The sequence below is a fragment of the Caloenas nicobarica genome, chromosome 1 (assembly GCF_036013445.1).
Source record: "Caloenas nicobarica isolate bCalNic1 chromosome 1, bCalNic1.hap1, whole genome shotgun sequence".
Classification (NCBI taxonomy): domain Eukaryota; kingdom Metazoa; phylum Chordata; class Aves; order Columbiformes; family Columbidae; genus Caloenas; species Caloenas nicobarica.
The window spans coordinates 33884592-34028770 of NC_088245.1; the positions used below are offsets into that span (position 1 = coordinate 33884592).

The 144179-nt window shown below is 41.4% G+C and overlaps 3 protein-coding genes and 1 long non-coding RNA gene across 5 annotated transcripts in view; all 4 read right to left on the reverse strand.

Annotated features, from left to right (window-relative positions):
- Positions 1-2639: 2639 nt before the first annotated feature.
- On the reverse strand, positions 2640-47475 carry SCAF11 (SR-related CTD associated factor 11). 2 transcript variants are annotated; one of them, XM_065649245.1, is made up of 15 exons: positions 47298-47475; positions 31566-31644; positions 30601-30755; positions 21681-21758; positions 19888-19985; positions 18694-18761; positions 17999-18054; positions 16599-16705; positions 15589-15678; positions 14680-14786; positions 7844-10354; positions 5503-5846; positions 4302-4520; positions 3755-3874; positions 2640-3393 (listed from the first exon to the last, which is right to left on the reverse strand). In XM_065649245.1, the coding sequence occupies exons 2-15, from the start codon at positions 31624-31626 to the stop codon at positions 3265-3267; spliced, it is 4143 nt and encodes a 1380-aa protein (XP_065505317.1). In that variant the 5' UTR covers positions 31627-31644; positions 47298-47475; the 3' UTR covers positions 2640-3264. The 2 variants fall into 2 exon arrangements, with proteins under 2 accessions (XP_065505317.1, XP_065505325.1); XM_065649253.1 differs by lacking the exon at positions 47298-47475 and adding an exon at positions 46422-46508.
- A 32537-nt stretch (positions 47476-80012) lies between these two features.
- On the reverse strand, positions 80013-105940 carry SLC38A1 (solute carrier family 38 member 1). The gene is given in 15 exon segments (XM_065628099.1): positions 80013-80114; positions 80864-80961; positions 81069-81210; positions 81768-81886; positions 85060-85160; positions 86331-86410; positions 88616-88741; positions 88870-88928; positions 89820-89902; positions 90781-90862; positions 91172-91264; positions 92921-92994; positions 97983-98098; positions 98652-98724; positions 105822-105940. Coding segments are annotated over 15 exon segments (1467 nt in total).
- Positions 105941-111094: 5154 nt separating this feature from the next.
- On the reverse strand, positions 111095-114275 carry LOC135985494 (uncharacterized). The gene is made up of 3 exons (XR_010605789.1): positions 114196-114275; positions 112541-112646; positions 111095-111127 (listed from the first exon to the last, which is right to left on the reverse strand). It is a non-coding gene; the product is annotated as an uncharacterized LOC135985494 (long non-coding RNA).
- Positions 114276-135146: 20871 nt separating this feature from the next.
- Positions 135147-144179, reverse strand: part of SLC38A2 (solute carrier family 38 member 2) — a 16406-nt gene continuing 7373 nt past the window's right edge. The window contains exons 8-16 of the mRNA XM_065636188.1: positions 143204-143286; positions 142164-142222; positions 141887-142036; positions 141037-141116; positions 140834-140934; positions 140334-140458; positions 139496-139640; positions 139280-139377; positions 135147-138534 (exon numbers count right to left, since the gene is read on the reverse strand). Of these exons, the coding sequence (XP_065492260.1) occupies positions 138436-138534; positions 139280-139377; positions 139496-139640; positions 140334-140458; positions 140834-140934; positions 141037-141116; positions 141887-142036; positions 142164-142222; positions 143204-143286 (940 nt within the window). The 3' untranslated portion in view covers positions 135147-138435. The remainder of the gene's footprint in view (positions 138535-139279; positions 139378-139495; positions 139641-140333; positions 140459-140833; positions 140935-141036; positions 141117-141886; positions 142037-142163; positions 142223-143203; positions 143287-144179) is intronic.

A 144179-nucleotide genomic window follows, 5' to 3' on the forward strand; every position in this document is an offset into this window, starting at 1 on the left:
TTAGGAAAGGCAGAACCAAGACAGCAGCTGAGCAGTGTCAGAACAAGACCATCCTTTCCCACCCTCGATGTTCTCATCCAGCCAAACCAACCCAGCTCTAACAGATCTGCTCTGAATGGCACAGAGCAGCCAGGCAGCACAACTCCCAGGGCAGCGATCACGCGCTGAATGCCCAACAGGCTCTTCCAGTGAAGGCCACTGTTTTGATCAGTGCTTCTCATATGTAGGATGGGGCCCTGCCCTGGTTTGGTCCACGCAGCAGATGACAACACCCACCCAGCCCCACATTTTGTACTTGCAGTCAAGGGACATTTTGCCACATGCATTGTGGTTTTTTCCTGCTTGGAGCATCTGCAGACAGCCAAGGGAGGGGGAGGACAGACTAACTGCAAACAAAGCAGATGTGAAAGAGGGGGAACGAGATTAAATATGCATATGTAGAGAAGCAATAGTAATTACATTGCTTTCTGAATTAAACCACTTGAGCCAGAATCATTTAACACCAAACACAGACCACTGCCAGCTTAGCAAAAAGAATTTATTAGAAACTGTTTAGCACTACACAAAACTAGTTCTTAGAGTATCTTTTCAGTAGACAGCACTCCAGCCTTATGCTACAAACACTGTATTGTGGACTTTGGACAGCCACTGTGCTCCTAAGATACATCTTTAGGATGAGACATTCAAGCAGCACGCACAGTGAGACAGGAGCGAGGGCAAGGAGAACCCTTGTGATTTGCATAAGTAAGTTCACAGAAGGCAAACAGTTTCATGCTCGTTTTCCTCAAGGCAAGGGGGCTGGAATGAATTACTGATGCCCTTGAGGCACCAAGGGGGCTTCAGCGTCCCCATTGCTTTGCTTTCGGGTGCTAGTGCATGTTGAGATTTTTCAGTACGAGGAGTTTCAATAAATAGAAATACAGCTTTCATACTATTTTAACGAAAACATGACTAGAAGGCTAAAGCACCTGCCTTCTTGGGCAGTCGCACCAAGAGAGACCTTGCTGCTTCCCAGGAAAAACAGGAGAGTCTACGTATTAAGGCAACGCTTTTTTTTAATTCAACATAGAAATTGTAACAAACTGCATATTTTATGGTAAGTTCTGAAGTATTTCATTGTAAAAAATAAAGTTACTGATCACACGCTGCTCTGACATTCTCCATTATGTTTCAAAATACAGTGGAGCATCATTCAGTCGCTGCCCAAACAACCCGGCAGCAAGTGGCAGCTCATCTTCCAGCCGCGAGCTGCAAAACAAGAAATCACGGACCCGTCCCCAACTCCCCATTTAAAACCTCCATTGCTCCTTCCCACCCATTTCCACCTCTCCTCTAAAAAGAGAAAAAAAACCCCACAAAACATTTACCTGGCTCCTGAAAGGAGCTTAATACAAGGCCCAGCAGTATAGAGTAAAAAGGTACAAAGAGTCATTGAAATCCAAAAATTCAGAGAAGGAAAATGTAATAAGTAAGTACGCATGGCGTGATAAACCAGGATAGACATAGCAATTTGCTACAACTTTTTTTCAAAAAGTGCTAACCAATTTTAGCTTAAAATAATTCAAGAGATCATACAAATTGCTACCACAGTGTAAAACTGAGTATTTTGAAAAATCTAAGACCTGGCTTGACTGTAGAAAATGTAATATATCTGTTTCTAATGTACATAGTATTTTTATTTAGGCACACAAAAATAAATATAGACAGTCAAATGCTTCATTAAGTCTGTAGAAAGTTATAACTAAAATCAAGTGATCAACTGTTGTAACAAGCCCTTTTTTTTTTTTTTTTTTTTTTTTTTTTACACATACATATCTCTTCATATAATCATGTATGTGTCTCAGAGTGTATATCCCTTGTTTCACCCTCAGGCTTCCGCAATTCTGCCACTAAAAGTTACTTTGGGAACTACTGGCTATGAAGAGATAGTTTCGCAGAAAACTGGATTGATACTTTCTCTCCAAACGGTCTGTTGGTGCTTTTGGTCCAGGAGCCCTTGGGCTGGAGCAGAAGCCAGGAGAGTGAACAGCAAAGGCTGTTACTGCAGCACAGGGCTGGAGGGGAGAGCTGAGATTTCCATCGCACTGTGAGTAAGGGAACAAGTATTTCTATCTCAGAGTAAGGCTCCTTCTCCACTCAAATCCAAAAGGAGCCCAAGCTGTTCTTCCCATAAGCAGTACGTAGTTCTGACAAGTGTTTCAGCAACTCTCCCTGCTCCTGCCTCAGTAAAACCATTTTACCTCAGCTGTGAGCATTCCCCCAGCACATCTGATGAGCCCACACCCGCTTTTAAAATGCTCCTGATGCCTCTACTCGCCTCCCTACATAAAAGTGCTCAGGGAAGTAGAAAAGCTGTTGCATGTGACTTCAGAAGCAGTTAACAAAGAAAAGAACTATGCAGCTAAGCTTGGCACAACTGGTGCTCTCTGACCAACTGGGAGCCCAGTAACAAATTCCAGCTTCTTCGTTCTTACTAGAAGAAGAAACTGGCTTCTGTTCCCGAACACCCAGGTCCAGCGCTAATTCCCTATGAGCTGGGGGCAGGAGGCTGTCAGTGTGTGGTCACTGAGGGCTTTCAGCACATCAAAATTATTCAAGTTCATCCCACTATCTTGGAACAAATTGAAAAACGTCACAAACAAAACCAAGCAGCATAATTTTTATTTGGTGTTACAACAGATGTGCAGCGTCCATGGCTTCGGGCACTGCCTTTTACTGTTTATGATTTTTCTTTTTAAAAATCTAAACAGTTCTTCTGTTCAGACAACTCCATGTGCTTTTTTATATACACATTGTGACCCCTGCATTCAGCCTGTCCAGTTAACACTAGAAATATTTGTCAAGGCAATACATTATTTTATCTTTGCTATAATTAGGGAGAAATCAAAAGAAAAAAATTAATCTGACCGATTACATGTACTGTACATACCTCTTCCAAACCCAATGTACTCAGACAGAAGTTTCTAATTTAACGCACTGTTATTAAAGTCAAAATGCTGTACATCTAAGTATCCACACAATCGTACATCCCTAATGATTCTTCTTTACACCTTCATTTTTCTTTTTAGACATCTCTTTGTAAAAAGGAATAAAGAAGTGGCCCTGTAGATCTATATTTCTTCAGAACAAAACATTATATACTACATTGAAAAATAATTTTATCAAAAGCAGATTCAAATCACTGCCATGTACAATTTTCAATTAACGGTTCATGTTGAAATTGCACTTCGCGGATAGAATAAAATTAAAAACTGAAAACATGTTCTATTTCCTTTCAGAGGAGACTGCCTCTTCAGGATTTTTCTTCCGTGAATGTTTATATTTGTCTACATACGCTTTCACTAGATTTGCCACTTTTGCAGAATTAACTTCTCCGCTCTTGCTATGACAAACCTACAACAGTTTTAAAGAAAAAAAAAAACACTTTTGAAAGATTCCTGTTAATTTACCACTGTTTCACATCATTTGTCTTCCTGACACCCCAAGTTTCTCCATCTCAGGGAGAATAACTTGGAAATCCCCCAGTACTTTCCCAATTGCTTCCCTAATACTTCCCAATTACCATTCAACTCTTGCAAACAAGAAGCGAGTTATGTTCTGAGGAGCTGAGAAAGCTCTTGTGGATGGAGAAAGACCAAAGGTATTTTTGCTTTTCCTGCTCCCCCTCCCAGGTTGTTCCCACAAGATTAAGAAATCCACCCCAAACCCCACCTCAACCGAAACGAACGCGTTTCAGATTAACAGGCCAACTTACTTTATCTACAGCTTTCCGCACAATTTCCTTATATTCTTCTTTAGTGATGTCTTTATTTTGGTAGAAAGGCTTAATAGCTAGTTTGACCTCTTGTGCTGCTTTTTCTTGAATAAGCAATTTCTAATTAAAAAAAAAGTAGTATTATTTTTCAGTGCCTGCATATGTATCTTTATCAATCACAAATTAAAACTCCAGAGACAGAAGTTACTATAGAAGACTAGAAAACTGTGCTCCCCTCACATTTCAGCTCTCATACGAGCTGCCCGTGCTTTACTAAGAACAGAATGTTGCTCCACAGCAATTACAGTAATATCCATAACAGTGCTGCTTTAAAGAAAATTACATCAAAGAGTTGACTTGCTAGTGTCTGTCCTACAGCTGCCATGAAAATATCACATACATGACGGTATTCAGTATATTACAGAGAAAGGGTATTGTCAGAGTTTGCTGGTTTTTAGTATATCAACATGTTTATTTTATATATTATATATATTTATATTTTTTACACACACACACACACCACACGCACTCTCAACTTTGAACTTGCCTGGTCCTTCTTGGAGCTATCTGCGCTGGCTTCCACTGTTACATTTGCTTTGTTTTCTCCCAATTTTACAGCTGCGTTAGAGCTTTTGATGTGACTTGAGGATGTTGCGTTACCCGCGCTTGGTCCCTGAACTGTTCCCACGTTTCCCAGGACTGCTGTTGGAGCCGGCAAGGCTGGAGCACCCATGTTATTACTTACATGAGCAGCATTTGGGATACCCTGTTTTAAAAATTACCAGTAGTCAATACATTATCCTTCAGTATGACAATGTGCCTTTCTAGAAGCCTCAGCAGCTACGGAAAGAGCAGCAATACTACGTGCTTTGGTTCAGTAGCTGTTTTCCACACTGCCTATTATTACGGAAGGTGTGCACAAGTTGTTCATGTTCCTTTCCCTGATATAAAAGCTCTTAATAGAAACAGGAGGAGCTCACATACACAAAAGAGGTTTTAAGGTATCCTGAAAGGCACAAAAAGATGGTCTCACCTGCTGCAAGTGCATCAGAGTCTTTTTGAAACTGGAGAAATTAAGTGGGAGTTAGGTCTCAAACAGGGCATGCAAAACCAAGAGATTCAAGCAAGAAGGAGGAAGTAAATCATACTAAATAAAGCTCGGAAATTATTAACAAAAAGGCTCAAAAGATTAAACAGAATAAAAAATGTGTGTGGAGGGGGAAGCCGCCGAGATAGTGACAGCTGGAGAATGGAAATGTGGAACAAATGGGTGCCATGAGGTACTTGGTAGTTTTCTTCTGCTGATACACCCCATAGGATGAGAATTGCAACGAAGAGGTTCAGGTCACTTCCTACACCCTGCTGGAGGGGGACACGAGCATTTCCTAAAGCTTAAAAATCAAGTTTTGAAGGGGAAAACTTAAGTTTTGGAAATGGGGCACTCCTAAGAAAAAGGTGATGGACAACACTGATGAAATTGTTCAGTGTTCCATTACCCACTAGGTCACCTCGTTACCACAAAAATCCAGTTATGGTGTTGTATATTATTACTTAAAAGCTATAGCCCCAAACCAACCCATGTCCTGATGGATATTTCCACTCTAAATTTGGTGTGGGGTGGAAGATGACAGGCAAGAGAGAAAGAAACTGCAAGTATAAATTTATCAAGACTATGCTATTAGATGTAAGAAACCCTTAATTGACATTATGTCACTCCTGCCCGTGCCACGGCTTCTGACAGAGCATACCTGCAATTGTTTTCCGTCTTGCTGTGAAGCAATGTAGTTGACTTGTTGAGATGGTGGGGGTGGAGGTGGAGGCGGAGGTAATCCCTGAGACAAATTGGTGGGAGCAGCTACCTGTATGAGAGGCACTCCAGTAGGGAGATGCATGGGCATGGGAGGGGGGATGCTGAAAGGATTGCGTTGCATGTTCATCATGGGAGGATGGACACCCACTGGATACGGGAAGATACTCATGGGCTGGTGCTGTACATTCACTTGTGGCATTACATTCATTTGTTGTTGCATCGAATTTACTGGTAGCTGAGAGCCATCGCTTTGCTGGTTGCCCTGGTCTTTGGAGTTTGCATCTATCAAAAGAAAAAAAGAGATAGCATATGAAGTAGAAAATCTGTACTTCAGGTGCCTGGCTTCACTTCTGCTTTAAAGACTCTTCATGAAGTATGGAGTATCAGAAAGCTTTCTATAATCTGAATATTTTAAAGATAGTGCATTACATTATTACACAGCACTCATCACCAGACACAGAGACAAATGCTTCTGAGTTTAAGTTCGAGTTACTATGGATGCCTGCATTCTGAATTTGTTTCCTCTTCTTGTTCCCATAGCACAGTTAATAAGTTCTTTCATCACAATGAAACAATAATTCTCCCTCAAAGAGCAGGAAGACAACAGAACTTATCCAGCTTCTGCAATTGCAAAAATTTACCCATATGTTATCACATACACGATGCTCTGCTCCCCTCTGCCCGATTCACACGCTCACTGTAACCACTTCTGGTAGCTACAGAAATACTCTGATGGTTTTTCTCATTGAATTATAAATCATCCTCAAACAATTTCAATTCAGATGTTCATATTCCAAAAGAATTGTTCAAAAGCCCTGTAATAGTACAAGAGGTAAGGCCTAGAAGTAAAAATAACCTCTTGGGGTGGTACTTCTTAAAAAAAATATTATCTCGCTCTATCCTCAACAGAACTAAAAAAATGAAAGTCTAGATACAAGCAACAAGCCTTCAAAAAAATTAAAAAATTATTAAAAAAAAAATCAAGAAATTATCTCTGAGAAACAGTTGATGTGTTCTAATCAGAAGTCCTTCCCTTAGAATCCCTTCCTTGAGAACCGTCACCTATTCACAGAGGTTGGGACCTTAAACCCTTATGTTTCACCCCAAATCACCTTTTTTAAAGATCAGGGGATCACAGAACCACCGAGTTTGGAAGGGACCGATGGAGAACATCCAATCCAACCTCCACTGCTCAAGCAGGGTCAGCAAAACCAGGTTGCCCAGGACCACGTCATGATAACAACCTAACCTGTTTTATCCAGCTTTGACAAATCACAGTACTATTCTAGCTGAATTCGCATTCCAAAAATTAGTGTAACAGTGTGACTGTTTCTGAACTATGTGAAATGAAGTCTGCAAATAACACAATGCTTTTATTAAAGGTTTGATAAATTTTGCCTGCAGTAGACTGAAGGTTGACAAAGTTGCCTCAGAACTAAGAAGCCACTGATGCAGTTGGCTCTGAAAAGAGGGAGAAAACTGCTGGCATGAAGGATGAAAACGGACAAAAATGAAAGACAAACGAAGGAGACGATAGGCAAGCGTGGTTGCCTTCAGAACTGGATTTTACAGTCTTTATATACAATTCACATCTATCCTTTACTTCAGAGCATTAATAATCTGTGGGTGACTTCTCAGCTATTCAGAATCAATCTCATCCACAGTTAACTCACTTTCTACCAAAAATTTTATTTCTGTCAGGGCAGTTACCTTTTAGATATAAAATACTGAAAAATATTAGACTTGTATTGAGGCTTTAGAGGAATTTTAATGCTGAAGTACAGTTAAAGTACCATTTTTGCATTTATAAATGTCCCTAGATTTTTTTTAAGCATATAAAGTGCAAAATGCTTATTCAGAAGCAGGATAAACGCCAACATAAGGATTTGTGTCTATAGAGCCTATTGTGTAGGTCTGCACAGACAAATGCAAATCTCCTTGGAAAAAAAAAAAATACCCTTTTAAAACTATGCTAAAAGTAACCATGAAGAGGACAGACTTTATCTTCAACCAAATCGATTTACTTAAGTAGCACTCTTAGATGCAGAGTCCTTAAATTGTGTCTAACTTTAAGCAAAACCAAAAAGCCATCTAAATGCCATCAAAACACAAGAAATCCTCAAACCCCACACCTACAAACCTCCATATTGCAAAAAACCTATAGATTCATCCTGGATTATTCTGAAGAACCAATCAATTCAAGATAGGTCAGTGTGACTGGGATTTTACTCAGCAGCTGCAGCTGGGACTAAGCTTTTATGTTTTGAAACTACGAATACCTTGTTCAGGTGTCTCCTCTTCTTGTCTCATTCCCCATCCGGACTGTGGGCTTGATGAATTGCGTCCTCTTCTTGAATAATAATTCTGCACATCGGCAGGTAAAGTCTTTCTCACAGCCCAGCTGGACGCAGATGTCCACCCAGATCTGTCAGCAGGTGTATCGAAAGAATAATCTTGCTCATTCTTACGCTTGTATGGCTGATGTTCTGGGAACCTTGCAGTTTCATTCCCAGAACCATCTGAGTTCCCTGAGAGCGGTTTTCTATTTTGCCACTGATTTTCACTCTGGTCTCCATACATGAAACCACCTCTTCCACGCCCACCTCGGCCACGCTGACCTCTCCCTCGATTCGGAATCCAACCTGAACCAAAGCTTTTATTCCAAGAGTGTCCTGAGTTATCATGCCTGCCGTCTTCCCAGTGTGGTTTCTCTCTCTCTCTGTTCCTGACATCAGGCACTGAGTTAATCCTTTCCATTACCCAGTCTGGACAGTCATTTCTCCCCTTGTCTGCAGAACACTGATCATCATTTTTTCCTGTATTGTCCTTCTCTTTTTTAAGACACTCGTTCTGTTTCTCTTGCTCACTTCTTCTGTATCGATCATTTCCTCTGGGACTCCTCCAGCTGTCATTTGCCCATCTCTCTTTCCATCGAGGTGAATGACCGTCCCTTTCATTTCTAGAGAATGAAGAACCTCTATTTCTTGTTCTAGATCGTGATCTTGACCTAGATCGTGACCGTGACCTAGACCACCTCCTATTTCTTCTTTCTCGGTCACGATCTCTTCTTTGACTATCTCTATCACTGCTTCGAGATCTAGATTTTTGCCCTGGAGACGAATCCTTAGTTCTTGACCGAGAAGACGATCTCCTGCTTTGCCTGACAGTTTCCCTTTTGGGAGATCGAGATGGTGCTTTTTTTTCATCTTTGGGTGTCTCTCTCTTTGGAGAACGAGATAAAGATCTCCTTCCCTCCCTCGCAGTTTCCTTCTTGGGTGATCGTGAGCTCCTGTCTCTGGTCACGTCTCTTTTAGGGGATGGTGACTGAGATTTCCTGTCCTCTCTCCTAGAAGGAGACCAAGTTGTTGATGGAGAGTGAAACCTAGACCTTCTAGTTCGAGCCTTTTTATCTTTGAGTTCTGATTTGCACTCTGCTTCTTGAGGAATAGTTTCATCTTTTTCATCAGAAAGCCCTGAAACTGATGTATCGTTTCCTGCATCACACTGTACAGAGTTCGCTTCTCCTTGCTCTGTACTTTCAACTGGTGGTAACTGCTCCATCTGTGCTTCATTCTGGTCACTGCAAAATGAGTCACAATCCATTGGTATCATTTCATTGTTATCTTCACCAAAATGCTTATGTTCAGCATTTACCTGGGGTGACTCTGAATTTCCACCCGCTTCACCTTCTGGCACGGTGTTCTCTTTTAAGGACTGTTCTGATGTACTGTCCACAGAAATATTGTGTATCAATGTATCTGGTTCTTTCTCTTGAACAGCACTAAAGTTTTGAATATTTGTACTTGCACAGTCTACTACTGTTTTTTCTTCAGCCTCAGAATCAACTATTTCTATGGCTTCTATATGCTCAGGCAATTTGCTTCTGGGGCTTTCTAATGGCTGATCTTTTCCCAAAGGTTCTTGATATTCCAACAATTCATTTTCTGGACTAGCCACAGGTTGATCTATTCCTGTCAAAGGTTCTACATTCTCCATTAATTCATTTTGAGGACTACACAATGTTTGATCTACTTTTGCAGAAGCTGCATGGTCACATACTTCATCTCTGGGACCAGCTACTGTTTCCATTTGTTCAAGAGTATTTTCACAGATGTCCTGATTCTCAAGATCATCTTTTTTTTCAGTAACATCTTTTACTTCAATTTCCTGACTTTCACCTGCTAAAGTTAGTATTGGAGGTTCTTGGACAGAAGAACTTGGATCCGCATTGCCTGAAGTATCGTCGTCTTTGTCACACTCTCCTGTAGTTCCCTCAATTTCTGCATGTTCACTACAGCCTTCCAATCCATTGGCAGATTCTGTTTCTGCATTATTTTTCTGCGGAAGGCTTGCATTATCGCTTTCACTATCTGACTGCTGGTCTTTATTTACTGTCAGAACTGCTTCAGACTCAACATCATCATCTTCCACTGAATCACTGAGTGATTTTTCAGAACGTGCAGAACTCCTCAGTTTCTTTTTAACCACAGGTGCTTGCTGTTTTACTATTCTTTTAGACTTTCGTTTTGGAGGAGCTTTCTCTGATTCCGAAGGAGATTTATTCAGAGACGGGTCATTCCCATCAGGGGTACCGCACGCAGAACTGCCTGACCGAGGTGAGCACCGAGACTGACCCAGAGTCTCATTTTTGCTGTTTCGTGCAGACCTTCTTCTAGGAGTAGTATTAACTGATTTCCTTCTAGTTCCTCTAGTGCCAGATGAACCAGAAGCTTGCTTTTTCTCTTCTCCTTCTTGGGTACATGCAACAGCATATCCTTTGCCTAAAGATTCTAATAAAAGCAGAATGCATTAAAGTTTGATAATGACCATTTATCCAAACACAGTTAAGAATACAAAATGACCTTGCCTGGCTTAACAGATATCCTCAAATAATACAGTGCAACATTCGCTATGAAATGGTGCCACGGCTTAAGTAGATTTTTTTTTTTTCAGTGCAGACTTTAAAAACTGGAATCAAGTTAACAAAGCGACATCTAAACACATATTTTAGAAGCGATGTTGGCATAGCTATATGGACAGTAATGGTATCCACAATGAAACCGTTATCGATATTGCTGTTTAAAGACAGTCAGCACTTAGAGACACTGTTAGAGAAGTAGCAAATTAACCACACAATACTTAGTGTGTTCCTGTCATTCTAAAATGCAGGCTTGTTGGCAATGAAGCCTCAATACTACAGAAAATAATTTTTAAATGCTGTCAGTGGATGATGACATGGAAGAGGCGATCAGAAGCAGCAAGGACAGCATACATCTCTACAACATTGAATTTCAGGCAGTGCAAACTCATTCACCACTTATAAGACAGACCCTGCACACTCCGCAGAGTCAAACTCTGCAGCAACGCTCCCGAGGTGCCTGCAGCACCTCACCACCTGCATAAGGAATGCAAGTTTCGGGGTGGTCTTGGGTGCATAAAAACCCCCTAAAGCTGTAGGAAGAACGACCGTAAGTCACACATAGCAGCACGAGAGTTCTTGTTTTGATACTATATTAACTTCATGCAATCCACAATTTGGCAGAAGTCTTGGTAGGGAAGCCAAGAGTCATATTCAATGCAAACGGAACAGAATGTACTCTTGATACCTATGAACAGCTCGGGAATTAAAGTTTAATGATAATTAAGTAAATATACTTGAATGTAATACTCACTTCAAAACTAAATTCATTTATTGGGATGTCCATTAATTTGTTTCATACTTTGTGTAGACTTCAGAAAGCATAAAAAATTTGGTGTTCAAATTGGTTCTTTTTACATCTTCATTTTCATACACAGACAGTAGAAACTTCCTTAGCAAGGTTAATTTCTATGGGTTTTGCAATGTATTTATCACATAACACAAAATCTTGATTCTAACTCTCAGTATAACATTTTCCATGCTTTTACTGCACTAAAATATTTGTTCAATATATTCTTTAACAAATTATATAGAAATAAGATAGGAATAAGACAAGTACATAACAGCGCAAAATCCTCAAACACTTTCTAGTTTGTTAGCAGAATCAAACCCGTATCATTGTCTATTAAATGTAAATTTTATCTGATAACCTTAGAGCAGTGACTCCACAATCACCTCACTAGCCTTCAAAAGGCTAAAGCAGAGCACACAACAATTAACGACTTCCTCCGAGCTCCCTTATAAACATGTCATCATTTGCCTGAACACACACACAAAAAATATCTAATTTTGGTTTTTGGATGTCCACTGATCAAGTTATCACTTAGGATAATGAAAACTAGTAGTATCAATTGTATAGAAGGTACCATACATTTAAAAGAAAACAGCATGTGTGGTGAAGAACTTCCAAAGGAGTTTTAGGTGACTGGCACTACTTGAAGTATCTACTGTAACAGTCCCCCCCATAATTTTCTTAGAAAGTGACTTTACAGTGGTTAACCAGCAGTGATTCAACCACATGGGGCTGTCTCAGGTTAACTATGTCTTCAAACCTGTTACAACAGCCAGGAAAACAAGTCAGATATTAACACTTTGTAATGACATATAACATCTATGACGACTTTCTTCAATGGGGAGGAAATCACTCTGCAATAATAAAAATTCAGAATACAAATGTGGGAATCCTGACAGAATTAAAAGGCAAGATATTTTTTCCAAGTCTACTTGTGAAACACAAGCCTCTTTTTAGCATTCCTTACTACTTGTGAAACTTTAACAGACAAGCTTCGCAAGCTTTGGACTTGGAGCAAATACAAGGCATTTCAGCTCACCGAATCTTTATTTAAAAACATTTTAATCACGCAAAAGAACTGCATAATGCCAGCCTAAATCACAATGGCATTTGTAGATTCACTAATGCATTTTCAGGTCAAATTAGTAAAAAGACTAAGAAGGGTAAGAGAACCTAAAAAAAACCTGCAGCAGCCAAGGGGAAGATCCGGGTAGTGCAGTTACATGATCATCACTGATATTTAAATCCCTCCCTGCACAACTCTCGAAGCAACTGCCAACTACTACTCTGATGAAAATCTGTACATTTTAGGTATGACCAAGAGATGGGGTGGGGTGTGTAAGAATACAGAAGAAAAGCGGTTTATGCAACCGTCTTTCAGGCACAATTTAGTAAGAATCACAAGATCCAGTTTGCCTTTTTTTTGGTATGCATCCATTTTCAGTATTTTTATTTTTTCTCCTGTCCTCCAGCTTTGCAGAAAGTCCCAGTGTTCTCTGTTTCCTCCATCTTCTACCTTTCCCTTCATCCCTCACACTTCTTGTAAGAGAAGACCTTGCTCCTGTCTCCTTTATACATATTTGCCATGTGTCTTTAACAGTATTCAGGTGAGGTTTCTCCTTGCTTTTGTCCTTGCCTTTTTTTGTGCATGTCTGTCTTTTTCTCAGTTGCTGTATGAAAACTGAATGGGGAAGGAACACTCGACTTAAGAGAACGTGACCAAAATCCTCAAGGGCCACCTTCACATCCAACATCCCCTGGTTTCACCAGGAAATTCAATACTTCCAATACAATTCTTACTTCCTGCATGCTGCTTCTTAGTAGGAAGTTTTTAAGTCAAACATGAAGATGACTGAAAACTTTAGTGTCAGCTACATTGTTTTATGATTTAATCTTGATGACTGTCTTCCACTTAGTCCACACTATACATAATATATTACATTAAAAATTTGAGCTTTTGTTCAGGTGTGACAAGAACATCTGGAAACATACAAAAATCGATAATTTCGCATGTCAAAATCACACCTTTAAGAGGAAGTGGAACGCTTATATAAAAAGTATCTAAGTTTCAATGAAGATAACAAATGAGAAAATTCTGTACTAAAGATAAATTTTAAAACAAAAATATCTGAAAAAATAATTTCCTTTTGCTGTCAAGACTCAAACTGAAAATCTCCTGCCTCTCCCAAAAGCTAGCATAGGGGATTTAGTTCCATGTTCTATGTTAGGAGATTACAACATTATCAGTATTTGTACATCTGTTGCTGATGTTATCAACAGCAATTATTCACATGTTCTGAATAGTCTAACGTTGAAAAATAATTTGGAGCTTATTTAAATATTCGTCTTTCTGATGAGAGAAAAACTGTGGGTTTTTTAACGCTTCTGGTGCATACCAACAAAGAAGCCTGACTGTGTAAGAAGAAAGGTGAAGGGAAGTCAAGAGATACGAGCTAGCATGTATACTCATTACTACTAGAAGCAGAAATTATTATGGATCAGGTAAAATGCACTGCCAAACGTCAGAGGCCTGGGGAAGCAACTCATCAATTTAATGTGGTAATGTGGAGGTGAAATAATTGCCTTTAACAAGAATGTAGAATATGAATGAATACAGCATCTTTTTCATGCTCCTCCTACTACCTCACTCTAACTCTTTCCAGAAATTCACTTCCTCACATTTTTCTCAGTCAAGAGACCGAAATCCCTCCTGTCTCTTTGCCTACTAGTCAAGTGAAAGCAGTATAACTCCCAGTTGAAAGAAGGTATTATCTCTAGCTTTAAAAAACAGCACTCCTTTGTTTTCACTTCTTTGAACTTGTGCAGTCTGTTGGAAAAAACCCCCTACATTCTTGCTGAGTATGGAGAGACAGGCTGCTAAAGCAACTGGAAGGAGATAATTCCTTCCATGTCTTTGTCTAAATCCCTGCCAGATCCCGGAGCTTGAACACTTTTGCCCTGTAGAGCCTGTAGGTTACTGAAAGAGATCCATACATTGCACTGGTGCCTGGCTACTCCTCTGTCAGGAAATAGTTTGTTCCTCACACTGCACAACACATCACTGAAATATGTCAAGCTGTTCATAACGTATCAAAATGAGGTTTACCCTTGAACAATACGAAAATAAGCTGTAACATGAAAGAAACTGTCAAATTTAGAAATGGAATTATTATTTTAATCTTCAAATGGAGAACAATTATGCCAGTTTTGGGGTGGCTGGTTCATCTTCTATATTCTAATTTCAGACATAAACCAGTTGGTTTTGAAATAGTGGCAAATTGCATGAAAACAGATTTTTTTTTCCCTGTTAACTGTAATTATACACTCTGCTTTGATTTTCAAGAATCCTATTTTAACAATACTCCACATAAGCTATAAATAAAACTTACAAAAAAAAAGTTTACCAAAGTTTTCCAAAGGCCTGATATTTGATGGAAGAATTGCCCCTGCTACTGCAGTAGAAGTGAGAAGAAAGGTCTCAGCTTCAGCTCCATAAGACATTGAAGGAATTCTGGAAAAGTAAAAGCAACGATGTTAGTTGTTTCAGCCACGTGTAGCAAGTTTTGGAAACTACGCAAAACCAAAACATTAGGCAACCATGAAAGTTCCAACCTCACCACAGTTGGAGAGAAAGCCTTTGTTTTATGCCAAAGGGAGTAAAGAGATATTATACATGGTAAAATTAAGATCACAGACAGAACCAATTTTTTACTGTGTTATTTTTAAATCCATTATTTTTATGCTTCTGCTTTATATTCTTGAAAACATCTTTACAGTATATTTTAACATGCATCTGCTCTCTAACAAAAAAAAAAATTTTACATTCTTTGTTTCATTTGATAGAGCTCCTCTTAACATTTGTTTATAACCAATTACAGAAAGAAGTGTTAGAACTGACCCATGGAAGTGGGAGATGAGAGAGGGAGGAGGGAAATCAGAGTGGGACTGATGTTAAAGCAATCATAATCTAAATTCTAATGACAGAAATAATTTAAAAAGCACATTGAACACTGGCTTCTAAATAGAAAATATATTTTAACTTCCATTCCTATGAAAAAATGACATATTAAGATGCATTAAGTCAGTAGAATTACTATCCTTTTCTTGAGTGTCAAAAAAAGCATCGGTATACAGAATCTATTGACGTAAAAATAGCATGCAGCAAATAAGCAAAAATCAAACAAGTTACATGCAAACACTATTTATTTTTATAATCAAATTATATTCTATCTAAAGAGCAATATGAATAAACAAAATTCCAAACTTGAAGTATTACATTAAGATCCTTTGCACTATGAATACAAAACACATACCTTTCAACTCGAGCAAGGAGAGATGAACAGGACAATTCTAGTTCTTGTCTCTTCTGTCTGACTGCTGCATTGACTTCTGTGAATTCTGTACTGAAATACAAATTTCATTCGAAAAGTCACGAAAAGTAACTTTGTACTATGGCAATTTTGTATTTCAATAACCGCTTCCATCAATGACTTTTTAAATTTAACTGTATTAGAACTTTCAACAGTCATGATGAAACTATGCATGATTATTGTTTAGAGGGAAAAAGTAGTCATAGTAAACATAATGGAAGTTGTAAATAAATGAGGCAGACAGAATGGAACAGGAGACAAGATGTGTCTTCTCGGGAGCTCAAAGATGGAGAAACTTTGCATCCTTGACAAATTAATAGTACTATGTGCATGGATGTCAAGAAGTTTTCTTCATTTACAGCCTGCTGATCACATACAGACAATAATTTCTTAATGAGGCCATGTTAACCAAATAACGTTTGTCTAGACTGTTCTTGTTCTTCCATCTTCTCAAGCAAAAAATATTTTTTACACCTGTTCTGAAGTATTAGGCTCATTAAGCATAATTACTTCATGTATGTTTAAAGTATTCTTCTTGGAGACAAGGAACAAGAACAACAAAGATTGTTTCTGACACAAACCAGGATATTTACCGTTAACTGTTTTGCTAACTGCTGTTGTAATAACAGGACTAACCCTTTCCTACCCAAGGCTTCAATTCAAGAGGAAGTTTAAATATGAGCTAAAACTCATCAACTCCTATTAAATCAATGAGATTAAAAGCACTCATTTAAATATTTTAATGCTGAACACATGACAAATTGGGGTATGCCCTTAGCGATACAATTTTAAAATGTTTGTGTTTATCCTTTAACTACTCTTCATCAATGAATATAAAACCAGCCAATATTCAACATATTTCAAGGCATTATACACAGAGAGAAGCAGAAGGAACTATGGCATCTACAGTACAGTAATCCGTCAGTGTATAGTAAGCACTAGCATATACTAACCCGTCATTTCTGCACCTAAAAAAGGATTCTTCATTGCTACCACTGGCCGGAAGTGTGCTCAAGAAATTAGTTCTGACGCACTCATTCCAGCAGGTCTGTCTTCTGGGCTACAAAAAAAAAAAAATTCAAGACATCCAAAATAAAATAATTAACATTTAACACATGAAGGTGCACTGAAATTAAACCACATCTACAAGACTTAAGCTCACAAAAAACAGGCACCATAGTAGCTCCATAGATACATGGTGAGAGATTTGCAGTTACTGCTGTTTATGTCTTTTCACCTAAAGGGTTAATGCCACATCAAATTTGACTAAAACATTCCTGTTCATTCCTCAGGACCAGTATTTTAAAATCGGAACTTTCAGGGTCTTCCCATCGTTTTCTTTCAGAATACATTCACTCCGATAAAAAATAAAATTTATAATGGGATGTATATAAATGTATGTCTCAAGTATGCAGTCATTATCCACATGCTCCATCAAACTGGCACAGAGAGCTGGTTTGGATGGGAACATGCCCTATTTCATCAGTATGCAAATTTTAAGTTTCTCTTAAAAGGCTGTTAAGTTTTATTTTAAAACTACTATCATTTTGAATAATAACATTTCTCCCTCCATCAAAAAAAAGCTATCCAGATGTTCCACAAATATCCTTATGATGCAGTTGTTAGTAAAACAGTGCTTGCTATGAATTATTTTAATTTCTGAATGTTTATCAAACAATTGAGCCCTGTACCTCCTCCTGAAGGTTTTTAATGGCTCTAGTTTTGTTTATGCACCTTTTTCGCAACAGGTACCATTTGAGACATTGATGCTATTAAGTAGTGCACAATAAGTCAGTGCAACTAGATACGAAAGCATTCACCCACCTTGAAGTCAAATTAGAGGTTGATCTACCATTATAGGCTACAATTTATGAGCAAGAAAACTGGCAACACAAACATTATTGGAAGTAATTTCCCATCAAAAAAACTCCAGCTTGATGCAAACTATAATGTCCACTTATCCATGTAACAAATTGTTAATTACAACTACGTATTTTCATGAAAATAATAAAAACCTTCATATCCTTCATATAATTGTACATCACTAACAGCTTGTAGCTGATACCATCTTATTTTGGTGAAGATGAAAACAGGGTAGTTAAAGTATCTTATAATGTAACATCCCACCTGAAATGAAAATATTTACTACCACAAAACTAAGCTGATTCCAAGAGAGGGGCTCATATAACCCAGCACTATATTCTAATTATTTCCTTCATGACAAAAAGAGACAAAATAAAATCTGGATCGTACTAAAATTAACAAATAGAAGTTAACCTTAAAAATAAGCAGAAAGTTTTAAAAATGCTTTCATGAAAAAAATGTATACGAATGTTTCGTTATCATAACCAACCTTGTTTATCTTCACAGACAAAGCTTTCTTGTTTCGTTTGTCAAACAAAATATTACCTGTGTGGAATAAGTAACAAAACTTTGATCTTAACTTCAGCAAATTAGTTTTAAATTGTTTGTCAAAATAATTAATGCAATGACAGGTTAATGAAAACATATCTTAAGTGTGTTTACAATGTGTTTATATTCAAACTGAATAAAATCAAAATGCATGCACCTTTGCAATTGGTTTTGATATCAAGCAGTTTTCACCTCTTCAGATATTTGCTTAGTTTTGTAAGTTATGAACACACTTATCAAACAATATTCATTAAACAAGCCTCTCAGAATGGCAGCCCCAAAATACAGCTGCTTCTTGCGTCTGCACTCTCACCAAAAAACTTAATGTGAATAAAAGCTACTCATAAACTCTGCACCAATGTCTGATGCAGAAAATGACTTGAGGCTGAAACCAACTCCATGTTGCTTGTGACTGAAACTGAAGAGGCAGTTTGTCCAGTAAAATAAGAACAGTAGTTTCACATACTGCAATTCTGGTCTCTTACGTTCCATGCTTCTATTTCTTGGTATTTGGTTTTCATGTGCAAATGTAAGCAATTAAAAAAAATATTAAATTGGCTCATCGAGAAAAGAAATTCTACAGTTCCTTAATAAAAAGCAGAAATTCTAGCAAATGGAGGACAAATACCAACTTACTGTATTTTTTCTTCATAGCTTTGCTTAATTTTGCTGTTAATGGCCCTCTGTCTGGACACACAACTCTTCTGCAAGATTAACAAAAGATATTACAAAAGTTATTTCTGGGCACATTTAAGTTAACTGTACATATACCCAAATAAAATCAGCTCTTATTTTAAGGAATTTTTATGCTATGCACAGAAAGCGAGTTGTGATTGCTATTAAAACCTGAACTTGCATCACATATATCCTCTTCCATATATTAAAAGACACAGTGCTTCACAATGGTTATGGATGGAAAAAAGAAAATTAATTTACACAACAACAGTTAATATCCTGTATTAAATCTGAATACATAATTTTGGTTGATTTCATGGCAACATCTGAAAGGTCTTCTAACCTGCTTTCATAAATACCTTGAAGAATATAGGAGCCAAAGGTGATTCAGAAAGGTGAGATGCAAAAATCAATCTTACTTATTTTCTAAGAACCACAAAAGGTAATTTACTTCCAGTTATCTTTTCTGCAGTGCTTCAAATTCAATCTCAAGAACTCTGTATATATCATACATTCCATTAAACGCTGACTTTAAATTATTGCTATTTAGTGAAACTTGTCTATGTAATCCTGAGCTTTCCCTTATACAATGCAGCCAATGTGACAAGATAAACTTCTCAAAATAGGAACGGTATTTCCACACTTCCCTCTCAAACTCACCAGAATTAGTTCTTGGCTACAACTTTTTTCCAGTAAAAGAAGAACACTACCAATGTTTATGATAACATGCAGGAAAGGGGATGTCTGTTTAGATAACCAAAGAAAAAGATTTATATTGTTAAAATATGATCTATCCATAAAATCTTAATTCAAATTAATAAGAAATTTGTCAGAATTGCTTGAAAAATGCAACTTGCACAAAGCTCAACACAAGAAATAGCTTGCCCCTTTTTGCTTGCTATTTTAAGTATTCAAGTGAGAATTACATCAGTGATAAAAGTAAAGCTAAACTACCACTCATGGAAAACACAGGGTGTTTCAAAAAGATGGACCCAATTTGAAATCACTTTATCTTTGAAATCAGATCCACCTTTTTGAAACACCCTGTAGTTTATTTTAAAGTAAGCCTGATATCCATGGCGTACGTTGTAAACCAGTTGAATTTATTTTTTGAATATTCCACTTAGAATGCTTGAAATTAAGCGGATGACCAACCTCACAGAAGTTCTCAACTTCACATAGCTATATTTTCCCTTATTGCAGGCACAGTTTTCCTCTTCTTCTGTCCTCCGTAATTGTTTTTTAACCTGAACCTGTATTGAAAAATAAAATCAATCCAATCTAGAATCTTAGTACACATCGGCTTTAAATACATTCAAAGACTGTTCAGGTCTACAGAGAAAATAAGTTTAAACAGAAGGAATCAAAACCATTTCAAGTCATTACTACTTTAATCTCGCATTTTACAGATTTGATTTTTCTTTCATTTGGTTTTCATGAAATAGAAAAAAACCCCATCTTGATATGTATGGTGGCTATGCCAAGATGCATACTGATGCCTCAGGACCAAAAACCCCTGAACATTCAGAATGCCATGGCAAGTATCTCAAAGCTACGCACTGCCTTCCATTGAGAATTTGGAAGCCGAGTTTTCTAAGTTAAGCTGGTTGATCTGAATATACAAGGCTCAGCTTGGGAAAATGCTGAACTACCACTCAATTTCAAATGCTTCCTCATAATTAAAAAACACGTCATTTTTCTCTAGACTAAAATAACTTAGGGATTTCACATAACTTTTTTTCCTCCTCATCTTCAGCATTCTAAGAAAGCAATACAATTTTTATTATACACTATGGAGTTACTTCAACGGCTACATTGCAATTGTTTGCATTAGATGTTTTGTCCCTCTTCATTCTAGAATCTTGGTTTTATATGCAACTCCTTAAGCTGTTAATATTCTAATTATGAATATGATGAAGGGAAAGCTCCCAGTGCCCTGATAGCGTCCCTGCTAATCCTGACCACCATGTCAGCATTTCTGGGTACATGCTCCATCCATCCCTACTGCTCCCGGGGCTCTGTCAGAACAGGACCCTTGGTTCTATGCTCGCCTGCTCATACTGTGGTTCTACAACGAACCTTTAACACTGTATTTTGATACAGTCTTTACACTTTTCCAAATGAAAACGTCAGTTTATCTTGTTTCAGCTGCTTCCTTGATTCTTTGGAAATGAAGAAGATAAAAGTACGCTAGCACGGTTTTCTATGAGAAGGAAGTATCTGTGTCTGTCACTCTGGTTCCTTTGCAGGTGACTACGGAATGGGTAGTGGAAGTCTGTTTTCTAAACGTAGGAAAATGCAAACCCAACAGCTTAGGAACTACTTAAAACTATAATCTCTCCCCAGACCTTCAAAATGGTACACAGAATTATCAGCAACTTTCTATATAGATTTTCAAGATCACCTATCAGAATCAAGTTTTATTTTCCTACTTGATAAACTACTTTCCACAGAGTTATTATTCAGAAGAGCTGAAAGATGAAAAAATTCAGGAATTTTGGTTGAATAAGGCTTTGCATTAATTCATTCCTCTTGTCTTCATGTGTTTTTGTGTGCGAACCAGAGGGTGTGAACATACAAGATTCACTTCAGCTCAAAAAAAAAGCAAGACTGCATGCTAATTGATATAGCACTTGTTTAAAAAACCTGGTTAAAAACCACTTTGAGACCAATTACTATACTTCTATTCTTGAATATTTGAACATATCAGCAATGCTCAAAGATACTATAAAGTAGCAACAGGAGCTTTGTGATTATTATTACTATAAACACTTGCTTTGAAAGAATTAAAATAATTCCTAGCTTCAAATATGTAATAGAGACATTAAAGCAATAATTATATTTCATTAGGAAAGCTTATTTAACACAGATGTATGAATAAAGGAATGTAGCATAACTTGGGTGTTCCTACAACTGAACCTGTTGAAGAAAATAAGTCTGGAACTTACCTTTATCTGCTCTTCTAATGCATCAAGCCTGCATACTGCTTGAAATGGTCTGCGATCAATAGGACATGAAGCCTGTGTCTGAAAGATTATTATTCTTATTACAAAATTTGTACTGAGTTAGAAGTCTAAGTAGCTTACAGAAATACACAAAACTACAACTTGTTCACATTAAGAATGTATTTCCCACATTATCTATATGCACAGTTTTTTGTTTCATGTAAGTACATTTCTCCATAGGGGAAAAAATCTAAAGAAAACAAGGATGTAACTCAGAAGCTGTGTTCAAAAAAATAAAAAGCATTTTACACCAAGTTAGCTATATTTTAAGGTTTTTTTAAATCCCTGTTAGATAACTCTGATTTTATACCAATACACAAACGTCTTTTTTATTTCTTATTGTTCTGTTGTTTTATTTCTTAATGTTCTTTTCAAAAGCAAGTGTGTTAAGTCACATCCCCCCTCACAACAGAAAACTGAGAAGACCAACAGCAAACAGGGTAACACCTTTCCTCACCTTGCATATATTTTAAACTATATTGCACGTCTTTTTTTTCAGAGTAATCAGAGAGAACAGATTCCCAAGTTTAAGACAACTGAAGTTTTAGAAACCACTTTGCAAGAAAAGAGAACTGAAGGTTATTGTACCCTATGGTTTGATGGAAATACAGATTTGCTGTTTTTTTCCTCAGTCACCTAAATGCCCTCTTGCTGAGGCCACACTTCACTAGATAACGTGCACACACAGATAACAAGAAAACTTTATTAACCACAGAACAGGGAAGCTTCAACTGAAGCTCCACCCAACTGGATCACGTAGTCAATCAACTTTCAGAGAAATGCATATTAGATACTAGTTTTTGCTGCTAGAGAACCGTTTTAATTCATTTTAATTCCATATTACGTGTTTGTGGAGGGTTTGCTGGGTTTTCTTTGTTTGGATGCTTGGTTGTGTGTGGGTTTGGGGTTTTTTTGTTTGTTTTTTGTCCTCCTCTTCATTCCATTGGCCTTCACAGGCTCAGTTCAGAACTCTTCTAAAACAAAGACGAAAAGAAAAACCCCACACCCAGCCACCATCCTTATCCAATCCATCGAACAAGAACCAGTATATGAATAGTATGCCCTTAAGAGGCATATAGTTTCTGTCCTTAAGAGACCTGTCGGGGTATCACACTTTTATTTATGCACGCAATACACAGTGTAGCATAAGCAGCTGTGAGAAACTTGCACATGAACTCTGCCCTGAAATTCAGTGAACTTTGTTCTTAAGTTTTCATCGGGGTTTTTAGTTTTCCAGTTGATTCTGTTCTCTCAATTTCAAAGAGTGCTCAAGTGCTTTTTCACCTACACAGCCCCCAAACCTCAAGCATCCAGGCAGCTTCTGATTTCAACTGAAGTACAAAGAACAAAGTTAGACTGATTAAAAAAAAAAAAAAACAAAACCAAAAAAAAAACCAAACCACCAAACAAAACCAAAAAACCCAGGGGTAGCTTCAGGAACAAACTGTGGAACACGAACCTAAGTTACAGCCATTACCTCTCCTTAGGATGCTCTGTTATTTTATCCTAACTAAAAACTTCCCCCTGGTGGGGGACACCATTGTTCCCTGCAGTGTCATGGCCTTGGTTAAGAAAAGCATTTTGGGTAATTAAGCTAGTTCCCTAAGGACCCAGATCATGAAGACAGCTTTTGTCCTGTAGTCAGTGTAAACCTAACCCACAGTAACATGGTGTGTTGTTCAACTGGGATATTTGATACTATGGCAACACTCTGTGACTGTTGAATCAGCTGCAGACTTCAAGGTATTATAAATAGTTTGACTCTTAGGTACACCAGACTGTCAGAGATAGGTAGGAGGAAGCTAATTTTCTTAGTTATTTTCAGTCTCATTTCAGGATTTACCTTAGCTGAAAAATAAATTTTTTTTCCAAGAATATAGTCTGTTTCTACATTAAATTTACATGTAAATATTAAACTTGGGAACATAACTTCTGTCACAGTACATTTATTCATTGCAATGAAGTATCATAGAATGTGTTAGCAGCAGCAATCCAAATGACAAGCGGTTTTGCTCCACTAGAAAAATTTTCACTATGTTCAGTTCTTCTGGATAAATGTTTAAAAATTACATACAGTTTTAAATAGCAGAAAAAGAGGAAAGAATTCTGAAAGAATCAAAACCTATTGTTAGGTTCACGTATGTTCAGAAACAGCAGATGCTCCTTCCATTCCTACTCAGTTGCTTTTCATAGTCCTACCATTATCTGATGGTTTGCAACAAATCTCAGGAGAAATTCTAGTAAAGAAAGAGACAGGACAGTCCCATGAGCATTCGCAGTTACAACTGCTGGGTGGCCCTGAGGTAAGCTACAGGTGACTTCATCTATGAAACATTTTTGTCTAAACATGCATCAGCTCTCATCTTTCTAACATATAACAAGCCCTTTAAGTGAAAAATGTGGGGAAAAAAAAAAAATCCTGCCCCTTTTCCCAACATCAAGACTGAGTTTGTGCTGCTATAGAAAGCAGTGAGGGTAAAAAAGCTGACTACATTTCTTACAAGAAGCAATTGAGGAGTGGTGGCCTTTTACTCATCTCTTTCATCTTTTTTGAGGATATGGCTCAGCAACTAAAGGTGTTGAGTCTTCTTTCATTCATGGCAAGTTAGCAGTTCCTCTCTTCTGAGGCTTCTGTCCAGGTAGCATCCTAAGTAATACTGAATGTACACTGTCCTTTTGGGGGAAAAAATACTTAAAACAAGAAAAAAGCCATTGAGATGGAATGAGTCCAAGCAGCAGCTGTCACTTTTATTGTGCACAAGGGAAGAGAGGTGTGGGATGCATCACAACTTTAGAAGAACCACAGCTTCATATAATATCTTCAATATAGCTGTTTAAAAAGCAGAACATGTAGTATTTAATGTAATCAAAAATCACTAGAACCTCACAGCTGGTATTTGTGAGTTGCTTTGCTTTTCTTCCCAACAGTGCTTTTCTTGGAAAAACATAGAATAGTAGCTCAGCACACTTCAAAATATGTTTGATTGTTTTACTCTCCACATGAGACTACTCAGTTTCCATGTTAAAACTGCTAACTCTGCAGTGATTCATTCTTTCACCCATCTTGTAATATTCAGATAATTCTCTTCATTAAAAAAAAAGCATTCATGAAGTCTGCAACCTCTGAAAAGCTGTGAGTGTATGTATGATCTTAAGTTCTCCAAAAACCCATTCCATAGTACTTGTTTTTTGATGACCCTCTAGGAAAATCTTGCTTTGGCTCCATGGGCATAACAATGTTCAATATTCCTGTATCTGTAACAGCACCACAAAATTGATCTCTAAACTCAAGGAGTAAGTGTCCCTTATTTCAACTGCATCACTTCAAACAGCACTTGAACAAAGTGAAGTAGACAAAAGGCTGAGGCAGCTACTATATTCCAGCTAGGAATTTTCAGGCCCAAAACATATTTGGCTGATAAAATATCTTTGGCAGATAAAGTTCCATGTTAGAAGGTTTCATAACAAGTGGCAACAAGATGTCAGTATGGAATTAAAGTTGCTGCAGTAAATCTCTTCCCCATTTTTTCTCTTCAAGTGGCCCATAATAAAGTCTGTTCTTCAACTACTGCATTGAAAAGCTGGTCCAAAAAGAAACACGGTCCTGCACTCTTTACTGCTTCTTTACTAGAGAACCGGTCAAGCAACACAAATACCAGATTCTTATAACTAAATTCAGGCTTAAAAGGTGAGGTTTAAATTGTAAGAGTAACATCTGTAAATTTCACTCCCCTTAGTAATAACAGCACACAAAAAGCCCACAACAATTCCACCACCAGCTTCAGTGAAAAGAGAGACTGCTACACCACACAGTGAGAAACACCTCTCCATATTTTGATGAAAGAAAAGGAGGCAGACATCAGGAAATGCACTGTTTTCTATTGGAATGGTGGCTGTCTTTAGGAAAGGATGAAATGATTAATTAGTTGGAAGTAGCTGAATTCTATGATAAGTGTGTCACTGCACTTCCTTTGACACTATATTCTTGGAAGAACCGAAATCAAACTCAAAAACACTCACACAGACTTTTGCACTACACTTTAACATTAACTTTCCTAAGTTGCTACATGAATGTACTTGATAAACCACAGCATCACAAAATGCTTAAGTTCGGAAGTGACCTCTGGAGGTTATCTTGTCACATGGCCCTGCTTAACAGGGAAATACGCCAAAAACAACTGTATACCACAAAGAAAAACATGTAATTTGAAAAAAAGGTATCTAAAGTCAGGATTTTCTGAAAGAGTTTAATTAATACAGTTCTTCTGTGAAGCAGTTCTCAGATGCATTGTCTACATATGAATTTCCTTGGATGCACTTGAACAAGGTGTTTTTTTATTGTTCTGGTTTTTAGGTTTAGCGTTTATTTGAACACACTGCAATATTTGGTCTGTGACTGTAATCCTAACCCTGCCCACAGTGCTCTGTACTGATCACTGTGGAGCTTGTTGTCACAAGCCGATTCCTTCCTATATTCTTCAGGAAAAGAAATCCAGATCAGAAAGAATACACACTAAGAATTCCAGTTAAAATACAGGTAAATCTCTCTACCCTCAGAAGAATATCCATGTGCAGTATACTCTACATAATCAATGATCCAAACCTGTACTAGCACAAAGCAAATGACTATTCTAAGAACAGAACATTTGGCTAGAAACGTAATGCGATGCAGCTCTTTGTGTCAACTGCTTGGTTTCATGAAGTCAAGCACTGATACTGCGCAGGGCCCACCAGAATATGCCTCAGTGCTTTGGAAAATTTACAGCTGAACGTACTCCACTTTCAAATTCTCCAGATGAGAAAAAATGAATAAGGGAAACCAGATGCAGAGACACAGAGATAAGCTTAGTAGCAGTGGGTCACTGAAATAAATGTCTCTTATGCAATCATTGTGATAATGCAGACAACGCAGTGAATTTTTTCTTTAGCACTCTTCTCTCGTGGTGGTTCACAAGAGGAATTAACAGAAGAGTGAGGATAGAAATCTCCAGTATATTTATTAGCACTCTGAAGAACTGAAGGGAAGTTAAAAGGCCTACAGTAAAGCAGAGTTAGTATTTGTCTCCTGTAATTTAAGATTGTTTTATTTGAATAGAATACAAAAAAAAAAAAAAAGAGTTTTCTTCCTCCAGTGCATGCAGATAAGACACTGTTGCTGCTAAAGCAGTTGTCCAAGCTGAGGTGGTTTCGGCTACTTGGTGTATCTGCTTGCCATAGATACCTAGTTAGACTCCCTTCACATTAGCTTTACTTAAATGTTTTCCGAACTGACTATTGTAAACTAGAACACGTGTGCTTACCAGCTGAACCACAAAATACAAGTGTACCAGAAAAACAATGTTAAAAAACTTAGTTTTGACCCAAGCACTTTTAATCTAGTAGTGGTATTACAGACAAGAGAAACACATAATGCAATTACATCCCTTGGTGTAACAGAACAGTATTGATGGTATTTGAAAACTCTATAGGGTGGTGTTTTGTTGTTGCTGTTGGCCCCCTCCCCCCTTTTTTTTTTACCCCTATACACAGCACAATAGCCAAAGCTCTCTCTTTGTTATGTGGGCAGGATAATGTTATCGCACACATATTTGCTATACTGACAGCAACCCTTCCCTTACACCGTCCTTCAGCTCTCTCCTTGAAGGGTGTGTCCGATAACCTCAGCTCCACATTTAGCCTTTTACCTTTTATGATCTTCCATTGCAGCCCCACTGAAAAAGAGTCTAAAGATTGCAAGTCTCCATGAGTAAATTACACAATGTGGGTTTACAGAAGCAGTTAACAGCTAGCACAGGATGAATGACATTAAACTTTGAATGCCTACTGAAAAACAGTCCCCAACAGTCCACCTGCCCAGTGCTGTCCAGGAATTTTTGGGAGAGCGCTGGTTAGTCTGGCCAAAGGCACACAAGGTGACAGTCTAAAGAGTACATGAGAGTTTAAGAGTGTAGGCAACTGAATTTAGGGCACAACACCACTCTGAGATGCCACAATTAACTACAGTAAACATAGCCAAAGAGAGTGGAACGAGTTAAGGGACATCTAAAAAAAAGTTAAGGTGAAGACTCATTTCTTAGTGAGGATTCTAACCTCCCCCTCATTTTTCTTTTAGGAGTTGGGCACCTTTCCTCAAACAGAAAGAAAATACAACACTGATTCAACTGTAATGCTACTTAATTCTGAAACTAAACGCTCAGATTTAGCCATCAGGATCTAATATATTACACGTTCTGTGGCAAGTTTCCTATCCCTTTTTAGCCCTTCATGGAATGAGACAGAAGATACTCAGTTAAAAGCAATTTTCATACATTACATTTAAGTGCACGTTTATGTATCTATAGTATCTCCCTCTTAAAAAGAAAGATCTTCACAGTGTTATGGCTGCTGCTTGCAAACAGAAAACCTGCTGGAACAGGACACTTCACTGCAGTTGCAGTGTTGAGAATATCCCATAGACAGAAGAGGGAGCAGAATGAATGGTAAACAAACTCTGCCTGCCTGCACTACCCTGGTTTTCATTAGAATCTACACAGTTATATAAAGGCCATAAACTCTCAGAAGAACGATTATTATGTATAATTTGAAAACAACAGTTTAAAGAAGCAGTTGCCCCTGTTATATTTTGAAGTCCAGACGCAACACAGAAAGAGAGGAAATAACCAACTTGAACGCAGACTGCTGGCAAAGCCTGTAGGTGTTTGGAGTATTACTGTAGATACACAAAAGAGTACTTCAAGTAATATGAATATTAGGCTTTTTAAAAGATTTTGCTCAATCATCTTATTCTCAATTTTGTTATTCTCTGGCACTTAAACAGGAAAACAGTGTTTTTAAGAATTTTTATTGGGTATAAATAAATTGGTTTTAGTCTTTAAACAGAATCTTGTAGTACCTTTTTTAAAGAGCAGATAATTTTTTCATCTTAATTATTCGGAGTGACTTAAAATGACTACTTGTCCTTAGCGTTCATTAGTTATGATCAACCAAGAAGTAGTAAATAAAGATAAACCTTATGCAACACTTCTCAAAAAGAATAAGAACATTTACCTACTAAATACTAATAGTGGACACGAAAAACCCACATGACGTCAGCATGCTTCAGATGGCCACATGCTTATAATATGTTCCTCTAATTCCAAACTATAAAATCTCATCTGCTTCTCACAGCTGAAGCCTCTGAACATCTGTCAGCCAGTTTTCAATGATTTTTTTTTGCTCCTTTACTTTTAATTAAAACTACCAGATTAGGCAATGGAGTTTCATTAACTCTACAGGTCCAACTGTCAAGCATCCTCAGAAAAGGAAGGCTGGTTGGTTTTACCTATCAGATATCACTAATGGAAAGAAGCAGTAGAAGCCTTATGTAACTTTAAAAACAACCCCCCACCATCTTTATGACATCATATCTACCTCACCTGTAAACTTGTAAAAGCAGAAGTTGCTTTTATTCTCTTTGGATAGCACTTCATGCCAAAAAAACCCAACCAATCTGACATGACAAGAAAGATGTCATGTCGTTCATTTGCCTCTTTAAAACAAGAAAAATTCCCTTTCTTTACTGGACTTAAAAACATCTGTTAGACAATGTGAGCAAACTGAAATCCATCAGTAAGTCCTCCCTCTACTGTACTGCTTCCTTGTGCATGTCACTATTTATTGCCTTTCATCTGCCATTGTAACCACCAGCTACGGAAGTCAGAATAAAATTGTGGATGAGAATTTCCTGTTCTCTTCTAAATAAAAGCACTGCAATTAATCATCTGCAGTACAGAAAATCTGGCAATAGGAGACTTGGTTTATTATCTGGTTTGTGAATGTAATGCAAGTTTCATCTAATAATAACCTTTGTTTAATACTCTGAAGTTCATACAGAATCTTCAGAAAGAAGTGATTTATGTTACTGTCTACCTTCAGTAATAAATAACACAAAAGTTAATAAAAATCATACATAAGGAAATCATATATACACATATATATTAATGATACCAACCTTCTAGAAGATATACTGAAACCAAAAATCAGCATTTACTTCAAAAGAAAGTTATTACAAAGAAACCAAGTAGTGGTCTCTACTACAATAAGCAACCAATTCAGTTGCACAGAAGTAGGACAAAAAACCTCAGCATCTCATGTGAGTATCCCACCGCTCTCCCAAAACAGTATAAGGCAATTCTAATTTGGTGTTTTATATTGAGAACTGAAAAAGTTACAGGAGGTAAAGATACCAAAGACTTAATGCAATAATTCCAGGTAATACATGAGGAAAAAGGGACAAAATAGAACAACATCATCAAGAATTTGTTCAACAAGTCATTTTTCTTTAAGGCTCCAGAACTATCAAGAAAGGTATTAACACAGGTCAAATAATAGCCGTAATCATCACTAAAATGAAAATTTTAGAATAGTACTAAACCTTTTAGCTGAATCCTCTTTAGAGTTAGAAAACTAAGGTTTTATCAGATTCAGATTGTAAACTAACATGAAAACTTAGTGGTCCCAGCCCTAAGAGTTGACAGTATGACAAACAGCGTAAGGGATAAGAAAACAAGATTAAGCTAATGAGACCGCAATATTATGATGTGTACATAATACTGTCTGATCTTCCAAAGAGCCAATCATTTTTTTACTGATCACTAATCTCTAGTAACCATTAGTAAGCCAGGACGTCTAGTGAAAGAAAATACAGAGTACCTTATTGCACTAAGGAGAAAGTTTCCTATGGTCTATTTATAAATCGGTCATTGAACCACCTCTGTGCAAAGTCAGATGCACAACTTATTTTCTTTAAAAAAAATAATCTCTAGTTATTAGATGTAACAGACTTTATTGAGAAACAAACACACACCTTGGTTCTCAGTCTTACCTCAGCCCACTTAAGAATACAAGTCATGCAGAAGGTATGACTGCAGTTCTCAGGAAAACCGATCTCTTGTTCTAGAAGGCAGTTCAGACAGATGGGGCATGTGTCACCGTCATAAAATAAAGTAGAACAGGAACACTCTTCTTCATTTTCTTCACCTGGTATTATTAACATTGACACTTAAAATTTTTGACAGTTTTTGAAACAAAGTACTTCTAGATTTGACTAATAAGGCAATAAGATACAATTTCCTGTAGTTAAAAGGAAATTAATCAAGTTTTCAGGTCTAATGCAGTCAAGATGCTGGCCAGAGTAGTTAAAAGAAAGTTATTTCAGGTGAAAAATACAATGTAACATATTTCATGGACTACTGCACCAATATTTGTCATTAAAACAAAGGAAAGTTAGCTCTAGTGCTACATAAATAAAGACTAACACAGTATTTCCTATTGATAATGTAGTCATTTAAACATTGTTCTCCCAAGTTTTTCCTCCTCAGATGTTTGCTCTCTCTCTCCCCATGAACTAGACCAGTATATTCTATGTGTATTATCTTATACACACTTATACTACCTTTATTTTAGTTTTTCAGTCTTAAAACTGTTTTAATCTGAACATCCTCAAATATCTACCTAATCACATAAATAAAAAATGTTCTCAATTTCATTAGAGCTATAATTTTTTTCGGAATATAAAAACGCAAAACCTTTTCTTCAAATAATTTTACTATAAATTATTTTTCTGAATAACAATTGCTTTTTCCATTTTTGTTCTGCTACTAGAAGTCAACAAGAGGACAAGAGGACCCCACAGGCCAAAGAAAAACAGTATGCTGAGAAAGTGGTTATGTTTTCACAATTTATTTCAAAACAAGCAGTATACTAATTGAGAGCGCAAAGGTAAAATCTGACCTTCACAGCCTGAACCTGAATAATATAGTTGAGTATTTTCCTATGCACAGATTTTACCTTCCATGCCTTCATGTTTCTGACCCTCAGCATCTTGAATACATGGCTTTCTGTGCTTCATCTTCTTACAAAATGTAGTCTGGAAAACACAGAAACAGTTTGCATAGTTCATTTAGATTGCAACTTCAAAATAAACATGAGTGTTCTCCGGTGCTCCCAATGCTGTCCATTTCATTATAACTTTGTAGAGTAGAAACCCATGACATTAAGTGTTAGACACAGATAATTCAGTCTGCTTGCAATTTATGAGCATCATTGATGCTGTCTAGGAACTGATACTTCCAACTTGAAAATTGGTTTTTTTGTTCAACAAATGCAGAGATTTTGCAGTGTTTCTGCAGTGTTTCAAGACCACCAGTGGTTAATTTATTTTTAAAAGTTAAATGTACTGCAAAATTTCTATGCAAACCAGCACCCCACATAACACTGCAGTAACTAACAGCTGCAAACTGACCTTCACAAGTCATTGAAACAAAAATATTAAACACACAAGTACCAGAAGAGTTAGTTGCTTTCTACATCTAGCATCACCATAGCAGTGAGAGAAATTAAAGCAGCTTATAATTGCTTCCTTCCGGCTTTTGTCATACAATCAGAAGACAAAGAAAAAGGAAAGCTGTATCATTAAACAAGGGACAGGGCACAAGCACAGGTGCAGTGGAGTATCATGAATGGGGAGGATGCACCTTTAACTGTTCTCCAAAGGAGCAGCATGAAATAAGAACAACATGGATAGAGAATAATCCTTGTGATTGACATCATACAGGTCGAAAGAATTTCATTTCGCATAAGAAACAACAAGTGTATGCTCTTTGGAGGCTTACCTAGTACAGACAGAATGACGCATACTTTAAATAAAAAGTACCTACACCAAGAACTAAATCTCTGGCATTTCAAACTCCTGTGGTCAACAGCAGAGATGGTAGAAGCACCTAAAGCTCCAACACAACAGCCCGAGAGGGACCAGCTATTTCCTTCACAACTATATAAAGCTTTTAAAACTTTCATTATTTAAAACTTGACAAGAGATTGAATAAATCAGAAATTACCATCATCTGCTTACTTAAGTATTCAAGCCTGAAGCGAACTGAGTGAGGTTTCAAATCCCTTGCTCTTTAATGCCTCTGCTAGAAGCAGCAGCAGGACAGAGCCAAGAATGCCACAATCACACTCCTGAACTAAACTTCCTCCTATTTCACTTACAAACTACATTGATTTACCCTTCACCACCTGGATATCCAGAAGAGGGAGAGACAGACCTTGCCTCCCAAAGCTTTTCTTCTGATCAAGTCTTTACTGCATGAACCAAATCACCTGAGGGTGGGGGAAAGGGAAGCAAAAAGGAAACAAAAACCCAGCTATAAGAGAATTTTCCCCCTACGCTCCTATCCTGTTTTAAAAATGACTTAAAAAGATGTCACTAGGAAAATGCCATCAACTGTAGAACATTTATTAGCACTAATATTAAAACACATTGTGTTGCAGTACATGCCCTAAGTTGTATGCATGTTCTGTTAGCAGAACAACCACTGACCAGACCACTACCTGTTATCCTTTGCTGGCTATGCAAGATGAAACCAAACAAAAGCCAAATTGCTACTTTAAAATTTAATGCCTTAAACAAGAAAAATCTGCATCAAATTAGGACAGGTAAGACTGCCAAAACCACATTTGAACTTAAAATATCAGCTTGAAGTCTGTTGTTTTCACTCTGATTTGCAAGAGGACTTAAGTGGCTTTGGTCCCAAAAAGATTAAATCATGTACTGATGTGTGGTATACATACTTTTATATATAAAACATACGAACATTCCTTCTGCTCTACGTCTTAACAAAACCTCAGCAACGCTTTACAGTAGCAGAAAGATCCACAAGCTGTGCTCAAACCTCTCTCAACCCCAGGAGTCCCAGAACACATCACAGCTGAGACAGTTTAAAGACAAGATCAAGAATTCTGCACTCCGCACCCATCCATAGAAAAGGTTTTACATGGACACCATCTAGATACCAAATTGTAACTCAAGCAGCAGCTGTAGAGCTCATGCTTCTTATAACAGAGGTCTTGAGTTCACTAAGGCAGATTGCAAAAATAGAACCCAGAGAAGCTCTTTAGATTTTTTTGTTTTCCTCAGAAAATCTTTTATCCATTGTACTCTTTCTAGGCACAAAGACATCTCAGAAATCACAGCTACAATGAGAGAAACAGAGATCCTAAAACTGTCAGAATATCAGTAAATCCAAGATGTGCAGCAACAGAAAACACTGATGCGGTGTTACATTGCTCTTCTCACAAACTTACTTTTGAACAGATACCGAGTGCTAATGTGATCACAGCTCACTTTGCAGAGCACATCTTTTTGCCAATTTGACACTGTGCATTTTGCACAACATAGAAGAATTTAATACTACTGACATATATTTATAAATAAAGTAAAAGACATCAAAATTTACATAACATTTAACAAATTAACTTTGGAAAGACTATTTTTTCCACTACTTCAAAAGGGGCATGACAGGCATTGGAATAGTGCAAGACATAGCACTGAAGACTGCTGTTAAATTTATAAAATTAAAAACAAAGTTAAAAAAAAAGAGAACAGTGGTTTAGCAGGAGCAGACAGCACAGAAAACAGAACTCTTATTTGTCCCAAAATGCAATGTATTCCTTTAGATTCTTTTAAACTTCAATAAAATTTGGAAGCATTTCTCAGACTTTTTTTTTTGATCATTCCAGCTGCAGGCTATTAAAAAAAATTTAAAATCTGTTGTCTTGGCTGAGGAGGGAGACAGTGAAAAAAGCAATATAATTTTTTTTGTCATTCTCCCAGTTACCAAATTCCATGAGCTAACATGAAGATCATATTAGGACCACATCCATAGCTAATTAGGTCTGATCAAGCGAATCTGTATTTGAAAAATGTTGTTTTTATCCAAAGAGTACTCCTACCAGATTCCACTGACTCATGACCAATGTGTTCTAGTTGTGATCATTCCAGTTGTTGATGTGAAATATTAGAAAACACCCCAAGACCCACACATGCAAGGCACTTAACAAGACAGCAACAAGCATTATATTACATTAGTGCTGACAAAAACAAAATCACCTCCCAACTCTATAGATAAAACTCTAAGAATGCCTAAAGACAGCATAGCATTACAGCCAAGATGGTACTTTTCTGGTGTAACTTTCCAGTGGAATCACTGGAAATACCTTATTTAATTTCAGATTTGAGATAAAGGCAAGAACACACTGATATATGAAAGTGAAAAGATTGAAGGACACTACCACAAGTACCACTCCACCCTTCCTGTTAAAGGAGTTAAATGTTTAAGCTTCTAGATTATTCATCAAAAGAAATTCCAATTCTTGCCTTCAAGGAAGGCAGATGCCAAAGACATTTACCAAATAAAGTGCTTAACAGAGTTAATTGTAGAATGTGGGAATAGATTCATTTACTGTCTGAGGAATGTAGCTTCATGATGGACTTAAACACCATAGAACAGACTGATATAAATGCCATTTACACACGAAACAATCTTCAATATCACAACAATTTAAGTGTGATTTACCTTTTTTATTAACACAAACTACTTCATACAGTTCATAACCTAAAAATACAGATGTACTTCAACACTAATTCACCGTGCATGCAGAAAGAACAAACTGTGTGTTCAAAAATCACGTAACTGAATTTCCTATTGAACGAAAAATCTATTACATTAAACCCTTAAAATTAGACACAGAAAAATTATCTGATTAAAATCTGTAATTTGAAGTGGCATACTACAAACCATTGACAGGGCATAAAGAATGCTTGTAAGGAAAACACAACAGCTAAATACACTCTTCCTCCAACACGGTCATGGTCTAGAGACCTATCTACACAGAAGTACACTTCTACAACTGGAAAAGGGGGATGGAAATGAGGAACACATGCAACAAAATCTCCAGTAAACATGTGCAAAACGATGTCCAAGAGTGGCTTATTCTTGTTCCCTTAGCAGGCTTAACTCAACACTTGTAATTAACCTTTCAACTTCTTAGATACATCTTATATCAATACTGATAGGAGTAACTTTGCTGTGTTTCCATTAAAAATATTTTCTTTTAAAAGGGATTCATGGCATTCTATTAGTTATGTTTTGATTTCTTTACTAACTCAAGAAATTATCAGTTTCAAAGCTGAAACAAGACAATCAAACATTCGGTTTACGGAAATTACATGCTTAATAAAGCTACCATAACAGCCTTTACTCCCATCAAATTTTTGGGCAGCAGTAAGTTGGACTCTATTCTGCTCTATGCATTTTCATGGCCTTTAAGAAACCTTGAAAAAGGTTTTAAGACTCTTCCCTCTGCAAGCATGTTTTTAAGGAAAACAGATCTTGATAACTAGCCACATTTAGATAACAAAAGTCACTGGTTTTGTAATGACAGAACATCGAGTGCCCTCTGGAGTTTCCCACATGGGCTCACCAAAACCTCTGGACCATTATGAGGCAAATGTCCAACTACTGATGACAAAATTTTGAAAACTTTTGCCAAAGTCTTCAAAACCTTTTGTGCCATCTTGGAGATGGGCTGAGGAAATGCTTAGAACATTTGAGAAACGTTTTGTCTACCTTTATAAGTAGTCTAGCACAATGCATCCTTCAAGGGAAAAAAAAAAAAAAAAAAAAGAAAGACACTGTTGGGTATTTGCAAATGTACATCAAGAACCTTCACAGTTCTTTTCATTTGGAAAAGCTTTTCATTTGTCTGAAAAGCCTGGAAGGCAGACTTGTTTAAGTGACAATTCAGTACTGCTGTTTGCCCTCCAATAAATAGGAGCTAAACTGAGGATCTGGAAGCACTTATCCTGGATTTGCTCCTTTGTCTAGTAAAATCTCATGGCCCAGAACATTACTGAGAACAGAACCAACAGACACACTCAAAAGAGAGCTTTTAAAGAAGATCTTTACTCTTTGTATGCTCAAATTGCACCTTGTCTGCATTCCCAAATGGAATGCCATAGAACCAACAGAGATGAAGAGAAAGAAAGAGACCAGTGCTATACTTTGGTGAATAGAAACCTTTTTCTATAGGTGGTTTAAGCCTATTTGTGTAGATCCTGGAAAGAATCAGTGCTATTCAGGCAAGGAGACACCGCTGATTTAAAGACTCTTTCCAGACCCTCTAAGGATGCAATTACCCAAGAGGGATAATCTAATCTAACAGCTTGCTGCCACCAAAAGAAGCAGCTCTGTTTCTCACTACTAGTGATGGTGAGCAGACTCAGTTGAGAGCAACACGTGTGCCAAAGAAATTGCAACTGACAGAATGTGGGAGGGAAGACATAAAACAGGATTGCCCCTTTTGGCACTAGCAAGGTACTAGAATAGCTAAGACTCTCTTGTTAAACTGCTCCCCTTCAAGGACATAGCAGTTCCTAAATTACTTGCCAAGTCCATGAAAACGCAAGGTAAAGTGACAGGAGAAAACTGTCAAAGCAAATGGCTAGAATTATACTATCTTAAACAGTACACCACCTTCCTCCAACTCTCCTCTCCCCACAATAAATGAGGAAAACAAAACACCACAGTGGATATCCTCCTCAAGATTTCTTCTTCCACAGTCCAGCAACAAGACACTGACAAGCACACTTACGTTTCAGATGCTCTGGCTACAGCTACTCCCCTGCTAGATTCAATGCTTTCATTTCTGTGGCCACCTCAACAACAACAGACTAAATAGCAGCTGCAGACACTCACCACTCATGTCCAGTCAGCATTCACAGAAGCACACAAGACAACACCATAACTGCCTCCCAAGCAACGAAGGCAATGCAGAACTCAATGGAAATTTGCGAATACAGCTTGAGGAACCGCTGCCATGGCTCAGATGCAGCTATAATCACCTAGTAGCCTGTCTGACCATTTGAAGAGCCAAGAGTTTCAAGGAAGATTTAAAACCTTACAGTGGACACACACAAGGTGATCTCCTTCCTGCATAAAGCTTATAATCATAAACTGGCTTAAAACCTGCCATACAGACCTTTTCATGTTAAGTCAATGGAAAAGGCAGCATTCCTCACTGATGTTTAACAAAAGAGCACCTGCAAAACACAGGCAAAACAATTTAAGACTTTACATATTTGAGAATATTCTGTAAGCTGTGAGGGACATCATGTCTTCTACAGACACAGTATGTTGAAATGCTGCTATAAATCAGATTGAACTCTAGTGTTCAGCATTTAAGCCACTTCAGTGTACTGGACAGTATAAGCAGATAGTGAAACAATGTCAGTAGTACCATTTCATGTATCTATGCCTTGACCAGTCACGCTGATCCACAAATTTTAGTATTCTACAATTACTAGCAGTAACTGAAGAATACTTTATTCACCATTTTATTCATATGTGTAAGGGTGAATTACCATGTTCTAGCTCTACTTAGAAGAAAAATCACTATCTGAAAAGCTTCAGTACAACACAGAACTAAACCAGACACACTACCAACTTGAAAGAAGGGCAACACACATCACTAAACTTGCACTTGCTGTTAATACCTCTAACAACAGCATGGCGCCAATTTAGTGCTCTTAAGTAAGTTATTATCAAAGCCAAAAGAAACCCAAACCCCAACAGATTTATGCATATGAAAAACTGAAAACATGAACAAAGTTCGTATCACAAACAGGTATCCATTAAGGAACATCCCCTCTCTCTCTGTACTGGGAAACTTGTATATGGGCCAAGCATCTCTCCACCTCAGAATCCCAGTCATACAGCTGCCCTTCTGATCTACCAGCCTTCGTGTTCCTTTCCTTCTTAAAGTAACCAGTTCTCATTGGTTTTTACCTAGTAACGAACAAGGATGTAGCTTACAGAAGAACCATTAGCACTGGAAAACAAGCAGTAACAAAATGACCAACTTGAAAATCTTGTGCTAATTCAACTAATAAAGCTATCATAGTCTTCAGCAAAATTCCAAATCCCATCCCCCCAAAAAAAACCAATCAAAAGAGTTAATTATTTTAAGTCTTCAATAGTAGGTAACTTAAGACAACACAAGGCATGAAGGTTTGTGAAACACTTATAACACCTTCCTGCCCCCAAATACAACACACATGCAAGGGCTGATTTGCTCATCAGAATCACAAGCTTGCACAGCAGTTAGCAGCTTTTAGACATGACAAATCAAGAGTTTGGTACTGAACTACAGTTACTTTACTGGCACTGATAGGTAATTATCTACAGAAAGCAAATTTCATTTCTCACCTTTCGGCACTGTCAACCATGTAACACTTTGTTCCACTAGGATAGGTGGCAGAAGTTTAGGATGTTTCCTGAACTTACATTAAGGGTTGACACCCAGCAAGCAGCAATGAGAAACTACCTCAGCAGATTCCCTCCATAAGTCAATTTAAATCAAGCATTTTCAGTAACTGCCAGCAGCTGTGAGGTTAACCCAGACCACACAAAATTACATACCAAAGCAGAGAGAAATGACAGCTCTATACTATTAGTACTGACCACCAACAACCAAGACAGTCCAGTGCTTGGGCAAATTCAGTTTGCAGACCAAGAACTAGATGAAGCTCAACTTGCTAGTTAGCAAGGGGGGAAAACAAACAAACCAAAAAAAGCATGTTAGTGAGCTAGCTGTCATTTGATTCAAAGTATATATTTCACAGCTGGTCAATCTAACCTGTAATTTAAAGCCCTGCTTGTGTCCCTACCAGTTCTTTAGTGACATTTCTCAAGTTTGTGAGAAAAGCCCTTTCCACTTTTCTATAGGACAAACTAGGCTCCTCCAGCCTCTGCCAGCTCTTGAAAATGCAAAAGCAGTGAGGACAAAGCCATGTAGTTTCCCTACACACTAGAATAAGGCAATTTGCAGGGTAGTTACTCAGTAAGGCTGCCACTCAAAACTGCTTTCCAAAGATGTTCTGCATTATACAAGACAATCTCAGACCCAATCTTTACAGATGTCCACGGCTGGGTCCATGACAGCCATAAGAAGGAATGCTTGTTGGAGCCATGGTTAACTCCCCCAGGAAAAACAGCTTAATTTATACAGAAGATAGGATGAATAGAACCTTCTAAAGACTGATACAAGATGATGAAATGTATATTCACAGAAATTAAAACCACCCTATTTTGCTTTCCAACACAGTATTTCTATAGAAGGCAATGTGCACTGCGCTGCTGTTTCATGTGCGTGTATATATGATAAGACTCCCGACAGAAGCAGCACTATACCACAACCACCCCCATAGGGAGAACACACATGTACACCAGGGGCTAAAGCATGTGGTTCCGTATCCTGCTGATAAAACACTGAAGTACAGTAGTGATTAACATAATACAAAGAATTATAAAAAATTCTGTACATAACATTCTCTGACAAAATGTAGAATTCAGCACTTGGGTGTTTCTTCTAAGTAGTTTGTGACTAAACTGAATGTAATTGAGATTTACAAATAACAGGAATTAATTAGGGATTAGGTACTATTGTCATGGTGCACATGGTTCAGGCAACTGAATCAAATTAGCATAAACTCATGACCTTGCCTTCCGCTGCTGAGGGTCCTTAGTCACATGCATACTTCTGCAGCTGGAAGGGATAGCATTACACACCAAAGTCAGCAAAAAAGGCTCAGCCGTTTCCAAGAACAGTTAAAAAACCCCACAATTTTTCTAGCCACTTGGAAGCACTTTGCTTTCCACCAAAGAGCAGATATTTGGCAGTGGGTCACTGAGATCAAGAACATGCTTTCCGCACAAGCAACCCTTCCAAATCTAGCCATGTCATAGATCTGGAGGGAAAAATGTTTGCATTTGCTCAATAAATCTTTGCTAATTGTTGCATTTTAGTTTTTCTCCCTGTGAACCGGATCTGTGCTCAGCATACACTAACAATTTGGAGTTTCTATCCCATTGCTACACTGCACATGCAACATTCCCACAAGACGAATGAGCATACTTCAGTCAGTGCTATGGCAACACAGCAGGACTTGCCATAATTTCTCTGATGCTAAAGAGACCAGGAAGACCATCTTTATTTTTCTTAATACCATCCTAAAAATGTCCAAATAGCTGGACTTAAACACCAGAGATGCAGGAGCTGAACTGCAAGACCTTGACAGAAGTGGAAAATAAAGAAAACTGAAAGAAAAAAATGATGGGCAAAACTGATGGAGTAGGACTGAACTCAAATGAAAAGCTCAGGGGCAGTAACAATTGCAAGAAGCACATTTAAGATGCAAAAATTCAACGTAGCAACAAAACCAGAGTGGTAAGTACATTGAGCCAAAGAAGAACAGGCTGAATCCAGCAAAGGAAGAAATAGCCTGCAATTGTCCAATTACCAACTACCATTATTTTTTTCTTTCACCTACATCATGGTAGTCTTATTTCCCAGCTTCTGAATACTGAATACCTGCAAACTGAAGGGCATCTCTAACAAAAATTACATAACATACAGGGTCCTCTATAATTTTATGGATTTACTTAAATGAAAAAATGCACTACAGAATATTGCATAAAACCATATACACACGCTTAATAAAAATATACTGTTCTTTCATACTGCATGCTGTTCTTTCATTTTCAGCATTAAATCAAGAGTTTAGTGATATGATATGTTCTTTTGATATTAAAAAAAGGGTTTCCATAAAAAGTAATTTCAGCTTTCATATAAACTATACAGCTGTTTATTCAAAAACAAATGAAAGAAAACGACAGCCATTTAAAAGTACATTTTGCTTCTCTGAGGCATACTTTTTTTTTTTTTAAAAAAAAGCACTAAATTAAACCTACAGTGTCAAAAACACCATCCTCAAGCTTCTTTTGACTTTGAGTAACAGTATTTTCTAAGTTGGGTCAAACATCTACACTAACCTCTTACGAATCTCAGACAAATGGAAATTATATATTTTCTGAAAATGGTGGGAAAATAAAGTTTGCAAAGGATTTATGACAACTGAAACTATTTTAAGGGTAATTGTATTTTGCACAAAATCTCTTGCAATATTCATATAATAATAATGCATTAGATGTCATTTTGGAAGTAGTAGATAAATGAGGGAGTAAGCAGTTTCAATTACTGTTGATCTTGCTTTCACAGTCCTTACTCAGCGATAACTTTCAAGATAGCTAAAACAAAGCTAGAAAAACATGGCCAGGGATGGAAGATGGGTATTGTGAGAGAAGGTTTCCTTAAAACCAATAGCAGCACACAAAAGGTAAGAGAAACTATTAACCACACAAGAGGGAAAAGCCAGATCTGAGCTTGAAAATGCAGCCTGAACTCCACCACCTTTCCTTTAAACTTGTCAAGAGTCTACTCATAGGAAAACATGCTAATCACCATTTTGAGTTACTTTCACTATATAGATGGTATCAAGAAATCACCTGTAACAAAACAGTACTTTACTGTGAATTCTCAAGTAACCAATTTGGGTTTTGTTATAGTTGATTATTCTATCACATTGCAAAGCTTCGAAAAGAACCTGAGCTTCCCACATCGACAATACTGGAAGCTCCTTACAATGACGAACTCTGTTCTCACTCACAAGTTTCCTGTCAGAAAAACAACCACAAAATAATTGCTGGTACCATCTGACTTATCCAAGAGTTGTATAAGGTGCCTTTCTTGCTCAGGCTGATGAAACTACATCTTAAAAAAAAAAAAAATCACAATTGCATAGGTTTACAGAGAAGAATACACTCTACCTTCATTGTTACAGGTATCCTTCTTTGGTAACACCTCTGAAAGAAAACTCCAGTGGGCTCAAGGTAGTCCTAACAGACTGCTTTTCTCCAGCTGTTCCATAGGACTTCCAAGTACTTTTTATTACACCTATCTATCCACAGAGGTCATTACCTTTAACATCACAAGTGACAAACTAAGAACTTTTTTTAAAAAAGCAAAACCATGTATAAGAAGTGCTTATTTACTGGCTGTATAGAAAGCAAAGAAGAATTTCATTGTCCTTCCTATGTCCAGAATTGCTGAAATCATTTGCTCAGGATAGTGAGCAGTTCAATTAAGATTGTTCATCTACCTTCAAATTCTACAATACTCAAGTTTTGAGTATCAGTACAGTTTCATTAAGGGTCTCCATCTCTCCTGTGGCACACCAAGAAAGGTAAAAGTCTTCACTGCTGCAGTTTTGGCCTGTGTTGCTATCTAAAGGTAAGGACATACATTGAGACTTCTGTCAGACACCGATCCTGTGGAATTTCGTAGTCTTTATTATTCCTGGCAGTCTAGCAAAAGCCAGGTAGTAAGTCGAGAGACAACAAGTGTTAATGCACTTGATGTTTCCAAGCAATTTCACACTAGCTTGGAAAAGTTCCAAACATCGTTAAATGCATCGCTCAGGTTTACTCATAGATCGTACCTCTGAAGGCAGATCACAGTCAAGCAGTACTTACAGACCTAATAAGAAAGGAACAAAGACTGAATTTTAATGGAAGGTCACCAATCCTTAAATAAAATCCGCATTAAGGCAGACATTATTATTAGCGTCTATTAGAAAAAGTGATCATATACAGCAGTTTACCGCAGTATTCAGCTTTAGAAAACAGCTTCTGGAAGATATTTCTTCTTCTCAATTCTCTCTACTTATCCATTCATTATGTTTTTAATATTTATATACACATATACACATGAAAGAATCTGAAATAATCTCAGAAAGTTAAGAAGAAATGTCACTGGCCACAGAATCATCAAATAAAAATGTTACTTTTTCATGTCCGCTATGATGGAGTATTTTTGAGTTACAATTCAAATTTTACGTTCTCATGTAGAAAAAGAAAAAGTAATACTACTGTTTCATTGAGATAATTTGTGAGACAACAGTGTTTAATAAAAAATGGATGGGTGAAAAATATTCATTTTAGCACAACATATACAAATGTAAGGCAAAGATGCACTTATGCCTACAGGGGAGTGTATGCGTGTATATTTATTACCAGGGAAAATGCATTTTACACAAAGTTTATTTGAATCTTGCTTAATTAAATGCAGTATTTTGATCATCCTTTGTCAAGTCAGTTAACAATTTCCCCAGCCTAGAAATGACAATGTCCACATTTGGTTAAATTTAATTAGCTCTTGTGAAGACTTTTAGCTGGAAAAACAACCTGATGTGCCATAAAAATAAGCTGTAGGAAAGCCAAATGTTTCTAAAAGCAAGAGGCAACTTCCTTAGCATTTTGCTTTAAATTGCTGACAGAGATAAACTTGTTGAATCTGGCATGGCCCACTGAAGTACACAATATGCATATTCAACCTTTGAGAGCCCTTTCAACGCAGTCACCCTGCCTTCAGTGCTCCACCAGACCCAAATGTAAGGAGGTGATGGACAACTGTTCAGGACAGCAGAGCTGCAGCTTCAGGGAACAGAAAGGCAGATGTGCATTCACTTTCCATCTTCCAGCAGCTGCAGTCCTCCACTTGTTATTTCATGACTGCAGCTACCTTCCCACATGAGAAAATCATCCTACTCAGGTGCTTCAGGGTATGAAACCCAAGCAGCTTTCAAATCCAGAAGAGAGATGTTCACTGCTTTCTGCCTGGCAAACTATATCCATATCCTCAACTGCCAGGTAAAGAGACCAAATAAGTAGGGAAGAGAAAATACAATGCCACTGGACTGGTATCCTCTCAGATCAAGGTCGCTGCCCTTCAAGGCAAGGTGGACTACTGCACAGAGATGAACCAAAACGTGCCTACACTGCTGAAAAGCCACGAACCAGCCCTTGTTTTGAAGTACTCTACAGAATATGCACATTAGAGACCTCTGGTATTTAGGACCACAGAAGAAGAATTAGGGTATAAATCTGTTTAACACAGTGTATCTCCAACTTGCAAAAAAAAGCAAGCAATGTTGAGACTTATAAAATCTACTTTCACCTTCAGTGGTTTAGCAGATTAGCTCTAACCCTTTCAGGATTTATTCAGAAAAATGTTTGATAGCTAAACTCATTATTCAGTGTTAACACCAGAAACTGGACTGCATGCTTTTGTTACTGTTAACTGGAAGGACATTTTTTCTCTCTCACTTCAGATTCCCGGCAAAGAAAATCCCACACTGAACAGTGGACTGATAGAAGGCCAGGCTTCGAGAATTCTGGTGTTGGTATGGTAAATCAGTCCCAGCTTTCTCCAGTAGTGTTTTTTCCCCCCATTAATATGATGTGTGTTTAAATATAGCATTATTTGAAATAAAAACACCATTAAAATAATTACTAAACAAAGCCAACTTTAAACAACATATGTTTTTGCACAGGTTTTTTAGTACTTAGAACTGTGGAAAACTGAGAAGATTCTGCAAAGAATCTCTGTAACAGGAAAAAACAACACAAAACCAAACAAAAAACCAACCAACCAAACCAACAACAAACAGATGTTTGTAACCAGAGCAGAACCACTGTGTATCGTGAGCAGAACCATCTACAAGTTTTATAAAACCAGAAGCTAGAAGTCATGCATCAACAGTATCAAACTACAGTGAGTCAAGAGCACAAAGAAACACTTTATCATGTGGATGCTTCAAAAGCAATAGCTGAATAACTGGAGACTAAGATAACCTACATCTCCCAATTGAGTCAAATCCAACAGCCTTCACGTACTGTGTTTGAGCAATATAAATTCACGTTCAAAAAACTCACCAAATTCCTGGAGAAGTGTTCCCAATCATAAAGATAATCTGAATACAAGATAAACTAGTGAACCCAGTTTTACTGCTTTTAAAGGTCTGGAAAACATTCTCTTTCACGATCATTTGGAAGAGATATTTCCTTCCCCACTCCTCAAGGCCACAGAGCTGTTGTCCATTCTGCTTATTCACAAGCAGACTTTAAGGCATGGGGCACATGAAAGCAAATTGATGTGTTTCTTATTTGGGCCACTTATCACTGTGAAAATTGACACATCAGCAAATGTAAACTACTGAAAGGAAAGCTACAAAAGATTTAACACTGTGAATCAAAAGTCCAAATAGCCTCCTGCCCCCTCACCTATTTCTCCTCATCTAAGGAAAAAAGAACAAACATAATATCCCTAGAAATTCTAAAGGAAACATTTGAAAAAATACCTGGGATCATTTCCAAGTATTTTCCATGACAAAGAGGATGCTACCCGTTACTTGTAACTTCATAGATCTCTAAATACAGCTTTCCAGTTCAAAAAGAAGAGACATGGATTACCATACATAATCAGCCAAATAAAGCAAATTTTCTTCAGCCTGTCATTTAAGAAGCCTACTATTTATTTCTGCTATGATCAAAAGAAACCATGGCAAAATTACTAAAGACTTCTCCCATTCTTCTTCTCCCGTGAGATGGTCTGAATAGCCACACAATTAAAGTTAGATTACACTTCACTTAAAACCACGATCCACTGAAAGAGAATTAAAAGCCCTCGATGCATTAGTGATATACAAACGCATCAACAGACACTAAGTTAGGTAGATCGCCCTTAAAGGTTATCAAAGTCCTAAAAAGCTATAAAATTACAAACTTAAAATAGCTGTTCAACAATCAGGGGCATTCCTATCCATTATGTAATTATTAGATGTGTACAGTGTTAGTCATCTCTTGATACTTTAAACAAATGATTCTTTGCCAAGAGCACCTAGTTACTGATACTAAACAAACAGTAACTACCTGGCCTTTCCCTATTATCTCATTCTTCCTAAAAATTAAAAATTAATTTGTAGTCTAAAATAAATCATTGTGAGATGAGGGGACCAATTTTAGTCCTACCCAAATTGTTTTGAAGTTATAAATGGGGAGATAGGTTGTCACACAAAGATGAGTTTTGCACTGGGGGCTCAGGCTAAAAATATGCTTTAATACTCACCAAAGGGAAAAAAAAATTAGGACACTATGTTCTCTAAAACACAAGAAGAGTTGGATATTCTCTCACTGGCTTGGTAACTGTACCACTTCCAGGCTCCAGCGTCACTCTGTGCAACTTTACTTGAGGTTTAAGTCAGTCGCAGTTTCACAACAGCACAAAAGCAGAGCCGGGCTTTAAGTTGAGCCTCTCCGTGCAACTTCCTCCAGAACTGCAAAGTCTTTCAGCAACTCCTGCTACTCCCAGACACTCTTCCCGGCAGCGCCGCGGGTGTTTACAGCTCCGGGGGAGCAGAGGGCGGGCGGTGCCCCCCCCGGGCCGGGATCTTTGTTCAGGCGGAGCGGCCCCCGCGCCCACCCTCTCACGGATCACCGGGCAGCGCAGCCGCTCCTCCCGTTCCGCCTGCACAAAAGCCTTCGGCGCGGAGGGGCCAGCGGTCTCCTGGGAGCGACGGACGGCCCCGGCCGCCCCGCTTTGTTTCGCCCCTCGCCCCGGGCGACGAGGCGGGAGACCGAGCCGCCCCCCCCGCGCCCCGCAGCGGCCTGTCACGGCGGCCGGCCGCCAGCACCGAGCCGGGGCAGCCTCCCGGCCGGCGCCACGACGCGGGCGGCGAGAGGAGAAGGGGGGGGAAGCGGAGGCCGGAGCCGGCAGCAAACCCCGCCCTCCGCCCGGCGGGAGCACCCCAGCCCGGCGGGCCCCGGGTGGAGGGGAAGGCCCCGGCCGGAGCGGGACGGCAGCACCGCCCGCCTCCCCTCCCTCCCTCCCTGCCGCCGGCACCCTGCCCGCCGTCCCGCGGCGGGGAACGGCCCCGAGCACTTTCCTCACGGCAACCCCGCAGGGACGCGCCCGCCCCCGCCGCCCCCAACGGCCGCTGTTCACCTGGCGCCGCGGTCCCCCGCGCGGTCACTGCTGCGCCTCGCCGCCCTCCGCGCGCAGCGGAGCCTCCGGTTCCCCGCTCCTCCTCGGGGCTTCCGGGAGCGGCGCCCGCCGCCCCGCTGCGGCTGAGGAGCGTCCGCCCGGACGGGAGGCCGGGCCGGGCTGGGCTCCGCGGGGCCCCGCTCAGCGCCCGCCGGGCCACATGTCCGCGCGCGGCCGGGAGTGCGCAGCGCCGGCGGGGGCCGCGAGGGGGCGCTGCTCTGCCGCCTTCCGCCGCGGGGAGGGAGGGGAGGGGCGGGGCGGGCGCCGGCGTGGCGGCGGGCGGCACAGCCCGCCAGCGAGACGCCTCCAAACCGCCCCGCGCCGCCGGCGGGAGCATTGTGGGATAGGTCCTCCAGCACCGCCTTGAAGGGGGGAAGGGAGGGGCGGGGCGGCCGGCGAGGTGGCGAAGGGAGGCGGGAACGGGAGGCCACGTGACCCACCGCCGCCACTGGCCGGCGAGGAGCCAATGGGAGGGGGGGGCGGGCACGCGGGGCCGAGCCCGGTTGGGTGGGGGGGGAGGGAACGGGGGGTCGCGCGCCGCGGGCGGGTGCGCCCTCTGGTGGCGGCGCGGGGGCAGGGCGTGGTTGCGAGACACCCGGGCGCTGACGTCATCTTACCGCGACGCTGGGCACCGCCAGTGTTTTGTTTGTTTGGTTTGTTTTGTTTTGTTCTGTTTTTAAATGTTGTTTTAATAAAATTATCCATAAAAACGCGTGAGGGCTGTGAGGAGCTGGGGGGGGGATCGTGCAGCGTCGAACCCTCCAGGGCAACGCAGCGGCCACAGCGACAAACGACAGGAAAGGGGAACCTGGTGCCCAAATGCTCAGGCGTGGTTGAGGGGCTCCTCCTGTCCAGAATGGAGTTGTTGCAGCCGGAGTGGAGTGTAATATGTGTCAGCGTCAGTCTGTCAGGAATGATGATATTTCGTTAGTTGTCATGATTACTGACGGAATATTAATTGAGGATTAACTCAGAAGAACCTGAATTAAGTAAGAGCAGCCTGTAGGGACAGAGTGTTACAAGAGTCCCAGGAAAAAAGAAAAAGACTGGATTCATTGGCAGGCTGCAGAGGAATATAGTAAGAAGCAAGACTATAGCCAAAGGTAGGAAAGCACAGGCTTAAGAATGGAGATGAAATATTTAAGACTGACTTTAAGGTTATTAAGACTAATGAACTCCCCAAATCTTCAATGGGACCATCTAAAGAAAATAATAATCTGTCTTAAAGGTTGGGGTTAAAGAAAGCCCTGTTCTAAAGTAAGAAAGATGACTTTCAGTGCTGCATTTTGAATAGACTGAATCTTGAGTGACCCTAGAATGTGACTCCAAAGCAATTAAGAAAGAAGAATGACAGCAGAAAACCAGCAGTGTTTGACTAGCAGGCCACAGAATTAAGGTCTTGTTGCATATACATACAGAACTCCTGTATGTTTTTATTTGTAATTAAAACAACTACGAAGTCACTTGGGACTCACAGATGCAGAGAAAGCCTTGGTATTCACTGTTTCTGTCACAAGCCATGGAGATATTGCTGTCACCTACTCCTGCTGCACAGATCACGTTGCGCAGAGGAGCCAGGGCAGCTGAAGAGAGGTGTCTGTGACTGAGAGGAATGCAAAGAGAAAACACTCATCACTTCTGAGGTGCTGTCTGTACTTTTGTCTGATCCTCTGATTGTATGTCGTACATCCATTCCAGCACTGACCTTTATAGCTACTCACACAACCTCAAGATAAGTAGTAACAGAAGAACATCTTTGGCCCTTTCTCATCTGCCTTTTGAGATGGCCACGTACCGTGCACTGTTTACGATGGAAAGAAAAATCTAGGGCTTCACTGCTGTCAGCTCTGGCAAATATGTCTTGAGTTTTCCTGTGTGTACATGAGCCCTCACAGGTTTTCGGTCTGACTAGGGCTGAAGGACAGTGCTGTAGGTTGGATTTCTTCTCCCAGAACCAGCCCGTTGAGAATGGGCAATTGGTCAGTTCTGCCAAAGAAGGGCAGCGTGAGATGTGGCTCCTGCTGGCCACTCTGTGCCTGATGAAAGGAGGAGCGACGAGTTCAGGATTTGTACAGGAATAAAGAAGTAGGGGGTCATGAACTCCCATTTTCAACTAACCTCTGCAAACCCTGTGATATAGGCACATTCATACATTTATTGGGCTCCAGTCATTCACATACCCATTAGTGTTTTTCTCAAAAACCAAGAAGGGAAGGTGGTTTGGCCTGAAGGGATAGATGAAATATTATTGGGAATTGCAGTGAAGATGGCAGGAAAAAAGGTGTGAGACTGTGACAAAATTGATACGAATAGTTACAGACGTGATCTCTTAAAATTTCTGGAACAGTGGACAAGCTGGAAGGTTACTTTCAAAATCTTATGATTTTGGAGCCAAGCTTGTGACTCTTGACTTTCTCCCTCCCCCCCGCCATGTTTTAGGATGTTAAAAACATAATTTGTTTAGTCTGTTTTTACATGTTCTAAAGTCTTTAGCTTCTTCAAGTCACTGATGGTAGAGGTGTCCTTAGCCAAGGCAGACACCACAACCCATTGATCCTTCGTAGAGGAAGTGTAGGACTAGTGAAGACAGTCACTATTGCCTGTTGTCTTTTGTAGCTGGGCATAAGCGGGACTGTTTCTTCATTTTCTGGCTAGCTCCAGAATGTTCTACTCAAAGACCATAAGTAAACCCCAAGCTGTAGGATGCATGTGATTTTTAGCAGTACTTTGGTGTCCCTTTGTGTGTGCCCTGTGTTTTGTTTGGGGGGTGAACTCTGTCCACATTTGCATAGTTGCCCTGCGTCCACGAGAGCTGGAAACTCCCCTGAAGCTGAGCCTCTTGCCGACTCGTGTGTCTCTCAGCATTGTGTGAACACAGGAGCAGAACCATACTCATGGAACAGCTGTGAGGACAGGTAGAAGCCAGATGTGCCAGAAGAAAGCTGGAAGACATGCAGGGAGAATGGTGTGAACAAAGGTGTGGTTGTTTGGAGAGGGGAGCAACAGGGAGCGTGATACTAGAAATAAGAGTGGTATTAGGAGGAGGAAGAGAGGAAAATGATGGCAGAATGACTGAGAGATTTTGATCATAATATGGTAGAGTGTAGAAGGGGAGTTGGTGGGCAAAGAAAGCAGGAATGAGTCAGGACATGGTAAAGAGTGGGACTCCTGGAGGACAAAATGGTTGTTATCCATGAGTGCAGAAATTAGGATTGGCATAGAGCACAGAGGGAGGGATGGAGAAAGTTGCATACTTGTGAATTTGAATTCTTAACTTGGAAATATCCTGCACCATTGAAATGATCCTATGCCATTTACCATCTACACAACATTGCAACAAAGGCACAGGCAAGTGACTTAATTATTTTTAATTTCTCAGTGTAATAAGCCTGAATGAGCCTGAAGTGGTATTTTCAGAGACTTGAAACTGCCAGTACCGCATTCTGTCTCTGCAAGGGATAAGGTGAAAAAATGATAGCCCAATGGGGTGTTCTTCCTATTCTGATATTTTGGGAAGTGACTGATTAAAGCCACCAAAATATTCTATGCCCAGGGAAAAAAAAACCATTGATGATATAATATTTTTGCTGTCTGGTTTCAGATGCTCATTTGAGCAATGGATGAGTCATCTATTTATCTCTTGGATTCTCAGCTTTTGAAAAATGTCATCGCCATCCAGCGAGATTGTGCTGCCATCCAGCGAGATCTGGATAGGCTAGAGAGTTGGGCAGGGAAAAATTTCATTAAATATAATAAGGGAAAATGTAGAGTCTTACATCTGGGCAGGAACAACCCCAGGTTCCAGTATAGGTTGGGGAATGACCTGTTAGAGAGCAGTGTAGGGGAAAGGGACCTGGGGGTCCTGGTGGACAGCAGGATGACCATGAGCCAGCACTGTGCCCTTGTGGCCAAGAAGGCCAATGGCATCCTGGGGTGTATTAGAAGGGGGGTGGTTAGTAGGTCGAGAGAGGTTCTCCTTCCCCTCTACTCTGCCCTGGTGAGACCTCATCTGGAATATTGTGTCCAGTTCTGGGCCCCTCAGTTCAAGAAGGACAGGGAACTGCTGGAGAGAGTCCAGCGCAGGGCCACGAAGATGATTAAGGGAGTGGAGCATCTCCCTTATGAGGAAAGGCTGAGGGAGCTGGGTCTCTTTAGCTTGGAGAAGAGGAGACTGAGGGGTGACCTCATCAATGTTTATAAATATATAAAGGGTAGGTGTCACGAGGATGGAGCCAGGCTCTTCTCAGTGACAACCAACAGTAAGACAAGGGGTAATGGGTTCAAGCTGGAACACAGGAGGTTCCACTTAAATTTGAGAAGAAACTTCTTCTCAGTGAGGGTGACAGAACACTGGAACAGGCTGCCCAGGGAGGTTGTGGAGTCTTCTTCTCTGGAGACATTCAAAACCTGCCTGGATACCTTCCTGTGTAACCTCACCTAGGTGTTCCTGCTCTGGAAGGGGGATTGGACTAGATGATCTTTTGAGGTCCCTTCCAATCCCTAACATTCTGTGATTCTGTGATTCAAATGCCATTACAAATTCCAAAGTGGACTCTTAGAATTTGTTCAGAGCTCATTCACCCTCCCTGCCCCCATGCAGGGTCAGTCAGACATATGTTGTTCCTTCCTCCAGTCTGTTCTTCAAGATCTCTGCTGGTGGACTCTCTCTTCCAAAGCCTCCTCAAGCAGGCTATTTCTCTGGTTATAAATTTGCCCTTTTGGATACCTGTTCCTGATCCGTAACCAGGATCCTTCCCACTGCATCAGAAGACCGTACATTTAGTCCTGTCCATCATGAGCACTGGGAACAGATTGTCTCCTTTCTCTTTGCAACAGATTTTTATCTGCTTTTAACTCTTAAAATTCCTTCTCAATCTTCTTCTTAGGTTAAACATCATTGAAAGGCCTACTAAAATCAAATAAATGATAACTGCTCTATCTGTCCTATCCAAGGGACCTGTTACTCTGCTATAAAAGCAAATGAGACTCGTTTGGCATCAGTTGTTCTTGAAAAATTTGTGTTGGTCCTTATTTTCTTCTTATCTTTGAAGTGTTTGAAAAGTGATTTCTTGGTCATTTTTCCCAGAAATTTTCTAGGAATCTCTCTCTCCTTCTTTCCAGCAATGCATTTTGATTATTGCTTTCATTTCAAATTCAACTTTGGCTTGTGTTTATATATTGCACAGAAAAAAATAAATTAACTGGAAATAAATAAGGTGGCTTAGCTAATTTTTCTAATAACATATTAATAGTATTCTGAAGTCTCTGTCTTTGGTACCTGCATTCTCATTACTTTTTAGAGAATTTTTAATTTTGAAGTTCTGCTGTATGTATATTTATCCAATTAAGTAGGTTGCGTGGTTTGTGTGTCAGTGTGCCTGGGATACTTGGCTGCACTAACATTATTTCCATGTTCGAGCTTTTCATTCTGTCCTTGATTTAAAAGTCTGTTTCACATACTATGGTTTTTATTGCAGTGTGTTTTTGCTTGCAAGCACCATTGTTTGGAAATACAGCATGATACTCTATAAATAAAAGTAAGTGGGATGAGTTAGCACACACTAATTCAGACTTCTGCTTTTTAGCCAAAGGGAATGCAAAAGTTTGGTCTAACACCTACAAAAAATCTTTTTTGAGAGTATAGTCAGGGTATAGACAACTGGTAGGTGGTCGGGTTTTTGTTTGATTGTTTTTTGTTTGTTTGTTTTTCTCTTGTATTTATTTTAATATATGCTAAGGGCCAAGTTGGAAACAAGTTATCAAACCTCTGATTTGGATTTTTGTTTGGCTGTTTGGTTAGTTGGGGTTTTTTGGTCTTCTAACCCATTAGAAAAGATTAATCAGCTACTATTGGTTCTACTATTGGTGTTTGAACCCGCCATGTTCACCATTTAGTAAGCTAAATACATAAAAACCCATTGGCTTAATCTTTGGCAAAACTCAGCTTCAAAAGAATCCGATGGGTGAGATGAGGTCAGATCAGCTAAAATTTGACAGCACACATTTCAGATTCACACTATGGCCATGTCCGGGAACCACGCGTCAGTTCCTGAGAGTTTCCTGTTCAATTAAAGTATATTCTGGCGCCGAAGCTGAAGGTTTTGGACAAAACCCTAGGAAATCAGACTCTTCCAGTTCTTTGTGTATAGCAGCAACCCTTTTGTATAGGATCAGAGGAATTTTGTAATGGTCTTGGCTGGAATTTTCCTCTTGTCATGCCAGGCTGTGGTCACACTTTGACTGTGCTCCATGGAGATAGACTGAAATCCTCTGGAATATGTCCCACTGTAGAAATGAAAGACATTATTAACAGCAAGATTGAATATCATGAAGAAGAAAGGGCTTCCTGTGTTTAGGGCTATGAGGAAGCAGGATGTGAGATAATTAGCCATAATTTATAATATATAACCATATTGTTTCCTCGGCAAGAAATGGGAAGGGTGTTATCCTGCCATGGAGACACCATTCTTTAATTGTTGCAACAGTTCCCATGAGCATTTTACAAATATTCTAACAGTGAGCTGGGACCAACCATGTTTATTCACAGTCTTAAGACCAAAAAAAAAAAAAAAAGCTTGGAACTTTTAACGCTAGCATATAGTATGTGCATACCTTGCAAATTCTAACAAAAACCCTACAGTGCAATCCTGTGCAAAAATATCCCACATTCTTTTCTTGTTCCAGATTATGTTTTCTAATTTGTGGGATGGTGACCTGTCTAACCAATTTAGCACTTTGGACTTAAGCTGAGCCACATTATGCAATGGTCCCCTTTGTCACCCTGAACAGGCTACTGGTTTCACTCAAACTTGCTGTAACAGGTTGTGATAAATATTATTGAAAGGGTTTGGTGTGGCTACTGCCCTTCATCTTAGAAGAACTATAGGAGATAGCTAAGTAAAAGCCAAGTAAAGCTCAAATCAAAGGTGTACGCGGGCTTGAACTCTTTGGGAAGAGAAGTTTTGCCGTGGGAATGTGTGTGTGACAAAGCGAGACGGGGGTGAGAGGGAGCGGAGTTAACCGGTGGTAGTGAGAAAAAAACTGAGAGCACAGCTGAAATATTTAGAGGAGATTCTTTTACATTTGTGCAAATAACCAGAATAAGCAAAAACAGCGTGAAAGATTCCTTACTTCTCTCTCAACATCTTCTCGCACGGAACTGTAGGATCTGGCACTGCTGGCCACCCGCTTCCATCAAGCAGCCGAATGGTGCGTGACCTGCGTGAGTCAACCTCGCACACGTGTTTAACAAGCACCCGGGGCAAACCCGGTGGGCAACACGCACACAATCTGTATGTTGTGTGGAGGCACAGGAGTACCCGGAGCTGCCGGCACTACGAGCTGCAGCCGGGGATGGCGTCTTTCAGGCTGTAACGGCAGTTGTGATGACTTTCAGATACTGCACAAGGATGGGCTACGTGATTGCAGCTGCATAGGTCGTTCCTTCAAAAACCTCGCAGTCTCAAAAGACCAAGGAATGGCAAAAAAACCCATTATCCTTTTCTGCTTTTTCATACTCTCCTTTCTAAAAGCACTAGTTTGTTTTATATTTCTGATTTCTTGATTTTTTTGCATTAATCTCTACATGTTATTTACTTAAATAATGTTTTAAAATAGATCAGTGCCTTATCTTTATCACTTAATATTATCTAAATAGGCAGCTTGTCCAGACTCAGCTTTTCATGCCTCCTTCTCAGCCAGCACTGAAAGTGTTTCTGGTTCTCAGTCTCAGCCTGTGCCTGCTGTAGATTCAGCCATCTATTTGGGAAATTCTTTACTGTAATCCTCTTGACATAGCAAGCATATAAATGAAAATAATGTACAGTTTCCCCATGTGGCAGTAGGAAGAAGAACATTTAAACTTATATGTTGATTTTTTTAATTACTGATTCTAATGTACTTCATGTAAAGTCTCATCTTTTCTTTCCTTTTGACATAATTTCTTGATTAGTGAGGGGATGGGTAAACTGCACCTTTCTGGTATATTTAAGAATATTTCAGCTAAAGCAATTGCTAACTGCAAATGCGTCAGTTTGACTTCTTTAGCTCGTGTCTTTATTACAAAGAGGTTATAAATCAGGCATGTCCAGGTGTTACTGACGAACTGGAGAAACCTGATGAAATTAAACCCCTTTGAGGCCTGTCAGATGGGAGCACTGGGTGGTACTTTGTCCTTTGCATGTTGACTCCTAAGTTGTTACCACACAGCTGGACTCCGTGCACGGAGGTGCTACTCCTGTTGCATGCCAGCACTATTTTACGTCAATAAACATATAAACCAGCATTCCTTCCCTGTCGTTTCTTCTTCTTTTTGTTTTCCCTGAGGGATGAAAACATCTCATTTATCAAGAGCATATGCAGTCTGAACCATACTGGAGGATGCTATAACACTGCCACTTAATAGCTTTGTTTCACCTGAATCAATATTTTTGTACTCATATGAGTATCTAAAAGATTTTACTTTTTAAACAGATGCAAAAAGCCTGTTATTTGATTTTTTTACATTATAAGTAAGGGTGGCTTAATTCGTGTGATCTTCTTCCTTATTTAACCTTGAGATATTAGGAACACTCTGGCCTTTGTTGGTTTTACTATAGAAGAGCCCATATATTTCATTTTAAATGCTGAATCTTTAGCACAGACTTACTTTCTTCAAAGTATTGATTAGCTACTACAGTTCAAAGGTGCTAAGAACAAAAAATTATCTGGCTTGAAATCCTTTTCCTCCTTAGTTGTCCAAAATTTTGAGTCTTGCAGTGTCATTTGCCCTTTCTTGAGGTTTTGAATACACCAAACTTCTCAAATTTTCCTGCAGTTGCCATTCCCCCTCTTGAGGAATTCTGTATCTGTTACTCTGTGGTTTAGCAATGGCAGTAACTGGAGGATTAGCAAGAAATCCAGCCTGCCGTGCCATCTAGATATGATCCAAGAGAAGTAAAAGATTGTGACACAGAACAATATCTCCGTAAAATGTCTGTCTGGTCATACCAAGAGACATTACATTCCCCTCCAGTCTAAGCTGTCCATCTCCTGAAGGTTTCCATCTCAAGGAAACAAACAAGCAAACAAAAACAACAACAACAAAACCAAAATAAAACCCCACCAAACACAACAAACCAACAAACACAACAAATAAATCCCAAACTGATGGTTCTTTATGTTAATATTCTGTGCAGTTTGAAACATTGATTCTGCTGCCTTTTATGAGGTGGTAACCATCAGTAAAAGGGAAAACCAGATAAAAATAGGTGGTAATACCCTCTTTGATTGCTCCACATGAGTCAACCAAGCTTGCCTGGAAATACCCAGCGAGGACAGGAGATGATCCACGTTCACTTTTGGTAGTGCTGGTAGAGTTGGTGAGGTGGTGACAAGGAAAGCTGATTCTACTCAGTTGTTTCTGTTTTGAGATGGCTCGTTTCATCTCTTTGGTAAGTCTGAGTCTGCCGAGTCAGTTTGTTGATCCCCTGCACTGGCTGCATGGGTCTTCCACAGAGACGGCAGAAAGCAAGAATGTATTCTAGTGTCACACAAGTGGAAAGAAGAGTTGTTCTGAGGCAGCAGCTCTCAGGGGGCAGGGCATCCTCTCAGGGAACTTTCCGACTTCTGTTAACTTCTATTAACTAGTTTTACAATTGTATATGTTTCTTTAAGTGCATTCAGCAAATGTCAAATCCAAGAGACTAAAATAAGAACAAAACTTGGCCATAACTTAAAAAAAAAAAAAATATCAGACTTCAGATTATTTGCTGTATAGCTCACGTGAATTACATCAATGCCAACACCACCATCATCAGCTTTTCTAATAATTTAGCTTTGTGTTATTATCAAATACTTTACATCGATAACATAATTTGGACATTAGTGATTTACTGCACCCATAATGGGCTGTGTTATTACAGTCCCTAGGCAGTAATCCCCAGCTGATCACCCAGAAAGAGCACTAGAGTTATCCATGAGGTTGCTAGCTAATAGTTCAATACAAACTGAAGTGTCATTAGATATCTAATAAACACATTTTTCATAGCAGACTTGCTAATAAGGGCACCACTAAAAAGAACATCCCTTAATTGCAAATAATACCACTGATGTATTTTTAGACCACAATAAAAAATGGTTTTTTCCCTAAAACAAAAATTAAGCATCCACTCTACTAAAAGTACACCCCACTTAATGCACTCTAAGAATAATAGTACAGTATGTTCAGAAGTCTGTTAAAATAAATAATTTCTGGCACTTCCCCCAAAATAACACTTCAACGAGCCTCTGCTTGTCTGCAGCTGCTGGGGCTGACATTATGGGGACGGGCAGCTAGGTGGAGGAGTTGTTAATGTTATGGTGCTCAAGCTGACGCTCCAGCTGGACTGGAGGAGGTGCTGAGCTTTACGCACTGTAAAGAGTTTTGTGGAATTGCTGAGATTACTCACAGGTTATAAAATTAAGCAGCTATGTAATTATTTCCTAGGTCCATCATCACATGCCTCAGGGTTTTTCTAGGCTGTTTTATTTTGTTCTCCTATGGTTACATTCAAAAATGATTTCAGTAGTTAAGCTAGGATTTTTTCTAGTGAGCCTTTTTCCACCTTTGAATTTAAAATGCTAAAAGAAAATCTAACCAAAGCACCTTCACACTTGTAAATAATAACTAAAAATGGTGAAGTAACCTTCCCAATAGGAATTGAGTGAGTTGGGCACCTTCTGATGCCCCCTCTGCTGCAGTCTCAGGGTCCCCGAGCTATGGGACACACCACGTGCTGTGGGGTCTCTGTCCCTGCCGACCTTGGCTCTGCGTGGAGTAACAGTGGGACTGCCACCATATGAACTTGTCACCAATGCAAGGCTCATGGGACTCAGAGGTGAAAGACAAATTCTGGAGTAGTGTCTGAAAGGAAAAGCTATTGTCTCTTCAGTGGGCCCAGGAAATAAAAAGAGTGACTGGGTTGCAACTGTCATATGATGCCAAAAATCAAGAGGCATCTGAACAATCAAGCCCAGTCAGCCAGCTATCGGAGGAACCAACACTCGCTTAGTTATCTCGTGTCCCAACACCTTGCTGTTTAGGTGAAGCGCCTGCAGGTAGGTGCCCACAGCAACTCCTTAGTGAGCCATTGCCCTTCATGGTCCGTGTGTGCTTTTCACACTGGATATATCCTTGTGACCTGCACAGGATGATTGTGTATCCATTTGTTTATCAGACAGAATTCACAGAATCGCAGAATAGTCGAGTTAGGAAGGGACCTCTGGGGGTCATCTGGTCATATGCACAGGCAAGGCCACTTAAAGATGATTGCCCAGGACTGTATCCAGTTGGCTTTTGAATATCTCCAAGGATGGAGACTCTACAACCTCCCTGGGCAACCTGTGCCAGTGCTTAGTCACCTCTCACAGTGTAAAAGTGTTTCCTGATGTTCAGGGCAACCTCCTGTGTTTCAATTTGTGCCCGTTGCCTCTGGGCACCACTGAAAAGTGCCTGGCTCTGTCTTCTTAGCACCTTCTCTTCAAATATTTGTACACGTTGATGAGATCCTCCCTGAGCCTCTTCTCCTCCAGGCTGAACAGTCCCAGCTCTCTCAGCGTTTCCTCACATGTGAGGTGCTCCAGTCCCTTCATCATCCTCGTGGCCCTTTACTGGACTCTCTCCAGTAGCTCTGTATCTCTGCGTCACTGGGGAGCCCAGAACTGAACCCATGATTCCAGGTGTGGCCTCACCAGTGCTGAGCAGAGGTGAAGGATCGCCTCCCTAGGCCTGCCAGCAATACTTGGCCTAATGCACCCCAGGATGCCACTGGCCTTCTTTGCTGCAAGGGCACTTTGCTGGCTCATGTTCAACTGGGCGTCTACCAGGGACCTTAGTCCCTTTTCTGCCAAACTGCTTTTGAGCAAGTATGGGGAAAAAAAAAAAAAGAAAAGAAAATGCTGTCAAATTAGATGAATTGCTTTATAAATTTCTGAATTGATAGGCTAGAGAGCTCAGCAGATCATATAAATGCCATCCTCCCAGGTTAGTGAGAAGGAAATGTTATAAAGTCTTAATAAAACAGAAAGCCTCATTTCTGCTGAGGGAGCACATTATACATTTTGTAGCTATTAATAATCTTACACTGTTATGGGGAGTCAGTAGTGACCTGCTCAATTCAACATTAAACGTGTGGCTGAGGCCATACCTGAGGTGTTAAAAACCTGATGTTTCAAGTATTGGGGTACACAGCTCAAAAGGAACATTTTAACAACATAGTATAGGGGTGTTTATTTTTGCTCACCAACCTCTTTCATCTGCTTTAAAGTCTATAATGGAAGTGCTAAATAGACTCCAAATACAATTTTGTACCATTTTAACAAAAACGAAATCCAGCACTGAGACTGTAGGTCTCCAGCAGAGATGTGATGGGTGCTCTATGTTCAGCCAGCGCCTCCAGAATAAGTTGGATATGTTGAACATTTCTTAGCCCTGCAAAGGCAGTGTTCCCTTGATGCCATCTTCCCTACCACAGCATCATTTGTTGGATGGCAGAGCTCATAGGCTTGTGATCAATGGTACAAAGTCTGGTTGGAAGCCTGTAGTTAGTGGAGTTCCCCAGGGGTCAGTTCTGGGTCCAGTCCTGTTCAACCTGTTCATCAGTGACCTGGATGAAGAGACTGAGTGCACCCTCAGCAAGTTTGCTGTTGGTACCAAACTGGGTGGAAGGGCTGACACACCAGAAGGCTGTGCTGCCATTCAGCGAGACCTGGACAGACTGGAGGACTGGGCAGAGAAGAACCTGATGAAGTTCAACAAGAGCAAGTGTAGGGTCCTGCACCTGGGGAGGAATAACCCCAGGCAGCCATACAGGTTAGGGGCAGACCTGCTGGAAAGCAGCACTGCAGAGAAGGACCTGGGAGTTCTGGTCAACAACAGGTTGGCCATGAGTCAACAATGTGCCCTTGTGGCCAAGAAGGCCAATGGTATCCTGGGGTGCATTAAGAAGAGTGTGACCAGCAGGTCGAGGGAGGTTATCCTCCCCCTCTACTCTGCCCTGCTGAGGCCGCATCTGGAGTACTGCATCCAGTTCTGGGCTCCCCAGTTTAAGAAAGACAAGGAATTACTGGAAGGAATCCAGCGGCAGGCTACGAAGATGATTAGGGGTCTGGAGCACCTCTCTTATGAAGACAGACTGAGAGAGCTGAGTCTGTTCAGCCTGGAGAAGAGAAGGCTAAGAGGGATCTCATCAATGTTTATAAATCTCTCAAGGGTGAGTGTCAAGAGGATGGGACCAGACTCCTTTGAGTGGTGCCCAATAATAGGATGAGGGGCAATGGGCACAGACTGAAGCACAGGAGGTTCCTTCTGAATATGAGCAGAAACTTCTTTACTTTGAGCGTGCCAGAGCCCTGGAACAGGCTGCCCAGAGAGGTTGTGGAGTCTCCTTCTCTGGAGATATTCAAGACCTGCCTGGACATATTCCTATGCAATCTGCTGTAGGTGAACCTGCTTTAGCAGGTGGGTTGGACTAGATGATCTACAGAGGTCCCTTCCAACCCCAACCATTCTGTGATCAACATAGCAGCTCACATGGGAGGCTGGTGGTGTGATGGCCTGAAAGGCATTGCTGCCCATGACAGCAATTGTGCTGCTCTCTCTGTTTGCAGGCCACCTTTCCAACAGGACTTCAGGGTAGGCAACTATTTTAAGGGTGAGATAAATTTATCAGATGGCAGCTGCTGGCTTCTGTGTGCTCCCTTTTTTTGTGGTGGGAGAGGTGGACAGACCTCCCATGCTACTCCTTGAAGCCATGCAGCTATTTGCAATCCACTCGGGACAGACTAACAATTCTTGAAAACTGTAAGTGGAAACAGAAACTGTATATGCTAGCTAAAATTGCCCATATTTTCCTGAGCTTTAATTACTTAGATAATTGCAGGGAAAGAGGCAAAATTATTTTTGAATAGGGCCTCTTCTCCAAATGAAAGTCAGGATGGGCTGTTGGAAAGCCCCTTCAGACAAACTTCCTGGGGCAGCTCCTGCAAAGCAGCCGCCAAGCAGCTATTATGTTAATAGGACTGGAGCTGCAGAAGATGCAAGTAAGTGAACTAACCACATGGTGGAGCTCGTTTTGAGGAGAAGAAGGTGAAAGCATCCCAAGGGATGCTCCTGCTTTTGGGAGAAGAGATGCTGCCTCCCAAACTGCTGGCAGCTTTTCTGCTTGGTATCTTCCAAACTTAAGTAATCAGTGAGCCTTTTAATAGAGAGCAAACACAGAAAAGCAGTTCTCAAAAAGGAAGAGATTTAGCAAGCTGTTCAGCAAAGCTAAATAGTGGGGTTGAATGCCAGCAGGTGTGGGACCCCAGCTACTGATGCAATGGAAACATAAGGTTAGGGGAAAAGGTTAATTTTCTAGATGTTTGAACATCGTGGATAATTTCCACATGAAAAAAGTATTTCGGCAGGATCTAAAACACAGCCTTTGGCTGAGAATAAGCCTGTGATTACTTCTATGAACACTACTAGCTGTAAAAGAGAAGTATAACTGAGCAGTGACATCCTCGATTTCCAGCAAATAACCCCGAAAGGATTGCCACAGTAACTCCTTTCAGACAAATTTTCTGCTCACTCTGATGAAGTGTGTTCTAAGTTAATTATTAAGCAAGTATCAATTAGTCACATCATTTGAAGGAGGGGCCAGAATTTATCGCTCCTGATGGGCCTTTCTACTAACCGGACTCCAAAGTGATTGGTGGCATCATGTCACCTGAGAGGACAGTTTGGTGTCTGGGAACTCCAGTTCCTAACTGAGCTGGTTAGGAGAGACCGCAACCTCTGCAGAGATGCTGCTTTTATGTCACGTTGCATCTTCCTCCTTCCAGCAGTCCTTCTGTCCTCTAGAGGCTGTAAATTACCTGTCGCCAGTGTTCCCCAGATAACCATTTATTCCTCCCCCTTCCTTCCTGCCTCCCACGAACACTTCATTGTACAGCAGCAATATCACTTGTTTTTGCTGGAGTTTTATCCCAGTTATCCTTTTTTAGAGAGGGCTAAAGGCAGCTGTGATTGAGTACAATGCCTGTCCCTAAGGGAAAGGGATGACCGGAGATGTTGTTAGTTCCTATTAAGCTGCGATGCCAAAACTTCACAGGATCAGGCTTTATATGACCGGACATATGTAGCATTTTAGCAGTACTGTGAGGATGTGCATCGTTTCCTGGGATTGTCAAGCCTTTGATGGAACTCTTGGTATGCAATGAATAATATTATTACAATACTGTACTTTCCTAAACATAGTGGACATAATTAAAGTCCCACCCGCAGAGGTCAGATCCATCTGATTCACTATTGTTAAGAGATAAGAGACTTCCATTTATTTTAACAATGGCTTGTTTAGAATATGAAGTCAATGAATTTCTTGTATTTGTGGAAGGTGTCATTTTACTATGCCAGGGACAATGCAGAGTTCTGGAGTAAAGCTAAAAGTAGAGGATGGATACTACTGGATCTGTTTGCCACTTAACAAAAATTAGAGTCACTTTGATGAAATCAGTGAAGTTGTTATTTGCATTGGTGTACTATCTGGTCCTGTGTATTTAAAAATGGGTTTGTACCTTTAAAGGTAGGATTGCTAACCGACTAGTTTGTAGCTTGTATGAAGCAATAGCACTTTTAAAATTTCACTATTTTTAGGTATTTTACTTGCTTGTTTTATCACAGTAAACTAGTTTAGATTAAAAAATTATATTTCTCATTTTAATGTCAGTTTTACCATCTGGAGCTCTTGCAGAAGCACAGAACGGGTGCACTCTATTTGTATCAAGTATTGCATTGGAACATTTGAGTTCTCCCATCAGGAGAAAAAGAGTCTGAACTAATATCACCAATAACAGTGAAATAATTATTATTGAAAGCAGTCAGCAAAAAGCAATCTCCATTTTTTAGCTGATTAGTCTATGCATTTGATAGCCCCTTGTGTACAATTAGTATCATGGGTTTTACTGATATGACCACTTAGATCTTCAGAGGCATTTCAGTTTGGAAATCTAGGGCAAGCCTGGTGCCCGTGGTTCTTATTAGGAGCTTAAATAACTGCAGAGTCAGACATCAGTCCTGAGAATGCAAACACATTAATCTCTACCTAACTCTGTTACTGTGAACAGCCTGGTTGTCAAGCTCGGAAAGAAAAACAGTGAAAAGCAAGACTTCTTTCTCACTCTTTACATAAGGAAAGCGAGCAGAAAGCTTATATCCAGCAGTGGGGAGGATACCAGCTGGGTCTCTGGTGGGCAGCTTTCCAGGCAGCAGCTCACCCTGATGCAGAAGCTTACGCAGGGTGACCGACCCGAGATGTGGGGAAGGGCAGTCAGCCGGCGAGGGGACAGTGCTGTAACCACCTCATGAACTGGTGACAATTCCATGCAAGAATGCGTCTCCTATCCCTCTTGAGGCAAACAACTGGACCACCCTTCAGGCCAGACATCTCTCAAGGAGACGTTTCTGCAACGCTGCAAACCCAGCCTTCCCACCATGTGCCATCCCCATGGTCCATCCATGGTCACCCCTGGAGAGATTAGGGCTGGCTGTGCTTGTCCCCATGGTCACCATGTGCCCAGCCTTGCCCATATCCAGATTTACTGATCACTGAACGAGGAGCAGACTCAATCAGCTGCGGCTGCAAGTGTTTGTTATACTAGTTTTATTTCATACTTCTCAAATCATTCTCTAGATCTCTGCAATTTTTCTCTCCAAGCTGAAGGGGAGAGGGCAGGATTCAACAGAACACTGTCTAAATTTTGTTCATGATTGATTTTACTGTTCTGCTTACATAACCCATCTAATCCTGCCTCCTGGCTCAGTAAATCACAGCCCGCAGTCCTCTTCTTAGGCATCAACCCAGGGAATCATTATGAAAAGAAAATCTTATTTCCCATTGGCAGTGCAAGCAATAGAGAATGGAAAGTAAAGAGAATTACACTGTTGCCACCTAGATTGAATCAGTTTCACCTTCATTTTTATCCAGTATTAATTCTTAGACAAAACCATCATGCCAGAGGGGTGGGGAATGAGATAGGATTTGGACTACAGGATTTTCTGTGACCAGAGGAGCCCAGATCTCATGATGAAGATGTGGGATTAGAGAGGAGCCATGTTTGTTCCAGCGTCCCCAGTTAAGCCCACAAATGAGTAGTCAGGATTTTCAAAGGGATATTGAACTCTCTGCAAGGGCACTCTCACTGACATATCCTGGCCAGTAATAGCAATGTGAGGCACTTCTTATAAATCTACTTTTATTTATTGACATAAGCAGGAGCTGAGGTCTTCTGGCAATTTACCCCCAGTCTGGAGACGGAGCAGCTAGGACATTTGACCTTGCACATCCTCCCTTGGTATCAGGGAGGTGCAGTTTTACCTTTGAATGTTTGTGTGCAAAAATGAGGGCAGTGCTGAAAATACTCCAGGTGGGCAGCAGTGGCCCCTAATTCAGTCACTGTCACTTTGAAAAAGGCCAAGGTTTTACATGAGTAACGTTGGTCTTGTTTCTTCAGTTGTTTTTTACTTAAGGTGAATTTGCTCTTTGCTAGATGGAATAAGACATGGTTAAGAGGCGTGCAGGGAGGAAGGGGAAGGGTGAGCAGATGGAGGCACTAGTGCAGTGCTGGCTTGCAGGAGCCTTTACGCCTCAAAGCGTTTGGGGAAGTGGTGCTAGCTAGATATCTGCTGTCCTCCAACCATCTGCACCTGCAAAACTGCTCTTCTGAGGGAAGTGCTGAGCTAGGTGTTCAAACCAACCCCTGCAGACTTGAAGGATGAAGGAGGGTCGCATGGTGGGACAGCACCATCTTTTCTAGGCTGTCCTTCACCAAGGGCTTAATCCAGCCTCAGGCAGAGCGAGGACACAGGGTCATTGCTCCAGCCGGCAAATGACAGGTGGAGGCGATGCTATCAGAGCACACACGGCACCATCTCTCTCTGACCAGCTCTCATTAGGAACCTTATGTTTTGCAGCAGTAGCAGAACAAATGCGATCAGGAAGGCCACATGAAATCAATGTCTGTTTAATTATTCATTGCATATCTCTGTGCTGTACTGAGGAAATAATTCCAAACCCTATAGTACCCAGCTACTTTCAGCTGCCTTGCTGAAGGTAAGCATGTGACTCTGTTTTCTATTGCTACTGTAAATACACAATTATTTATAAACTACCTCACAGGGACCATATGGTCCCCTTTTGAATAAAAATGTGCAGACGGAGCCGAAAAAAATCTGTGACAGAGAGGCATAGTAAATTGATACGTAGCATACCATCTGCTTCTGCGTGCGAGTGGTGTTATAACAAACTGCAGGAGGCACAACGAAGACAACTGTAGAGAGCCAACTCCTTTGTGGTGTTTGCAGATCTTCTGCTGGTCTTCTGTCTAGTGTCAGTTTTGTGTTGTCATTTGCTGTGGCAATATACCAAGAAAGCCATACTGGCTAACTTCATGCTTGGGACCAACAACTCTCTGTGGTTTCCCTGCATATGACTATCCAGAGAGCACCCCTTAATTTGATTTCAGTTGCTTTGAGTTTTGCTAGGTTCGTGAAACACATTATCACCGATTAACCATCCTAAAGTTAAAATGCTTCTGACTAGGCTTGTTCTGTGAAACAGCAAGAAAACTGGTGTAGAACTTCTCATTTATTGAAATAGTTTCCATACAGGACCCAAACTTCTCACAGATTCGCTTGGGTGATGTTAGAATAATGCTTGTGCTAGTTCTCAGTTATTGAAAAGGAGTTGAGAAAGCTGCATAGGTCTGTTTTTTATTAATATTGTAATATCAGGATGCCACAAGCACAGGTGACAAGTGGAAGCATCATTGATGCCACTTGGGTTATGGCGCAGCCACACCAACTCTTAAACGGGTCGCTGGCTCTGCAGGGAAAGGGTGGCTCAGCCCCAGCAAAAGGGGAGTGCAGGTGGGTATGGGTGTGAGTGCGTTGTCCCTGTGCTTTGCTCCCTCCAGCGTCACAGGAGCCAGGCTGCTGGAGGTCCCTCGAAAGCACAAAGGCAATGACTGAAAAATTATGGGCTTATTATGGCAAGAAAAGAATGGGGTGGATGACGGGCAGGACAGCCAGTCCTAGCACTGACCCCATGAGTTTGTCAACAGTTCAGTGAGCCTGTCTGGCACACGGGGTGAGTTGCTTTTTCTCTCGCATGGTATGGGAACTCGGCTGGGGGTCAGGAAACCAGCTCTGCCCTTCCTGCCTGGCCCCTAAGAGCAGGCAGGCAGAAAATGTGGGTCCCCGGGTCGCTCAGGTCTGTGGGGAAGGGGAGCATCAGGTCTGAGCTGCCCCCATGAAAAATACGGCTGCGACTACACTGCCTGGGCAGGGGGGAGAAGGGAGGCATGTGAAAATGCTCAGGATCTTTGTAAAAGCTCAAGAAAAATATAATTTTCAATAAAAAGGCAGAGGGAATGCACATTTTAAGAATATAGACAATGCAGATTTTCTGAGTTCTTATAATAATTTAACAATGTTATGAATAATATTATTACTAATATTAAAATGCATTCAAATTACTCAGGTTTTGATGCTGAAATTCCAACCACAGGGCGGCAGCTGAGTCAAACAGAAAAGCACAGACGTGTTAAAAAGGAAGTGATAAACGAACTTGAGCTGCCTTATTCTCCTCCCCGTCCTCCTCAGGGCCCTCAAATGCAGGATGGCAGGCAAAGGGGCCTTCTGGCCAACATCTCCTCGCCTGGCCAGCTCTGAGGAGGTGCTGGGTCTCTTGTGGGCACTTTCTTCCTTTGCAGCTTGTTTTGTGCCTCTCTGCAGAATACACTGAACAGAGATCTCACCATCTTGACTGGCTGTGCAGTTGGGGCAGTATGAAACTCTCTCCTGAGTAGCAGTGGTATAAAATGCTGAGATGAGGGAGTTGCACATTGCTAAAAATGAAAGCATGGCTCATCAAGGGACTTATATTTTCGCACAAAGCTTTCTGACCTTCTGTCAGTCTTTCCTTACTTCAACCCATATTAAGGCTATGTGTGCAACCTTTTCCTCTTGCTTCCCAGGTGACATGCAGCTTGCTGGAGCATCTCTGTACAGGGCCTACCAAACTCCTCTGGCTGTAAAGCAGCCAAGATGGAAGATACACCTTCTAAAAGCACCATCTGCTGACTTGAAACAGAAAAAGCAGCAGGCACTCAGTCTCTTGCAGATAAGTTAAGGCCATCACAAGCGATGTGAGCTGGGCTGCTAAATGACATGCGCACATTAACGTTGTGGTATACTTTTTTTCAGATGTTGAAGCAAAATGTGAGCTATCTGTCTTATCCTAGACCTAACCCAGTGAAAAATGCTGTGAGCCCCAGTGAGGCTTTTGGTTGCCCTTCGTTTCCTTGCTGGGCGAGGTGGGTTTATTCCATGGGTCATCAGGAGCTTGTGCGCTGGAGTAACACCTCAGTTTCTGCGTGTTCAGATATAAAACAACAGTGCAGAAGGAAATACTTTTGATGACTCAGTTTCACTGGAGTGGAGATCAGACGTATTTTCTATAGCATGCAGTACTGCTGCAAAGCCCATTGGTTTAGTGCAGGGGAGTCAAACTCATTTTCACCGGGGGCCACATCAGCCTCGCGGTTGCCTTCAAGGGCCAAATGTAATTTTAGGACTGTATAAATGCAACTACTCCTACTCCCAGTGAAAATGAGTTTGATACCCCTGGTTTGGTGCTAAATTGCTGGTGTCTGTGCTGATTTACCTCCTGAACTGGATAAGAATAAATTTGTGTCAGGAATTGGTGTGCATGTGTAGCCCACAAGGAGAAATCATATAGCTAATGATGTTTTTGCTCAACAGCTAAAAACACACATAGAAATATGAAGGCATATGCAAAGTAATGTTGTCACAAGACCAGAGAAGACTATGATGCCCAGTCATGCAATTCTCAATAGCCATCGCTAGCCATGTTGGCTACCTCCTCACAGCCTGGGCCTCACACATTAGATGGGGTTTCACTGAGCTTTACACCTGCACTTGCACTTGCCTTTAATTTTTTTTTTATTCTCGGTTGATGTTTGCAATAATGTCACCCTAAAAGGCTGGGAGCTCCCCATTGCAGTAGATTTTATTCCTTAAAATATTTTCCTCAGCAGTGCAATGCTGGCATTCTTTGCTGTTTGTTTTCCTGGGGTTTTGTTGATTCTCTGCATCTTTTACAGAGCTGGTTTACATAATTTTTCATTTCTTACCAAGGTTGGAACCAATAAAATATCAGTCCTATATCAACAATAAAAGATACAAAGGCTTGAGGCTTACCTAGCACTTCCCTTGTCCCCTTCATCCCCCCAAAGCAATTAATGTATAATTTAGTATTTTAGTAGAGACCCATTAAGGCAGTTCTTCAGATTGTGAAAGTCTAAGACATTTTGTCAGATTATATAAATCTAAGGCTAAATTCATTGACCACAGTGGACCTTAACCGTTTCACAGCAGACTTTGAATCCTGAAAAGTCTACGGAAGCAATGCCTGGGAATAACTCCATGTATCTAATTAGTAAATTAGTCTGGTTCTTTTCAGCAGTGTTAGTGGTGGCTGCTAGTGACCTTTGTGAAATAACCTCTGTAGCAACCCAAGATATCTGTGGCTAAATTTGTTTGCTTGTAAAATTTAGCACTCTAAATAGCATCCTTGTTAGCAATTAATTAGCTTTAAATTCTTTGAAAATGTATAGCATCTGTATCTGGGTGCTATCTAGCTAATCCGGTTTCTTGTAACTAGACTGTGAGTTTTCTGCCTTTGGCTCGTCCAGATTTTTCTGGAAGGTCCCTGGGACCAGAACTTTGCTGGGCGGATCCGTGGCAAGGACACATGAAATCTCTTCTGCTGCTTTGAGCCATGGGACATCCCAAAATGAGTGCTTCCCCAGTGAGGTAGTGGAGGGGTTACCAGCTGTCTGCTGGGACAATACGTCCTTTGGTGGGGCACTTACGGAAGTCCATGGAGACAGCACCTATAAAGTAGGTGGGATTGGAAACACTGCATGTTCTTTTTGTGGGTAAATGCACTCATCATGTCTGTCCCCTCACAAAAAGTACACCTCTTGGAGCTGGCTTCAATGAATCCTGCTCTTTGTGGATAGTGTTTTCAGCGCTCAGCTGTGCTGACCACAGTGTTTTCTTAGAGGTAGGTGGGTAGGTAAAGAGTGTGTTGCAAAAGGTGTTTTCTAGCTATTTGTTTTGACCTATTTTGTTTACTGGCATCTGGATTGTTTGTAAATACCAAAATTTAAAAAAAAAAAAAAGCTTTCCAATTTCAGACAAGTGTCCCTAGCCCTCAGAGTTGTGTTCAGGTGCCCTCAGAGGTAGTAAGGGTTATTTCTGCAGTAAACAGGACTAGTGGTCTCTCGTGCTTGATAGACAGTTGTAATGTAAATATAGACATGTTCTTACTTGAAAGAACTGATTTATAATCATCCTGTCTTTTAGGATAGTGAGATTGTCCCCAGAGAAGTCAAGGTGTTGGTGATGTATTTGCCTGGCATGTTGCAGTGTCACCCCACTTGCTCAGGGCTTTAGTTGCCTGCCTGGGGTTTGCAGAGCGCATTGGGTGCATCCTGTGCTTGGTGGGACTCAAGCTCTGGTCTGCCTTGAAGCTTCTTCCTCACGGCTTACCAGAGCATGAGTCCCACCAAGAGCTGAGTTTGCCCCAGTGTAATCTCGAGCAGGCAGGGACATGCTGGAGCACTGGACGAAGGAAGATAATTAGGTGGAACGCATGCGTCCAAGCACACTTACCAGAGAGTGCTCTGCATCTTGGCAGGCACTGGTGGCCCTGTACAGAAGATTTCAGGCCATTCTCTGTTTTTCGGCCCAGAGCAGAGGTGAGAATATAATCCCCTGTCTGGATGAGATTGGTCCTGAATGGCGTGGCCAGTGACCATGTCTTACACCAGGAAATCAGCATCCCGTGTGAAGGCGACACATCTGCTTTGTAGTGATACTGACTGTGTGTTGAAGCCATCAGCACAGCTAGGACTCAGTTATTCAGGCTTTTTAATCAACCGAGTTTGATTGTTTTCACTGCCAGAACTCTTAAGAAAACAAACAATTTCTGCATCTCTTACCACTTGCATTCCTGGGTTTTATTCCATTAACTGCAAGGACTGCAGATTCTGGTTAAAATAATCTGCCTCTGGAAAGTGGAGAAGTTGACCCTGTTTGTTCTGCCCGGAAAGATGCCAATTAGTGCTCCACTAGAGTCAAAATTTAACAAAGGCTTGAATGTTCCTGTGCCTGTTGCTCCACAAGATTGTTTATCAATTTACAGGGAGACCTTTTCAAAGTGCTGCTGGAGGCCTGCCAGCAGTAGTAACAGAGACTGTGCTCATTGTTTAAATGCCACTGGATGCAAGAATGGCAGACTGATGCCTGTTTTCCTTTCCTTTTATGATGATCTAATTGCAAGAGATATATAATTCCTCATTATGTCAGGGAAGTTGTTTCTCCAGCATCTGGTACTTCTCTGATTATCTACAAAGGGTATCTGAAAATTACTAGGAGATCTGTCTTTCCTGTAAAAAATACTAGTGGGAACTATTGCCTGCACCAAGCCTGAGGAGACTTCAGAGCCTGCAAGAACTGGCTTTGTCAGTGAACATATAATTTTCTTGTTCTTTTTTTTTTTTCTTTTCCTTTTTAACATCCTAGTAAATTACAGGCTTTGGTTTTGGTTTGGAGAAATGTGTTGTACAAATGTTGTAGCATCTGTATGCTGCTGTTTTTACTGTAGCCGTTGTACAGGTCATTAATCTGATCTCACGTCATAAAAATTTCTCCACCCTCTTCATGGGTTTCTTTGTTATCATAACACTTTCCAATACCTTGGCACCTAACTCTGCTATGCTCCCTTATAATTACCCAGGGTAGAACAACTGCTTTTTTATCCTTGACGAGCTCGGCTCCTGGAGCGGTGCTGCTGAACCCCGAGGTTGCTGCATCTCTGCTGCAGACTGTACCTCCAGGAGCTCTGGAGGGCTGGTCCTGGTGGCTGGGGAGACATCTGGCCAACAGAGCTCTCCTCTCTTCTCTCCTCTCCTCTCCTGAGCGTGGAGAGAGGAAAGAGCCATGGATGCTTCTGTATCTGATGCTTGGTTTTCACCTCTCTAATTGCTGTCAAATACCTCTGCACAAGGGTTGTTGCCATTTGGTGCTGGGCAAAGGGACTGGTTGAGCAAGCCCCTCCTAAGCCAGCTGAGGGGAGCTGGCAGCTCTGCCTGGGCTGTGGGACAGGTCAATAACAGGCAGTAGTGGGGATGGTCCAGCCATTGCAAACTTATGTGAAGTGAGCACTGCTGGGAAAACGGGTTTGGAAAGAGTAACTTTTGGGAGCTTAACCTGAGCACAGGTCCCCAAAAGTGTCCAGGAAGGAAGAGCTCATGGGAGCGTGTCATGGCCGTGGTCAGTGCCTGGTACATTGAAAGGGTAGAGTCTGAAGTAATGATCACCACCAAAAACGAGGTGAATTTCACCAGATTTTCATAACTGGCAACAGGAGAGTGTTTAAGGTTTGCTGACTAGTGGACACTCTCCCAAGGGGACGTAGCAAGCAGGAGGAGGGGGATCTGGTTACCTCTCGGAAAAGCACCTGAGGCTTTAAGCCAGGTGACATTTTCCAAAGAAGGGACATGGTTCTTGGCTCCATGGTAAGTTCTGACTCTTGCTGGTAATACATTTCCCTCCATTTTTCCAGGGCAGCAGCCTCCACGTGCCCATAGCGCAGGGATCTCAAAGAGGGTGGCCGTCAGCCAGGCACCACCGTCAGCCTCACAAAGTGGCTTTGCTTTGCGAATTGGCTCTCAGGAAGGACTGGCCTGTGCCACCCCAGTCCACTGCAGTTTTCTTTCCTAGCCCTATTGTCTAAGCCTTGGCCAAACTACACATTTTCCGAGAATCCAAATAAGCTCCTGTTTTTCGAGCAGTGAGCCATGGCAAGGCTGAAGCACACTAAGCCAGCGGCAGCATCCCTTGCCAGTGTCATGGCATTTGGCAGTGTAATACCAACAGCTTTAAGAGACTCCATTTTCCATAACTATAAGTTGAAAGAGAAATATATGGCGCTTAATATTTGCAAAATACAGACGTCAGGCTGCCTGAAAACTTCTCTCTAGCTGCACTGGGGTCCCTCAGACAGAGCTTGCCCTGGGTAATTTTCCTTTTTTAAATTCAGCAAGTAGGGACTGGTCAGGTGAACTCAGGGATCTGGTTGACCTTGGGGTTGCATGAAGACCAAGCCAAACCAAAGGTAGAAGTTTGTGGCTGGAAAGGAGACTGATGTTTCTTTCTTTGGCTGTGTGGCTTAAGGTGAGCTTCAGGTGAAGCTGTCAGACTGCACTGCAGGAAGAAACAGATGTTTGTTGCTGTCTCTGCAAGCAAGGGAGAAATATATCTTCTCCTTTTTCCTCTGCTCCACAGGCCATGCTTCTGTTTTAAGGTAGGGCTCTGAGATGATTATGCTTGGCCGGGTAGAGAAGCGGGTATGCCCAAACAGGACAGGCTATTAAACCAGGTCAGTGCAGAAGTTTGTATCTCTGTGCTCCCAGGATTATGGCCTTGAGGCATCTCCTTGGGCTCAGGGACTGGGGAAAGGCTTCCCAAGGATCCTGTGATAGATAAACCGTCCCATTGCTTGTCCTGCAGAGGGGCCCAGGGAACTGCGCCACAGAGGTGTAGGCCGTACTCATCCTGCTCAGCCAAACAAGCTCTTCAGTCACATGGCTAGGGCCCTAACCAAGACGTTTTTTTGTAAGTGGTCACTACAGCCTGAACCCTAATAAAATTAGTGGCCAAAAGTTAGCATTTTCCAGGCCCTCTAGGGTTTTGATGGAGGCACTTGGGCAGGTCTAGCTGGGAATGCTTAAGCCGTTACTGTCCTCCGGATTCTTCCTTATCTACCTGCTTCTGTAGCAGAGCAGGCTGGGCAGGGTTTAGCCACTCTGGGCACCAGTTTGACATCTGACCTCAAACCCAACTGTTAAGCAGCCCTTAAAGCTAAACTGCCTGACTTGGCCCTGAAACAGACTGGCGAGCACTGGGACAGTCTTCAGAGAACAGGCAGAAACAAGCGCTGGGCTTGGGAAATGCTGTCACCTTCAGCAACGCCAGCCTGTGGTGGCCATGTCCCCCACCTTCAGGTTCCTCTAAAACTGTATCAGAAACTTTACATTAATGCTCCATAGCCATGTATTGATGTTTTACTCTATATGCTCGACTGAGTCTAATATAGTTGGATTTGCAAAAGCTGCTTGCCTTGAGTTCAGTGAGAACAATTGTGTAACAGCAGGGAGCACGTGCTGTTTAAGGCATTATAATGATATATAATCATCCCTTTGAAAGAATGAGTCTGGCCATGACATCAGTTTAGATCACAATTTTAATGTTTAAAAACTATGGAGGTAATAGAGAGATTATATAACTTACTACTTTTTTTTAATTATTATTTACACACAAAACCTGAAAAACTGCATCGTTTATTTGGATATGATCAGGACAAAGTATGGTGATGTTTGCAGGAGCAAAATATTACCAATGACTCACTTCAACAATCTATTAGAGACGAGCTTCTATCAAGCATACATCATTCAAACAGGATTGTTTATACTGGATCTGGGCGAGCCTTAACATACCGTGGGACACAAAAACCAGATTTCTATAAACAAGTTAAGGTTCAAGTCTCATGGAAAAATACCTTTACAGTTTATATTTTGTTGGCTATAACACTGAAAACAAAACGTACATTTGTATTAATTTGAAAAGCTCTGTAGAATTGACTGCATATAGGCTTTTTCCCAAAATTTGTACTCATGCTGAAAGCAAATGTTATTTCAAGTTCCATTTTCATCCACGACCATAAAGTAAACATGGAAAAGAAAAACCCAGTTATTTTTAGATGCATTTCTCAACCTGCATTTTTCAGCAATCCTGAAAAAACACATTTCCACGCTTTACTAGCGAGAAAATATAGGCAAGGCTCTTGACAGAGGCACTGTCAGGACATACACAACTCTCCCCTCCCGTCACCCTCACCCCTGGACACGCGGCTATCCCACAGCCAAAATACAGCCCGTGGGGTGGGATGCGCAGCAGTCCTTGGCTGGGGATGCTCTCGTCAGCCGCCGGTGCTGGTGTTCTGGTTGTGTGAGAGCACTGTGTCTGGATCTGCGGTGGAGGAGCAGCCGCAGGACTCTACAGGAGGGGAGGGGGCTAAAAATGGCCAAAATTGTTCTGGTTGCTGCCCACTCCTGGCTTGAAACACTTTATTTTCCGAACTAGAGGTGTTTCTGGTGGCTGAAAACAGAAATGCAGAAGTCCTGATGTGACTTCTGTTTGTACTGCTTGGGTGAACACGTGCCCGAATGCAAGATGGACTAATGCTGGGTCGCATTGCTGGCTGCAGTTTGCTCTGGTTTCTGCATAAGGCTTTTTCAGCACTTCACTACACCTGACCTCAGCTGAGGAGGTGAGAGGTACCTGGATACCAAAGGGGTCCTTTACAAGGGAGATACGCTTTACCCAGCAGGAAGACTGGCTAACTTGCTGTTGAGAAAACAGGGAGCTGTGTGCTGGAATCAATCCTTGCAATTTAATCGCATCTTTTATTTCTCTGTTTTATAAGACGTATTTATAGTTTCAAATTTAGGATTTAACTTGTGCACTCTTGGGAGAAAGGAAAGGATATACATTTGCTAAGTCAGAAACTAAAGTATTTGTATTTCTATTAAAATAATTCTTAATATGCAGAGCCTATCTCAACACTTCTATATCATAGGGGTAAACCTGCAAATCCTATTTATAGGATTTATATTTAAATATATATATATATTTAAATATAAATATATTTATATTTATATAATCCTATACAGCATCCTATTTATTTACAATATATATATGTACATAAAAATGAAATTTCCTACAGTACAACACAACTGCATAGATTTGTCTTCAGAAACATAGGCATGTGTACAATTTGTGAATTCTAGACCTTTCCAGCCCATACTTTTTATTAATTCATGTTTTTTTTTTCTTTTTTCACAGTTTGTTACAGAAATCCTTACATTAGATACAAATAAAACATTATTTGTGTAAGTTATCGGAAATAAGGATTTTCCTGCTACCAAGGGCTCTTGGGAATTGTTTAAGGAAGCACCCTGGCACCAAGCGATAAAGCCATCTCGTGGAGCTGCTGATGGAGCTGAGTATATTCTGCTGTGCCTTTCTCCTACAGGCACTGGAGTGGGACAGTAGGACTGGAGGTGGGACACCGCCACATGGAAAGAGTTTTGTTTCGACCAAGATGCTCTTTAGCCTTAATGCAAGGTTCAAGCAAAGAAATGTATGCATTTAAATATTAACTAGAGATACCATTAATTGTTACTGTTAATACTCAATATCAGAGAGGGCTGTGGTGCTTGTGCACTGGAAGGCAGATGTACAGACACAACCCATATATCATCCAACCTGCGTTTGCACGTGTGACCCATTGCAAGTAGAGCACAAGCCGTGAGTTGGTGTGTGGCTCAGGAGAGCAGCCCTGGGGATGGATGGACATCCCCATCCCTGATCTCGCAGGATGAGACCGTTTGTTCTACCTTGGGCTTGCACACAAACTGGGCACCACTCAGTCCATGTCAGCCTTACAAAAAGGTCTGTGCTGGTGCACAGATTTGGCATGTGCCCTTTGACGAGGAGCGAGCATCACCCAGAGAGGTCGCTGCTCCTGTGATACTGTTCACAAATAACAATTTACCGTGTTTTACTTAGTAGGTGCATTTGCCATTGGACAGAGAAGGGCAGCTGTTTTCTGCAACCATAAAGGTGCTTTAAGCTCATGACTCTTTTCTTTGCAATGTGCTGTGGACTAGGAGAGGCAGAAAGGCTGTCTTCTAAGTGCAGGATTAACTCCTACAATCTTATTAGGAGCCCCTGCTTCTAATTAGTCTTTCCTTGTCCCTCACCACTCAATTCTTCCTATTAATCAAATGAGAATTTTAAGGTATTTTGTTGTAGTTATTAGGAGCAATTTTGCATCCAGTCTATGACATTTGCTCACAATAGTGACAAACTCTCTATGAAAAGAAAGCATGCTACCACCTGCTAAGTAGATACGGTACTCTGGACCCTATTAATTTAACAACAGAGAAACTCCTACAGCATTTCACTGTGCTCTTAAAATCCTAGCTAAAATGTGTGACTCTTGAATTGTTGGCTACAAGTTCACTATTCAAAATGAGCTGAATAACAGCAGTACATTTTACGGATAACCTCATACAAATATTGTCATCCATCACTGATGTTGACAGTTACAGCAGTGTCTATTGCATTCTGTTAAGAATGTATAAACCTGATGAGAAACAAAAAGCACGTTATTTCACATTCATTACCACAGACATCAATAAACACATGATTCCTTTCCATAAATATCTGTAAATATGATACCAGTAAATCAGTCTAAGCAATATTCCTTCATTTTTTTCAGAGACTCAGAAACACAGCCTATTTAAAGACTCAATATTTTGGGTATCTATCTTTCAGTATCTAAGATATGCTTTGGTGGTCCAGTACCTTGGGTAATTTCACTCTGTGCATACATCCAGCTCATTCTTCTCCGTGTTTATCCAGTAAAACTACAGTATACAAATGCACTGGGAAAAAGAAGAAGATGGAATAGCAAAGAGGAGAGAGAGAGATAGTGATGGAGGAGATTTAGGAAGATGCAAGGAGCAGTCGCCCAGCAGTCCTTCAAGTCGAAGGAAGCTGGGTGCCAAAACCCAATGGTTGGTATTTTAAACACAAGATTACAGACTATTTGGGAGGTGGGTGGGAGGGAGATGTCACAGTTGTGACCTTGCTGGGACCCTGTGCAGCAGATCAGACCTCTAGCTCCTACCTGGGTATCTGAAAGTTGCTCCCAGGATCTCCTCTCTCACAACCCTCCACTGCATAGACCTGTACTGCTCATAAATCAGTAGCAGAAGACAGATAAACTGGGGAGGAAAACAGGAGAGCCCTGGAGCATCTTGAGGATAACACTGTAGAGCATTCTCACGTCTGAGTTAGGTTTTTTAGGGTAAGATCCAGAGAGATTATAAGGCACCTCAAAAACTGAAATGCAACCCCAGCAAGCATGAGTCAGAGAACAGAGATGCTGGGCTCCTGCTGCAGTCCCAGGGAGAGCTGGGTGACTGTGAAAAGGGAGCCACAAACTGGGAAGATGCCGGGAATGAGCTGTGAGAAGATAGGAACTGAGCATAGGTTCTTCTCTCCAGAGCTTAACTAACGCCTGGGCTCGCAGGTAGGGACTTCTCTGCGAATAAGGGCAGGGATCAGTCTCATAAAGAGACAGGGCAGAGAGAACTGGTGACCTGCACCACTGCAGGCAGGGGTTTGACACCAGCTGCAGGAAAGCACGAGTGACCTCAACCCAAGGGTACCAGGTAGCTCAGCAGTTTGTGTATTAAATGCGGGGCTGAGGGTGCTTGAGGGGGAGGATCCTGCACTGGAGACCTTGCTGGGAGCCTGCAAGTGAAGGTCTGAGGTGCCAGGAGGAGGACAGGGTAAGGGAACCCCACCCTGCAGTCTAACAGGTCACTTTGCTTGGCGGGAGGAAGCTTCCAGTTTTGTTCTTGCTGCTGGGCTACGCCAAGGACTTGGGCAGCCTGCCGAGTCCACTCCGCCTGATTTCTGGATCACAGTGGAGCATTGGCAGAGCTGGGTACCTTACTGCCTAGGCTGAGGTACAGAGATCCAAGTCTGGGGTTTGTAGGTTTAGTTTCCGCAGCATGAATGCTCTGCATCTCGATGCCCAAATTCCAAGGAAGGATCCAAACTAACCTCTCTGGATACCACCCTTAGAAACCAACTTTCAAGGTCTTCAGTAGTGCTCTGTGGTCTCAGCTCTCAGCGATTTCAAGCCCTGTAGGACAAGGCAATGGCAACAGAGGCAGTTCGATAGCTCACAGAAATCCCAAGATCCCAAATTCTCTATTCCTAATCTTAAAAAGAGCAAGCTGCAATGACAGGTTCCCCACGGCTGGATGACAGGCTCCTTCCACAGTTACAATGGGAGACGGCAATGAACCGGCTACTGGGAACAAGAGGGTCACCACGTACTGACGGGGACGGCTCGAGCACACCGAGGGCATCGCTCAGCCCTTGGGTGCGAAGCGGAGCTGCCTTTGGCCATTGGTTCCTTCGGTGGGAGCCGGGTTCATGTTTTGAGACACTTTTTAGCTCACACGGTGAATGACACAAAGTGAACATGTTTATGCTGCTGGCAGTCAACTAATAGAAGATGGCTAATGATCACCTGCTTAGCGTTCTCTACACCAGATATAAGGCATTAGGCAAATGCTTATTTTGTGGACAACAGATGCAAGTTACAGTGTTTCTGCTAGTAGTAATTGAATATCTTGTCTTTGTTATGGTGAATCGAAGAGAAATGTAAATGAAAGAAACATTTTAAATATAAATAGTGTTTCTGTTTGTTTAAAGAAATGCTACAGATTTCTATTTCCATTAGAAATTCAGTAGTTTGGCAGGGTGAGTCAAATCCTGCTCCCGCTGCTGTCAAAAACCTTGCTGACTTCAGTGGATAAGACACAAGGGAGAAGCCGGTCTCTACCAGGTACATACAAATAAATCCCAGAATGGAAAAGGCATGAGGTATGATAACATGCATAGGCTTCAATAAAACTGGAGCTTGTGATGTTATCACGCTTCTTTTGTTTGGTCGGTTGTTTGTTTTTTTCTGAGAGAAGTAGGGCACTAGTGAACAGTTTAATGCCGAAGAAAACGGAGACTTCCTATGGAAATCTCCGAGCGTCTGCTTCTCTTCAGGCTCAAGTACTCACGGCTTGAAGTCAAGTCTAGGTCTGGTCGGGGTCCAGCTCAAGTGTGCCAGGGGAATGGTGGCTGGTGGTGGTGGTGGCCGCCCTTTTCCTGCTCCCTGTACCTCATCACAGAGGCACACAGGGGGCTGCTCCCCCAAACCACAAAAGGGCCCAGCCCTGGGGCTGGCTCCCTGACCAGAACAGCAGAGACAAGCACCAGATTTAGGACCTGCGCTTATACAATGCTTATTTATGCTCTCGTGGTGCCTTTTGTGTCCATACCCGGAATGCTATGCTTGACCCCGTGAGGCAAATGGTGTGTGAAACAGCAACAGAACAAACAAACAAAACAACAAGGGTGCGTACAATTGGCGAGCAGAGCTGGGGCTAAAAGGCTGGGGGAAGGGTGTGAACTGACATCACTCCAGTTGGGATTGATAAAAAGAGGCGCTGCTGCCCTAAAGGAGCAGAGCTTATGGTTGAAGGGCTAGGAATAATAATGGAACAATGCAATTCGTGGGTGGAGGAGGGGAAACAAATTAATTGTGATGATTTTCTATGAGCAATGCTTTATATATGTCTCACAGACAATTAACACAGATTTTAGGCTGATCTGATAACTCAGTGTCCAGAACAGTGATATGCCTGTTGGAAAAATGTGTCTGTTTTCTGCAAGAAAATACACACACAACAGTATTTTCACTGCTGGGGAGTCATTATTTTGATTTGATTTGAGTAAGCTCACAAAAGATGGAATAGATAACAGAACAGATGGTTGCGATTTTGGTGTGTAGCAAACAGGGGTGTCTTCTTTTCAGAATGAGGTGAACTTCAGTGGCCTTACTCACTGCCTCCTGATTTTACCCAGTCATAGATGACCAAGGGAATGCTCACTAGGGAAAATATTATCCCCAGTGCCAAGAAAAGACCAGCCTGGAACAAAAAGGAGAGAAAATTAATGAATAATAAAAAAGACAATCGATTCAAGTATGTTAACTTCTCTTAAGGAAATTTACAAGGTGATGTATCAAAGTTATTAGCTAAAATGGGATAGCATTTCTGGTAAAGACAAGACCCCTAGATAATTAAACAGATTAGCATCATTAACACTTACTTCCTAGACCAAAACTATTTTTTTTCTCCTTTCAATTTACTTCTTAAACACTGATCATCCCTAAAGAGGATTAAGTGAGTCTGTTTTTAGGACTGATCAGCTCTGCGCTTTTCAAAGCCTCACGGTAATAAGCATACTCTGCCTATCAGATACGTGCCTATCAAAGCTCAGCCCTTTCGTCTGGGGGACGCGCATGTGAAACCCGGGTTTCCTGCCTGTCTGTTCAGAGCAGGAAGGTCTGACTTTACGGTGCTTCCAGTGCATGCCTCCTCAGATTGGGAATACACAGGAGCGTTGTGTCTTTTCAGCTGCAGCTCTTTCTGGGGCTCATAGGAAATCTTTCCAAGGCCCATTCCCATCTGCTCATGCTTGCCAAAGGGCTGACTATCCAACTGGCCGCTTCTGCTGGAAGCACCCTAAGTCTGAATTGAGTCCATTAAAACCACGCAGAACACCACAAACCGAGTGCTTTGCAGGCTTTCTGAACCAACAAGCTGAGACAGAGAAAGCTTGCATTATAAGGAATGACAAGACGAAAGCATTGCATTGACGGGAAAGGAATGCATACCCAAATCCTCTGAGTCAACTTTGATCTATCCTGGTGTGTCATTTTTAAATAGAATGCCGAAGGAAGAATGAAAATCATCATGTTGGCAAAAGTGACCCCTGCAAAATTCAAATAAATGAGTTTTGTTAGCTGTCAGCAACAGCCAATTATTGTGTTGCTGATTAGCAATAGTCTTTTATTAGTAGTACAAAATCAGATACTGTACCTACAACTCCAAAAATGTCCTTCATCGTAGGGATAAAAATGACTAAGATGTTGAGGAAAAACAGAATAAAAGACGTAACTGAAATATGAAGGCGCAAGTCAAATTTTGTTTTTCTAACCATCTCAAATAAGGATGCACGCACCTGTAGGAAGAGAGGGAGAGAGAGAGTTCTCTGTCAAGAACAGTCTATAAACCAATTCAAAGCTTCTTGTATTTATTTTAACTGGTTCTTCATGCAACAACAAGCGCTGCATAGATCCATCAGAAATTTTTGGGTCTCTGATGTAATACCCTTTGAAATAATCCTTAAAATTACTTTGATATTTCAAAACTGTAGGTATACATGCATCTGCAGTAAGATATTCCTCCCTTTCCAACATGCCTTTTGGAATCCTTCTGCACTTAAAAATGATCTTCACCTCTGAGCCTGCTCCAGCGAAGTCGTGTGAAGTAAAAGAAGGCCCTTGTGGATTCAATTTAAAACAGATTGAAGAACAAAAGTGATTAATTTATTTCCTGCAGGGAGGACTTCTCCAGAAGTTAGTGGGAGTCCAGTGCGGGAAAAGGCCGATCCAAGCTCGAGTTCTTTTTTGTGTAGCTACAACGTCACTGACTCGGCAACTGCTGGACTGTGGTTTGAAGAAATGCACTGTGTACAGCTGCTACCAATTTCCAAACCGTGCGGAACTTTTTACTTACTGAGAAAAACAGCACCGGCACCGTGAGTACCACCGCAATGATCACAGCCAAGCGCACCATCAGGATGACAATGTCAGTTTTGCTCTGGTACATGTAAAGCAGATCTGACTGCACTTCGTCTACGGAAAAGACAGTAAGATAAGTGTTCTGGCAAACAGGCAATTCGTTCACAAAAAATCATTGCTTAACAACAGCCTTCTCGAACAACAAGTGATTTATCTGCAAACAAAAGAGTATGGGATGAAACAGCCTTGAATTCAAACAGCACTTTGAACCAAATCCTAATGATCACATTATTCCAGATTAATCCTTTGGAGGCCTGATTTAGGAATGCATCTTAATTCAAGACAGCACATGACTAAGCCTAAGGTAATTTTCACTGTAGGAAAGACAACAGTGAGACATACACAAAAGCTTGCTTACATGCATACGTATAAAAAAAAAAAGTAAAGTGAAACAAGCTATTTCTGATTGGTTCCATAGACTATATTTTCCTGAAGTTTCAAATGATATAAAAATAACCACATGCACTGTAATGGCTGAACTTAATATAAACTACAAGGTTTTGAGCTAAATTAGTCTAAACAGCAAATAAACTTTCAGGGAAAAGGAGTGCCCTTGTTCTCAACCATGAACAAAGTCTATCTTGGGTCAGCTCGCAGCAGGACGCCCTGACATTTGCACTCAAATCCCTTGGCAGCTTCTCCCAGGGCTGCCCTGGCGGTTTTTCCCCTGGAGCCTGTCACCCGCACCATGCCCACAGCTCAGCCCCATGCCGGCCGCTGGCCCCAGGACAAATCACGGGGGGTGCCTGATGGGGAGACGCCGAAGATATTTTAATATGACCTCCTGCAAAAAACTCTCCTTAAAGCCGTGATAAATAGTGCAGAGTGGGTCCACGTGTGCTAACCAGCAGGAAAACCAAGTTGCTGATAGACCTATGCGTTTGCTTTGTAACTTTTACATATTTAGGAGCAATAACCTAAGGGAGCGGCTGTTAAACATGCCACAAAAACATAGTCGTTGCCCCTATTTAGGCTCATGTTTTGTTTCTGCTGCTAATCTTAGAATGCTGATGGTAAAATATAACAGCTCTTAAGCCTAAGTCCTTAAGGGGAACTCAGCAGCCACATTTAGTTTAAAATCTTTGGCACTTGGTAAAACCTCATGTATCCCTGGAAGCAGAGGGATCTGTCCTGCGGGAAATGCCTGCGCTCCCCCCCAGGACGCCCTTCTGGGGCGAGACCACGAGTCAACACCACCTACGCAGTGCTCAAATCCCCACCAGGAGGAAGAAAACACTCTCCCACCTCCCTGCGGATTAGGAGCGGGGTTTTCAAGCCGGGCACATGCAGAGCTTCTGCGACACAGAGCTTACTCTGCTCCTGCAAGCACAGACTGCACCTTCTGAACCGCTCACAGGCTGCAGCCAGGTAGGAAGTGACGGGCAAGGCTTACAGTTGAAGGTCTGCTTTCCTTTCAGCTAGATACACCACAGAGCCCAACCACAGTGTGACCTTTTAGGGGAAGAAAAACACCTCTTTTCTGTAACTCTGCAATGTAAATATAGTCATCACTGCAATACTTTCGAGAATGCAGCAAACAGACAAGTACTATTGGTGTAAAGAAGAAATGGCCACAATAAAAATGGTGTTCTTACCCAGGTAAGGGTAGAGAAGAGGGTTAGAAAACTGTAAGCGAACATATGAAAGGTAAAGTCTTGTCAGTCTCACAGGGAAAAAGGGTCAAAGTGGAGGAATTATATATTCCCTCAGTGTTTTTTTTGCTGCCTCTCACGGCACCGACCCTTGCAGAAGCCCCAGCCATGGGCTCTCGCCACTGGGAGCAGGGACTCCTGACATGGGGAGAGGCATGTGAGACACCTCAGGGACTCATTCCCCCTCAGGAGGGCCAGAAGGACACAGCCCCTACCTCCTCCGTGGACTCCAGACCCTCGCCCTTGAGGGGCGTGGGAGATTCCCAGAGAGGAGCTCCATGGATCTGCCTCCTCAGACCCCTGGGGCAATCACATCAGAATCTCCTCCCTGCCAAAGCGAAGGGGTCCGTGCTGATTTACACCCACTTGCTCCCTGGGGCTGCTAATTTGATGCGTTTCTCCAAAAATGTGTTAGACGGGAACAGTTGGATGAGAGCGGCTGCTGCTGTTGTCACTTGCAGCATATTTTGGTTTTATTGGGAAAATTAGAACAGATGACCTCAAGTTACTTCAATGCATGCAGACTCAAGGCCTCATAATCAGAATGAGAGCCTGAGGAAACAAATATGAGATAGGTACATCTTTAGAAAAAAAAATGCCACATTTCATATTTACTTATTTTCTTTCTCTTGCAGTACATGGCTCACAGGGAATGGTATAATGAATGAGGAGATTGTAACAAAAACGATTCTATGATCCTATAAAAAGTTCACTTGGAATAGAGTGGAAAAAAATTATGACCTTTTGGTGACTCTGGGGTAAAAGGCAAACATCAGTTTTGTCATCCGTCTTGTAACCCCTTAATGGTCTATGGGAAAAGACGCTACTTAACAACATTTCCATTATACGGGAGCACGCGAGTAGCTTTCTGGGCAACACTGATATTTATCCTGTTTAATAATCGTGCCTTTAGGGCATACATGTTTTATCCTTTAGTGATACAACATAATCTATTTGTTTCTTTAAGGGAATTGATATGCATGAAAAGAGACAGGGGGCAAATCTCAAACTCTGAAATAACCATCCTTTGGCAGCTGAGCTGAGACAACACCCAAAGCTTCCCCACCTTCACTGCCAGTTCATTTAACCAAGACCTGTAGGGATCAGATCTAGAGACACAGGGAGAACATTTGGTCTTTTGTTTCTGTGATGAAAGCGTCAATAAGAAGATGAAGAAGCTGTGATGGCTGATTTGATACTCATTTCTTAGGACCTGCTCTCAAATCTGTCTCATTTTATGCAGATATGCATGCTTCAGTCATTACCAATGTACACAGCATTCAAGTGAGGATCTTGGAATGAAAATCTTAGTGGGGCCCAGCTAATCCCCGAATGTCTGAAACAATTCTCTCCCTCATATTTTGAATATGCCTTTTGCAAATACTACTTTCACTTGTGCTTTTCATCCAGAGGGGAAAAAGAGGAAATTATTTCTACCTTTAAAACATAAACTTCAAGCAAAAATACTTGAAAAAGTATTTTAATATTAGTGGATGGGACTTTCCAGCTGGGATACACTATTGATTTCACATGTATTCCCTTTATACTTTGATTAGTAAAGAACTGCATACTTACTGTAGAAAGTCAAATAGCCAAATACGGCAGTCAAGAGGTACATCACAAACATGGCAGAAAATGAGACATTTGCAACCAACTTCATTCTTTTCTCTGAACGGCTGGAGAAAGAAGGAAAAATGAACACATAAAAATGGTTGGGCTGGATTTTTCAATAGCTGTTAAAAACGTATTAAGCATTTGCATAAGCATTGTAATTCTGGAGAGACTCATGAATGCATTTCCATTTAAAACAGGAATTCATTTACAGCTGCATAAGGAAGAGAAGGACTGGGGAAACGGACCCTACTTGGGGCTTAAGTCAAGAAATGCTGGGTCTGCCCTGTGGCTCTGCTCCTCGGCCGTACCTGCCTAAACAGAGTGAAGGGTGAAGCCAAGTGACGAGGAGTGGCCCTTAAACACTTCAGCAATTAAATCAAAAGGCCAAAATAAAGGAAGAGTAAAATTATACACAGGAAAACAAAACCAAAACCAACATTCTGGATGTTTGCAAAGAAACGTTTGTGTCCCCATGGGTAGAAAATAATTAGTGTATGAATGAGTGTATGTGGACCACTGTGGACCTATAAAATAGGTTAAGTGTAAACATTTAATTTTTAGATATTTTTTCTGAAATATTCACACTCTGGTACCTAAAGTTAGACTTTTAAAACCCCTCAAAAATGCCTTAAATAGGCACCTGGGAAACTGCTGGAGTCCCTTGAAACTCAAAGCACCCAGTAAATGTCTGGGACCTGAGGGCACCCATGGGTTTGACTGACCCCTGGCTCCCCCCACAGCCCAAGACCCCTTGCAGCCCCCCAGGACCACCAGCGATGCTGCAGCGAGGCTGGTCTCCAGCTCCCCACAGCCCTGCCCGGCCGGAGGTGGCAGCAGGACAGCTGGACCAGCAAAAGTCTTCTAAATACTTTTTTTTTTCCTGGTACTGCAATAGATATTTAGTTGCACTGGAACAAACAGCATTAGCTGAACACACGCCTCTCTCCTATGCCAAATAATGACCGGCACAAGTTGGGTCTCCCCAGGCTGCTGTGTGCTTCCAGAGAAAACTCCCAAAGTATTGCATGATCCGCAACCTCGCCCACCCCAGCAGTACGCCTGGGAGGCCAGATTTCCCAGCCGACAGCCACGCTCCTTGGCTCGTTGGGTGTTATTAAAGCACATCTCCTCCAAATGGCACAAGTGACTCAGAGCACCTCTGCGCTAACATTTTCCATGCAAAGCAGTTCAAAACAATTAACTGGAAAAAAAAAAAATAGAGAGAGGCTTACTCTTTAAGTTCGCTGTAAATTGGGAGGACTGATGGGTGGCACACAAACGCAAATGCGATGGTGGGCAAAGCGTAGACGGTCTGTTTGGAGAGAATTTCAGAAAAGAAATTAAGACGTATTTCCCCCAGCGGCGTGAAGAAACGATCCGTGTTCAACTACCTCAGCTCCCAACTCTCTGGACTCCTCAATTGAATACTGAGAGCCTTCAGAGAAGGCAGACGACCTGTCAATTAGCACGTATTTAATGAAATATGGAGAGCAGTGCTCTTTCAAAGGGAGGACAAAGCCTTTGCGCTGGCCATGCGAGCACCGTCCTGACTCTGCTGGCAGAGCGCAGCGCTGGACACCATGCAGCTGCTGGCTTTGCTGCCTGGGATGGGTTTCCCTGCCCAGCTACTGCCACCGCCACTAGAACATCGTCAGGCGTGAAAGGGACGTCTGGTGGGTCACCGCTACGCTACCCTGCCTTGGCATGGAGGGGGGCGTGCACCCGTGGTGCTAAGGATGAAGTCCTGAAGAGGAAGCCCATATCCAGACTGTGAGAAAAGAGAAGAGGAATGCAGAACTTACAAATAAACAGATATTTCAAGGTACCAGACTGAGTCTCTTCATTTCCCAGGCCAACAAAAGGGCTAGGAGGGCTGTGGAGGGGGCATGCTTTTCCTTGGGGAGAGAGAGACTGTTACGCCACCAGGAAGAGCAGGAGGCCTCTGGGGGGGACATCACCCCCTTCTCCACCAAAACCTGAGCAGGTTTCAGTCCTCAGCCAAACCCTACACATGATCTCAGCACCCAAGTGCTTCCATTCTCCCCAGGGAACAGGTAGGAGCAGAGATCACACAAAAACCAGCTCCTCCTGCAAGGATGAAACGAGTCCATCCCTACATGCGGCTCTCCCCAGCCCTCTGAGAACTGCTTGCGCTGGGCACAGGTGTCCCCTTCCCACAGCAACCATCCTGCGGTATGGCCCAGGCCTGACAGATTCAGTAAGTACACTGGTTGCTCCCCAGCGGTCCTTCCTCACCCAGGCCTGTGCCACCTCCTCTTCCTCACTCACAGCACACTACTGTTGTGGAGTCTCCATCCGTGGAGATATTCAGAAGTTGCCTGTACGTGGTGCTGGGCAACCAGCTCTAGGCAGCCCTGCTTTTGCAGGGAGTTGGACCAGATGAGCTCCAGAGGTCCCTGCAAACCTCAGCCATCTTCTGATTCTGTGAAGCTGCCTCTCCTCTCACACACCAAAGCTACTAAACTGATTGGCAAACTGTTGGCCCCGAGGGCAAACCTCTAGAGTTCAGCTCCAGGGTGCCTAGTTCAGATGGAATCATTTTTCTGATGTACCTCCATTGACTCTGAGGCAAATGCTAACACTTACTACAGGAAAAGACAACTGCCCTGCGACGCTATCTAAAATATACCTCCACCTAAGCTGCTATCGCATACCAAGTTAACTAACTCTTGGTCTGCCATACTAGATCTGGGCTGATGGCTACCCCAAAATAAAGAGAAGTGCTTGGATTGGCTTCTTCAACTGAAGCTGGTAGGATAAATTTTAAAGAAATTAATTTTTGGATGTATATGCTGTACATGTGCATTCCCTATGAATGCGACACCTGAGGACCCTGCTCTGCTAGGTAAGGTCCAGTTTAACCAGCGCTGTGTCCCAGCACAGCTGACAGGAGAATCCTCCTGCTCCCACAGCTACGGCCAGTTGCTCTTTCACATTCTCTTGGCACAACTTTTCCTGCAGCTGCGTGGTGATGAAGGAAAGCATCCAGCTGAAAGACAATCAAATTTTTGCTGGATTAGCTTTCAGCTCTATCCTTTTCCCAATCCAGTTCGCCATATGGCTACAGAAAACATGTACTCTGCCACAAAGAAGTGGTTTGTGTGCAGAAGGACAGAGGGATTACTTCTGGGCTTTGGATGCAGGAACAGCTTACTCAGCCTTTGCTGAACTACAGCCTAAAGGTGCAGTTGCAGCACGGATAGTAAGAAGCAGTGGAAAGGAAAACTCTTCCAAAGAAAGCATTTGTTGTCTGGTAGTAGCTTGGGCTCACAGCCTTAGGACATCTACTACCGGTGCAGAGCAAGACTGCAAGGAGGTACATTCAACACGGCATCTCCGTAAGACTGGGCAAGGAGACCCATTGCGCCTTCGTCACTGGAGCACGAGTGGAAGCCTGGAGAATCAGCCCCTACATGGTGCTGATCGGATTAAGAACACGGGGCGTAGGTGCATATATTATGTGAATTAAAAATAAGTATTATAAAAAGAAACATACCTTGGAATTAAAGACAACGTACTTTGCCTTACACATATGTTCATGTGCTGAGCTATTCGATAGGACAGTTGATGTTGCATTTAGCTCCAATCCGCCACAGGGAATTTGAAACTTCTTGTAAATAACCTAGAATGAGAGCCAAAGACAGCTAGTTGCTAAAAATAATAATAAAAAGCAAATTAAAATCAAAACATCAGTGAAACTGTGACTTGCCTACCAAGGAACTCTGATCCAACAAAGAAAGCTGAACTTACCGCTATCAGGAAGAACACCATGCAGGTCAATGAAAATCCACTGGTATAGCCAAGATACCCTGAAAGACATTAAAAGGAAACCCCATTAAAAAATATTTTATTAGCCATATCTTGGTTTTTACTTCTTTTTGTTGCTTCATGAAAAGTGTAAATGTATTAAGCTTTTAATATGTATCATGATCTTCTAGGCAGGACAAAAGCATGTCCTGTTGGTGTAGGAGCCTCCCATGTCACAAGCCTCCCCGCTTTCAGACAGACCCGAGCTTTGCTCTGACTAATTTGACTTCCCGAGGCTCATCTTTATGGCTTTTGTAAGGGGCTGTGATCATGGAAACAAACCTGAAAAAGTGCAGTTGTGATCAGAGCGTGATTCAGATTCCCTGACATGAGCCACATCAGCTGAGTATGGGTTATTTTCTCAAAAGGAAGATCCCAACAGGACTTCAGTGCCAAAATTTACCACATGGTTTTAAAAAAATACGTTATGTACCTACTGGCATCTTTGTGTACTCACATACATTTGAAAATAGAATGGTCTATACACATTTTACTTCAAAGTCCAATAATTCTGGTTAACCTCACCACTAAAAATTCTGATGCTTATAGAAAAATAGTTATTTTTTTGTAATCTCACAATTTATGAACTTATTTTTACAGGCTACACATAAAATAGAATTGCCTTATGAAATGAAGACCCTCATAACTATATTTTTTTAAATCAATTTCCACAATTTTATGGATGAAGCTGGTTTGTACTGAGTTCAACAGCTGCAACAATTTAGGCCTACTTATTCCAAGACGCTCAAAACACAGCTTATTCCTAGGCCAGGGAGACTTCTTAGATTACAATGAGAGAACTTTTTTTTTATTATAGTTGAGTTATCAGTGTGGCTGTCGGTGTGATGTCTGGGCTCCTTTACTTTATTCCCAAAATGGCATTTGCATCTTACCTAAGTTCTTAAGGAGACATAAAGGGAGGATTATACCACACGTCACTATGACAACAAGAAGGCGCCCATCCACGTACCATGCCCTGTGTAAAAAATAAAAGAAAAAAAAACCCACAATGAGCACACATTAAACCCTCCCTGATTTTCCTCACACTCAGTCATCCTCTGACTGCTGCAGTTGCAGAACTGTCTTTGGCCTCCTTACTCTAGGAGGTCCTACAAAAGGAGAGATGGAGGACACATCTGAACTTTGTAGAGTCATTAAGTATCCAGCCCTTAAAACACGGCACTGCTCTGACCCAGAGACGGCAGATTTTCATAGTCAACAGGTAAAATGTCACCCTACCGCTGAGATCAGTGAGTGGAACTGAGACGAATGGGGTCTCTAGCTTTTTGTCACGCACTACAACACAGCATATAACCCAGTGCAAAGGATGTTTACCACTATAAGGAAACACCACCTCTCTAATCAAGAAGCTGGTAAATGTAAAGGAGTGATAAGTGGCAGAAATCTAAATATAATATTCTGCTGTTGTCATACGCTAGTATTGAAGAATTTCATACTTTGGACAGTGCTTCAGGGACAAAATCCTGTAAGATGCTTTAGAATGCAGGGAAAAACATTATATCTTAAACTTGCATTGTTCCAAATATCTTCAAGTGTTGTCTAACACTGTAAAAGATTGGATCCTCCTATGATAAGAGGTTTGTATAAACTACAATTCTGCATGAAAATCTGGTGTGCAAAGACAGTAGCTACTGATGACTTAACCTTTCATTTCCTATCTTTACTCTTTTCCATCCCAAAGTTGTCTTTAACCCTCTGAGATATTGCTGCAAAAATCTACCTTGACAAACCTAAAGAATGTCCAATATTTAAGACCTTTTATAAACATATGCTTAAACTTATCTACACAATGTTAAATTCTATAATCTAATCACCAAAATGAATTCAACTTACGTAAAAGATTCTTCTTTTCCCATTAGAAACTTTAAGGCGGAAGGCAGTTCATTTTTGACTATGAAGAGATAGCTCAATATTGCTGGAAGAAGAAAGTCAGTTTAGAAAATGGTTGAGATATTTTGTGGAATAAGTACAGAGAAACATCTTGAACCTTTTCCCACATCAGCCTCTGATGACAGAAGACCTCGAACTATAATTGACTGTAAACTACTGATCATTCAGTAATACAATATTTTTAAAGGGCTGCAAGCAAAGTGTTAGTCACAGCTATATTGAGGAGCGTGAAGATCCCAAGACATCACTGAAGGAGGAACCTGACTGGTTGGTAGCCGTAACATTATTAAGATGTTCCTGGGTTTTGTTTTTCAATACCCTTCATCTCTTTTACCTCCAATGTACAGGAGAGATGTAGATGCAAAGACAACCGCTCTCCCTGGGGCACCGAACAGCTGCTCACCTATCTTCTCATACACCATGGTGCCTATTAAAAAAAAAAAAAAAAAGGAGAAAGGTAACAAATACACCAAGGAAAGCTGTTGAGTTGAAACACTTATGATTCCTTTTTAGCTAAACACCCACCTGTGCAGCTGTATCTGCCTTTTGCAAGTAAATAGAGAGCTCTCTTGTAACTACTAGGGCTGAAACTTATGTAGGAATGTTTTCTTGACGTCTATAAATGTTATCATTGGCTACCGGTCACTTTTGAAATAGAAGCTCTTAATGAGCCTATTACACACCTTTAATGAGGCTGCCTATACCCCTAGTGCCACATTAAGTTCTGGTAATCCCATCCTGGCTTATTAGGTTTGCGCCCACAACGAGGGTGACGTAGGAAGCCTCTTCTCCAGACAAAACTCAGCACAGGAGGATCCACAAGTCACTGCTGGCAGCCTGGCCACAGCCGACACAGTACCCCAATTCTGCAGTTTCGCCTGCTTTGACTAAACAACCTAAATGAGAGCAGCCACTGGCTTACAGGATGATTTACAATTTCTAATGAAGAAGCCTTAACTTGTGAATTCTCAATGTGGTTTGTTTTTTGTAAAAGCAGTGAAAGGTGTAAATTATAATTATAACTTCTTTAAAAATATCAGTCAAGCTTGAGAAACTTCTCTATTAATTGGTTTGTGTTTCTATGTGTTTTTTTTTTCCTTGGCTGTGATTTAGGCTGAGAAAAAGACTGGACATTGTGAAGATGGTGAGATACATGAGAACTGAAACAGAAATATTGCAGATGTTACACTGTACGTATGACTTTAAAAATGTATTCCATTGTTTGGTTTTCTCTATATTTTCTTATAGCTGACATTTCTGCTTTGAAGCTTTTATAAAGAATGAGTTTGAGCTTAAAATGTACCAGCAGCTTAGTAACCAGGGCCTAGATTTTACGAACTAACAGGGCACGAATGTGTCCGCAATTAGGCATACATACCTAATTTAAATAGGCTGTTGCTGCCATTATACATGCTAAAACAGTAACTCAGATGTGTCTAAATTACATATTAAAATATTACAGTGTTCTTGTGCACAAATAATTTTAAAAATCTGGCTTCAGAGACTGCTACCCAAGGAAAGAGATGCTTGGACTTCAGAGCACAGGGACATTTGACACCGTAGGTAATTTCTAATTTCTGGTTTTGTGATATATTTTGCTTACAGATACACTTCCCTCAGTCAAGGAACTGTTCCGTTTTATTTTCTTTTAGGAAAACTCCTGCTACACCACAAAGGCTATCAGGAATTTCACACTAACCATTAAGGATAAACTGTATTTCCAAGTAGGCTTCAGCATAGGTAAAGATTCATTATATTTCATTTGCAATTGGTTTTGTAATGCAAAGAAACTATATGACCTGTTCCTTCTACCTCACTGAGGACAACATTTCACAGTAGCAGAATTCACTCTTTGTGATTAAGTTTTTCTCTTTATAGTGATGGTTAGATGCTGTTCTCCATTGCTATGACATAAATTCTTGTTAATTCTAGGCTTCTGGTCCAAAATATGTTAGGCCTTTCTATTGTGTCAGCAAAGTGATAGAAACTCAGTCTTACACAAAACACTTGGCCTTATTTGAGCACTTTTCACCTCTTATTCTTTACAGTTCTATTGAAATGGTACAATAACATCTTAAATTACCTGTTTCCCTTGAACACACCAACATGAGATGTATTGAATAAATAGACAGCACCATCACTGCAACTAAAAGCAGCCTACAAAAGAATGGAAAACAAAGTTCACTGTAAGAGCTGAGCTCTAACATTGAAGTATTTCACATCAGGTCATATTCCCATTGCCTCTGAGATAAATTTGTACTCTTCTGACAATGCATAAAGCCCTAAACCCACATGTGATTCATGTGCTTTTTGCAGTTCCACCAACCCACGGTGGAGGTAGAAAGCCCTGCATGCACAGAGATTCAACCAGGTCAAACTTGGTTGAGCTGGAGAATGCAGCCTGTTAATGAGTGACACCCCTCCAAATTAAACAAAGCAAGAATCAAGATCTCTTTTCAGGTAGGAATTAAGATTTGATCAGAGCAGGGATGAGCAAGGCATGTCCCTCACCACCTACTCTAAAGCTTTTTTTCTGCAAGCAGAGTAAAAATTTCAAAGGGAATCCCTCTATTTCAAGACTTCCATACCAAATGGAAGCATCTTTTCCCTGGACATCTTTCATATGCTACCAAAGTGGTTCCCAAATGCCTTTTTACGTGCGTCCCAGTGCCCCAGGATGGGGAAGAGGAGGGAAATTAAGGCTCAACTGGCTTCCTTTGGGAATAAAGGCAGAACCCAAAATCTTACGCTTTGTCCAGTTGGGGGTTGGTGTCACTGATGTCACTCCTGGTCTGCTGTGATCCATACATAATTTGGCTTCACGCAGAAGAATTGCAGGAAGTAATGACCAAACTGTTTGCGTAGGGAACTTGCTGGCACAAATGATAATTAGTCAGTGCCGGGGGCTAAGTGCATAAAAACACATTTGCTCATTGCTCTATGTCTTTAAGCCCAGCACCATGTGTGCCTTCCCCTCCAACACTCTGACACACAAAGACCTGATGATGTTTTCATGATGTGTGTGAAGAGCACTCAGACAATCTGTTGGCAATTCCTCTCCTTATTATGACAACTACCCTCAGGACACTGAGAAAAACAAGCCTAAAATTTAACAGAAAACAAGCTGCTGCCATAGATAGGCAGCAACACATCTTTTTCATAGGCACACATAGAAAGAAAAGGATGAGAAGCCTCCTCCTCCCACTTTTTTATTATTTTAGACTAAAAATACTTAAGTGCCAAATAATGACCCACAAGTTTCTCGGGGCCAGAGAAGCAGGGAGAAACATAAAGAGGTGATGGGAGAGACTGCTTTTTTGCCAACAAAGTACGATGTCTGACAATAACAACACACTCTTTGTACAGCCCAGAGGGTGTTTCTCCTCGAGGAGTTGGAGAGGGGAAGGGAGACCGTACCGGCTGAGGTCACTCTGCTCCATTTTTTACTGATGTGCTAAGCCCCGCTCCTGCCCGCATTCCCTGCGGAGCCCCCACACCCCTGTCTGCCGGGAGACACGGTGCTCACAGCCCCCCGTGCTCGGCTGCTGGGCTCACTCACCCCCACCCCAAATGGCTCTGGCTCCCCATGCCAACATCAATTCTATTTTAATATTAAAAGCTCCCGTTTTTCAGGCGCTGAGCTCATGGAGTCTTCGCAGCAGTAAAAATAACACTCCCAAGCAGCCAGGTATTTAGCTGATCTGTTGTCCTTAGCTCCCCATAGGGCTCTCACAGAGACACTTGGCATTTTCATTAGCGCTGTATGAAAAACTTATTTGTGTTAGGACTGTGGTATGGACAGGGATATTTACGCCAGAACCACCCCTTGGACAGGAATGAAAATCTCCATGCCACGCGGTATGCACAAATTCAAAACAGAAGGAGGGGAGCTTGCACTGCAGTCCCAAAAGCACTCCCCCTACTTTTTATTTTGACTGTTTTTGAAGAAGTGCTGGCAGCTATGCGAGCAAGCGGCACATGCAAAAGTCACCTGCCCCCAACAAATTCAGAATAAACAGTTTAAGGCAGGGGACTGATACAGTGCTGGGAAGAACAAACTGTTCCTGCCATGCCACTGTTTGCTCCCAGCTGCCACATTACCAGGTCAGCTGAAACATGAGCTGTCCCCAGCCCTCTGTGGAATCCCAGGTTTTGGGGCCAGAAGACCTGTGAGACTCGTGCAGTCACCTGCTTTATTGCACAGAACAGCTCTGAACCCTCATCAGGTATCGGGTGCAGAAGAACGTGGCCGAGCATGGGGTTTACCACCATATGTCCTCCCAGAGGGCCGGTCTGCTCTAAACCTCTGGAGAAGTTCAGCTGTGGCTTCACGTTTGCTTCCAGCCAACCCTAGCAGAAGCGGCTGCAGCAAGCAGTGTGATATTTCACTTGTAATCTCATACTAACAAGGCCCTGTGTCTCAGCAGGGTTCTTCATACCATGTGCAGTGCCTGGCTAAATGCAGGCTGAAGGCACCTTGAGCTTGGCTGGCCACTATGTCTCTGCAATGTGATCCATCCCTCTGGTCCTGGGTTTCCAGGATGAAACCGCAGGCAGCGACAAGTGCTCCTGCCACTCCGAGGTATCCTGTCCCATCCCTAACTTCCGAAGCCTTTTGTGCCATCTTTCTGCAGCAAGGTTTTCTCCCCTTTTACATGCAGGAAAGGATGCTCTTCTTTGGTCTGGGCTGTAGTTATCAACCATACTGGGATTAAATTCCTCAGAGTTCCTATCTCAGTTGTTTTGCATAGGATGCACGGCACTTGGCTATGGCACTAACTTATGCAAATAAGATGTGGGAGTATATACTCATTGTCATGTTTATTTTGCATGTATTACACCAAGAATTTGGATCTGAACTGATCCAGGTGTGTATGGCAGTGTCCACTTCACACTGCGGCAGTGTAGAAGTTGTGAGAGTGGAAATCAGGCTAAGTCTGCTTTCTTAGCACTGAAAATGCTCTTTTAATTTTTCTGCCTCTGCTTTCTACTTTTCAGAGGTGGTGTGTGCCAATACTGGATAAAGTAACCTAGAAACATTCCAGAACTGTGCTACTCAAGAACAATGAATTTAAGTGCTTTCTCATGTGCAAAAAGCAAGGAAAGTATTGCTAGGACTCTAATTGCTTGTAAAGCAGAAATAGTTCTAAGATCTACCTGTGATAACGAAAGCAGAACTGCACATTTATGGGAAATATGCACTGAATGAGAGTGTGAGAAAAGAATCTCACACCAATGGACTAGGTTTAACTCTGAGATTACTACGTGATAAAAGAATATTTAAAGCAGTTCAGCCTTCGAGTCTGACTACAGACACCACGTTAGGATCCTGTATCTCCAGGCTTCAAAGGGGAAAGCTCTGCTGGCCTGGTCAGTGAGGTCCTGCTGGCTTCCTTACCCTTGATCTCATCTGGCTGGTCTAGCTCCAGGCCAACAGATCTAAAGTCATTATAAAGCCAACAAAAACAATTATCCATTTTTAAATACATACAGTTAATTCTGTAGAGAATAATGCTGTTATTTACTGTATAAAATCTCTGCATTCAGGTTGGGCAGTTTTTCGTGCAACGTGGTGGTACAGATCTACACATTCACTACTCAGGCCAAGACAAGCCCAGTCACCACATGTTGTTAGAAGTTTCTCTGATGTTCACAGCACTGGTCTGGTCTATTTCACTTAAAAGAAACTGCCTTTTTACATCCTTTAGAGCAAACACATTTCACATAATTGATGAAAAACTGCTGAAACAATAGGAAGAGGATGAACTTATAGAAAACGAAAGCAGTAAGGAGAAATTGAGGGTGCTCCTTGGCTGAGACACTATTATCACAGCAAATTAACGAGGCTGAAGAGAGGGTTGGTTTTTTTTTTCTGGTTACAGCAGTTTGTGCAAACACCAGTCTGTGCCCTCAGAGGTGTGCTTGTCAGAGCACTGGTAGAGTATCATATACAGGTTAGAGTACTGGGGAAAGAAAATCCAGCAAAAATAAAATAAACTTGGTCTCTCTCTACAAGAAAGACCTAAATTAGAGTCCAGATACTTTATAGCCTAGCTTAGTGACAACACAATGATGCGACTTTGTACATTCTTAATGTATATGGATTAACTCCTTGGATTATTCCTAGATTTTACCCAGCTACAGCAAATTGTAAGCTAGCAGCATGGATGTAGCTATCCTGGCACAAAACCACAGTGCAGATGGCTATATGTGCCACTTAGGCCATCCACACTGCTATACACAGGACCAATATTATAAGTTTCCCAAAAACCTAAGAAATAACAGAAGTTCTACATTTCTAGATTTGACATTCAATAAATTACACCTCTTTAGAGTAGCCTGTAAACTCAATAACCATGTTGAACAGTTCTCAAAGATTGTAAATTATTGTATTTGTTCCCTCAATGAACATTTATCTGAAATCTGCACACAATTACCGACTGATTTCTTAACAATCACTTTTCACAATGAAACATCTCATACTGCGATCCAGAATAACACAGAATAACACAGTCTTACTCATTCACTGGCACAGTTTCATTTTTAAACTATAAAATTCTCCTTCACAAAATGCCTCTTTTTTGCTGGAGTTAAGTACCTTCCTCAACTCTTTTTTTTATACTAAAATCTTGGCTATATTTATGTTGGCTCTCTAGGACTCTCACATAAGAAAGTGAAGAAACTGTGGGAATGAGATGAAAATATTATATGTAGCATATAAAGCAATATAAATATTCTATTTCTTGGTTAAAAAAAAAGTAGCTATTGCACCATGCTTTGATGAAAGCTCTAGAGATTCTGTGACACAAGTAGAAACTATGCACTATCCCACTATCCAACTATTACTACTGAATATTTCTGATGTATGTGTAGGTCCATAGGAAAAAAACATGGCTAGGCTCAGGTTAGTAGTAAATAAAATTGACTTAATTTGCTCTAGCTTTGCAAGTAGTGGCTTTCCCCCCCCCCAAAAAAAAAATTTGTCCAAAAAATAATGTCCAAAACTTGTATCTAACATTTTCAGGTTTGAATGCTGTACTTGATTACAGATGGACTATAAATCCCTCTGTTTGCTGACAGCGTACACTTTCTTTAAATGCAGTAAAACTGCATGGGGATCAGCTACTCACCACGCAAATACTTACAGGAAAAGGATAATTCCTGTGTTGGCCAAGGCAAAAGCAAGGCCCAAAATCCCACTCCCCATGATCGCATTGCTGAGGTTGAAAATGGACATTCCCAGGGAAGTAGTTCCTGGGATCTGGGGAGGTAAAGACAGACGTGTCAGCAGCAGCTTGGAACAGAGCAGGGAAAATGCATCTACGCTTCAAACTCCACATTTTGTGATATACCAGGTATAAGTAACTACCGCTATGGAAACGACTTAATAAAAATTGGGTTGAAAGAGGAAAAACGTCACTAAATCCTGTCACAGCTACACGCTGATCCTATAGATTCAGTAAACTGACATAAATGGTATAGGCAATGCACAACTCACTACACTTTAAATTTAAAACCCCGTCTTTCACTGTGCCTGTGAAATGTCTTAGGCGCATGAGTTATATATTGTGATGCCATACGGAACCACCAGGACTTCCTGCCTAACACAGGCCAAGGGATTCCCTTGCCTCAATTCATCCAAAATGCTCGGGTTTTCTTTTTTGAAGTGCTGAGCACAGGCAGTTTCTACTGGAACCCGGAATTCTGTTACAATTGTGTGTGCCCAGCACTTCTGAAGACCATGTGTAAAAGCCCTTCATATGCACAACATATAGTTCATTTTGACAGGGAAAAGAACAGCGAGAGAGACTTACGTATTCATCACTGTCTTGTTTCTCCAGCTTGCCGTTTGTGAGACTTCTGCTTTCTCGATCCGAAATAAACTTGCTGAAAAAAGAGGATTTATTTCCAGTGATTAGAAAATGCGAACACATTAATTCCATGAGCAGCATGGGATTACAAAATACGCAATGTATAAAAACTGCATGTGAAAAGAGGTCACACTCATAACTATTTAATGAGCCAGCTTATGCTTTGCTGATACCAGCGTATATTGCGTATTGATAAAGGTAACACTAGCAGAATAAATGTATATATACACTGAATGGTCTTTTAGGAGATTTAGTCAAGAAGCAGCACCAGTTTTGCATACAGGCAAGTAGTTTGTCTGCACAGACACTAAAAGGACATATTTCTCCAGGTGTCCTGCAGAGGTGTGTGTGACTGGTACCCCCCACTCCCAACTCCTGCTAACGTGGTTAGCATCACCAGCACCATTTAATGAGGCAAGCAGCCATTCTCTGTGACTAAGTAGACCATTCATTCCCTTTCCCTCATTATCAGGCCCTGAAGGTCCCCTGAACCAAGTAGACAAACCAGATTTCTTCTTCCCCTCCCTGTCGGCCTCAAGACTCCTGGGCGCCAGGCTGATCGCTCCCTTGCTTGCCAGCCCTGAAGGTCCCAGGCACCCACCCCAGGCGGTGGTGATGACCCCACCGCAAGAGGGGAGCCTAACAGCACCCAGAGCACTGTCCATGAAGTCCATCAAAGCCCTAAGAGGGGAACTTGTTGCGAAGCTGCTGCTGGACTGTGAGACCCGGGATCCCCAATGGCCAGGGACACCCCTACCGCGCTCTGCTTCCTCCCAGGACTGAGGGAGAGACTCGTCTTCTTTTATATGATTCTTGAGTCTAGATTATGGTTGTTATATTTATACAGCAAATCATGTATTAAGATTTGACCCAATCTGCAGAGGGTCCAAGTGATAAGAAATTGTAAATTAAGTTGTATTATAAATTCTGTATTATGCTACTTGTAGATTGTACTACTTTGATTCTGCTTGTAGAAATCCTGTGCCATTCTAATAATAAATACTCTGCTATACTAATCATAATATTTATATTGCATCAGCCATCAGATGTGTTACATACCTTACCAGGTGCTGTCACCAAGTGTCAGAGGCCCTTTTCGCTGTGGGTAAATTAAATTCTTAAATTGAAACAGAGAAACAACAGGCTGAACACAAAGGGCAGCACCGCTGGTCCTTTACCACAGCTGGAAGTTTCTGCTGTCCGAGGATGTTCTCCTTCAGCCTGTGGCTCAAGACTGACTGTGCTCGTTTGAGCACATCCAGCGGTATCCAGGCTGGTAACGTAACTGTGAGGTCATAAAGACAGAGCTCTGTCAAAATTCCGTACTACCCCAGTTGTGGCGTGATTACTGGCGATATATGCTGGCACAACCTCTAAGCCTGTGCCAAAATTGTGTAGTCGTAATGCTGCTGATTTGGCTTCCACAGCCAACACACTGGGCCCTGCGTCTTTAGCACTGTGGATATTACGTCCACATATTGAGTTTATCCCTTAAATCTGGGCATAGCTGGCAAAATGTATGTAGTATTTTTGCTGGGTTTGTTGTAACTTTGACTCCTACCCATTGGTCTGCTTTGGCTTCCTTTATATCAATAAAAATCAACTGTGTAAAAATCTCCTGTGGTTTTTTTTTTTTTAAACTACTAACTTCAGCATTTGCTGCAAAATATAGACACCGTGCCAGGTTTACCAGCTCTAACATAGTGGGAATAGATGTGTTTTAAGAAGTGCAAAGCAAGCACTTCTAAGATAGACTGATCCAAAATTAGCTTTCCAAAGCTTACCATATAGGTATTCATCCTATGGAAGAAAATCTCAACCTGATTCAGAGCATGTGCTTTTTTTTTTTTTCCATGTCTGTTCAAAGCCTGTCTCTTGAACGTAGGCAGCAGAGTGTGAACAGTTTGAAAAAGACATTCCAGCTCTCTCGAAACACCCCACAGGCAATTTGTACAGGCAGGAGCACACAGAAGAGCTTTGTCTCTTTTAGATTTGTAAGTGCTGCTGGGAACATCTGTGGACTTTGCCTTCTTCTGTCATTTATAGAGATCATGTGTCACTTTAGATTTTGTCAGAGTTATGATAGAAGTAACTAGCCTGCTCCCCTTACTTCTCCTCATCCCTCTACAGCCAGTTCCCCTTAATAATTACAAATATAACAAATTTGTAGATAGTATTATTATCACCACATGGTATTGAAGTTTAATGAAAATTATTGTTAAAGAACTAACACATGATAAAGACAACACTTGAGTGATATTGCTTGAATATGAAGTGACTGTGGCACTTCTCATTAGGATACTTTTGACAGAATAAACAGCTTCTGCAGAACTGGCATCTTCTGTGACCACTAAACACATTATTTCCTTCTGGATGGGACTTAAAAATAACACATCTGATTTGATAAATTGATCCAAAATACTTTCTTTTGAGTTGGTCCTATATTAAAATGGAGTGGGCTTGTTGTCCATCCTCTTATCTGTTAAGCTGGACTCCTCATTTACCTCACATTTGCCATATCACACTGCACATTTTTCTCCTTTTATGCTAAGTGATGTGTACGGGAGGGCAAAGTCAGACATGGGAATGTGGCCATGGGGCTCCTGAATCACACCTTCTATGAGATACAGAGCATTGCGGCCAGATTTTTTATGGGGGGGCTTCCCAGCACCTGCCCCCCAGCACCAGGATGGCTTGCCTAGAAATCTCAGCAGCGATGCAGAGGTGGGGGATGTTGGGTCTGCCTGATCCAGAGACTCTGCTGCATTTGCTGTTGCAGGCAACTTAACCGACAAGTCCAGACGAGAAGGTTGCCTCGGGACCACGCTCGCTAGGTGGTACAGACTTAGCATATGACGGCCTAAGTTTTCCATAAACGGAATGTATTACTGAACTTAAATTAAAAAACAACCAGCCAATCAGCCTAGGGGGAAGGTAATCCAATGGGTTCAAGAGAAACAAATTTTCCCAAGATTTTGCTTTTTGTAAACATTTTTTCATTTCAGGGTGTTTTTTTTTTCTCCCCCCTTCTACAGCATCTGAAAGGGAACATATGTTGGAATACTGGAATTTCTAGTTAAACCGTGACATGCACCTGCTCTGCTTAATAGATGTGCTTAGAAGGCGAGATATTCATTGTCACAGAATGTTGTATATTTGACCTTTATAAATATGACACGAATGAAGTGAAGCGACTGTTTACTCCAGCCTCTCCCAGCCCTCCCAAGGACTGGAGGCCACTGTGACAGGTGCTGGGGAAATGTGCAGTAGGACTGTCTGTGCCACCAAAGCCTTGTGGCTCCCTGACAAGTATGAAATCCATTTGTGCTGTTTCTTGTCTCCATTTCAAACACTTTACTCATCATTAAAAGACGTAACCTGTTCTTATATGTTTCTGCTTTCCTGTTGTGCTCAGCTCACAGCTGAGTAGGAGCAGCTTATACAAAACTTTTCAGATACATTAATAAAATAACCTGGTCAAAAAATAATTACCTGATCCTTGTGATGCATGAAGCCTCACCGCTGGCTTGGAAGGGATTTCTTCATCTAAGTATTTTCTTGGTTTGATTTAGTTCAAAGTAGAAACTTAGTCTTATTGATAAAGTGGTTTTAAAAGGACCATGTTTAACTACAGTTTCGAAATCTAATTTATTAAAGTACTTACATGAAAAATGTTAGACTAAGTTGATATCTCCAAGCTAACCATTTTGGCTAGCAGAGTTAGCCAAAATCATTTTAGCCATCTCAGGTATGTTTAAAATGAATTAAAGTGATATTTGACAATGACTTCAACATTTGTTAAGAAAAGCTAGTTTTGCCAAGATGGCAGAACTTTATCCTTAGGCAGCTTCTTAAACTGAGCTCTAGCTTGAGCAACAGCAAAGATTTCCAGGGCAGGCAGGAACTAGAAATACAGAAGGAACCTTGGTCTGGCTTACACTATGAAACTCGGGCCAGATCTGAGTATACCTACTAACAGCATTGTTAACCAGCCAAGGGCTGCTTATAACTTACTAGTAGCTGTAAACCAAGACAGACGTTCAGCCAGCAGCTTCTTGAGAGCATCGTTGTCATTACAGCTAAGGAGTACGTCACCTAAATACAGGTTTAGAGTTATGTGCAGAGATGACAAAGTTTTATAGCCAGGATACACGGTTAAAAGTCACCAAATCCATCTCTGGATTTGATTCAAGCTTCTTTATTGACATGCCCAGAAGAAATTCAACATATGTGTATAAAGAAAACCTCCCTCCCAATACACCCCCTTCCAAACAACATCCCTTCCCTATATATGACTGCATATATAAATTCTTATTTAGGCCCAGAAAAGGCTGGAAATCCAAAGTAAACTAGAGAACTCTTTTCCAAGATCAAGAAATATTTAGGGTTTAAAACCAGACCTGGAATGAGCTTCTTCCTGATGTACCTGGTCTACCTTCCCCACAAGACCCTTAAAAACTCTGCCCTACATAGGGCTTGAAAAATTATGCACTGGAAGAAAAAAAGGTTTAAAATGAAATACAGAGTGCAAAACCACCAGGTTGAAACAACAAAAAATATTTAGTTGAAAATTACAGATCTAATCTAAAGCTCAAGTGAAATCAACAGAAAAAGTCCCGCTGACTTTGATGGACTTTGGAGTTTCACAAGGCCTTGCACCGTGTGCCACGCAGCACAATATTATTTCTTCCATATACCCATTAATCTCTTGTCCCATGGAGATGGGGTGTTTGCCAAAATAGTCACAGGAAGGGAATAGCCACATCTTTTCGGGATGTGTTTGGTGCGAGGCGCAGATCAGGGTCTGCCCGCTGGCTTGTCGCCCATGTCGGCGTGGAGGTGCTTGCCCAGGGCAGTGGCCATGGTGGCCACGGGTGGCTCAGCCACAGGACCAGCCCCAGGGGACATCGACGGGGCTGCACCAGTGCCAACGTGCTGCTGCGCTGGAAGCTGCGGTTGGCATGAGCTGCCTAGAAACTCTTGTTTTAGACATGGAGGGAAACATGAACCCACTGGGATATACAGGGAAAAATACTCGTGTATGGGATGCATGAGTCAGTAGCTGCGCCACGAGCACCCTGGCAGAGGGATAATAGACAACTATAATGGGTTACATCCTACAAGCAAATGGTGCTCTGCAGGGGAAAAAAGTTATCCAGAAGGGAACATAAAATTGTGGAATATGTTTGTCTGCCTTAAGAGCCAGAACAGTAATCAGAAAGCCAGCCTCTAAGTTTCTGACACTCTTTCCTCACCCCATGCTGCTTCTGCCTTTAGCAGGCAGTCTGGATGTGACCCAGACTTTGCCACGCTTGCTAGCCCTTATCTCCACAAAGCACAAGGTGACTGCTGAGGATCAGGCACACAGGGCACACTCCTTCGCCACCCTCCATAAACATTCACTGAAAGATGAAGCGTTAAGAGGTTTTTTCCCTGTAACAGTTATGGTGGCAGCAGCCAAAGCGCTGGGGGGGCGCAGCCGGCCCGCACAGCCGCTCCTTCTCAAGGACATAAATCCAAGCTCCAGGGAGTCAATTTACCACTGTCAGCCCCAGGGCTCCTGGTCTTACCAAGTGAGCCAGCAGGGAAGGAAGCAGGTTCATACTAAAACTGTTCTGTTCTGGCAAAGTTGTAGGGTTTGTTTTTTCGGGGTGTTTTTTTGTTTTGGTTTTTTTTTTTTTTTTGGGTGTGTTTTTATTTTTGTTTTTGTTTTTTACAGAAGTGGTTTGCATTTCGTTTTGGCACTTTCCATCAAAGCAGTTGCATCAGAAAATTCCTGGCCGGCTCTAATCTTCACCGGTGCAGCTGCGCTGTGGTCGCACAGCTACATGGTGCAGCTGGCGACGGCCCCAGGACTTCCCCAGGCGGGTGGCGGGGGGCGCGCAGGCTGGCACCCTCCTGACGGTAGCGGGGAGCTCACCCATGCCACCAGCCAGGGCCCCCTGCTTGGTCCTGGGGTGCATCTGGTTGTTTTTGCTACATGCATGGTACGTGTGGCCAACGCTGGGTGCTTATTCCTGTACCCACCACCAAGCTCCCTGTCCACCCACACGACCACACGACTCTACCCTCACTAGGGAAAAAACAGCTCTTAATTTTGTTTTTACACTAGAAAGTGAGTTTCTCTGGGCAGCCAGAGAAGCTGCTGCCAAAAGGAAGAAAGGGCAAGGGAAGGGGTTTTTTAAAGACCACGTATACACAGGTGGCCATAGCGATCCAGCTGCAACTGGGCAGGATAATGTGCTGGCAGAGGATTCCCAGCAGCACCAGTGCCAGGCAGGGCTGGATCCCTGTGCTGGCACCGGCCGGCCAGTGTGCTCCGCCTCAGTTTGCAATATTTGAACAGGAAGTTTGATTGAAAAACATCTTGTTTTACAGCTCACAAAACCCAAACAGGGTCCATCAGCAGGTCTTTGCTGTAAACAGGACGCTGAGTACCTGTTGGAGGCTGGTAGGGAAGCCTGAAGAACCACTTTCAGGTGGAACAGGCTGCTCTTTGAAATGACTGTACAGCTTAGAGGAAAGTCCACATACTAATTTGAACAAACGTAATGATTTTCATCAATATTGACAAATAGATGCATTTTTTAAACTTGACATGACTTTGGTATACGTCCCTGTTTTACTGGCTTCTTGCCATCCCTGTTTTGGGGAAGGACAGCTACTGCCCAGTTTACTTTGCTGCCAACAGCATCAGCTGTAAATCCCCAGGAGCTTGGGTGTATGGAGGTGGCCAGGCAGGTTAAAATTGTTATATCTGAGATCAAAGGTCAACAAAGAGATCTGTCGTTGGTCTAATTGTATTAATTATTATTACTTATTTGCTGTGTGCAAGCACACATTTGAAAATGTTGGCTTTTTGCTACATTATATGTTTGTGCATTTTATTAGACTAATTTGAAAGATTCGAAACGATGAATAAATTGCCACTCTGTTTGCTTTATCTGCTGTTGCAGACTATGCCCAACAGATGTCACATATGAAATTCAAATTGCATCTTCAAATGGAGCATGACTTGGTAATGAATAATTCAAGACATATACTGAAAATTAGAATGCTGTTTTTAAACAGTGTGTTTCTTAGCACAGGCAGCGTCAGTGGAAAAATACTCACCTATTCATCTGGCCATTTTCCACCTCTGTGAAATCATTTGAATCATTGCTGATGTTATCATCTTCAGGGACAGTCATATTCTGTAATTCAGTCAGTTCTAATCCAGCTTTGAAAGGCATCCTGGGTGAGGAACTGTATGTATCCAAGTGCTCCTCCAAATATTAGTGTTTGGTTGGTATCTCCTGAGTGAACTGCAGCCACAGTGTCAGCAACCTAAATAAAACACAATAAAAAAATCCAAGATGTATACCACCGACAGCAGGCAGTATCATCAGATGAAACCAATCAAACCTGGACAAGAGGCACCTTCCTTACCAACCAGTTTCATGTTGTTAGAAGGACCTCAGGTTATAATCTAAATGCATTGCACACTAGTAGTAACCTTATACACCTTAATGAGATCAACTTCTCTAACCTTACAAATTTACTCAGTCCCACAACCAACTGCTGAAGATAGTAACTGTATTTATAAACTAGTGAGCAAACCAATCTTACTTGTTTCAGGGAAAAAAAAAAAAAGGTTAACTATCTACAAATTAAGGAATAAAAATTATTGCCTGTCCAAGTCGATGTTTGGTGTTCATCTCTCCATGTTCTCCATGTTGCCTTTTACTTCAAATTATAAAATATCTTGTGTCTGTGCTGTTGCTAAGTGGATGGAAGAGGGGGACAAAGTTATCCCAATACTCTGTTCTACCTGTATTCCAGGTATTTGAATTTGTTAAGGTTTTTTGGTAAAGAGGTTGTGCAGAGGATGCTTTATGTATGGTTAAACTTATTCTGAACAAGGACAGAAACAGACAGCAACAAATCCCTAAGCTCATGTATCATAGGAAGAAAGAGTAATAGATATCTCGTGTCAAGCAGTTATTATCTAAATATCAGATGATCTCTGCTCCGATAGAAGTGTTGCTTAAAAGCACCAAGAATAACACCAAAGGCAGATCAGAGAAGTCTGCTAGTGACATATTTCCTCATCAGCAATGCAAATCAGCTGAAAGACCAATATTTTCCGGAGTCCAGCCACTCAGCGGAGCTACAGCTCCAGTGTGGTGCTGAGGCAACAGGATGTTATGCACAAACAAGCTCCTGCACAGCTCTCTCATTTCCCATTTTGTGAATGAATTTCCTACAGTATTGCCAAACAACAATTCACCCTGAGGTACATATTGAATGTTTAGGTGCCAGATTATTTGGGGGATATCTTAACATTCTCAAGGCTACCTCAAAACCATCATACAACCAAAGAAGCAGGAGCACCCCCAGCTCTTGCAGGGCACTATGGCAAGGCAGGAGGACACAGTTAACTCGTTCAGTTATGGCATCTGCCTGTTTCAAATTAAGTTTACAAGACCCAGTACTTCTGGTTTATACCACATCCCCACCATGCAGAAAAGGGCTTTGCAAATGAGCATTTTTTTCCTCTGTAAATCATTTCTCAGAAATGTAGTTTTATCTCGAAGTTTACATGTGCTCTTAACATCTCTTCAGAAGACTAAAATTTCCAAATTTCAGGTGCAAAGTTTAAAGACAAGCCTCAAGGCTTACAGTAGGGCAGGATCTGCTCTTTTCTACTGAAGGAGCAACTAAGCACATGGTTATGGTGTGAGAAGGGGAGGGGATGTAAGCTGGGTCCTTTTCAGCTCCTCTACAGAGGATATTTCCACGATAGATACCAGGGGAGTGACCGTTCAGGTATTAAAATGTTGGCACAATTAAAAAAAAATAAATGGATTTAGGCTGCTGATAGGGTCGTTTTAGCAGTGACATTCTGGAACAGTCTTCCCGGAGGCTGCGGGGATAAAATAGTCTACCTATTTTGGAAGAGAAGCATGATCTTTTATAAAAGGATAAAGCCACAGGAGACGGCGACTGCTGAGGTGACGAGGACCGAGCCTGCTGAATCCTGAAGCTTCTTGTGACCATGAGTTCCTAAAATAAACAATTCCTTAATACATGTGACAACCTCTCTATCGAGATCTGTATCCCCTGGCATTTAAAAACCCACATAAAGATTTGTCTAAGATTCAAGCAGAGCAGCTTTCCCCTTGGGCACCGCTTTGCATCTTGGTCCCCTAGGAGGATTTTCAGAACTGCCTTGACATTGCCTGCGCTTAATAAATTCCCCGTTAAGTGTTTCAGAAGCAGGTGCTGAAACGAGCACTCCTGTGAGGTGACCAGCATGGAGAGCAGACTTCACAGCTCGCTGACGTGCAGCCCCAGCTTCGCTGTTCTGCTCCCCCGTAGCCGAAATGCAGCAAGGCTGGACTGGCATGAAAACGGCTTGCTGGTTTATTCACAAGGAGTCCTTGCAGTGCAAACAACCTTTTTATTGTTTTAACCAAAATTCTGATTTTATGGTAAAATGATTGAACAAAGACACAGCAAAACCTTAGCGCAAGCGCCAACAATAATTTCAGCAGGTTCCAGGTAGGTGAGTTGCTCCTGAAGCAGCATGCAGCAGGAACATCTTTGAATCTGCCTTGCATTCTTGCTAGGTTAATTGATTTACTAAAAAACCACCAAAACAACCCCCTGAAACAAAAACCCTGATGAATGAAATAACGCGTTGTACTTCCAAGTATGAGAAAACCTGATCTCAGTGTCAAAACACAAGGAGGGTAAAAAGAGAGCTTTAGGGCTAGGGACTAAAACTTTCACTGTCACAGCATGAACTCATTGCAAATCTTTGGCAAAGGATAACCACCTCGTTCTTAGCACCTCCATCTGTAAAATTAAGATGATAATAGCAATGATAGCACTCAGTTTGTGAAGTACTTGTAGATTCAGAGAGAAAGGGTGATAGAAATGTGACACCTGGAAAAAACCACTATGCAAACTGCATTTTTTTTTGGTCAAAGATAACTTTACCTTAGATATATACAGAGCAAGCTCTTTGTCATTGCTAATCACTCTACGTACCCTCTACTGTCAGTGGGCTAAATGAATTTCACCCCTAAACCACCTATTTTAAATTTCAAGTTCACAGATGTGACAAATTGCAGAGTCTAAATAAAACCTACAATCCCAAAGGGTAGGGTTGCTGTCAATCAATTTTATTCCCTACAAATCGAGCATCCACTCCAGGCTCACCACTTGGCCTTCAGAGCGGAGCCTTGTGCTGCCGGAGGACAACCCATCCTGACCCACACGGGGGTTTCAGCCCCGTCGAGCTGCTCTTTGCGAACGCAGGAGCTTTGCTCCCAAAGCTTCCACAATGGGACAGCCAAGCTCAGGTGTAGGTGCCACTAATGCTGCGGGAAGAAAAAGAATATTTGCTTCAACTAATAAAAATTCACCATGCTGAGCTACTGGAAGCAGCATGGTAGTGTTTTGTTTGTTTGTTTTTTGGTTTTTGGGTTTTTTTTACTTTTAAGGCCTTTTCATTCCATAAATGCCATGAAATAAACACAAATAAAATTGCTATGTTGGTAAAAGTTCCTAGACTGAACTTTATTCTTAATTCTCATTGAAAGGCAGTAAATAAACATCTGAAGAGTGACTGTAGAAATCCAAATCACTTCCAGTCACCGTGTCTACTACTCTGCCCAGCTTTAAACCTCCCAGAAAGAAAACTACTAGAGACCTGCCATCAAATCTCTCTCTCCAGACACACACACAGTGAATCAACAAGCAGAAATAAGAATTTTGCTCTTACTTCAAACTTTTCTTGAAGCAGAAATCACCCTGAGAGAAAACCAGGAAAGAGCTAATGACCCTTCTAAAAAAACCTCAAAGATCATGTCTTGTAAAACCCTTCATATATAACTTATTCATTGTGTGCTCCTTGCAGAATGTGGGAAAGATTACAACTGGTCAAAGACTTCAGAAGGAGGACCGTGAGATGACATAAGAAGATAAAATGAGTTTATTTTTCTCAAGGACACCAAGACCTTCACAAACCATTAAAACAGATTCCAAGAACTAGGGTCATTTTCTCAGTTGCCTTCTGAAACATTAAAAAAAAAAAAAATCCCTGCAACTCCAGTTTTCTGGACTGTTAAAATTCCACAAAAGCAGTAATGGGCTGAAAAAGTTTGTATTTGAAAAAACCTGGTAACACAGACAATATAACTTTATTTCTGCTGGCAGCACCTAGAAGAGGTGTCATCTCGGCAAACACTTTGCTAGAAGTTATCTTTTTAACAGTAACGTCATCACTCCTGTTGGCAATGGTGATGGCTTAATTCACAGGCCATTTGGTTTTTCCTATTTTTTTTTCATATCCTGTAAATGACATTGTTCAAATAGTGCCATCTTAAGACACACAGCTGCCCAAAAGCTGACCCAGTATGTGAAAGGTGTTCGGGTAAGCGGTCAGGTTAGACAACATCTCGCCTGTCTCTGGAGATTATTTTTGTCACATGTCCTTGCACACTCACTGGGCACTTCATTCACTGAGCTCTACCCGCAGGCTAACAGTCTCAGGGATGGCAAATGTCCAAGACATGCTAAGCAAATTTAACTATGGAATTCAGGACAATTTGCTTAAAAGGTGAAATATGACTCAACTTTCTTCTCAAAGAGAATTTTGCCAAGAACTCCTCTTGGTTGGTTACGAGTGACCAGGATCCAGCGCTTGCGTTCCACACAAGCTGGTTTTATTCCTGCAAAACCTGAGATGTGACATGTCTTTCTTTGCTCATACTTTTCAAAGTTCTTTCAAAGAAGAGCAATATGACCACTACGACTCCATAGATATAAATAATGAAACACTGAGTCTGAGACTCTGTGTATGGACTATTCACTGAAATGACAAAAAGCAGTAATAGGCTATATACGTAACAGTATCACGTTGGGAGGCGGAGAAGCAACTATCTCCTTTTGGTCAGCATTAGCGAACAAAATTAGTTAGCGGGGAAGCAACTACTTCGTTTTTGTTCAGCATTAGTGACACTTGACATGTGGAACATAAAGCTCCCGATTTGCTCCTCATCTACAGGAAGGACAAAACAGAGAGATTAGAGAAGAGTCACCGAGATAACAAGGAGCTCAGAAATTAAAGACTGACTCACATCCACTGAGCAAACACCTGCAGTGCTCGAAATGTCATTGCCTCCAGCTCCTCGGTGCTGCCCCTCCACAGCAGGCTGCAGCCGTGCTGGAAGGGAGCGGGTTCACCCCGGTGGGCCCCAGGGCAGCACGAGAGCCACCAAGGTGCCAGCGTATGGTTGTCCTACCCACCGGCAGCACCACCAGCCCATAGGCAGTGCGGCAGCTGGACGGCCTTCCAGCTGTTGCAGCTGTTTGCTGTGCGGCTGCAAGCCATCATCTGTCATTTCCAGGCTCCTTCTCTCACGCAGCTCCTGCGGCACAAGGGATGGAAATAGTTAAAAGATGAGGTTGGGTGGAAAAAAAACCCAACAAAACAACAGATGACAGAAGGCTTGAGAAGGAAGCTTGGAAAAGGATGCTATAAAAAAGAAGTGATGAGAACAAATGTGGATTTGCAACCTTTCCCTCAGTACTGCGTGACCTTGTGCTGCAACAGGAAAATGTTCCTGCTCTGCCCCATCACTATCCACACTGCCCTTCCATGCTGCCTTAAAGAAAGGGAAGCCAGTCCCAAATTAAGTCTCGACAGGCTACTCAGCTGATCAAAGGCAGGCAAATAAGAAATCATAAAATCCCAGTCTGATTCACTCAGTGATTCATTACTTTAGGCAAAACACTTAAAGATGAGCCATAAAGGAAAATGGTTTTAAGTACGTTTTTGTTTTGAGCCCTTCCCAGTCAATTTAGGGAAGGCATTTGGCAGAGGAATATAGTCACATTTTTTCCTAATTATATTTCTCTGTGAAATGTACTCAACAGTCTTGGCTTTGCTGAAGTGATCCCAGAACGCACCGCCACAAATAAACGAACTCTTGTCTTCCACAGAAAGTGGAAGTGCTGTATGAGTGGGGCTTTATGGGTTACAGAAATGAAACAGACAATCCAGACAAAATCATGTGGGCTAAATAGCTGCTCTGAATTTTTATTTAAAATAAATTTCATACTACAGAAAGAACTGTTTGCTTATGCAACTCACTTTTCCTTCCCGCTCTAGTTTATAATTAATTTATTTGCTTCAGTTTTCTTGACTGTAAGAGGCTCAGAGTGATATTTACCTGATAAGCTTGCACAAATATTATGAAAGTTAACTGGAAGAGGGCTGTGGAACACTTTCAACATGAAAAAGCTGCCATTTTTCCCAGGAGTGGCCTCTCAGACTTCTTGGATTTGACTAAGGTCACAGCAATGAATACCTCTCAGAAAGAAAACTGACCTTAGGCTTAGAATATTTAAATATTCCCACAACATCTCATTCACCTTCAGAATACAGACTTTTAAAGCAGTGGTTACTGTCACACTATGTGCTAAGCATGTTTCTACAGAAACGAGCTATTTGAGAAAAACATGGAGGAGAGCATGGGAGGAAGGACAGTTGCATTTCTGCTCAGTCACCACTGAACAAGAACAAACCCCCAAACCAGAAAAACCTGACAAAACATAGGACAGAGACACAGGATGAGCTGCGCACAAATAGACTGGCTGAGAGCCCTGATTCCCCTTCCATCCTTTAAAACTCTTGTAAAAAGCAGGGTTTGGATAGAGAGGACAATTGCTCCTCCGTGATCCACGGCAGGCTGCAGAAAGCCTTGGGCAACTCGGAGGATAATCCCCTGCACAAGGTTACGTGGAGCTTGGCACTCACAGCCCACATGTCCCATCCTCACCTGGGCTGGGGAGCCCAGTTGGTCCAACTACAGCATAAATAGTCTCGAGTGACAAGCCAGACGATGCTGCAGTGTGCTTCAGTGAAGGGCTCTCTCTACGGTGCCTCTTAAAAAGAAAGAAAAAAAAAAGTCCAAAAAGGCAAAGTCAAATAGGAGTCATTCAATATGACAGTGAAGCAGATGCCATTTTAGTCAGTGCATTTCCACCTAGCCGCAGCAGAACACCTCTGCTCACCAGCAACAAGGCAATTCCTAGTGTATCCTTCAGCAACAGATGGAATTTCCTTTTCAAGGCTTTTTAAACAACGTTGGTAACAAATGAAGTTACAGCTAGATGGAAGGATGCTCCTTCTTTCTCCCCCGTAGCTGTTTTTACTTCTGATCTAAGATGGTTAGACTCCGAATATTTTATATCATTTTATTTTTACTTCCAGAATGTATTTTTATCAATTAAGAAGGATCTTTTTCTAACACTTTACTTTTAGAACAATGGCCAGTCCATGTTATTTTGCCTTTCAAACATGAGTAAAACCCAAACAACCCAAAAGGTGAATGAAGAACTGCAAAGCAAGGTTACTACCATTTGCAACAGAGGCTGGTAGGAATGCCCCAAAGCAGTCCGTGCTCAATAGCCTGAGGACATGTGGCAGGTTCAGCAGGTGGCTTTGCCTTCAGGTGGCTTTGCCAGCAGGTGGCTTTGCCTTCCATAAAACGGGCTGCCAAACACGGGGTTTGTTTCAGTCCTCATGTCGCATAAACAAAGTGTGGGTTTACACACCTCCTTGTCTCCTCTTTCACAAGGAGACACATCCTAGCTACAGGTTGCCTTACAAACTGCAAAACAATGGAACAAACCCTCTGCCATAAGAGCAAGCTGGACATATATGAACGTGAGCAAATGCATATCCAGGCATTCAGACCTGCCCCTTTTTGTTCTCGCCTTGGGCTCATTAAAAGCGAGCAGCTTAGCTGTTACTATGTTTTTACGGGCAAACACACACACACGCGTGCGCGCCGTGGGCCCAGCCTGCGTTTTCCGAATACCGTAAAACTTCCACTGACCCTGTGGCAGCGCTGGATTTAAGGGGAAGGATCGTTTCCCAGCGAGGCAGGACTAAACCCGCGGCCGCTCATCGTGCGGGGCTGCGGCACACGCGGCACAGCCGCGCAGCTCCAGCCATCACGCGTGTCAGGGTTAAACTCCTTTTTAAAAAGAATTTTATTTTTATTTTTGCGGCTCCCAGCGAAAGCTCGTAGCAGCCGACTGCAGGTTTTATGGTTTTGTTTTCTTTTTATTTCTTTTAAAGGCACACCGCAGCGGCTGGCTCCGGCAGCATCCCGGCGGCAGCCGCCCCGCCGCGGGAAGATGCCGCATGGCCGGCTCCCACCCCCGCCCCGTCCCTTCCCGCCGCAGCGATATCGCTGGGCTCCCCCGTCCCCTCCCCGGCTCGCTGCGCGCATTTTTAGCGTTTGAAATCCTCCCCGCCCAGGGCGAGGAAGCGCGTCTGGCGGCGCGGGAGGGAGGGGAAGGCTGCGCACACGGCGGAAACAAAGCGCGGCTCAGGGCGGGCTCCGGTCCGCGCTGCGCGGAGACAAAGGCTGCGCGGGGAACCGCGTCCCCGTGCCCCCCCGCGACTGCATCAGCTGCTGCCTACCTTCCCAGGAGCCACGGGGATCCCGGAGCTATAATCCACCCTCTCCGGCTGGACCCGGCCGGAGCATCCCGGCAAATAATTACACTGCTAACAATAAAATGCAATTTGTTTAAAAATTAAGAAAAAGGGAGAGGGGGAACTAAATTGGCGACACGAAGCCGGCGAGGAAGATGCCGCTCCTCCTCTCGCCGCGGGTGTGCGCGTGTGGAGGTGGGCGGGTGGGCAGGCGGGAGCGCGCCGGGGCCGGGACCGCCACCACGACCGCGCCGCCAGGTGCCGCGGGACACGGAGCCCCCCGAGCCCCCCGCGGAGCCCCCGCGGAGCCCCCGCGGAACCCCCGCCGCGCCGCCTCCCGGGGCCGCCCGCTCGCACGTGGCCCGGGCAGGGACCCGCGGGGCGCCCCGGCCCCTCCCGCACCCCGGCCCCGTGTGCATTCAGCCTCTTTTTTAAAAAAAAAAAAAAACCACTTTTTTTTTTTTTTTACTCTTTTAACAACAAAAACAACCACCATTTTTCTCTCTGGTTTTACGCCACTGGTTGCTCACCAGAGAACACCCCCTGGCAGGCAAGCCGGATTTTTGGTGGCATTTTCCCTGAAATGGCCACGGAAGATCTGGCATGTTACTCTATTTCCTGTTTCGTCATGCAAGATGTATATGCTGAAAACGCTGCCATTTGTGCTAGAGGTCAGAGCCTTTCCAGGTGGGACAAGACACACTTTTCAGACATAAAGGGGGATTTGATGTACAGGACGATTTGCTGAAGCTTGTTCTTCCCGTACTAATCTCTAGAAAGCATTGTATGAGCTTTTTGGCTTGGAAAAAAACTTTTTAAGAACAAACCCGAAGCAAGAGGGCATTGCAGCTGGCAAATTTGAGACTGCAGTCCTTGATTTCACCCCATACAATGCATGACTTGCACGGGGTATCACAAGGCAAAAAGCAAAGGGATGCTGGAGCATGTGGGTTTGGGGGTGGGGGGCTTGCCTGCCTGGCTGTGGAGGGGAGGAAGGGGAGCTCTCATGGTAGCCCTGCCAGCACCTTCTTGAGATGTTTGCTCTGGAAGTTCCCCTCCTGGGTCTCCTAAATGTCAGACCAAACAGGCAGATAACACACACGAAGAAATGTGGTTTTCAAATTGCCATCTTTGCATGTACAAGTTGGGTTCCTGTTTTGGTGCTTGTACTGCTTTTTTTTTTTTTTTTTTTTTTCCTAGGGTATTTCTTTGAATGTGAAGCGCTGTGCAAACAGTAATTTAATTAACACCCATCACACCCTGCTAGGATGAGAGCCATATCATCCCAGTAACAAGAGCGAAGCCAGGGGAAGAGCTAACTGCCCGAGGTTGTTAGCCAAGGCTGCTGTTTCAACACTTCCTCTTGTGAATAAACCTCCCTGGGGCTCACACCAGCACCCTGCTCAGCCTCACAGAAATTTTAGATTGACAAAGGATGTGGGGTTGGATTCCAAGTCAGAGGCTTGACTCTCCAGCCCCGTGTGTAAGGCACCATGCCCGAAAGCAGAGAAGAAAGTATTTGCAATTCACTCTTACTCAATTAGACTAATTTCTCTTAAACTGACAATCAGCCTCTCCCCCCCAAATTACTAAATTAAACTGTGCATTGTGTAGTGGATGTGGTCAGTTGGTATTGTTGTAGGGAACAGGAAGAAACTCCACTTTGTTTCTCTGAAACAAAACGTGTATCAGGCTGCATATCGGGTGAGTGGTCATTGATTTGATGCGTTCTGTTACCACCATTCATTTCATACCTATAAAGGCAGCTGTTTTCTAACTTACAGATAATTTGATTCTTACCTTGTCATGCATATTCTTAGAACCAAGGTAATTGTTTTTCGTAGAATTTGGAAAAAAAAATCTTTTTAGTGTATATTAACACAGCTCCACAAAAATGACAGCACTTCTCAGAAATGAAAACTATTTTACTTGGCGCTTCTAGTATTTCAAATTTCTCCACTCTTCCTCTCTATACCTTTCCAATTTTGTAGCACTGTTGGTTCTGTTTGCCTTGATATGTTGTGAAAAATTGGTGCTTGTGACCGGCATCTTCCAGTTCTAGCTTTTCTGATTTCTTGAAAGCTTTTTTTTCCATGAGGTTTTTATGCTGTTCACTCCTTCTTGACCTTATTCACTCCTCCTGGGTCTTTATCCTTTTCGCTTATAATTTCATTCCTGTATCTGGCTTCAGATATACTGAAGATTCAGGAATTTTCTCCTATATTTCAAGTCCACCATTTTTCTTCCTCTTGTCCATCTAGAACTGACAGTTCTCATCTTGGATGCCTTTCAATGCACTTTTATCTAGTCAGAATCGATCCTCTTCTCTTTCCTATGAAATAACTCTGAGCCTTTCTCCATCTGTGATAACACCATTCCTATCCCGCTTTTGTTCAGGCCTGCAACTTCCAAATGTTTTTTAGATTATATTTTGGCTGCCTAAAATGCATCAACAGCCATGTTCATTTTAAGAACTACACTCCAAAGTGCAATGTTCTTCCAGAGTCTGGAAAATTCCCTTCTGAACTGTCCTTCAAAAATGTATGCTTATCGACTAACATAAACTGTCTAATGGAAACTGCAAGTACATAACAAAAAACCCCATAGCTATATAATAAAAGTAAATTTTAAACACACCAAGTACTTCTTTGTTTTACTGAATTATCACACGTGAGCATTTGGCAAGCATGCACAGTTTAAGAATGCTGTTTGATTTGGGGTGCATTTTATTGAAAGTGGGGCTTGGTTGGCTTCTTGATTTTTGTCTTGTGCTTCCAAATTGCGCTGAAGCCTACAAGAGGTTCAGGCACAATTCTTGCACCTGGCACAAAGCTGATGACAGAGGGTCATTAAATTTGGATAATTACCTTTTCAAATATTTTACCCCTGGGCAAATATATGGCTACGACCCAGGACAAAGCAGTTGCTTGTGTCAGACGTGGCTGTACCTGGGGTGGGGGAATTCACAGGTGACGTGACAAGCCTGACAGGAGGAGCCAGAGGTGCTTACAGGATTCTCTTCACCTCTATTTTAGTACATCCGTCACTGACATGTTTGAACTTATGTGTTAGTGCTTGTGTGAAAGAGAGACGAATAAAAGAGAACAGATCAGAAGTGGAAAGCCAGCTGAAGGAGAAAAATCCTGTGTTTTGCAGGGAAGCTGTTTGCTGCCAGAAAGTGACCTTGAACATCTGGCCTTCCAGAATGGCCAAGAGTGATGAGGAAGCACAGGGTGTAGGCAATGGCTGGTTTTGCACCTTAGTGCTACATCTACATCTTGTGCTGGTTGAAATAAAAATAGACCTTTTGGCCTTTTTGTTGTTTGTTTGTTTGCTTTTGGTTTTTTTGGAATGAAGACTTTAGGTCCATTTGCTGCTGAGAGCCCACAAGTTTAGGTCTGATAAGGCAGTGCCTAAGCTATGGGGCTGCTCACAGGAGGGGGCAGTACCAGTCCTCTTTTAGGAAGCAGTTAGACAGTGAAATCCTCTTCCCGCCAAGGCTTTACAGAGACTGCGCACTCAAAAAGTGTTGCAGTTGTGCTGCAGTGCTGGTACCTCCTTGGGCTGAGAGTGGTTCAAACCCAAAAATAGCATGGGGCCTGCTGAGGTGGGTGGAGTCTGCTAGGGTGGTACAGTGAGCTGTTGCACTGCCCAGTGCAACTTTCTTCTTGGAAGTAAAGTAAAATGTCCATCAAATACGTTTCTCTAGTCTCCAATTCCAGGATTCGCGATCAGACAAAAATAAGCATGCTGGTGCTAGCATGGTCCTGACATTAATTCTGTGACATTAGTTGAGAAAGATATTTTGCCTAGCAAGCTGAGCAAGGGAAAACATCATTGACTACGATGTGTAATGTACGGTGTGTACATGACTGGTCTTGCACGATACTCGGAAAAGAACTGCCCACACTTGTCACATATTTCATGAACACTGATAGCATCAACTGTGTTTAAACATGTATTCAGCCTCCTCCAACTCTGCATGTTGAGACAATCAGTTTTTGAGGGCTGAGCAATCTCGCATGTGTGTCTGTGACTCTGTGATCATGAGATGGTATCGTTTGTTAGTTTCCTGGCCAAAGTGCAGTGTACAACTAAAATGACTAATCCTGGTTTAACAGGAGGAGTTCTCTGCTCTTCCTCTTTAGATCCAGGACTTCATGCAATAAGCCAGGCAGTCGTGCTTTTTCTCCTTACCTTCTCATCATCTGCTCTGACTTTTTTCTCTAGTCAGAACAACTGTTTTGTTGGAAATGTGTTTGTAAGGAAAGTGACAAAGAGATTTACAAGTATGACAGGTGCCTGTAGTGATAGCAAAAGCTTCATTAAATCACACTTTCAAAGTATTTGTAACAAAATACTCTTTTGTATGATCGCTTTTAAGGCCTTGCTTCTTACTGACAATTTATAGTGCTATGGACCAATTTATATGGTCTCAGTAGACCATAACATTTTGATCTTTCTGAAATAAGAAGATTCAGACTTTGCCATTTTAAAATACAAAGAGAAGATCCTCTCTCCCCCAGAAAATGATATTTTTTGCCATTCCGTTTGTACAGAGTGATTTTAAAGGCTTTCTCACTGTACTGAGCAACAGTACCTGTTATGTTGGGTTGCCACAGATGGTCCTGGCAACTTGCAACTCCTAGTGCCAGCATAGGGCATGGTTATGGAAGATGGGATGCATCTAGAAACATGTAATAATTGATACCTGTAGTGAATTAAATTATACTAAAGATAATTTCTTTAATTCAGGACTGGCCTGCTAGTGCACAGCCTAGTAATTGAATTCTCGTCTGTTAAAAAAGAGTCTGGGTGCCAAATATTATATATCTAAATCCATATAACTAATGAGAAACATTCAAAGTTGCCGAGCACCTCTGACTGCTGTTTAAAACCATGGGAGTTGAAAATATCTAGAAATAAAAGTGCTCATTTACCTGATTAGATATGAAACTAGATGCTAACCTGTAGGTATCCAGGTTGTATATACTGACCTTATTGTAATCCAACAATAATGTGTCCTGAAGAAGCGATGGGATCATGAAACATCATGAAATGAGTGATTTGAAAAAAAAGGAATGGATTCTTATTTTTGACAATTTCTATCTAATAATATGACATAAGCTTTTCAGGATGGTGGTAAAACGACCAACTCTTTAAATCACCACTGTAAACAACCAACCAGTAAAGATTTGCTTTACACACAAGAAATTCATACTCAAGGAGAAGAGGAATAGGTTAAAATGAAGTCCTTTAAGAACATCTTGATGGCTAATATTTTTTAAAAGAATAAACCAAAATAAAACTACCGATGGCCCAAGGGCATGTTGGGAAGTACGGCTGAAATGCAGCAGAAATAGTAAGCTTATTTAAAAGCTGAGTTTGTTAACATGTCTGTAATGTCAAACAGCAGGTGCCTCACAGGGTGACTGGTACCCATCCCATTCTTCCTGTGGTATTTACATTATCTTTTGCAATTCTTTAAAAGGCAAAGAAATCACATTTTCATTAAACTTAAATGAAATCATTGGAAGCAAAATTTAATCCATAATTTAAAAGGCTTTGGGTATCATGTGTTCCACGGAAGTCCTTCCCCAGAGAGACAGCGCTGTAGGCCAAAGCAATGCTCTGTGCGTGCGTGTTCAGTGGTTATTAAATGTGCATGGATTTAATAATGTGTTTATGGAGGAGTCAAGTTCTGCGGGAAAAAAAAAAAATAAACTGATACAATTAAGCTAACTGGAACTTCATGTTATAAATATGGCAAAACTTCCTGATCTGCTGGAGATAGAGAAGTCTCCGGCACCGCTGGTGCGGCTGCTTCCCTTGCAGCGCAGAGCTGGTCGACGCCACCCGCACCTCCCTGATGTGCTGTTGAGCCCATGCTGCAAATAAGGGAAAAACGCAAACGGCAGACAAAAATATCAAAGTATGCAGCTCCACTAGCAGTCATGCTTAAAAACATATTGAGGTACCTGTGCAGTAACCTATTATTTCTCTCTCTGGTTTTGGGCTTCGCATAGCAGCTGTCATTACAGTAATGAAGTGATTAGATCTGCTCAGTTGCCTAATTACAGGACTAGAAATGGCATGCATTTCTGCAATCTAGTTAAGTACTCCATATCTGAATCCTCTGATTTCAAGGACAGTCTTTGGGAAATTACCTTCAGAGCACATATTTTTTTTTTAAGTGCACTTGATTGAAGTGAGGAACCTATCGTATCGTAGAATTATTGATTACGATAAGTACTTTGAACTTATGCAGTGCTTTTCACCTCAGAATCTCCTACTATTTTGCTACAATGGGCAAGTATTATTAGTCCCATTTCAGATTGAAAACTTGGAGGAAAAATGAGAGAATACTTTTTTAATTTAGGATTCCTGTCAAATGGTGGAGCAAGATTATCTAGTTCAAGAGTAGCTACACTTTCCTTTAATGTCCTTGAGGGGATTCCACAAGCAAAAGACCTTTTGTTGCATTTCTTTAGGGTGGAAGAGTCTTCCATGCAGGTCCCAGTGCTGTAGATTTTGGGTACAAAACGAGACTGCTCACAGCCTCCAGTTGGACACAGCACCTGCAAGTTTTCTTTCCCAGACAAGTTCCTCCCTCTCTTTCTGCAATAACCAGGAAGTTCTGTGTGGTCATATTAATGACAAGAGCACAGTATTACAAGAGAAAAGACATCTTAAAAGACTTTATGTATCTGCCTTAATTATCAGGATATTCCTCCACAGAGGTAGGTCTGCCTTCATGCCAGCTCCTGACATCTTTAGAGATGGAAAGCTGAACCTGCTCCCTACCAGCATCCCGCTGCTTTATCTCATCTACAAGTGCCTCCTGTTTTTCCATCTGTTTCACATTATGTAGTCAGAAGATGAAGAAAACAGGTAACATTTTAACAAAGCTACGTCAGAGGAAAAGTACGATAAAAGTTCTAAGGTCCATGTAAAAGCCTAAGAGCTGGTTTAATAGAAATGATCCTGAGGTAAGGGATAGTAGAAAAAAATCTTACAAGATCAGAGTGCAACACATGCTTTACCAGTAGACCTGGTATAAAAAGCTCAGAAGGCAGAAAATATATTACAATATGTAGCATATACAAATTTGTATATATTAGTATATAAATATTTGTGTATTTTAGTATGTATAGCTAAAATTTGCAGATATACATAGTGTATATTATATGTTAGCAGCATTTTATAATAAATAAATTTTTAAAAACCCTGCAAATGAGTTTAGAACTTGCATTTGTTGCATGAACTTGACTACAGTCTATTAGTGTTCTTAGTCCAAAATGAAAACACTGTCTTCCTAAAGCTTACCTTGGCAGCAAATCATAGCCTGATCCTGCAAATTTTGTGCGCTTAAGTACTGAAGTTGCATTTGAAATGTTGTTATGGACTAGCGTACGTGAACCTGCCTGACCCGATATGTTTTTTACTATTACCATCATGGCCTAATGCAGTTGTAGAATGAAGGAGTAAGTGCATTTTGTAAATGTGTTCTGAAATATTAATGTTCATTGCAAATGCTACCTGGTTCAGATTGTAGATGCTTTTCTAAAAGACTGCCATCTAAAAATGCTGTTTTCAGAAAGAGTCGCAGTGCTGGTTTTGCAGAGTCCATCACTCTACTTCACTCCCCATGTCGTGTCTTTGGCGATCTCATGCACCACTAGGACTCATTGGAGGTACAGGTACATAAAATATAGCCTGAGCTGAAACACTTTTCCCAATTTTGGTCCGTAATGGGGAGTCCAGGAGGTAAATGATGTAAATAATTGCTTAGAAGTCTCAAGGGTCCAGGGGGAAGGAGAGGCCCAGGGAGGAGCACAGCTCAGTCATAGGCTGTGGTTGCACAGATATCTCTTTTGCTTTAAGCCAGGATGGGGCACGTGTCCAGGTTAAGAACAGCATCCACCCAAGCCTTGAGCTCAGATCAGTTCCCAGAAGGGCCAGGGTAGAGGAAGAAACAGGCAGCTGGCCCACAGCCTGCTTTGCTGTCTCAAAGCCTGTGCTAGCATTTTGAACCCACATCAGCTGTCTACAAGAACTTGTCCAGGACCCGACTTCCCACCGCTGGACTTTGTGCCACCTCTTCTTGTCCCCTTCCCAGACTGGGTGCTCAAGAGTCCCCATTAAGCTGCTGTTTCCCTTTACCAGAGCAGGTCCCCTTCTGGGACCCAGGCAGCCTCCGTGGGGACATGCCAACGCTGGAGGTGACAGGACTGAGACAAAGGGGACCAGAGCAGGGACACGGTGTTGCCAGACTCAGTGACGGCTGCCTGAAAATAGAGGGGAAGGAGCAGTGATGCAAACATCTAGTAAGATTGGGAAAAGATGCCTTACGTGACAGTGAGGAGGGAGCGCTGAGGCTTGCCCTGTGCCCTGCGGTGGGAAGCGCCACTCTACAAGAGCTGCACAGCTCTCTGGGTTGTAAAACCACATGTATTCCCATGTCCCTGGGAAAAGAATCAGTTCTGCATTTTTTTTCTTGGGTTTTGCACTCTGCTTTTTGAATTAAAGTTCATGGTTTAGTACAAAGGTGAGAGGTGTGAAAAACCTGTGTGTTGGGTGGCAGATCTACTGGCAGTAACAGCCAGAAAATAGCAAGCTCAGCCATGGACTCCCCCTCACCCCCCTTCTTGGCTGACACAGGACAAATCCAGCTTCGCAACTCCTCCCAAACCACCTAATGTTTGGAGCATGCCTGGCATAGGACTTCAAGATTTTGATTGTGATTTTAAGAAATCCAAATCAGGACCTTAAATGAAAGAGAGATCAGAGTTTGGGGCATGCCCACTGCCTGCGGTGGCAAAAACCCAAACAAACACAGCAGCCTGTGCTACAGGGAACTAAGCTAAAACCTCCCATATATCAGAACTTGTTTCCCTTGCATAATTCTGTTTGAAAATGTTCTGAGTTTAACCAGGGGAGTGACTGATAGCAAACTGCTGGGAACCTCACTCCACTCGGAGTAAATATTCAGCAAGCAGAGCGGCAGCGTCCATAAAAGATCAAGAAGCTCTCTAAGCTTACAGCACTACACAATTATTTCAATCTGGGCATTTCTTAAGCAGAGCAAATATTTGCTTTCAATTTCATGGCTGGCTGTTGCCAGCAACGTACGTGGCCTCTATGGGCACAAGCATTCTCTTGCTCCTTGTTTGCCTTTTGGTTTTCATGCAGGAGGGTTTGGTGCCAGCTTGTAATATTACACATATAAAGCTATTTGCTTTTCTCTGACGTTCAGCTACTTTGAAATGGCTACTGATGCTTTTAATTTAATTTCTCATGTGGATTAAACAAACACGTGCCACTCACAACAAACACTGCTGCTCATGACTCATTAAACTGTGTTTCCTAACCAGGTAATCGATTGCCTGAAAATGCTGTGACAACAGAGTTGATGAGCTGTGTAATACAAAGAAGATGGTAACACAACCAAAGGCTGCCTTCTTCAGGCCTTTTGCATGGAACTGTGCTGCATTGGGACTTCTAAAAAAGGGGGGATTTTTCCAGAGCATTTCAGTCTCATGTTCGGAAAATTTCTGGACGTAAATTAATGTTTTTCCCCCTGCCTTTTTCCTTACCTTTTTCTGCTTTATTAAGGCTGGGTTATCTCACAGATATCATATCATGTTACAGCATGGAAAGGGTGGAGCGCAAATGGCATTAGTTAAGGATGGACAAAACTTTCTCTTTCCACTAGCTTCAGGGCATAAATAACACTTTGCTAATTAGAACACTCCACTGCCAGCTCACTCCTGCCCACTGCGCTGGGGCCGCAGAGCTGATCCAGACCTCACCCTGGTACATGTGATGGGACGTAGGGACATTGGGCACACACTGCACCCTTCCTCATCTTGGTGATGAGACACAAAACCTAGGTGGTCCGTTCAGGATGTTTGAGTATGGATTTTTATTTGTGTGCTTCTTAGAGTTTTGAAGTCCGTGCTGCACATTTGGAGAGCGAAACAAATCTTTTAAAAATAACTTCTCAGTCTAGTGTTGAACTGCTCTTAGAAAATATTCTGCTACTAACAAAAATGACTGCCCTCCCCTCCTGCATTTATCCGGTCTAAAAATGCTGCGTCATACAGAATTCATTCATATTTCGTTTGTGTGCCTATTATTTTCCCTGAGAAATTATTTCTTACTGTGAAAGTGTTTATTTTCTCCTATGCCAGTGACACAAGTCTATTAATGTCATTACACTAATGCCCAAACTGTTCATATCATTGCTGTGTTGCTGCGGTAAAACTTGCCCTCTGGTTTCTAGTATTTGGGATTTTTCCATGTTAGTGCATTGTGTGGGATGTCAGTGACCCAGGACACAGATGATGTCGGTGGAGTCACCGACACGCTGGCAAGCTCGGGTTTGGATGCTGAGTAAAGCAAACTTTTGAGAGCATGTGGGCTTCTTCAGGTAAGATGCAGAAGCAAACCCCAAAGCTTGGCAGAAGTGGAGGGAAAGTGCTCTAAGCCAAATGAGGTGTAAGTTAGGCCACCTGAGAGAAAAGGGAGCTGGTACTTGCGCAGCGAAGTGGAGAGGTTTGGTAAATTTATCCCCTGAAGTGTGGGGACGGGTAATGCATCACCTGCCTGACGTGAGGGTGGGAAAGGGGCAGACTGTGGTGTGCGATGAAACTTAGTTTCATACTTAGATTTGCTGCTTCTATTTCAGGCCTGCTTGTGTCCCTGCAAGCTTTTATTATTATTATTATTTTTTTAATTAGACGGGTTCGTCTGATAAAAGATACAATCTCTACCTACAAAACTTGTCTTGTTTATGTTCTTATGCCCTTTTGACTACAATAATACTACATATTTTGATGCAAATAGTAAGTTAATATAACTTACTTTGATACATATGATAGCACATTCTTATTTTCATTTTACCGCATGTGAAGGAGATGGCATGTTCTTGTGACAAATTAATGGAGGGAAGTAACAAAACTAAATCATGATTCTTATGGGACACTCCAGGTTTTATAATGGACTTTTCCGAGAATATGTGTTCCTCTGCTACGCTACAGTTTTTCTGCAGTCCTGTTTAAGATTTATAGAAAGATTTCAGTGTTAGTTCTTGAACGTCCGAATCGAAAATTCTTTAGTTTATTTCTCTTTTCCAGATCAGTTTTGGTATGCATTTGGTTTGGGATATGTAGTTTTGTCTCTTTTCCTTTTTGCTGTCCTGGGAGATAGGTGTACACCTTTCAGAGGAGTGGAAAGTACTTTATCTTTAATAGAAACGTGTTATGACAGATAATGCTCTTATTGATCTGTCATGGTGATGTCCTCAGATATGCTTTCCTTGCGGAGCTTTTTTCAGAGCTCAGAGTTAAAGAAATGAGCAGCTGAAGTTCTGATAATCCCAAGCCAAATCTAAATCACTTTTGTAAGTCTAAATATAAAACTAATAGCAAGATGTCATCAGGGTTTCCATATGCCAGCTTCATTTGCAAAATCAAATTCTGTCAGGAAATGGAAAACAAGAAAATCGCCCTCAAGAGGATTCTAATAACTCTGAAATGTGAATATTTTTACCTTCTTTTCATTCGATCCTCTTTAAGGATTAATACAGTGCACCAGGATGGTGCCTCCTACACAAGAAACTTGACAGAAAATTAGTTAAAAGGTCTTATACCACACCAGAATGAGAAGATGTTTGTAACAAGAGGAGAATGAAAAGTAAATTTAAAGGAGATGGTTGCTTTTTCATTAACTCAACTATTTAACAGCATTGGGCAGCTGTCCTAATTTTCTCTGGGCTATGGGATCGGTCCCTAATTAGTCAGAAGGAAACACAGCAATATTGTTCTGTGTGCTGTCATATCACCTCACCCAACGGATCCACCCGTGCGAGGGGCTGGGTGAGGCCCGGCGCACACAACATGGCCGCTGCCCTCCCGCTCGGCGCCCATTTTGTGAGCGGGCGCCTGCACGGTGTGGTGGTGGCTGCAAGGTGACGCTGGTGTTTAAATCAGATATTCACACAGCAGCCACGCTGAGGCGGTTCTCTTCTCCTTCGTAGTTCCCCTGCTGAGAAGTCTCCATCCACAAGTTGCCGTGTCCTCCCTGAAGTAACCTTCAGGTCTATTATCTGAGAAGTTCCTCAAAACATTTACCATGAAAGGGCATTGGTGAGAAATTCCTTGACTGGTACAGCTAGAGCAGAGTCTGAGAATATTTATAAGAGCCCATAAAACTGAAAAGACAGATTGTTCAAAGGTCAAATACCTGGTAAATGCGTTCCAGAAGCACAGCTTGTTTTACCACCGTTGGCCTTGTTGGCCACACCGACACCATACCCGCTCTTCTGGGTGCCGTGCCCAGTTCTGTGAAACACATGCACGTGTTTCGCCTTTGAAATGGAAAATAAGGAGGACAGTTTGGGTAACAATCCAGGCCTGATTCGTATTAGGATTAGGTATCTGCAGCAAATCTGGGAGTTGGGGTAACTCCTATCATGCTGCAGGGCTTTTCCCCATCGCCTTTCTCAGCATGTGTGCCCAAGTATGTGCTTGTTTCCATGCAAAGTTTGAGCTCCATGTCATTTTTTCGGCTTCCAAATTAATTCCTTATAGGAGGATGAGGAATTGAGTATGAAAATAACTTCTTTCAGGCCCAAGTCCAAAACTGCTTTAAAATAAGCATTACAGTTGGTGGGATTATTCAAACTGGTTAATGCATATATTTAATTTGGATCCCTAGAGCCACAAGCACAGTGCAGTGAATGCAAACTTCACCTTTAAGTTCTGGTTCTCTCCCAAGTGTTGCTGGTCTCTTTCAGCATCATCACTGCGCTTGGAGTACAAATGCTCCTGTTCCAGCCAAAAAAAGCAACCCTGGAAGTGTGATAAGGATGCTGTCAGGTTTGAAGATGTTTTTGACAAGCCCTAGCCACTCCTGTGTAGAAAGGTTGATTAGAAGATGAGTGAGCACCTTCACTGGGTTTTGGAGGGGATTCGCAGCTCTGTTTCTGTTATTGCCTCAGTTAATCCTTGTTAACTTTGTGGTAGGCTTAAAAAAATTGAGCTGGGGTAAATATATGACAGCTTATACCAACATTATGTGAGATCGCTGCAGTTCAGACTGAGATCTCTTCAGGGCAAAGAATTTATCCATTTTTATGTCTTCTAGATAAGCAAAGAATTTGACAACAGCAGCGTAGCCCAAATTAATTATTCAAAATCTAAACATCTTTCAATTTCTGTGTTTCTATGTGCTTTAAAATAATTCACCACTGTCATCTGCCTTTGTTGTAGCCAGCTATAAAGAAAAATGAAAACGCCCTCACTTTCCATTGAAGTATTTCTTCACCTTGTTATTCTTTTCAATAGACAAAGTTACCTTTCCTCAAAACACAGGCATAGTTTGGGCCACCCATTTTGTTCCACAAAGGCTGTTTTTAAATCCCCAAGAACAAAGATGTTTCCTATGAGTCAAGGCAAATTCCTCCCTTCAAATGTGAAAATCACCATCAATCTCTTGACCAGAAGGAAATACTTACCCTCTTTTCCTTCCTATCTGGTTCCTGGAAAATGACATCAGACCTACCATTTTCTGCTGATTTATTTTCAGGAAGTGAAGTTACCAACTCAAGGTCAGAACCTTGTTTGTGACTCTGCAATTTTTATGTGATCCTTGTGATTCAGAATATTGTAATTGGCTGTGAGTAGAGAAGCGTACAGCATCACTGGTATGCTTTGGTATAGAGTGATAGTCCCAGGGTCCCTCAAGGCTGTGGACCGGGCTGACCTTTTCCTTAGGAAGCTGGTAAGTTTTACATCTTAACATTTGTAGCACCAAAACTCCACACTGCAAAAGCTTTCCAGAACAAGAGAGAACGTTTTTCTGGAGAAGGGCACACGCATGTCTGTGTATTTGATCTGTGGCTGTTCGGGAGAAGGAGGAATGGTCTGCCTGCAGTTTGCCTGGAAGGGCTGTTGAGGCTGCACTGGCTGTTGCCTGGGCCACGGCTGCCGCACCAGCCGTCGCTGCCCACCACTTCTTGCCTGCTATAGGATGATTTGCCATGCGGGGAGCCAGCACTCCTTTGTTTTCCGGGATGAGTTTGCTCATTGTCAGCTTGAAAACCGGGACAGGGAAATGTTTATGGAACTTTGGCAAAGAGTCAGAAAAAGCGAAGTCCAAAAAAACTTACTCATCTTTTTTGGCTTATTTCTAATGGTTATACACTCTAAAAATCCATGTTCAGATGGCGACCTGGACCTCCATGCTACTTGGATGAGCTATCTCCTTGATTTACTGAGCATATAAATGCTAGTAGTTGCTCACAGTCAGCAGGAAAGGATTCTGGCTTGTAGTGATTTATTTTATTCCCCCTGTTAATGTGCCAGTAGAATAGAAGATGGCCTTGTGGGCACTAAGTAACAAGAGTTAAGTAATGACTCAGGTTTCCCAACATGTATGGTTTTCTCCAACTTTTTTTCACATGACTTCAAAATAATTTCAAATTATTACATATATTTATTAATCGAGCTGCTTCACAGGCTGGGCTGGCTGGTGTTCAGTTCTTCACCCATTTTGTTATATGTACCTTGTCCAGGATTATTTCCACAAAGTTCTTCCTCCCTTCCTGTTCAGGGAAAGCAAGAAGACAAACAAGTAACCATGAAATCACTTTGGATTTTGCGTATATGTTCTTCTCATTTCCCTTCTCATTTATCAGTGGGTCTACTTTCTTCTTCACAGTCATGAAATTACTCTCTTTTTCTGTTCCTCTCCAGGTCTCTTCTTCCTCCCATGTTTCTTCTGTCTTGCTTGCCTCCCCCATGGCTTGCAGCTTCAGTGATTCCCATTGCCGACTCCAAAAACACAGTCGTTGCCTACGTCTCCACTCATGCTTGCAGGAGCACTTGGTGACACTGACCTGCTTGCAAGCACACTGGGGAGGCTGAGAAGAAGATCTGAGGGGCTGGCGGGCCCTCATGGCAATGGGTGCCTGGCTGATGGTGGGGTCTCCTTTCCCTGTGCAGCACAACCGGCTGCTGGCAGCTCTTGTTCCCACTCTCCAGGAACCTCGAGGCAGGGAACTTTGACCAAGCACCCCTTTTATTAGCACACACTCGAGTTTCTGTCTTGGATGCCTTTCTGTTTTGGGCAGCACAGCCAGCTCAGCCGCCTGCCCACCTCGTTGCATCTTCCTGCATCTGCCAGCTCCCAGGAGGCTGCAGCGTAAGTAGGCTCATGGGTGTGATGCTGGCTAAAGGCAAAAAAGCACAGACTCTGAAGATATGCAAGCAAGGTCAGTGTGCAGGGTAGCAGGTACGCACGGCTGAACTGCAGAAAGAGGATGCAGAAAAAACTTTGCGCACTTACATTTTCAGTCACGCTCTCCAGTGTAAAAGGAGAACCATAGTTTAGTAATGTTAATGCATCAGTTGGCTGTCATACACGCTGCCATGGTACTGCAATATTTGTCACTGTTTTGTTGTCTCTGAGTCTTTCAAAAATTCCTCCTTTTTTATACTTCGATAAAATCCCCTTGTAAAACTAAATGGCAGTCTATTTGCTAAACTGGGTGAAAAGGACCTATGTACTTCCTCTCTGAAGTCAGTTCATCTTTACAGCCTATGAGAAGATCATATGGGAAACTCTACAAAGAAATTAAAAGCAAAGACATGAATTTGTGGGAAAAAAGAAGTGCTGAGAAGTTTGCAAAACCTTGTGAAAATTTGGAAAGCGAATGGTTTGGGATGTCTGTGGTGGAGGGGAGAAGGGAAAGCTACAATGCATTACTCTGAAGAGGAGTGAAATAAATGAAAGTAGGAAAGATTTTGCAGAGGAACTTCCATAACTTTATCTCTGTGTTATTGGACTATGTATAATAACTCACTGTGCACAGACAAGGAATGCACCATGTCTAGTCACTTCACAGATGGAAAAGTCTGAATCACACAGGCAACTCGACTCAGATAACAGCAGGACGGACAGAAACAAAATCATCTGTAAAAGTACTTTAGGTTCCATGTGTTTAAATTTCCTCAGTATTTGTAAAAATAAGAAGACAATCCAAGTAGTTACTCCAAGTAGTTGTTGATGCCTTTTTCAGAGGGATTTCATCGTTCTCCAAAGTTTCTGGATGACAAAGACAGGATCTGATTCTTTCCCACACTTACACATACGCAAGTAAGAAATACTTCAGAGATTTAGTTTTGGTCAAGTTCCTGCTAGAAAATGCAGAAGAGAAGATGACTGCTGTTCCCTGCCAAACTAAAGTTTGCAGGGGAGGACAGATGGATATCCTAGCAGTTAGCCACAGTCAGACATAATAACTGTCATAGGACTTCTTCACTGGAACTCGGAGATAAGCAGTGTGTTGATCCAAGATAAGGATTGTTTAAATGGGTTAAGAAATTGAACTACAAGATGAAAACTGGCTCTGTTTAAGTGCAGGAGCAGTGGAGTGCTGCATTTGACCTACCACAGTGTCTGGAAATCTGGGGCAGCAAAAAACCAAAAACATTTGGTTTACATTAAACTACTGACTCAGTTTTGAAACACGGCTCATGTACCAGTGTGACCTGGCTGGTGACATGGCCTGTATTTTCTTTGGTAGTTTAGAGGAGTTCACTGAAAAGCTTAGGATTAGGCACTGGGAAAGGAAAGGTGGCTGCATTTATGGTTTATAATCGATTTAGGGTTAAAGTCGACTGTTTAAGATCTGAAGGAGCCAGGTATGTGAAATATGGCATACCTAAAACGAATGCTCTTGTGGAAGAAATGGAGCTCAAAGGCCAGCTTGCTGCAGCTACCAGAGTAAGTACGGGCTTCAAAAAGGTGATATGCAAGAGGAATTTGGAGAATTCTGGACCTTTATGGGACCGAGAAAAATAATGTAGGTGTGGGAGTCAATGTTGGTTCTTGTCTAGTTTACTAGAAGAGGGTCTTGTTGGGCTGGGCTTCACTTCCCATTTGACTTTATTGTCTTTCCAGGTAAGTCCAGGTAGATTGGTAGATCTTTGCAGTAAGGTGAGAGTCCCGCCTGGTCTTTGGGAAGAGGCCAAGTGCCAAAATCCCGCACAAGCAGGAAGCTGTGGCCACTCTGAGCCGGATGACAGCAGGAGGCTACAGATGATCCCCGCAGGCGGTCGACTGGTGTTAGTGCAGATTCCATCACTTCCTGCAGTCAAGACGTTTTGGCGTGATCTCTGTGAGCAGGCCTGTGTATGCAGCAAGCTCGATGCTCCTGGCGCTGCTCCTCGGTAGGAAATACCTGCACCCAGCACCAGCCTCCTCGGCAGCTTCTTCTGAAAGCTCAGTTTCCTGTGTCTGCTATTCTTAGGAACTTCTTTACTTGTTCCCGAGAAAAACACATCCCTCATATGCCATTTTCATTTGGAGTCCAGTAATCCTTGCAGAGCAACCGTTTCGCAGCTGATGTCTCATGACGGTGTCAAAAGAGCAATGCAAGTATTTTAGTGACAGCTATTTTCAAACCCATCTTCTGAAGGTGTGTCTTCTGGTTGCTGCTGTTTGCTGATGGACACGGAGTGAAACTCTCTTCACGCTCTCCATGGATGCTCTCCATATTTCCACAAAGTTGTGGCTCTGTTGCAGCCTTTTTGATCGTCATCTGAGTGTTTTCCTCAGCCATGCCACTGAGGCACGCTCCCCGTGTTCTGCTCACAGCGGAAGCGCCTGCCCATCGTGATTTTTATCCGTCACCCAAGTCCTCAGCGGAGTTTTGGGCAGGGTCCCCAGGTGACACCGCTGTAGGCAGGGAAAGGTGCCCGGGGCCAGCTCCCAGCTCCCATCTCCCAGACTTGCCTGTCTGTCTGTTCTCTGTAATGACCTGGGCTCCAGCCCCAAGATACGCTCTAGCAGCTCATTAAATCATTCTCCTGAAGTTGTCAGGAAGGAGCAATATTGGCTGCTCATGAACTGGTATTTATTTAACAAAAAGCAGATGTATGGTTGATAACATTAGCCCTGGCCCAATAACTCCTGAACATCTGGGAATACCTGCAGCACCTCACTTGACTCCATTTAATTTTGCTGCAATATGAGCTGTTTGGAGATGGCGTAAAGAAGATTTTTAAAGACCATCAAAATGCTAGTTATATAAGCTACACTTTCTTTCCAAGACCCATACCGAATTTCTATGTTGTTGTTAGTACCCGTCCAACATATATTACCTATCAATTTATGTTCTGCAATTGGAAAACCTTTTTTCTCCCTCCTTGTTAATATATGCAAATAATAATGAAAATTAAAATTAACACTTATTTCTAATTTAAATAACATTTGCAAACGTGGTTGATGATGGCACCTGTTACTGGGATTACCTGACTGTTCTCTTACTGGAATACATGTCTGTTCCTTTAAACATTACCTAGCTTCAGATGTTTCTTCTAACATTTTTCATGATGAGTAACTGCAGTAGAGTGGTGGTTTTTGTGCATTTATGTGGAAAAAAACCCCAGCCCATTTGAAAATAAAATCCAGGAAAAGAGAATGTTTTCTTGTAGTAAAAAAATTAATCATTTTTCCTGGGAAGAGTTGCTCCTCCCATTTGCTACAGCAGGACTTCACACTCAGCTAAAAGCTGGAGGGACAAGAGGTACCTGAACTGAGTGTGGAAGTGGGCTTCTCTGGGCCACTGCAGGAGTCCATGCGGGACGGCTGGAGAACTGGGGCTGGAGGGGTGTTCAGAGAACAAGAAAATTAGGTTTATAGTTAGAGTGGAGGTCAAAAGGAAACCAGCTGGGCAGAGACCAGGAAAATCAAGATGCTTCTAGCTGTGCCTGGGTAAAGTGAATGAGGAGGGTGGGAGCTGGACTTGGGCAGGTATGTGGTTACAAAGGTAGTAGATAAGGGGAGCAGGTGACTTGCAGGAGGAGCTGGGAGAGGTGATGTTGCTGGGGAGCTGGTGAACTGGGACGTGGGTCAGAGAAAGAATGACAGAGCTGTCAAGGAGTCACCTTGTGACAGCCCAAACCAGATGTGCAAGAAGACAGAAGGAAATGCATGTGAAAGCAGGTGGGGTTTAGACTGTCACACTCAGGACACTGAAACCAGAAAGAGTGAGGAAGTAGGTGCTGGGGACATCCACACTGGAGATGGGATTGCATGTCCACATTCCTGGAAGGACAGGACTGGGGGCTCCCTTGTGGGCATCTCAGCTCCTTCTGGTACTGAAACCTGGGCATGCACGGGCCACCCTCTGCTCCATTTCTCCAGAAAGGAACCCTGTGCACACAGACTGACTGGGAGCTGTGCTGCCCCACGAACAGGTGTGCTAGCTAAGCCGCGGGGGACCTTAGGACATGAGCTGATGCAATCCAGCCGCGGCATGAACGCTTGGGGCATGGCCTTGGGACAAAACAGACTTGGCAAGGTCAGGGGGAAAAAGAGGTAAAAGTCTGGGGAACCAGAAGAAAGTAAAGATGCCATCTCTCACCTGAAGACGCCTCAAGAAATTCCCAAATCTCGGCATTGCGAATAAACCCTAAGTGACAGCTTATCCCTCTTGTGGAGCAAAGACCTTGTGGTGGCTAAAGAGGTTCAAAGCATGGGATTTTAAATGCTGTCACAAAACATAATTTCTAATTTTTTTTAATCATTGCACCGTCTCATTCATCACACAGGGCGAGCCAGCTCTTGGGAGGAATCAGAAGTGTGTAGGAAAGACTACTTCACATGTTACTTAAGTTGATGGAAATGCCTGATTGCAGAGGGGTGGGCTTAATTGTTCAACTGGTCAAGTGTCATTCTAGGGCAAGGGCTCCTCTACTGCTAGAAAATCTCTGTGTGATGGTAGGCAAGTTGTGGCAATGAGCATTTCCACGCGCGATCACCCTTTCCAAGTGGCTAACTTGATGCTCAGGGTTCTTGTTGCAAGAATGGTGATCACCCAAAACCTGTTTGCAGGTATGCTTCAGATGCATGTAAGCAAATTAATGCTCTGAAATACAAAATAAGCAAGTGCAGGACATTAAGTTGTGGACGCAAATGCATGGCTGCTTCATAGTGCTGCCTCTGCACACTTCGGGTCCCCAGAAGTATAGACTGATTAAGACCTTCTTACAGGCCTGCAATATTGTGAAAATGAGTAATTATTTGTTTCACAAAGATGACATTAAAATAACTAGAGAGAAACGAGGACATTTGTCCTTTGTCGGGATGGGCTTTGGACTTTGAGCAAATGCAGAAACACTCTGAACATAAAAAATGTGATTAAAAAAAAAAACAAACCCAAAACACCACAAAAAACGAACAAGCAACCTCGTAGCTACTCAGTGGGGGTTCCAGTGAAAAATACTATGCAATCATGTAATTAAAGTAACCTTAACCAAGGCATTTCCTAATTTGAGGGTACTTAACTGTGACTTTTTAATATTCCTTTCATACAGTGTTTTGTTGTAGACAGAACACACCAGGTTACACCTCCAGTCCCTCACACCCAATTCTTAATATTTGGGAAAGACAAAGATTCATATGAATTGATACAGATTTCTAGAGAACAAAGAACTGATACGACGTACTTGGTTTGCATTCAATCGCTAAAATACAAGTGAAACAGAAGCACCAGCTTTCAAAATTTTTACAGAAGCAGTTATCCTTCTGGAGATTCAGTTGGCACAGGATTTAGGCAAGATTCATTTATCACTTTTATATAAAATCCAACACATTTGAGTCTTGCCTCCATATCCAACTGTACTGCAAAAAATGACATAATACAAGGTTCCTGGAAGAATTTAATCCCTCATTTTCTTTAATGTCCAGATGTGTTCTGCTTACTCTCACAGTGGCATAAATTGTGGACTTAGTTGTATGCTATTGTTCCTTTTTCCCCCTTCCTGAAAAGTGCTCATAAATAAGCTTAACATGCCTGAAATAGACTTTTAGTATAATCTTTAAAGAAAATCTTTCAATGCTTGCCCCCCCTCCCAAAAACACCACACCATTGTTGCTTAGGTTTATCTATTTATTTCAGTTAAAACAAACATACAAGGTTTCATTGAAACTGTGTTGCACTCCCTGCCAACAACTGTAGATAGTGTTGGCCTCTAACAATACAGTGGATATTTACATATGTACAGGGATGTACCGTAGGATGCCTGAATTTGGTGGCCTAATCAATACATTCGATGGTAAAAATTGTTAAGTTGCTGAATTCAGGAACTCATAGCATCCATGGTAAATTTTAGAGGAAAAGTATACAGGAACCTGAACAATGCTTTTTATGGACCCAAGTGACTCCCGTTTTTATTGCAACATATACATTTGTAATAAATACAATCTTAGTGTTTTCTTAAACACCTTAGGTGTAACACATTTCTTCCATTTCTGTAAGCATTATATTTTGTTGTAGAAGAATCTTTCCATTGACAGTTGTTATACAGATGTACATGAACAACTCCTTGAAATGATGTAACAATCAGTAATAAGAGAGGACTATATACATATATCTCAGATCCCAAACCTACATTATATACATTATACTTACAGTATATACACACATACAATTTATGTACATAGACTATCATAAATATTGAAAAATAGGCTTAGTTTCAATGGATTAATGTTTTATAAATAACGTTACATTTATGACTGAAATATCATGGAAGACAGTGATGTCTAACCGAGGTGACAAAACAGTGGTTTAATACTGAAGCTGCTCTTTTAGGTGGTTTGCAATGTAGGTAACTTTAAGCAAATGGGTTTGGGAAAAAGATAATTAAATAAATCATATGTTGGAAACCAACCCAGCCAAGTGGAACTCAACTGTTGCGTGTGGAGAGCCAGTCATCAAATAATATAACACATAATGTCAAATCTGGAAATTGCTACATTCAGAGAATTAAGTGACATGTATGATATATTATGAGGTGTCATAACAAAAATCTTCCTCCTCTCTGGCTGCTGAGGAGGGTTCTGTAGTAACTTCTCATTTACATCTCCTTCCTCTTCTATGGCTACTGAGAGAAAGCAGGCTGTTTCTCACTTTTTTTTTAAATGCTGCTGAGGGAAGCGCTTCATCCCTTATGTGCTACAAATTGCTCAAAGGTAGACAACATTTTAATCCTCTTCCACCCTTCTATGTCTGCGGAGGAAGAAGAAAAGCTGCCAAAGTACTGAGGAGACACCTGCTCAGCACTTTTGTGGAGATCAGGTAACATGGGACAGTTGGCCATGGATGTACAGTACCTGAGGCAGAGAAGTACCTTAGGAGCGTTTGCCAGTGCTGACTCCAGGATCATTAATTGCCAGTTGAGTGTCACCCCACTAATAATACAAACAACACTAGAGGAACCCAACTTCTTATTACAGCTTTACACTACAGACTTAATGACCAGTACTTACAGTCATGCAGAAGTATTATCAATACAAAATACCTGCAGTTTTTTTCATTGATTTTAAATGGCTGGGCAGAGATTGACATTATCTGTTAAACAGTGACTATCATTTAGATTTGTTCCTGATTAGTTCTATAAGAGCAGAAAAGTTCCAGGCACTGTTTAGTCAATAGATTACAGGCCCTTACTTGTTCCCTCTGACACAATGACCGAGTGGAACTTTGTAAATTGGATTTTTAGAACATTGTGTCAGATGAAGACAGATGACCACATTGCCATGATTATTTCATTGATAATCTCTATCAAGGCTCTTGTACCCAGTATTGTTGTGTTTGAGAACCTCTTATAAGCCAAGTACGCTGTTGTACAAGTGTTACTTCTCTTCAACCTGGGATAAGAATGAAAGAGTAAACATGCACTAGAAACAAAACAGCTAATCACAACCATACAGCACCTGTTTCATCAGCTAGCTAGCTAGGGCTCAGAAGAAACTTACCTATTTCTGAAGCAAACAAGTATGAGATGACTACCCAGTCTATGAGGTTACCTTTAATACTACTATACAGTATAAATTGGAAGAGGAATCCCAGTTGTGTATGTGAAGAGAGTTTGTACCAAGCACAAAACACTGGTGCAGTTATTTTGTGGATTTGACTCAGAAACAGAATAGTCAAGTAATTCTAAATCCAATAACAGATGAGTAATTTGAGAAATACTGTACAGTTTTTGAATATTATACAACTAGTAAACTACATTAGGACCTTTTTGTTTTCCTACAGATAGATTTCAAGATAGATTGGACAGGAAAAAAAACCAACAAAAACCAAATAACATACATTGCTACAAGTGACAATGGACCTTATTAATAAAGAGAACTCCAGCAGGGAGTTTTGTATTAATGGCATCATATGCTCCAGCGCCATTCAGTTTGTATCTACAACAGGGGAAAAAAAAAAAAAGGCAAAACCCCCCAAACCCTGTTTTACTCAATTGCACTATTGAGTACCTCAAGAAGGGAAATGTCAAAGCCATCTTTATGATTTCTAGATTAACTAGGTTTTTTCTCAAACGTACCCGTTCTAAAGGGTGGGGTTTTTTAAAGCTTGAAAAATTGGGTTTCCAGACCCCTTTTGGGAATGAGGGTAACTGTATTTTCCTTAAGTAAGCTGAAAAATTATTTTCAAGATTATTTTCACTCTACTTTGAACTAGGTGAATTTCATGGGAAGTATTTATAATTAAAGAATTTTGACTTGAATTGGTTAATTTTCTGTTTTGGTCATTAGAAATATTTTTTTAAATAAAATTACTTCTAATTATGCCTCTACAGAAAGGCAAACTAGATTTAATTTAGGACACTGATCAGATATTTTTATGAGCTCTTCTATGTTATTATTTCATTCTTTTTAGAAAAATGTTTCTTAAAGTCAAAATAGTGCTTTTGAGGTCCATAAGAATTTTTGGTACAAAAAATAAGAGTGTTTCTCTTTCTCTCTCATTGGTTATTTAAACACTTTGCTGTAAATTAAAGAGTCATTTCTCACATCAAATGGTTCCATTAGGCACATTCAAGTAAAATAACAAAATATCCAAGTAACAATGACGAAAGCCAAACATGGCTTGATAAAAGTCTACAGAGAGTTCTGTCCATTCTCTGGAATGGAATAAAGTTGTCACTTCCTTCAGCCAGACACTCACGTGGTTTGATGTTAATATCCACTTCCATTGTGCAGAATAGTTTCTTAAAGACAAAGTTCGGGTATTCTACAATCAGAAGAACCATCAATAAAGAATCTGCATTTTAAAGGAAGCTGAATAGCTCATTTTCATTCTCAGTATCTGAGTGAACACTGGCATTTGAAGTGGAGTATTAAGAGATTAAACCAGGGCAGCTAATGGCCATCAGATGAAACATTTTGGGTCCAGTCTAGAATAATCAGTGTCATACACCCAGTCATCACAAGTAGACCACTTAGAAAGAAGAGTGCAGCCTGAAAAAAGAAACATACAATATTTCAACTTTCTGCTACTATATCCATAAAACCATGCCCATTTATGGCACAAATGCCATTGCTCATGCAGTAGAACGTAAAAGGTACAAGAGATCACAGTAAACAGTAAGGAGTTAGGTATCTTTCTCAGACTTGGGGGCCTTTTTCGAATAAACAAGTACACTTATTTTCAGTATAGCAGACCTCACCCTCAACTGAGGGAAATTAATGTAGCTGCTGACACCAGTCAGGCTGTGCCGCTGCGCTGACTTGATTCTGACTCAGTATGTCCAAGATTTGATTCAGAGTCAGTAGGTCTGAGATCAGTTAAGAACACCAAGACTGGGCAGGATGACACAAACAATTGGTGGAGGTCAGCTTTTATGGGGTAAATTATATAAATAAATCATGAAAGAAAATTCAAAGGAGAATGACAAGACTTTTTTAGTATAGTCTTAATACTAATCTGTTGAAAACTGGTTCTTACCAGCAACAGAATGACCTACCTATTGTTGAGACTGGGGGGTGAGAAAAGTCACTGAAGTGAACTGAGCCTTGTGATGTCTACCTCCTCAGTTTTGAGTACCTGTGCAACTCCCATGTGCTAACTAAGACAACATTAAATGCCAATTCACTGACTACATTCACGAGGACTTCAAAATTCTTAAATTGTGAAGAAGGAAACTGAAGTTCTTACTCTGAATTAGTAAGCAAATGTAACTATCATGTATTTGTCTATACATACCCCAATCTTTTGCACGGACTTCATTGGTTCTTTCTTCACTAGTTTGATATAGAAGGCAGAAGGAAGTATAAAGATCAGCATGGCAGCCGCGGATGCACCTGCGTTTAAAAATGCATAGAAATAAATATTCATAAACAGGTAAATACAATTTAATTAGACTGGAACTGCATTTTCTGAGATTTGAAAGACTACTTGAACCGATGTGCAAATGCTTACCAATGAATCCAAAGATGTCTCGAATAGTAGGGACAAAGATAACAAGGATGTTGGTAAACACCAGAAGAGCAACTGTAATTGAACAGTGACGCCACCATTTAAACTCCTTCCCTGCCCACAGCAGCTGGGTAATGGAAGTGCGGATCTTTTGAAGAGAAACAAACAGACAACCAGTTTAGTCTTCATTATGGAAGTCAGTGACCATCACCTCCTTCTGAAAGTATTTTAACATAATTTTCCCGAACACTTCAGATTTTAATAGAAGTTGAAAGCCATGAAATACTTTAGAAAAAATATTTATTTCTTGTACTTGAGATGCAGCTCTGTGTTTCTCGTCTGTTTCTCTTTTCAGTGATTTAGATTTTCAAAGCACAGGCAGTAAAGAGGAAAACACAAGGAAAAACATCTGTCTCTAATGAAAATAAATCCCAGGGATTTTTGTAACATCTAAGGATGCTGTTCAACAATCTACACCTGAATGGCCAGAAGCCGTATTCACAATATACTTGCAAAAACACACCCACTTTTGTAAGCTGATAATACAACAGTGCAAGCACTTTTATAAAGGGGCAATCTGTTCCACTTTCCCAATTAAACCATACAAGGAAAACAATATAACCAGACATATTTGTATCTACTGCTTTGAAATGTTGCCTATTTAATTTATTTGAATTAACTGCATAGAGAGATATCATCAAGCTTACTAGAATAAATTTCCTTTTCCAGTTAAGAGAAAAATTTTATAAATGGGAGTTGCCAAATCAGTACATGACTGCAACAGGACAAGTGATGAAAATGAAAAATGGTAGTAAGATTAAAAAAAAAAAAAATTACTTACTGGGAAAATAACTACAGGTACAGTAAGGGTTACAGCCATAAGTACAGCAAGACGCACAATAAGAAGAAGAACATCAGCACCAAGATATGCAGAGTATGTATGAAGTAGTTCTGGTTCAACTTTTCCTATAAAGAAAACAGTATTTTAATTACATGCAGTCAACATACTTCTCAAACCACTACTTCTGCTCTAAATCCTAAGCAAATTTTACCATTACAGCAATATGAATTGAAAGCCTCAACAGTTCCCGTAAGCACGTCTCAATTTAACACAGGGATAACCGGGAGGCACTGAATCTGTTTTAATTCAATTTTAATCCCGTGCCTTGGGCCTAATTCTACTACTGATCTCCTTTTGGGTCTGCACTTATAAAAATACTTTTTTTTTTAAAAAAATTGCATATATTTAGAACCTATAGTAAACATTTGCTTGCTCCAACATAAAAAATACTGTGGTTTCATTTAGTTCATTTAAAAGAAAGCGCAGAAGGCAATATTCACCATAAAATGTCAGGTATCCAAAGAGAGCAGCCAGTAAATACATTAGGAACATGGCAAAAAAAGATACATAGGACACATTCATCATTCTTTTCCGGCTTCGGCTATAAGGAAGAGAAAAAGAAACATTGTTAGCAATGAGATCATACTGTTTGATACTACTACTGTTTGTCTAGTGAAATTACAGACACATATTTAACATTTACCTTTTCAGTTCTTCATAGATAGGAAGAATTGCAGGATGGCAGACAAAAGAAAATGTCAAGATTGGGACAGCATACACAGTCTAAAAAACAAAAGCACCTTTCTTAAGTATCTCAAGAGACAGTAGAAATTTAGTTTTAAAAAATTAATCAGTAGGTTTTTTTCAGTTTTGACTTGGGCATCAGTTTACTTCTTGACAATGACTAGCTATACTTTACAATGGAAAGTCTGGCAAAAATTAAAACAAGTTCATGTTTTCTTAAACACAGACTCCGAGGTACCAAGTACTCTTGAATCTCTGAAGTCCATGCTGAGCTGAATGTATTTGCATTCAGAATTATGTTCTGCCTGTCATAGGCTTAAGCCATTATAGGCTGACCTTGGTATTGGCTATTGCACACGCTTCCTCCCCACATGTGGAGATTCACCACTCTAATTAGGAGCATTCATAACAGTCAAGACTTCATGACTGGAAACTTCAAGTCTATTCCAAACTCTGGCAGAGATTTCCCCTTTGCACACTTCTATTTACCACTTCTTCTTCTGCAATTTACTTTTTTTAAAAGACTCCACTAATGCACTTGAGAAATGCTATGCTGAAGAATGAGAGATGCGTGTATTGCCACTCATCTCAGGAAGGCACATCAAGTTCCTTTAATGTCCGTGTATCTGGAGTGTGGAAACGCTCAGTCCACACGAGGTAAACGGTGCCTAACTCTACCGGAACAGAAAGTCTTAGCACATCCCAAGTTTACAACTGGCCAATTACCTGAAGGAAAAAATGACCTATTTATCTGCTCTATATTTAGTCTTAGTTATTTTCAACAGAGAGTTTGATTTTTAGTCAGTTACCTGTGAATTGAAGATGAAGTATTTTGGCTTGCACACATCATCACCTGTTATGTTTTCATCTACAAAAGGTGCCAGTGTCACATTTAGTAGTGTCACGTTCATGATGTCACTGTCCATAGGACAAGGAATCTGAAACATCTTCCAAATTACCTAGAAATAAAGCCGTGTATTTATTGTTACTTTGACTAATCCAATATCTCAAACTTTTCAGAAACTGTTTAATTTCACTTTGAAACGCAGTTTTAACAGCACTGGAAGTCTACAAGAATATACTTACAACAATCAGAAAGAAGACCATGCAAAGTAATGAAAAGCCGCTGGTATAGCCCAAATATCCTGTGTTCAAGGAAGAGAAAAAAAGAAAATCTAAGGTACAATGAACAGAAACATCATTCAAGACATAACATTACGACAAAACACAGCCATCTCTTCGATGGCCATTTTCTTAGTGTTACACAGAACAAGACTGACTTTCTGCAATGTCAACCCAGATATGAACATTCTCAAAGACATATTAGGGTCTGTACATACAGTGAGCCTGTAATATTACACTTTATAACTTACAAAAGAACACCCTCACGACAAAATCCTCACACCATGTGACTTGTTTATTATATACTAAGAATGATTAATTCAAATAGAAGGCACTGTAAGATAACTTAGCCTTTTCCTTTCTGTTTTTATTGATTAATTTGTAGAAAATAGGAAGTTCAGAAAGTAATTCATGTCAAGACTCTCAGTAAGGTTCCACTACAGGATTCTCTGAACAAACAGTGTGTTAGCTGAATTATTCATGTATTATCACTGAATTAAAGCCATTTCAGATAAACCATCTGTTTTCAATATTCTGCTACTGCTTGGGATCTAAAATGAAAGAGGTGACTTCTGCTTACATTGCAAATACAATTTCAATGCCCAGGGCTTGTGTCTCTGTTCTTTTGAGACTGTTACAGGATAGCTAACAACATTATTAGCTAATAATAATATTTCACTATTACTGACCAAACCGTAAGAACACAAACAGAAAGTCACTGCTGAGTCTTGCTCTAAAGCTACCCTATCTATTGTCCTTTTATTTTCCACAAACACATCTGTAACTCAAGATAGTCTTTTCTGTAACTCAAGATAGTCTTTTTTTTTTTTTTTTTTTTTTAAGGTAGACTGACAGCAATAACCTAAACACTGGTTAGTCCCAAGAGACAAGTTTGGAGACAGCTGTTAATTCACATAGTACTTCAAGACTCCAGCATCGTTACCAAACCATTTCCCCACAGTATTTCCAATGCATTTTTATTTTGATTCAACTTGACTGCTTACCTAAATTTTTCAGTAAGGACAGGGGAAGAATGAGGATGACAGACACCAGCAGCACTAAGTAGTCACCATTAAGATACCATTCTCTGTAGAAAAAAAGGTAATATTAATTTTTAAATACTTTGATTAGATACTAAGACATTTGCAGCTTAGTCTTCACTCTTATCTTCTTCTACAACATATAGCTTCTTAAAAAAATGTAATGTCTAATGTCACAAAGGGTCAGCATTCAACTTACTATATGGACCTAAAGCCCTACAATATCTTATCTCACCCCAAACCTGCATTGTGCCTTTCCTTTAGTGTCCTTTTCTAAAATTAATATGCATCTGAAAGTCAGAAGACAGGAAAGTAAATGGTCAGAAAAAAAGTCAACTGGGATCAATCATGGAAAAATAGTAATTTGCTCAAGTGTTGGTTCCCAACTCTGCAGATGTACTAGCACACTGCAGGGCCCCAGCAGGGTGGTGATCCACTTTTAATGGAAATAAAATTCTATGGGGTAGTCTGCAGGAGCTGAAGAAAAACAGGTGAGGGCTGGAGTTGATGTAGTAGCTCAAGCCCACTGGCTGAGAAAACTCCAACAAGCACTGGGAGTCTCTTGGAGGCACACTTAGTCCCTTTCAGTAGGGAAACTATGATAAGAACCTCAGAAGATTTTTCTCCTTCAGATCATTTTTGCCATTTATTCCATAAGAAGCACCAGCTACTTTTTGAGAAAACATTTTGGAGTGTTAGAAGATTCACACCTTCCTTTGAAACATAAGAAAACAAAGATCTGTGTAAATATAATGCAATTTCATGGAACTAAGAGAAAAATATCTTGAGTATTTAATCGTGGCAGCGTAACTGCCTTCTTCATCTGTTCTACAGGAACATCCCATCTGCTTCATGCAATTCAAGTAACACCAAGCATTTATTCCTCAATATTAATACTTTATATCCTGTTATGATATCAGCTAGCAGAATTTATTTTAAA

Excerpts from the sequence above, each read along its gene's own strand:
- SCAF11 (XM_065649245.1), bottom strand. The coding sequence starts at position 31,626 with ATGAAGCACAGAAAGCCATGTATTCAAGATGCTGAGGGTCAGAAACAT. Across the intron at positions 10,355-14,679 it reads CAGGCCTTTGGAAAACTTTG|AATCTTTAGGCAAAGGATAT; the intron begins GTAAACTTTTTT and ends TGCTTTTATTAG. Across the intron at positions 3,394-3,754 it reads TGCGGAAAGCTGTAGATAAA|GTTTGTCATAGCAAGAGCGG; the intron begins GTAAGTTGGCCT and ends AAACTGTTGTAG.